Raw genomic sequence first — 144,179 nt, 5'->3', positions numbered from 1 at the left:
TATGCAGTTGTGCGGGGTTGGTCCCGACATCGCGCGGGGCTCTGAAAAACTGATACTGTCCATGCAATCGCGTGCTGGTGGGACAGGCCCTTTACCTTCCATTAACACCCTCTGCTTCCTGTTAACAAGCCAATTTTGTAGCCAAATGCAAGCTCACCCTGGATCCCATGTGTTTTAATTTTCCCGACCAACCTAATGTGTGGGACCTTTTAAACGCTTTTCTGATGTTCATGTAGGTAAAATCTACCGCTCTTCTGTCATCAGAGTCCTTGGTCATCTCCTCAAAAAACCTCAATCAAGTTATTGAGACATCATTTCCCACACACAATGCATGCTGACTAATCAGTCCTTGCCTTTCCAAATGAATATTGCCTCTCAGAATCTCTTCCAATAACTTTCCACCACTAATGTAAGGCTCATCAGCTTGCAGTTCCCTGGCTTATCCTTACTGGAGGAACTCAGCAGATCGAGCAGCATCTGTGGCGGGGACATTGAATAGTTCCTATCCCCCATATATGCTAAAAGAACATCCCTTAATTCTGAGTCCTCTAGTGCTAGACTCTCCCACTATTGGAAACATCCTCTCCACATCCATTCTATCCAAGCCTTTCACTATTCTCTATGTTTCAATGAGGTCCCCCCTGATTCTTCTAAACTCCAGCAAGTACAGGCCCAGTGCCGACAAACGCTCATCATAGGTTAACCTACTCATTCCTGGGATCATTCTTGTAAACCTCCTGTGGACCTTCTTCAGAGACAGCACATCCTTCATCAGATATGTTGCCCAAAATTGCTCACAATATTCCAATTGCTGCCTTACCAGCGCCCTATGGAGCCTCAGCATTATATCCCTGTTTTTTTATATGAGCTCTCTTGAAATAAATGCAAGCATTGAGTTTGCTTTCTTTACTACCGATTCGACTTGCAGATTAACATTTTGGGAATCCTGCACCAGCACTCACAAGACCATTTGCAAGACATTGGTGAGGCCACACTTGGAGTACTGCATGCAGTTTTGGTCACCCTGCTATAGGAAGGATGTCATTAAGCTGGAAAGATTATTAGAGAAGATTTTCAAGGATTTTGCCAGGACATGAGGGGCTGAGCTATCGGGAGAAGTTGGGAAAGCTAGGACTTTATTCCTTGGAGCACAGGATGCTGAGGGGTGATCTTACTGAGGTGTATAAAATCATGAGGAGAACAAAATATTGTGAGCAATTTTGGGCACCATATCTGAGGAAGAATGTGCTGGCTCTGGAGAGGGTCCAGAGGAGGTTTACATACACTGAGTCATTTATCCAGGGTAGGAGTATCAAAAACATGAAGACATTTGTTTATGGTGAGAGATCAAGGTTCAATAGGAGCCTGAGGGCAAATTTATCACTGAGAGGATGGTGGCTATATGGAATAAGCTGCCAGAGGAGAGAGTTGAGGCAGATACTATAACAGCATTTAAAAGATACTTGGACAGGTACATGGATGGGAAAGGTTTAGAGGGAGAAGGGACAAATGCGGTAGGTGGCACTAACGATAGATGGGGCAACTTGGTCAGCATCCATGCTGTATAACTATATGCCTTTATGCCTCTATTTATATGGTAGCACTTTAATGGAGTGTCAGCCAAAATTGTGTTCTTTAGTCCTTGTGAATATGAATGCCCAGCAGGAATCAGATTTGTATCTACACAGTTGTAATAAAACTATCAAACTAAACCAGAATCATTCTCAGCTAATGAAGAAAAGAACTATGAGATTGAGAATGTTTTAATGATGCATTCCGTCTCTGAAGGTATAGTGAACATTTAGTTGACCTTCAAACCAACAAACCAAACCAACATGTTAATTTTATGTTGGACACATGAAGTTGCACCACAGAGTTTATTTAAAGAAGCCAAGTACATTATTGAGTAAACCTGATGACATTCATGGTGTACCAAGATTCAAGCAGCTTTTCGACAGGAAGATGTATAATGGTTACTATATCCAAATAAAACTCTAAAACATTTTGAAGTAATAAGTACATAATTAAAGCTTAATTAGGAATTATTAAAGCTATCCATGATGCTATTAACAACAAACATATAGATTACTGAGGCAGCACAGTGTCACAGTGACCTGCTGCCTCACTGCGCCAGAGACCCAGGTTCAATTCTGACTACGGGTGCTGTTTGTGTGGAGTTTGCAAATTCTCCCTGTGACCATGTGGGTTTTCTCTGGGTGCTTCGGTTTCCTCCCTCTTTCTAAAGGTTTGAAGGTTTGTAGGTTAATTAACTTCTGTAAATTGCCCGTTTTGTTTACAATGCAAAAGTAGAATAACATGGAACTAATATGCGGATGATCAGTGGTCGGCCTGGACTTGGTGGACCAATGAGCCTGTGTCCACTCTGTATCTCTGAACTAAATTAAGAATGCTGATGTATTTTACAGCATGGAAAATAGGTCATTCGACCTCAAGCACTTTACGATGGTGTATGTGCTCCTTGAGTCTACTGCCTTTCTCTTTCATCCAAATGTATGAGTATTTTTTTCCGTTTCTTTATTCCTTATGCACTTATCTAAAATCTCCATAAATACAGATGTATGATATTTATCTCAAATCCTATGTTATTTAGTGCATTCAATTCTTATCACTGCTTGGCTTGAAGAAAATTCTCCTAACTTTTCTATTGGATTTATTAATGACGGACTTTAGTTATGCATTAATCCACATGAAAGCATTTTCTCCATGTTCAACCTCCTAAAGTCTTTCTTAATCTCATTTACCTCCACATCACCACTCAGCCTTTTGTTTTCCAAATAAGTGTTCCAGCCTCTTCAGCTCATTGTTGCAAGTATGCCCTTCCAGTTATCTTATATTTCTAATTAATTATTTAACCTTCTCTAACGCCACGACATTATCTTTCTATTTAATTTACGAAGACCATAAATACGCACAACATTTCAGATGTGGACCAAGCATATTTTAAATCAAGCTTCAAATCTCTGCTTCTTAGGATTGGCCTTCTTGAAATGAGCTCCTGTCCAGCTGACAAGAGGTAATCAAAGATCCCAATCCACTCCCTAGTCTCATCTGCCCTCTCCCCACTGTTAGCTGTTCCTCCCCCACTATCCCCACCTCCCCCCCCCGCGATCTCCTTTACCATGCTTATAAGTGATATAGCACATTAACATTAAATATATATAATTATTTTATTTTCAATGTTTTGGCAAATTTTAGTGACGTGTAAAACCTCTAGTTCTCTTTGACCCTTTGCTCTTCCTATCAGAAGTAATCACCTTACACCTTATACCAAAGTTACTTGCCAGTTATACGTTCACTTTGCTAACTTAGTAACACAGTGTTATATTTAGCTGCTATCTTCCATTATTCTAAATACACCAAAAAGTTTGAAATGTATCATTCTAAAGCATTACTGTACATTGCAATATATGGCCCTTGGAATACTACTTGCCATCTTTTGCTGGTCTTATTAGCTACTTTCAACCATAACTTTATGCTTTGTGTTTTGTACACGATTTGCCTCCAATCCTACAAATCCACACACTTTGACTTAAGATGGAAAGAAAGAAAGAAATACCCAGGTATGCAATGCCATTAATGAGGGCAGGACTCCCAAATTTACAAGCACGGATGCAATTTTCCAATATAATCACCGTTATATTGTTACTCCCTTCATGAGTCCACCATCTTGTTCTTTAGTAGTGCAAATATATATCACATACTTTATACATTCTGTCACTTCAATTGATTTTTAGTTTAGTTTATTGTCATGTGAAGTGAGGTACAGCGAGACATTGTTAGCACAACCTTCTCTTAAAATCCATTCTAACCTTTATTATTTTGGTATCATGATGTTTTCCTGATGCATCTAAAATTCCATTCACTTTCCCCTTCCTGACAATAATTCAAATGGTCCATTGTTCTGGGTACTTGTTCCATCTCCCTTTTTAAATACAAATAGTAATATTTTAACTGTTCATTTGTCCTTGACTATCAGCACCTTCTCTAATGAACTGTTATATATGTGTAATGATGTCTCTGTTCCCGTATACTCAATTTATTTTAATATTCATTGCTGCAATTCAGTTGGATTCACTTGGTAATTTTGTTTTTTATCCCGAATGTTTTTTTCACTTTTGTTTTAAATCTCCTTTAATGTTATGTCCATGTTGTTAGTTTCCACAATATTTAGGCAAATTAACTGTTCAATACTTATTTTGTTTCACTCTATTTCCCCGTGAGTGTAATTCCTTTTGTAAAAAAATTACAACTCAAGAAGATAATGCTAATGAGTTGGTTAAAGACATTTTAAAACTAATATCAGGAAGATAGTCTGGTAACTAATGATTAAACAATTACATTTTGTTGTCTACTGCATTTCGTTGTCTCTGTACAGTGCACTGACAATGACAATTAAAGTTGAATTGAATCTGAATCTGAATCTGAATCGATGACACCTCGGAGTTAGAACACTGATGTGTTTATAGTGATCTCCCAAAGAGCATCTCTCTCTTAAGCAACATCACTAACAACGATCAACTGATCATTTCATGCATCAATGTTTGCAGAACCATAAGACCATATGACATAAGTACAGAATTAGGACATTCAGCTAATTGAGTCTGCTCTGTCATTCAATCATGGCTGATCTATTTTTCCCTCAACCCCATTCTCCTGTCTTCTCCCCTTAACATTTGGTGCGCTTGTTAAATCTTATTGAATGAAATTGACTCCTGCAGATCATCATAAATAGATGATTCTGCTTGAAAGCAATTAATTAATTGTGGTCTGAATTTCCTGAAGAAGTAAAACACGATAATTTCATTGATTTTCCATCTTAGCTATACCCTAAGCTTTAGAAAGTGTTCCTCTTTGGTAGCCATGAATGGCACAGTGGTGCAGCTGGTAGAGCCACTGCCTTACAGCACCAGAGACCTGGATTCGATCTTGACCACAGGTTCACATGTTCTCCCTGTGACTGCGTGGGTTTCCTTTGGGTGCTCTGGTTTCCCCCCCACATCCCAAAGACCTGCGGGTTTGTAGGTTCGTGGGCCTCTGTAAATTGCCCCTAGTAGATGAAAAAGTGGGATGACATAGAACTAGTGTGAACGGATGAAAGATGGTCAGCATGGACTTGATGGACTGAAGGTGGAGGAAGGAACTGCAGATGCTGGGTTTAAACCGAAGATAGACACAAAAAGCTGGAGTAACAGCGGGTCAGGCAGCATCTCTGGAGAGAAGGAATGGATGATGTTTTGGGTCGACACCCTTCTTCGGTCTGGAGTTACTTCAGCTTTTTGTATCTATCTTTGGTGGACTGAAGGGCCAGTTTCAATGCTGTTTCTCTCTAAACTAAAATTGAAAATTAAAGCATCTGATGCATGCTTGTTTAATTGATTTGTACCGTGCCAAAATATTCAGGAAATTGCATAGATCATGTTTTGTGATTGATGGTCTGTTCACTTAAATTACATTTTTTTACATTATTAGATGTAAAAAATTGGTGATGAGTTAACAATGTTTCTGACTGAGGGGCATTTTTCTTCGATGGCTAGGCAGCTAAGAAGACACTAAAGCGTTTAAGTCCTGAAGTATAAATGGAAAATAAACTGGGGGAATAATTAAGGTCAGATAAAAAGATGTAAATAAGAACAGCCAGGGGGTATATTTTTAAATTGAATCAGATGAATGTTGATTTTACACCACCCTTCATTAATCGACAGTGGGCTAATAGTCCTGGCCGGTAAGATTACAATATTCTGAATGGGGCCAGAGAGCCAATTAAAATAGGAAACCCAACGTGAAACTCAAGTAACTTGCGGGAAATATAAAGCACCCTATACCACAACAACCAATGTACTTCATCAAATGAAATGTGCATTGACTTGACTGTTGATAATAATTACAACAATCATTGAATTCCCACTAATTCCAAAATTCAGGAATTTATATTTCTATTGCCGCCACAAGCTAATATTAAAAAAAATGTTATTATTTGTATATAATCTTGAATAACGACCTTATCATGTTTAAATTTGTAATGGTTTAAAATCAAATACCTTTTTTTAAATGCATCTGTGTCCAAACGCATCTTTGATGACCTTATTTTATTTCTTCTATTATTGTGCTATTGTCCTGCAAAAGTATTATGATAGTTCTGCCTGAATAACAACTGATAAAGTTTAATAGCGAACTTAACGAGACAATTCACATTTTATTTTACTTAGTTCTCTGATGACTCTTGCATTGACGAGAAGTTTCCAATCAATTTTTCAAAATGTTCACAGTTCAAAATTGAGATAAAGATTCAATACATAGAGGGCCATAGTTTGCAACTTAAAATTGCACAATCTGATCCCACAGGTTTATCTAGACCAAAAGAGATACTTTTATCTAGCGAGCGGCAGATCTGGAGGAAGACTGGCCAAATATTCATAAGACCTGGACAAGAAACCAAAAATATCAGCAGTCCGATAAAAATGTAAACATTCTTGTGTCTACCACCCTAAGAAACAAAACATTTTGCTAAGAAATATCAAAAATTGTCAAAAGCTTGTATGTTTTGGCAAAAGTGTTGTAGCACTTACAATTATAGTTAACCAATGCATAAAGCAATAAAATACAAAGACCCAATGAGAAATGTTGACACCAGCAGATTGTCACAAATAAATGAATTACATTTTTGATTTCATCTTAAATCCATGTTTAGAGGTAGACTTTGAATTTGGGAGTACCTCGCAGTAAATTGAGATAATATATTGAGCGCAGAAGCTTGCAAGGCATTATTTGATAACATTGATTCTGAGAAGTGATCACAGATTTGGGTTCTAAAATAATCAACGGATTCAAATTCTGGTGAACTACTCAAGTTGCAAATAAAATCACAACAGATAAGTCCAAGATGCATACCAAAATTAGTTTAAGGGCTAGAGACTGAACCATGCATCTGACAAAAGCAACACTTAAGCGTTCAGTAAACTTTCATAGCAGTTAAAGCAGTTAAATGTTTGTTTGAAATGTATATCAATTTTTGTGGATCTACCTTTTTTTACTGCTGTCTACAGTATACCTTCAACCTTCCCTACAACCCTCCCTAGACCTTCTATATGAAAACATTTATTGTAATCTGTCCTTTTGGTGTTTTGCATAGTTTGTTCTTATTCCAACAAATGTAAATCTCCCCCACTTTAAAGCAGGCAAAGTGCTCACTGCAGAGAAGCTCTTCAAAAGGGGCATAGTTTAAGGAGACCTTCACTCGGGGCACACTTTTTTCAGTCTAATCCAAAATATTGTCTGTTCATTTGCTTCCACAGATGCTACCTGACCTGCTGAGTTTCTCCAGCATTTTTTTTTTTACAATATTCAATATTTGTGTTCTAGTATTGAAAAAAATGTATTTGTGACTACAATTTAAATACAGCCCAATTAGTATTATCCAAAAGGCACAATCATACCATAAAGATGGGCAAATGAAAAATATAGAAATGTATACATTATTTCTCTGGTAACTTCCTATCCGTTTGTTTCTCCTTCAATATATCTCTCCAATACATTTGGGGTACACACTATGATCAGGTACGCCAGACCACCCTGTCATGACCAGAAATTAAGATGCAGTTTGCATTGGCACAAAATAATTCCACCTTCATTTAGAGGATAATTGAGTTTTAAAAGAGGAATTCACTTGACCAATTTGAATTCTACCAAGAAATCTATATGTACTTTATGTGCACACTTACTACATTTTAGCTTTCCACTGATCGCAACATAATTATGTCTAGTCAAAGTGAAAATTAAACTTTTTTATTTTAGTCTGCTGCATCTTCAGAGTGCAAAACAAGTGTTTAATCCCAATCTGGTTATGCCACATTGCTTTAAGCAAATTCACTTCTCAGTCCAACTATCTTATCGTCCGTTGATTGTTCTTGTTTGTAGCCAAAAAAATATATTAGCATATAAATTGTATTTGATGTCTTCAAATTCTCAAGGTGTTCCGTGGGCATAATGAAATGGCAGATGTCATTCAGATGATACTATGGAAGCATTTGACAAATAAACAAAGCATCATTGATTGAATCATTCTCCACTCAAAAGCAATGCCTTGAAATCATCTAGGTGGTCATATAAATTCCAGCACCTCAACTCTAGAATCTAAAATATTACCGCTCCCTGTCTTCTTCACGTCTCCTGGTATTTTCCACCATTTTAAATAATAATTTCATTAACTTTTGAATGACACATTGTTTCTATCTGTATATTTCTGTGATAAAACAACCACTATTCTGATCATAAAGATGAATGGATTTGTATTAATACAAACATGTGTCATGTTCCTATGAGTTTATTTTTTCCAATGTATTGTTAATCATTTAGATTGTCAAGTCAAGTTTTATTCATCACTTGTAAATTGTAATTGTAAATTGTAAATCTTTATTGTCATTTCCTGAGTATTCGCATACTCAGAGGAAACAAAAAAACGTTTCTCAACCAGTGTCCGTTCAGTTTTCGTTACAAAATAAATAGCAATTAAAATTAAAATACAGTCATGAACAATTTAACCCTCTAATAACATTCAATAACATTCAACAGCCGTTCCGACCGGCAGCGGCACAACAGTGGCTCTGCTGCAGTGTGGGGGGTTTGTGCGCGATACTTGGCAGGGGGGAAAGTTCATTTAACAGTCTTATAGCCTGTGGGAAGAAGCTGAGGAGCATCCTGCTGGTTTTGCAGCTGATAAACATTTGCACATAAAGCAAAACATACGGTAAGTGAAATGAATTTGCCAGCAGCGGTACAATAAAAAACAACACACAATACACAAATTTAACGCAAACATCCACCAAAGCATTCATCACTGTGGTGATAGGCATAAAATTTGGCCAGTCCTCCTCCATTTCCCCCCGTGGTCGGGACCTCAACCCCCCGCAGTCACCGCTGCGGGCATCCAGATGTGCAGACAGGGTAAGTCCAGGTAAGCCCTGAATCGGTGCCTCCCCACCGGAGACCGCGGCTTCAAGATCGTGTAGGCCGCAGGCCGGCAGTCGAAGATTTAAAGTCCCCGCCGCGCCGCAGCCAGAAGCACCGCAGACTGCAGGGCCGGCGGTCAGAGCTCCTCTCCAGGGATCCCTGGCGAGGGACCCCACTCCGGATGGTAAGTCCCCGCCGTAGAAGTTGGCCTCGGACCAGCGGTTGGAGCTCTTCTCCTCCGGGGTCCCCAATGAGGGATCCCAGGCTGCGGACGCCGCCAGCTGGAGCTCCGCAGAGTGCGGAGCTTCAGGCTGTCGCCGGCCAGTGAACGGAGCGCTCCCCTCTGGCGACTCCCGGCGAGGGCTCGCCCGCTCCGCGACGAGAGTCCGCGCTGCGCCCGCAGCTGAAGCCCCGGGCGCATCTCTGGGAAAGGCCGCACCGATCCTCGATGTTAGGCCACGAGGGAGGCGACATGAAAAGTCTCCTCTCTGTGGAGGAGTCGACCAAAATGGTTTCCCCCTTACCCCCTCGCACCACCCCCCACACAAGACACACCGAGAAACATTAAAAACATAAATTAAGACACACTAAAAAAACAAAAAAAAGTAGAGAAAACAAAACGCTGATGGCAAGGCTGGCACCGACCAACTATTGTACAATATAATCAGTAATATAAAGTGTAACTTCTGAATATTCACATTTTCTTTGTATTAGTCATTTCTATTTTTCAATTCTACAATCAACTCACAAACATATATGTTCCTGGGACGTGGGAGGAAACTGAACGCTGCTCACTGGATCTTCAACGAGGATTTTTAGCAGAATCATAGCATGGTTAGAGCATGAAAGGAGAATGTGTACCTAATTGAGACGTTCCATATGGGAGTCATCCAGGTACTTTCAAACTAGGCTCTTTTGTGTCTTATCTAAAATTAAATTATCTGCGGTATTCAGCATTTGTAATATTTATTTCTGAAGAAATTAACTGTACTGCACTCATTTCATCCGTGAACTCAAAATTATAAGTAACAATGGGAATTGGTAAAAATATTCAAAGGTATTTTATCAAATTACGCCAACCTGCCTTTTCCCCCTTTGCTTATCGTGGTTTTATTAGAGATTTACAGTATTCATCCCGATTACTGTAGTGTATCATGTCGTAGAATCATAGAGTCACACGCTATGGAAACAGACCTCTCAGCCTAGCTCTGTCATTCCAACCAATATGCCCATCTAAGATAGTCCCATATTTCTCCAAATCTTTACTATCCGTGTATCTGTCCTAAAACCTTCAAAATTTTGTTATTGGAACTGCCTCAACCAGTTCCTCTGGCAACTTTTGCCATATACATACCACCCTTTTGTGAAAAAGTTATTCTTCGGGATCTTGTTAAATCTTTCCCTTCTCTGCTGTGCACTCCCTAATTCTTGATTCCCTAACCCCTGGGAAAAATACCCTGTGCATTCACCCTATCTACGCCCCTCATGATTTTACATACCTCTATATGATCACCCCTCTGTCACATGCGCTCCAATTAATTAAGTCCTAGCCTGCCCAACTTCTCCTTATAACTCAAATCCTGGCAACATACTCGTAAATCTTTTCTGCTATCTTTCCAGCTTAATAGCATCTTTCCTGTTACAGGGTGACCAAAACAGAATACCATATTCAAAACGCAGAACTGCAACATAACATCCCAATTTCTAGTCAATAGCCTCATTGATGAAGCGCCAATGTGGTAAAAGCTTACTTCACCGTACATGTGACTATTCAACACCATTCCCCGGGTCCTGCCGTTCATTGTGAAAGTCCTACCCTGTCCTTTTAGCTTGTCATATAGACTAACTGCTGCTGTCTTTTCATTCTGAAATTGTGCTCAATGTTTCAAACTGAGAATAACACATACAATTTTGAAATATAGCCCAGGAAGTTTATACTTAATTCTGTATTGTTGCTACATTGGATGCTGATATGAAAATAATACTTTTGATCTTATGTTAACAAATAAACTACAGGTGTTCTTTTACATTCGAAAATCAGAGGACACATTTTGATTAAAAAAAGCAATCAGAATATTTGTTTGAGAAGTACTCAAAGTATTCTGTGTAAAGTTTTAATGACAGAATTTCAGTGGGGATTTACCTTGCACAGTTAATTTTGTTCCATTCCCCGAGCCTTTTCGAATCGGTGGTGGTATTTCAACAGTGACTTGACAGACGTACATTCCTGAATCATGTTGGATAATATTTTTAATTGTTAGCCTTGCTGTTGTTTCGTTGATGGAAGTTGAACTTCTGTTGATGTTAGCTGTAGTATTTGTAGTTGCCTGAAGAAATTCCTTTGAGTCTTTCTTCCATGCTACCCTGATACTGTCTATCTTGCCCTTTTCGCAAGAGCACTGCATATTGATGGTATCTCCTTCAAAAGCCTCGATTTCTGGAGGTGTCTGGCTGACATTGATTCCTTCTGTGACCACTGTTAAGTGAAATATATAGTCAACTTACAGCAATCAACTGTTCATGCCTCAAGTAAAGAAGATAAATGACCCACCAACATTACAAGTAACATTACAAGATCAGAGTTACAGTTAGGTATTGATGGCAGTATGTCCTCAGACATATTCATTTAAATAATATTGTTAGAAAAACATAGTTAGATACAGCAAAATTGCCGAGCTAGTTTTATGTTTGAGTGTTAAATTTAAACATACCTGCATTTACTTGAGTTAATACTTGGATGCAATGTAAGGACTTCATCAAGAGCAAGTAAATGTGATTAAGGTTCATCTCGGCAGCCGTTAAGAATCTGTTGCACTGCATTCAGTATAGCAAACCTTTGGTTGAGTCATAAATAGGTAGGCTGCACTGTAAATTTCCGTTTCTACGTCAAAACCACGTCTGATTGATATCAAACAAAGATACTAATCTTTGAAAAGTTCCACAAATCCCTACGACGCACTAAACTGACATTCAAGTTTGAAACCCATAATAAGGTCTGCTCAGTATTAAGATATGGAGGTTGTATTTCCAAATTAAATCATAAAGTTGTTAATAAACTAAGCTGTTCTTTAAACTGTGGTACTAATATCGGAATTGAGAGACATTCTTGAAATATTTTTCTATGGAACCTCTATTTCTGAAAGCATTGATCTAAATATTGATTAATAGTGCTTTTCAACAATTTCTTACCATAATTGACCGATGCCGAGAAATTGAAGTTCAAATGATTTGAAAACATGTGGTGCCTGGGGTGTACACATTGATTCTGATCGCCCAATAAAATTGTGTAATGACTGGAGCCAGTTAAAATTAATGCATTGCCATTTAGCAGCTTCAGCGCTGAAATGGCCAGTCTGAAAAAGGGTCTCAACCCGAAACATCACCCATTCCTTCTCTCCAGTGATGCTGCCTGTGCTGCTGAGTTACTCCAGCATTTTGTGTTTGTCTGCTGTGTAAACCAGCATCTGCAGTTCCTTCCCACACAATGAGTTTCATGTAGTCCAGGGCTGGAGCCATGAGCGGAGCTTGCAACGGCCGCATCATTGCTGTAGTGACCTCTGGGAAACGTGTTGGCACTTGAGGAACATTCCCACCAAAAATGCAAGGAAGGAGGGGTGAGCATTGGACTACCAAGGCAAAGCAGGCAGTGGATCAAGTGCTTGATCAACTGTTTATGCCTCGTAAAGAAGGTAAATTATCCACCAACAAGTAACATTATATGTCAGGTATTTATTGCAGTATTTAATTAGTAAGGGTTGATTAATAAGGGTGTGCGGGTTTATGGGGAGAAGGCATGAGAATGAGGTTGAGAGGAAAGATCAGCCATAATTGAATGGCAGAATACCGAATGACCTTTTTCTGCTCATAGAACCTATGAATTTATGAACGTATAAGTGCGGGTAACTGGGACTGATATAGATGGGTACTTAATGGTCATGGACATGGTTGGTTGAAGGGCCTGAATGACTCTATGACCCTTTGTGCTTCATTGTGGCTGGGTATCACCTCACACCCCTTCCCACAGTCCAGTGCAATGAATTGGAATAATGAATTCCCCTCCTGAGAGTGGCTTCAAGCCATCGCAAATCAAGGAGCCAATAATTATTTTTATTGCTCAATATCCATTTTTTTTTTAAAAAAGGCTGAAATTTGCAGGGAGCTCCTGTGAATTATTTAACGTGGATCCAGCCATTGAACATGGAAGTTGGAAGTATTGTACGATATTGATGTGACAAGACTGACCCCTTAATTATATTCTCATTCCCAAATTCCCAAACTCCATCTTCACTTCACACTGCCCCAACAAGGCCACCAGCATAATCAAGAGTGAGGCTCACCTCAGCCACTCCCTCTTCTCACCTCTCCCATCAAGCAAGACATACAGAAGTTTGAAAACGCATACCTCCAGATTCAGGGATAGTTTCTTCCCAGCTGCTGAACTACCCTCACACCAGCTAGAGAGCGATCCTGACCTCCCATTAACCTCATGGGAGACCTTTGAACTATCTTTAATTGGACTTTATTGGACTAAATCTTGCACTAAACATTACACCCTTTATCCTGTATCTGTACACTGTGGACAACTAAACTGTAATCATTTACAGTCATTTTCACTGACTGGATAGCACACAATTAAAAGCATTTCACCGTACCTCGGCACACATGACAATAATAATTTTGTGGGGCTCACAGTCCCTTGGGAGGATGCTGTGCAGGAAGCCTTTGAAAGAAAGAAACTACGATATACAGAGCTTGCAACGGAGGCAGAACAGCGGGGTTGGAGAGCTAAGATCTGCCCGGTAGAAGTTGGATGTCGAGGATTCGTGGCAACATCTACCTTGAGACCAAAGATTATAGAGGAGCAAGATAGACCACTCCTTCGAAATCCAATGGACTGATGTGTAGTATGGATCGGAACGTCACGGAACATCACTTCCGCCATTTTAGGAATAAGACCCCGATCTCTGTTAAGCCTCTCGCAGTTTAATCCACGCCAGTCCATTGAATTTTGCAGCTTATCTTGTTCTCTTAGCCTTCCATGTTAGACTATTATTATCTTTGTTTATAATAAATAAGGTGCTCCTTTAAAAAAAAAAAATTAAAAGGGAAACTGCTTATAAAATGAGCACCAATGCTCAATGAAAGGTTTCTGGACCATATTCATTCTATGATCTTTTGTTTAATCAGTGTTGTTGGGGAACGGTATGTGTGTGTTTCTGTGTGTGAGTGGCAAGATAGAGATAATATTTCAAAATTCCTCATAGATCAGAAGCAACTGTGATTTACCAAGACATGGCCGTCCACCTAAACTGACAGGCCGGGCAATGAGAGCATTGATCAGAGAAGCAGCCAAGGTAACTCTGGAGGAGCTGCAGAGATCCACAGCTCAGGTGGGAGAATCTGTCCACAGGACAACTATTAGTCGTGCACTCCACAAATCGGGCCTTTATGGAAGAGTGGCAAGAAGAAAGCCATTGTTGAAAAAAAGCCATAAGAAGTCCCGTTTGCAGTTTGCCACAAGCCGTGTGGGGGACACAGCAAACATGTGGAGGAAGGTGCTCTGGTCAGATGAGACCAGAATTGAAGTTTTTGGCCTAAATGCAAATGCTATGTGTGGCCGAAAACTAACACTGCACATCACCCTGAACACACCATCCCCACTGTGAAACATGGTGGTGGCAGCAGCATGCTGTGGGGATGCTTTTCTTCAGCAGGGACAGGGAAGCTGGTCAGAGTTGATGGGAAGATGGATGTTTCCAAATACAGGGCAATCTTGGAAGAAAACCTGTTAGAGTCTGCAAAAGACTTGAGACTGGGGCGGAGGTTCACCTTCCAGCAGGACAACGACCCTAAACATACAGCCAGAGCTATAATGGAATGGTTTAGATCAAAGCATATTCATGTGTTAGAATGGCCCAGTCAAAGTCCAGACCTAAATCCAATTGAAAATCTCTGGCAAGACTTGAAATTGCTGTTCACAGACGCTCTCCATCCAATCTGACTGAGCTTGAGCTATTTTGCAAAGAAGAATGGGCAGAAATTTCAGTCTCTAGATGTGCAAAGCTGGTAGAGACATACCCCAAAAGACTTGCAGCTGTAATTGCAGCGAGAGGTGGTTCTACAAAGTATTGACTCAGGGGGGCTGAATACTTTTGCACGTCACACTTGTCAGTTTTTTTATTGTGTGTGTGTATATGTATGTGTGTGTGTGTGTATATATATATATATGTATTTATGATGCATATATATGTGTGTGATATATGTGTATATAAATGTATAACACACACATATGTATGTTTCTCTAGTTTCTTTCTTGTGATATCCTAATTTTGTTGAACTTTTTTTTTCATTCATTCAACCTCTCTCTGAAATCCTAATATTGTGAATAAAATATAAATGAACACATTCCAAGATATTTTTTAATTCTATATTAGTGTAAAGAAATATAGTGTATACATACCTACATTGATGCAGAAGTGCAAGCATTAGACATGAAAACTGTGCATTGCTACCATAGTTTTTAATTTAACATATATTTGAGGGAAATGAGTTACCCTATTTCCCGGCAATGAAGACGCACCACCATTTGAGTTGCTAAATTTTGAAAAAAGGATGGTGGGACAGGATCGAGGGTTTGGTTTAGTCCAGGGGTCCGCAGCCTTTTTGCATAGGGGCCAGGACCCTCCAGGACTAGCTGCAGTTCCCAGGTCACCTGCGAGCCCAGGGCTTCCGTTGTCCCTGCCCGGCAGCTGCTCGCAGCCACCCAAGCTCTGAGTGAGTTTTTAAATGTGAATATCTCATAACTAAACATTTGTGGGTTAGCAGTATATTACATCAATCCACTCAATTTTAAATCATTCTACAACAAAATTCATAAACAAGGATAACACTTTTTATTTCTGTCATTTATGGTAAGATTTACATAATTTATTGTTTTATGTGTGAGATATACAGGGTGTTCAGAACAAAGACGGCAGTTCTTTGACAAGTTCTCCGCAGTTCCCTATAGGAAATCTTATCAACGAGTATTCTGGACCCACTGTCAACATCTGAAATTACAGTAAAATATCATATAGAATTAACTTATAAGAACAAATCTGATTATAACTACATAACTGCAGAATGGATGATATGTCACTTAAATGCAATTGTTTTCAGGGGTGGGGAGAGACATGTATATTGAAGATGCATTTTTTCCTCTAGTAGGTCAATTTATGCCTACTGAATAAATTCTGTATTCATGCCTACTATATTCTGTTGTGCTGAAGCAAAGCAAGAATTTCATTGTCCTACCTGGGACACATGACAATAAACTCTCTTGACTTGACTTGACTTGATTTAACTTAAATGTAGAAGAGCTTACAATACCATGCATGCCTTACGACAAGAACAAAACCAAAAATGTACAGCAGTGTAAAAATTGATACCCTTATTATTGTTTAAGAAGGTACTGCAGATGCTGGAAAATCGAAGGTAGACAAAAATGCTGGAGAAATTCTTATGGAGCTGGAGCATTTTTGTCTACCTTTATTATTGTGCTAAGTCTAGATCTATAAAAGAAGACTTTCTAATAACTTGCTCATGTACCAAAAACTGTCTTATATAATATAATACATTGTCAGGATCATAAGAATAGAATTATATATGTTACAGTCATCATACATTGGGAAGGAAATTAAGTCTTTAATGTGTGCTCCTCGTGGCATGTCATTGTTCCTTATAACTCCATTTATCCTGTATTTTAAACACCATTTATCCGTGTACATTGTGTATATTTAACACCATTTATCCTGTATTTTTAACACTATTTCAAACCTGCTTAAACACAAGCCGATTCGGGATCTCCGCTGCTTGGAGGTCCTGAATGGGCTGCCTCCTACTGGAGACCGGGGCTTCATGATGTTATAGGCCGCGGGCCGGCGGTCGGAGCTTTTCTCCGGCGAGGGATCCCAGACTCCGCGAGGGAAAGTGCACGTTGCCCCCGCGACTGGAAGCTCCACACACCGCGGCTTCAGAGTGTTATAGTCCGCGGGGCCAGAGATCAGAGCAATTCTTCTGGCGCCCCGGCTCCGCAATCTGAGCTATAGGAAGAGATCGGCCTCAAGACAGAAAGTTCTAATTTTTTTCTTACCTTTCGTCTTTAGTGGGGAACCTGAAGAAAGACTGCTATAAAGTGCTTGAATCGCTTACATTGGCGATTAGAGCACTATAGCAGAACGGCTCGCTACGCGTGTAGATGTGGGCGCCATGACAGAAGCCCATTAAAAAAAAAACCCTAATATCTATGATTCCCAAAATGGCGCCCAACAAATTACCCATGAGCCCATGACCGTACTACAGCTTTTATCGTTGAGTGGTTTATCTTGCTCCTCTATAATCTTTGCTTGAGACTGATGAAGGACCTGGGGATCAGCGGACAAGCCCTACGCCAGGCCATCAAAGAAACATCACGGATGGCAGAGCAGAGTAGCCTGTGGCTCTGGCTGAAGAGGAAAGACCCCATTTGGTCTCCCAAATAACCGACTAGACAGATGCAGAGGGGGGTGGTTCTGGGACGCCAGAATGCACCGCTGAGCCTACTGGAGACGTCGTGGGTTCAATCAGCGAAATGTCGATGAAAGTAGGGGGCCCACTTGATAATCCCAATGACGTGTCTGCCTAGCCTTTCTCAACATCGGAGGAGCATAGGTGAGTGCAGAAGGCTCTCATCACCATTGGGAGTAAATTGACATTTGGCACTGGACCTTAAACATCTAGTCCTGTGTATTTTTAAACTGATGTTGTGTTCCTGCTGTTGTTAGTTTCTCCCAAACAGCTTCACTTTTTGCCAGGGATGGCAAAACATGCAGAAGATAATAATCAATGTGATTATTGGTGGAGCTGATGCCAGGCAAATGTGAATCATGCATAGAAGTACCCAGGACAATTTCATAACGGTTGCTGATCGAATCTGAATCTTTATCTTGATCTAATGTGTGGGAAACGGATATCATGGGTAATTTGCACATTTATAAACACACGCATGAATGGAATCAGTGGAGAGAGAAAACGATCAATGAACAAAGTGCTCAGTTCCTGAATACTGCTTGAGACAAAATGACAGGAGTAACCTTTGAAAATTGATACGATAAAATGTAATTCTCCCCAGTCCTAAAATGATTTTATAAATTCTCCTATGAAAATACATTAAAGTTGCCCTCTTACTTATCCAAGGTGAGCTAGCGAATTCAATTCAAAATTGCCTTGGAGGAAGGAGCCAATTAGTAAATATGGAGGGTTGCTTTTCAGATTGGAGGCCTGTGAGCAATAGAGTCCCGCAAGGCTAGTTGAGGGCCCACTGTTGTTTGTTATCTTCATTAACGGTTTGGATGACAATCTAGATAATACTAAAATTGATGGTATAATGCATAGCGAAGAAGGAAGTCTAAGTTTATAACAAGATCCAGATCATTTGGGAAGATGGACCAAGGAATGGCAAATGGAATTTAGTTCTGACAAGTATAAGATGTTGCACCCTGTTATGCCAAACCAGGGCAGGACATAAAGATTCAGATCAGATTCAGATTCAGATTCAGATTCAGATTCAATCTTTATTGTCATTGTGCATTGTACAGTACAGAGACAATGAAATGCAGTTAGCATCTCACCCAGAAGAGCGAACATAGAATGCTGAACAGCAGAATATATATATGTACATACATTAGTGCAATTTTTCTGGGGGAGGGAGAGTCCGGGGTGGGGGTGACTGGCAATCACCAAGGTGCAGAGTTAAGTTGTGTAACAGCCGCAGGGAAGAAGCTGTTCCTGAACCTGCTGGTCCAGAATCGGAGAGACCTGTAGCGCTTCCCGGATGGGAGGAGGGTAAACAGTCTGTGGTTGGGGTGAGAGCAGTCCTTGACGATGCTGAGCACCCTCCGCAGACATCGCTTGCTCTGGACAGACTCAATGGAGGGGAGTGAGGAACCGGTGATGCGTTGGGCAGTTTTCACCACCCTCTGCAGTGCTTTCCGGTCGGAGACAGAGCAGTTGCCATTCCATACTGTGATACAGTTGGTAAGGATGCTCTCGATGGTGCAGCGGTAGAAGTTCACCAGAATGTGAGGAGTGATGAACAGATGTACAAGTGTTGGAGTGTGTTGTACTACAGAGAGATCCAGGAGTAGTTTAGTTTACTTTAGAGATACAGTATGGAAACAGGCCCTTCGGCCGACCATGCCCACACTGACCAGCTCGTTCACACCAGCTGTGTGTTATCTCTCTTTCGTATCCACTCCCTACACTCTGGGGCCAATTATGTTGCATGTCTTTGGGGTGTGGAAGGAAACGAAAACCCAGAGGAAACCTACACAGTCAGAGTGAATGTCCAAATTCTACACAGACCCGAGTTAAGGATCAAACCTGAGTCTCTGGTGCTGCAGTGGCTCTACCAGTTGCACCAAGGAGTACAGATGCATGGTTCCCTGAAGGTGGCTATTCAGGTGGATAGGGTGGTGAAGAAGGCGTTTGACATGCTTGCTTTCATTCAGTGTATTGAGTACCAAATTTAGACATTATGATACAGCTGTACAAGTCATTGGTGAGACCAGCTATAGCAAAGATGTCATTAATTTGGAAAAAATACAGAAGAGGTTCTCCAGGAAGTACCGGGACTTGCAGGGTGGAATTATAGGGAAAGGCTGGTGACGTTGGGAGTTTTTTCTTTGCAGCATAGGCGGCAATAGGCGGAGTGATCTCACTGAAGTATACAAAATCATGAGGGGCATAGATAAAGTGCATGCTCACAGCCTTTATCCCAGAGTAAAAGATTCTAAAACTAGAGGGCATCGTTTTAAGGTGATAGGGGAGAAATGTAAGAGAGACCTTAGGGATAACTTTTTCACTCAGAGGGTAATCTATATCAGGAATGAGCTGCTTGGGGAAGCTATAGAAGCAAATACAACTATAATTCTAAAATTACTTATAGACAGATACATGGACAGGAAGGGGCAAATAAATGTGACAAGCTCAGAATCCCAACATGGTTAGCACCAGGCAGTTGGGCCGAAGGCCGGTTTCCATGCCCTTCAGCCCCAAGACACTATCAGAAATATGGAAGGAATTAAATGTTGAAATATTTAAACATCCATGCCCAGATTTCTGGATCAATGGCAAGAATTCTAGCTACTAATCCAGTAATTTAACAACCTCCAATCTCCCCACCATCACTCCCCTATTCTCCCCTCCATCCTCCACTAAAACTCAGCTAACTAGTTCCAGAGTTCACAACTCTGTATCCCTTCTGGGCTCACACTTGTCTCTCGCCAACACTCACCTAATCTGGGAATCTCCTTGCCTGAGATAATCCGTTGCCAGTTGGCAATCATCCTATTTGTCCTGTTTTTCCTTCATTTCCAATTTTCTTCCCCACTCTCCTTACTATAATCAGTCCGAAGAAGAGTCCCAACCTGAAAAGCCTCCTATCTATTCTCTCCAGAAATACTAAGGAAGGAACTGCAGATCCTGATTTAAACCGAAGATAGACTGAAGAAGGGTCTCGACTCAAAACGTTATCCATTCCTTCTCTCCAGAAATGCTGCCTGACCCCCAGTCTGAAGAAGGGTCTGGACCCGAAATGTTGTCTTCTCCTTTTCTCCATAGATACTGCCTCACCTGCTGAGTTTCTCCAGTATTTTTTTGTCTATTTTCGCTGATTTCCTTTTGTATCTTGTCTATCTTTGATATAAACCAGCATCTGCAGTTCCTTTTTATAGAATGTAACTACTATGCTGATCTGTACTCTGTGTATCAAATAATCACATTTAAATTCCCCAGCTGCAAAGGCACGATTGTATTTTCATGACCAGATCTGCAGTCCAAGTTATTTTATTCTTCTCCAGTGACATGACCACTAATGTAATGCACCCCATTATTATGCAAATAATCACCCACAACTAACAAGTGGTTTACTTTTATATAAACAAACAGATCATATACAGTTTCCACAAGTTAGCAAAAGGGTCATCAAATAGAGAAAACATCAGTTCTTGGACTTCTAATCAGGTCACTGCTGCCAGAATGTGGATGTTTTTTGCACATTCGAGCCATTTCAGGTTTCCTGTTGGTGACCACTAACTGCTAAAGATCAAACTGTTTCTCATGCTGTTTTAATTGGAATTCAAAGGTATAACTTGGGCCACCTTTAAAAATTGCAGTTTTGTGCTTTTCCATTTGAAAGGGGGACAAAAATTAACATTCGCTGCCCTGGATTAACTGCACCAACTTGGCAAAGCCTTGCAGACCCACCGAATGAGCTCCTCCTACACAAGGATGAGAGAAGCAGATACCATTCTGACTCGGAAACATTCATTGTTCCATTGTTACCCATTCAAAACTCCAGAATTCTCCTCTTCAGAGTAATGAAGGGGAACCTTCTCCAAACAGATGGAAGGTTTGGAGATGGAGATTTACCACCATTTTCTCAGGGCAGTCCACAGAGGACAATAGTTGCTGTAGCTGACAACAATGTCTCCACTTTGGTAGTGAATAAATAACAAGTAGCTGCGTGTCTGAGGACACTGAGACGGACACTCTCTCTGTACTACTCGAGGTAAAGATGATGAAATTGTTAAACTAAATGGAGTGATGTGGCCACCAACTAAATTAGCTGCTTTGGCAAGTACGTTATCAAAAGAAATGTGAAATAAGGAAAGTATATCGAGCTCGCCATTAGGTAGAGTTCACACTGGGTTCACCCTACACATTTATCATGGAGGGAACTCGTGGCAGGTGGAGATTCTAAGAGGAATTAGAATTAGAATCACTGGTCATAGTCATAGAAAACCAGAATAGTTGCAACCAGAGCATGGCACTAAATAGTTAAGAAAACTGTTGAGATTTGCTACAAATAGGAATGGACACTGATACGATCCTCAGACAGATGGACAAGAGCAGCCTGGCAGTGGGGAGTGTCGGACCTTATTAATGATAACAGATTGACTGCATTGCCCGCGCTGTTTATCCTGAAGAGATGGTGACATTCACAGCAAGCATCTGACAAAAGCTGCATTTAGTTTTAATGGGATATCAGAGCCATCTGACACACAGCTCTTGGGCAGCCTGCAGCAACCCCCAGAGTAGGCTTGCCAGATTTGCCAAGGCTGAAGAAACTGTCCTATTAATAGGCTTTACAGTGATCAGTTTTGGCAACTCTTTTAAGTTTTCTCTGGGGTTGCTGTCAAGTGGAGGTGAGCCAGGGATTAGAAGCTGCCCAAATGCCGATCCCAAAACCAACTTACGAATGAATGGGGTTGCGTCTTTAGGGATCCCTCTGCTTTTTGTTTCTATTTACTCAACATTTGGAACTTGCTTTGTTTTTCGATCGGCTTATCCTCAGGTATGGCCTTGTTGTGTTTGGTATATTTGCCAGTTCTGGCATTCTTCCAGCCTGCAATTAAAACTCATCTGAGTTCTCTTCTAATGAACGGTTAAACACTGTCAGATCAACATTAACCCATTCCTGAGTCTCTACAAAAATAATGACACATATTCACGGAGCACACTGTGAAATGGATGAATGGGTTTTATATGAATAATGTTCATTTGACAAAGAACTCCATTATTGTGCTCCGCTTGAGCTGATGCACAGATGTTCCTTGATACTTTGGTTTTCTCTCCTCTTGGCTCTCCATTCTTCAACTCAGATGTGTCTTTCTGGCCTGAAAAACCCATTCAGATTCCTAAGTGAAGCCTATAAACTCTCTAGTTGAATATATTGTTTTAATTGTCTTAATTTAATTAAAATGTCTGAAGAAGGGTTTCGGCCCGAAACGTTGCCTATTTCCTTTGCTCCATAGATGCTGCTGCACCCGCTGAGTTTCTCCAGCTTTTTTGTGTAACCTTCGATTCTCCAGCATCTGCAGTTCCCTCTTAAACATATTGTTTTAATTGACTGGCTTCCTTCAACTGCCATATTTCCACAGAGTTTTCCCCATCTCCCATCAAAACCTCAGCAGGAACGCTGGGAATCTGGTCTGAATTGGATGCATGAAACTGCATGGGTGGAACATTTTCAGGCCCTATTTAAATGGGTTGCACATTAAACCAGCTGGTAGCCCTGCACCAGCCCAGGTTTGATCTGACCTCTGGTGGGAGTTTGCATATTTTCCAATAACAGCGTGGATTTCCACGGCTTCCTCCCACATTCCAAAGATGTGTGGGTTAGTGTGTTGAATGGCTGCTGTAAATGTGTAGATGGGTGGTCGGAGGATCAGGGAGGAATTAAAATGCATGACAGAAAACAGGTTACCGGGGTATGTGTGGGAATGGGGTTGGAGGGAAAACACTCAGAGCCAGCATGCAGTCAATAGGCTGAATGGCCTCCTTCCACCATTGACTAAAAAAAGAGTGTGAGAAGTGTGGGGAAAGCTCAATGACTTCCATTAATGCAACAACTCTAATAAAGTGAATGTTTCGCAAGTTTCGTTTCAGATTAACAAGTTACCACTGAGCCACGTTAAGGATACTTTGGAGCAGGAAATCAGCGGGATTAGAATTTGGACTCATTCTGATCCAGCCATGTCCTGGATTACAAATGTGGGAATTTTAAACAGAATCTTCATCATCAGCCTCAGAAAAGGATAAATCAAGGATTCATGGCACATTTGTTAAGACAATTGTCATCCCCCACCTATGGAACTTCCATTTTCATTAACTAATATAGCTCCTGGATCGATGGCTCTCAAATTATTTTTTTTGCTGAAACTCAAGAACTTCCGATTGCTTATGAATTTATATTGTCTCCCCCCCATGGAGCTTTAAACCCCTTTTTCACGGGGCGACTTGACGCAAGAGTTAACCAGAGTTAAACATCGTGGGAACCTCTTGCGATAACCGTACGGCATTCGTGGACCACCGTGGCGCTAACGGCAGGTACTCGTGTAACTTGGTGACTCAGGAGAAAATTCAAACAAGCTTGAATTTCTCCAAGAGTGACTTGTACACTTGTGGTTGAACATTGCAACATTATATGCACGTAGTGGCCAGTGCGATATCCGTACTGACTCTTGCGTGTACCGTGGGAACTCCTGCGAACGGTGAACCCGGAAGCTGGACAGAGGGGACAGAAGGTGAGTAAAAATTGTCTTCTGTGGGATTGAATTTAAAAAATAAAGATTTGAATCCGCATATGGACATCAACTTATTCATGAGTTATGTTAATGTGATTCAAGAAAATAACTATAATCTTTAAAAGGGACTTTACTGAAAGGTCCCGCATTTTTATGGTCCGTGAGAAATTTTTCACATGTACTTCTTTGAGAGATACAGCTCGGAGTCCTCGCCGACCAGCGATCGATGCCTTTCCGAAGCAGGGTCCGGAACGCTACCAATCAATGTTCTCCAGAGACCCGTCTAAAGGAGTGAACTGCACATGCTGGTTTAAAACGAAGACAGACACAAAAAGCTGGAGTAACTCAGCGAGTCAAGCAGCATCTCTGGAGAAAAATAGATGATGTTTCGGGACGAGACACGTCTTCAGACTCAATTCCGATTAGGATTGTCTGAAGAAGGGTTCCGATTCGAATCGCCACCTATTCTTTTTCTCCAGAGATGCTGCCTGACCCGCTGACTTACTCCAGCTTTTTATGTTTTTCTTCCCAGATCTGACTTACCTGCTGAGTTACACCAACATTTTGTGTCCTTTTGTGCATATTAACCAGCATCTGCAGTTCCTTTAGACATTACCTAACTTCAGATTTTAGAGATATAGCGCGGAAACAGGCCCTTCGGCCCACCGAGTCCGCGCCGACCACCTATTCTTATACACTCCAGGGACAATTTTACAATGTTTCCGAAGCCGATTAACTTACAAACCTGTAATCTCTGGAGTGTGAGAGGAAACCGGTGCACCCATGGTCAGGATCGAACCCCGGTCTCTGGGGCTGTGAGGCAGCAACTCTATCACTGTGCCGCATGTAGTCAGATTTAATAAATTGCTGGTGTTGCTTCTAAAGACAGAGGCACTTATAATATTAGATCAAAATTGCATCTTTCCGCTAATAGAGTCAATTATTAGTCAATTAATAATATAATCAATTATTGTTGGTGACATTTCACCTACGAATATCAGACTATTTTCACAGAGGTAAGGGCCAATTAGGCATAGCAAAAGGTATGAACACTTTTAAACATTTTTTTCCGACTATTTTGTCAAATGCATTTAAAATACAGGGAGAATGATCAAAGTGCTCACATGGCTCACTCTGTTAGAAGCGTTCTGAGTTTAAATGTTCCGTGTATTCCTTCTTAAAGTATAAATTTTTGTGTGGCCAGGGGTGCGATTGAGAACAGCTGGGAAAGGGCGGAGGGGGCGTCACGAATAACAGCGTTTCCCTGGCCATATTATGGCCCATTCCCCAACCGTAACATTAATCAAGCTCTGTCTAACTCCGCCTTCACACCATCCCCCTGTGACATGGGTTAGTCATCGCTGGGCGGGCTGTGGGCCGAATGGCCTGCCAACGGGAGTCAGAGACTTGACACTGAGATCCATTGTGCAGGAAGGAACTGCGGATGCTGGTTTTTACCGAAGATAGACACAAACGCCACCTGTTCATTTTCTCCAGAGATGTTGCCTGACCCATTGAGTTACTCCAACATTTTGTGTCTGTGTTCACTATGAACATTGAATTATTTAATTTTAGGTAACTTACACTCTCTCTCTCTCTCCTGCCCCCCCCCCCCCCCCCCCCCCCCCCCGCCCCCCCCCTTTTGTGTCTCCAACTTGCTGTTTCCCTCTTTCAGACTATCCCTAGCCAACAATTGGCCTTTTTGATTTACTCTGCAGCAACACACGTTGGACAACCCCTTTCAAAAACTTGAGGCGCCCTGATGTGTCCCGGTCTTTTCTTGCTTCCAGTTCCCCCCCTACAATCATCCCGAAGAAGGGTCCAGACCAAAAATGGCACTAACTCCAGCATCATCACAGTTTTCGATTTACTTACCATGGGAACTCTTTAACTCAGCGGGCAGGCAGCACTCTTTAATTGTTGCTCCCTTCAGTTTTCCAGGGGGTCGGGACGGGACTGGAGTTGGGAGGGAAAGGTGGGGGAGTCGAGGGAGAGGAGGAGGAGACAGATGGGGGTGTCTTCATTTACTGGCGGCGGGTGTCTGTCACTGAAACAGGTAGGTGAGATTTCATATCCACGTTGTGTGTGCCTCTCTCTCTCTCCCTCCCTCCCTCTCACACAGGCTGAGGCTCTGCCTCTGTGAGTGTACGTCTATGTCTACCCCTCTCCCACATACACAGTAAAACTCTGCTTTGTGTGTGTATATACCAATTCAACCAAGGGAGGATATTTATAGTGTGTGAAAAAAAAAGTGACATCATTTGTGCCACGTGATGATTTAATTACACTTGACAGTTTACAATGTCATTCAAGATTTAACGGGAAAGCTTGGGAGACGAACAAGTCACTCGCACAAATAACAGAAATGCCGAGTACCGTGGGAACTCTTTGTCTACCCCCCCCCGTTATATCGTCTGATATCGTGCTAGACCACGACCACTTCACTCTGGCTACATCTTGCGTCAAGTCGCCCCGTGAAAAAGGCCTATTAGGTTTTAACTTCAGACTTTTTAATATTATCAAGATCTTGTAATCTGTTAGTAACCACAAACTAATCTTAGCTCAGTTGTCTTGTTAACAAATCAGAAAGCCATGGAATGAAGAATGTAGGAAAGTACTGCAGATGCTGGTTTACACAGAAGATAGACATAAAATGCTGGAGTAACTCAGCGGGACAGGCAGCATCTTTGGAGAGAAGAAATGGGTGATGTTTCGGGTTGAGCCCCTTCTCCAAATGGGACCCTTCCTCAGTCTGATGTAGGGTCTCAACCCGAAACGTCACCCATTCCTTCTCTCCAGAGATGCTGCAGGTCCCACTGATTTACTCAAGCAGTTTGTGTCTATCTTAGCCATAGAATTAAGTTATCTCTAGATGTCTTGAATTTCGCAGCTTTAACTTGAATGATAAATCCTGCTGATCTACTCGGGGAAGGTCATTTTCTTCTGTCAATAAAGATTAGTGTTGGGAAAAAGGTGTAGGATTTACCGTGTGAGAATTTACATTTTGTTTATAGAATGATGCACATGGCTTCGTAAAGCACTTCACAATTCCTTTGTCAGTGGGATGAACTGAGAATTGGCCTGATGGTGCTGCAACAAAAGTAAGTACGAGTGGGAAAAGGGCAAAAAAACAGGGTAGGCGATTATATGAAACAAAATGAAGATTTGTTTCCACAGTTGTCATCCTGGGAAATAGTTTTGCTGAGCAGAAATTTTGTGAATAGTCTTCAATATTAGAGCCATGGAGTCATAGAGTGACAGAAACAGGCCCTTCAGCCCAAATTCCCCATGCTGACCAAGATCGGTCTATACTATACTAGACCGATCTGCCCTGTTTGGCCCATATCCCTCTAAACCTTTCCTGTCCATATATCTGTCCAATTGTCTTTTCAATGTTGTTATAAATCTTTCCCCTCACCATAAGCTTATGTCCCTCTGGTTCTTCATTCCCCTATCTGAGTAAAAGATTCTGTGCATTCAGCCGATCTATTTCCCTCATGAATCAACCAACTAACAATGATGGTATAAGAAATCTAATGAGATATTGAGACAGAAGGGATAACCTATGATGTTAAACTGGCAGATTACATTGCAGGCTGGTTTCAGTTCTTGTGCATGTTTGATTAATACCCCAGTTTGAACAAAATCAAATCTCTCCTTGAAACAAGTTCAATGGGACGGCGCAGTGGTGCAGCGGTTGAGTTGCTGCCTTACGGCGCCAGAGACCCGGGTTCAATCCTGGCTTTGGGTAATGTCTGTATGGAGTTTGTACGTTCCCCCAGAGACTACGTGGGTTTTCTTGGGGTGCTCTGGTTTCCTCACACATTCTAAAGATGTGCTTTATTTTCACTCAGAGTGTGCGTGGAACAAGTTTGCCGAGGAGGCAATTGAGGCAGGTACTATCACAATGTTTAAAATACATTTGGACAGGTACATGGATAGGAAAGGCTTAGAGGGATAAGAGCCAAAGGCATGCAGGCGGGACTAGCGTAAATGGGGAATCTAGGTCAGCATGGGCATGTTAGGCCGAAGGGCCTGTTTCCATGCTGTATGACTATGACTCTGTGACTCTAAAACATTGGGAATATAATATTTTTAATTGCATTTTAATTCAAGTACCAGAGGTAAAAGAAAAGTATCTACAGGTAATCCCAATGCAGCCCCATTTTAACAATTTAATGCTTAAACTATATATCTGTTAATTACGTAGGGAAGGAACTGCAGGTGAAGGTTTACACCAAAGATAGACACAAAAAGCAGGAGTAACTCAGCGGAAATAGGCAGCATCTCTAGAGAGAAGGGATGGGTGACGTTTTGGGTTGAGACCCTTCATCAGGGGTCTGAAGTAGGGTCTTGACCTGAAACGTCACACATTTCTTCTCTCCATAGATGCTGCCTGTCCCACTGAATTACTCTGGCATTTTGTGTCTATCTATCTGTTAACTAATTTGCTCTTCACCTCGTGATCTGGAACCAGGTAGACTCGTCATGCACAATAACTTGTGCCTCAAACCGTAACTAATTATTATTGGCAACAGAGTATGAATTTTGGTGCCTGTTCACCTCAGTGTGTGGTTGAATAAAAGCTAGATAATCCATGAAAGCACAGCAAATAAACTGGAGTCTGTACTCTGACCTTTAAACGATGATAAAGGTCTGTTTTAGGAGACGAAATAGCTGACAATGCGAAGATAAACAAAGTGATCAGAATTGGTTTCCTGGTACAGGTACCACAATTTCTTCTCAACCACATTTGGCTGTCAGGAAATAACATTATTTTTATTCATTGGTGTGCTGTGGGCATATTTGGCAAAAACATCATTTAACTTTCCCTAAACACTGTTAAGTGGTGGTGAGCTTATGTTCTTGAATAACTGCAGAAGAAGGTGGTTAAGGCACCCTCAGTTTGTTCCATGTTTTTACTGCAGCCACAAGAGAAATAAATTCCCAAGCCATTCTGGCACATGACATGAAGAGAGTTTAATGTTAGTCTGAAGGCATTTTCTTTAGCTTAACCGGGTTTAGAAGTTATGGGTAAAGTTATCAAATGACAGGGCAGCACCATGTTTACGTGGTTGGTTAGTTTATTGTTGTCAAGTGTACTGAGATTGTGAAAAACGTTGTTTTGCGTGCTATCCAGGCAAATCATGCTGTATACAAGTACATCAGGTCATGCAAAAGAGAAAATAAACAGAGTGCAACGACGAGAAAGTGCAGATATGAAAATGCTACAAGGCAGATTGGAAGGTTGGGGATTCATTCGCAGCATTTGAGAAGCACAAGGAAGAGTCGGATAACAAATAAACTGTTTTTGAATTTTGCAGTACGTACTTCAAGCTTTCATATCTTCAGCACAATGCGAGAGGAAGGTGAATGATTTTGGTGTGGGCGGTCCTTGATGATAGCGACTGCTTTCCTGAGGCAGCATGAAGTATAGATGGAGTCGATGAGGGGAAGGCTGGTGTGCGCGATGAACTGCGCTGGGCAGTGGTTAGCACTGCTGCCTCACAGCTCCAGAGACGGGGTTTGAGCATGTGTGATATCTGTATGGAGCTTGTACTTTCTCCCTGAGTCACAGAATGGCTTGGGAATTTATTTCTCTTGTGGCTGCAGTGTGGGCTTTCTGTAGGTTACTTGCTTGCTCTTTTCTTAACTTGGCCAATCCATATTTATCACTGCAGTTCTATTTTTAGTGGTCCCGAGTCTGAAGTAATTATTTTGCGAGATTTCATCTTCCATTGCGGTGAGATTTTCTTGAGCTTGATTTTGAGTCATACAGATCTGAAACAGGCCCTCTGGCCCACTGTGTCCACACCTTCTGGGCAGCACTGCGGCACCGCAGTAGTTGCTGGTTTACAGTGCCAGGGACCTGGGTTTGATCCTGACTAAGGGTGATGTCAGAATGGAGTTTGTACGCTTTTTTTTTTTTTAAACTTTATTGTCATTCAGATATACACCTAGACACAGTGCACCTTGAACGAAATTTCGTTGCATTTGACTCTCCAAAATCAGGTAATAGTAAAAAGTGCTAGGTGCGTCCATAAAAATGCCTCATGTGCATAGTTCTGTAAAATAAATATATATAAAAAGTTTTTAAAAAGTGTCGATATTTAAAAAGTTCTAGCCTCGGTTTTGTTGATTGTTCAGTAATCTTATGGCCAGGGGGATGAAGCTGTTGCAGAGCCTGGTTGTCCCGCTCTTCATGCTGCGGTACCTCCTCCCAGAGTTAAGCAGTATAAACAGTCCAAATTGTGGGTGTGTGGGGGCTCTGGTAATGCCCTTAGCTCTAATCAGACAGCGCTTGTACCCCATGTCCATGATGGAAGGAAGAGAAGTCCCAATGATTTTTTCCGCTGTCCTCACCACTCTCTGAAGGCACTTCCAGTCCGCAGCTGTACAGCTGCCGCACCACATAGAGATGCAGCTGGTCATGACCGACTCAATTGTGCTTCTGTAGAAAGTGGCGAGGATGGGAGGCTGGAGGTGTAAACTTCTCAACCTGCGGAGGAAGTACAACCGCTGCTGTGCCCATTTTGCCAGAGATGTAATGTTTGTGGACCAGTTTAAGGTGTCCGTTATATGCAACCCCAGGAACTTGATGCTTTTCACCTGCTCCACTGCTGAGTTGTTGATGCAAAGTGGAGTGTGACTGGGCTGAATTTGCCTTCTGAAATCGACGACAATCTCCTTGGTTTTGTTCACATTTAGGAGAAGGTTGTTCCTGCTGCACCAGCTGTTCCACCTAGTCTCTATATGCCTGGTCGTCGTTATTGCGGATGAGGCCCACTACTGTTGTGTCATCCGCGTATTTGATGATATGGTTAGTAGTGGACCTGGCGACACAGTCATGTGTCATCAATGTAAAGAGCAGCGGACTCAGGACACAGCCCTGAGGGGAGCCGGTGCTCAGTGTGATGACCGAGGAGGTGTTCTTCCCCACCCGCACTGACTGGGGTCTTTCAGAAAGGAAATCCAGGATCCAGTTGCATAGTCTGGTATTGAATCCTAAGGGTGCCGGTTTGCTCACCAGATGCTGGGGGATTATCGTGTTAAATGCTGAGCTGAAATCAACAAACAGCATCCGCACGTGGGTGTTCCTCTCCTCCAGGTGTTGTAGGCTCAGGTGGACTGCAGAGGAGATAGCATCCTCTGTGGAGCGGTTCGGGCGATAAGCAAACTGGAATGGGTCAAAACTGGAGGGGAGTTTAGAGACCATGTATTAGAGAGGGAGTTTAGAGACCAAGGAGTTTGGGTTTCCTCCCACATCTAAAAAAATAGATTTGTAGGCTAATTGGCTTGGTAAAATTGTAAATTGTCCCTAGTGTGTAGGATAGTGTTAGTGTGCAGGGATCACTGGTCGGCATGGACTCGGTGATTTTCAGGCTGACCATTGGATACACGCCTAGCCTGTCTAGCCTTTCCTTTTTGGATATCAGTGCCATTCCAGGTATTTTAGTGAAACTTAGGCATGAGCATTCCCTACCAGCTATGCTCTACAAAGGGCCTGTTTCCACACAGTATCGTTAAACTAAACCTACCATCAATAGCATCAATCTTCAGTAAACCTATTTTTCCTTGCATCCTGTTCATCCCACTCCCTCGCCCAATCTTCTGCAGTGTCGTAAAGCACAGCAATTGGCCCCTTGACTTACCCCAGCCAGACTGTATCTATCATCACTAACCCGTATTGCCCACATTCTTCACTGCCTTGCCTATTGATCTTTCTGTTACGCCTCTTAAATGAAATCATTACATTTGATTCCACCACCATTGGGAGGAGAATAACAATTTTCAGGATAACCGGATGCAGGGAAAATGTTGCTGGTTGGGGGTGTGCAGACCAGAGGTCAGTTTAAGAATAAGAGGTAGGTTATTTAGGACTGAGATGAGGAAAAAAAAAAATTCATCCAGAGAGTTGTGAATCTGTGGAATTCTTTTCCACAGAAGACAGTGGAGGTCAATTCACTAGATGTTTTCAAGACAGAGTTAGATTTAGCTTTTAGGGTAAAGGAATTGAAGGATGTTGGGGAAAAACAGGAACGGGATGCTGATTTTAGAAGATCAAGGGCTCGAAGGGCTGAACTACCCCTGCACCTATTTTTCTATGAATCTAATTTTGTAAATCTTCTTAATGGTACTTCATAGGCTCCCAAAGCAATCAACATTCTGTGTGGGATCGCACGTGAGGAATAACATTGGAATGAGATACTGGAGATCTGCCGTTGCTTGTGTGTTATTTCTTAGGAAAATAAATTAAAATCATAAGTATTTTATTTTCGAGAAATTATGTCAATCTTTACCATTTTAGTAGGTACACAAAATTGCTGGAGAAACTCAGCGGGTGCAGCAGCATCTATGGAGCGAAGGAAATAGGCGACGTTTCGGGCCGAAACCCCAGTAGAAGCACTGACTTTGATCATCTTTAAAGGCAGAGCTATTCTTCATAGAGATATTCTTAATTTTACCATTTTAGTGATCATTTAATACATAAACTCTGATAGTTGTGAATTGCTACCTTCATACAATAATGCAAATGAACAAACAGAACCCATTCAATCTTCCTCTGGCCAATCTGCCTCTATGATAGTCTTCCACCTTAGCATGAACAGACTATGTAGAAATACAAATCAGTCTTTGATAAAAGGTCAGTGATCAGAAATATCAAAAACAGATGTAAAGTGCTGGAGTAACTCTATGGAACAGCAAGCATCTTGAGAACATGGATGGGTGACGTCCCATGTAGGGACACTTATACAGACTAATCTAAAATATCAACTCTGATTCACTCTCCAGATACTGATTGGCTCAGTTTACTTTTTTTGTTTAGAGTTACAGCGCTTACAGGCCCTTCGGCCCACCGGGTCCACGCCGACCAGCGATCCCCGCATATTAACATTATCCTACACACACTAAGGACAATTTTTTATATATACCAAGCCAATTTATCTACATACCTGTATGTCTTTGGAGTGTGGGAGAAAAACAAAGATGTCGGAGAAAACCCACTCTGGTCACGTGGAGAACTTACAAACTCTGTACAGCCACCACCCGTAGTCGGGATTGAACCCTGGTCTCCGGCACTGTAAGGCAGCATCACTACCGCTGCACCATTGTGCCATATATCCAGTATTTTCTGCAGAGAAACGACAGAATACTGTGTGTCTTGCGTACAGGGAGATATTACTTGGAAGAAAAATGGGAGGAAGATCAAATAGAGCATAGCTGTTAGGGACTGGGCATGCCCATTATTAGAATACCTGGAATGACACTGTTATCCAAAAACAAAAGGCTAGGCTTGTATCTAATGGTGATCAGAAGAGTGAGAGAGGATTTGATTGAATATATAAGATGCTAAGTTGGTCTTGATAGGATGGATGTGGAGCTGATGTTTCTATCTACTGGAGAATCTAGAACGAGGTCATTATTTAAAAATATGGGGGTTGTCCATTTGAAACAGAAATGGGATACATTTATTCTCTCAAAGGGTCTTGAGTATTTGGAACTCCTTTGCTCAAAGGACAGTAGAAGCACTGACTTTGATCATCTTTAAAGGCAGAGCTATTCTTCATAGAGATATTCTTAATAATTTGGGAAGGGAAAGGTGGCTGGAGGAGCACAGAAATCTGGAGATGTAGAAAAGCCAGATCAGTAATATTCTTACTGAATGATGGACCAGGTTTGAGATATCGAGTGGCATACTCCTGCTCACAACTCATAGATTCATATGAAACATCTGTTTCTGTGCTGTGTATTCTATGTAACCTAGCATTCAGCTGTTCTCAAGGAGGCATGACCAAGACATACACACACCAGGCGTAGACTATTTTCTAAATGGGGAGAGAATCCAGAAATCGGAGGTGCAAAGGGGCTTGGGAGTGCTGGTGCAGGACTCCCAAAAAGTTCATTTGAAAGTCGAATTGGTAGTAAGGAAGGCAAATATCAAGAGGACTGGAATACAAAAACAAATGCTGAGGCTCTATAAGACGTTGGTCAGGCTGCATTTGGAGTACAGTGAGCAAATTTGGGCCACATATCTGAGGTAGGATGTGCTGGCTTTGGAGAGGGTCCAGAGGCGTTTTACAAGAATGATTCCAGGAATGAGTGGGTTAGCATATGATGAGCGTTTGACAGCGCTGGGCTTCTACTCGCTGGAGTTTAGAAAGTTGAGGGGAGAACCTCATTGAAACTTACAGAAAAATGAAAGGCATAGAGTGGATGTGGAAAGGATGTTTCCACTGATGGGAGGGTCCAGGACCAGAGGTCTTAGCTTCAAATTAAAGGGCGCTCTTTCAGAAAGGAGGTGAGGAGGAACTTCTTTAGTCAGAGGGTAGTTAATCTGTGGAACTCATTGCCACAGAGGGCTGCGGAGGCCAAGTCAGTGGATATTTTTAAGGCCGAGGTAGACAAATTCTTGATTAGAACGGATGTCAAGGGTTATGGGGAGAAGGCAGGAAAAAGGAATGAGGCAGAGATCAGCCATAATTGAATGGCAGAGTAGACTCGAAGGGCCGAATGGCCTAATTCTCCTCCTCTCACTTGTGAACTTCCTTCAGACTTGGCTCTGTCTGTAGACAAATATCTGTGTTTGTCACTCTGCTCCATTGCACATGGAGACTACTGGAGAGGTCTGATCATATTACAAGTCTCCTTCATTAAACTGGGAAATCTGCCATGCCATTACTGACCTGACCAATCCTGGCACAGGATCGGAATTAATTACATTTCAATATAGATCCTTGATCGGCTGATTCGCAGATAAAGAGGTTGCTTGTTATCTTTAATTGCTTTATTTTTAATAAATTTGATCATTTTTTGGCTTTTAGTATTTTAAATTAATCATCTTAATTTTTACTTGATATATTGAATTTACCTGCCCTCGCCTCATAACACAGAGGGTGGAGAGTATCTGTATTCTTAGCTGTCTGTTTCCAGCTCAGATTAAGTGAGGGCAACTGGCAGCTAGGAGCAGTGAGCCTGGGTAATGGGACTGCCCCTCATGTCAGCTTTCAAGCTTTGATCAAGATGGCCAAACTCAGCTGGATCTCGCCCATTGTTTTATCAAAATATGTCCATCAGGGAATGGAGAACAAGTTGCTTCAAACTTCTACACACTGCCACAAGAAAGGAACATAAATCCTACATTAAACAAATAAACAGATCATTGTTTTGCTAAACTTCTTTATAAAATCAAATCACATGGTGTTGGAACAAGAGTCCCTTAGTTAACATTTTTGGTGATAGGTTTTTGGATGAGTAGACAATATGTGGGCAGCCGCATAATACAAAGACTAATTACATGGACCTTAGCAGTCGGAGACACATAATTCAGGGTTATAGTGGGTTTAACTAAAAACTGCCAAAGGTAAATCTGCCATAACAAGGAACTGCAGATGCTGGAGCTACTCCAGTAGATGGTGGATACCTTCAGTGGATTATTAACCACAGGAAAATTGTATTTTAGAGCATAGATTTAAGATGAGATGGGAAAGATGTAAAGATGACCTGAGGGGCATTTTTTTTGTTATGTTTCTTACACACAAACACAGGCACGCATGCACAGTGTGTGTTAAAGAAACAACACATTATGGTATATGGACAATGTCCAAAAGACGTGGACTTGAACATGGATAGACCATGTTGAACAAGATATGCTGAAGTGAGCAACTGTAAATTGCTCGTTCTAAGCTCCCCCCCCCCCAGTCTAGTTTCAGTCAAAAACACTGAATCAAGCACTTGCACAACTAATCTTTATTTTGACAAAGCGCAATTACAGTTCAATTGCTGTACCTACCCCACCTCGTATCTGCCTGTTCAAGCCCTCTAGGCCTCGCTCAACAGAGACACTCCAGAAGGTCATGCAGTCCCAAGCGCTCTCCCAGAAGAACAACGCTGGACATCGTGGCAGCGGACTTTTATAGGTCCCGGGACCTCGAGGGGCCAAACCACATGGTGGTGGTCTCTGAACAATCCAATTACAGATATCGATTAATCCCGTACATAACAGACATTTCCCTAACCCAATAATACAGCAGCTTAATACATTGTATTCAAACAGGGCTTCTCAAGGAAGCCAACTTAGAAACATTTACCCTGATCTGCCAGAAACCCAGACAAGGCTCAATACCTCATCCAATCAACACTCGGCAAAGTAGAACTCTGCAACATTATTTACAATTATTTACAAGGTGTATCTGCTCTATGTCTGGTTTGCAGCCATCCAATCCATTCTATGCATTTTGCACCTAATTGACAGGGTCTGCAGATGTTCTTATCCTTTCTTGCAACTTGTATCTAGGCTCTAGACACTGGCACCACACCACAGCTTGCCCCAGTTCTGCAGAGAGCAATTCCAAATTGACCAAATCTCCCTGCAGCCCTGAAGCTTTTATCCCATTTTAGTCCTACCCTCTCCAATTTGACCATGATTAACACAACTTGGTCAGCCTGGACGAGTTGGTCCAAAGGGCCCATTTCCATGGTGATTGACTATATGTGTCTTTTGCTGTAATGGAGATATTCTCCTTAGAGTGTCTACAGTTGGCCTGATAATTCCAATGGCCAAACAACTAATGCACAGGTATAGGTTGAGGGTGGCTGGCGGGGGGGGGGGGGGGGGGGGGGGGGGGGGGGGGGGGGGGGTCAAAGAATCAAATGTCTGGCACGAAAAGGAATTCTATAGTTAATATCCTTGCAATTACATAAATGGAAGATGATGGTCAGTTACAGATTGATTAAAAAAAATTATGACTAATGGCTTCTGATTCCGAGTTTAAAATAGTGCGTTGTGCAAGTTAAGTGAGTATATGATTCATAGCCTCATTAGTTATGCGTGCAGAGAAATACACGCGCATACAAATTAGGAGCATGCCATTTACTCTTTCCAGCCTGCTCTGCAAGCCAATAAAATCAATACCATATTTACATGTTATGCATTGCAATAAATATGTTTCAGCTGTAAATCAAACAAGAGTTATAGACCACCTTCAGTTATATCCATAAACAACACTCGAAATCCAAGTAACAATTATCTGGGACCAACTTGAAAGAACTATAATGTATGGCCGAGAAATCTGTATTAAAAGCTGGTGCAGAGAGATGGATGGCTGAAGAAGGGTCTCGACCCGAAATGTCATCCATTCCTTCTCTCCAGAGATGCTGCCTGTCCCGCTGAGTTACTCCGGCACTTTGTGTCTATCTTGGACGTTCCTATTATAGCTTATTGTATAAGAAGGAACTGCAGATGCTGGTTTACACCAAAGATAGACACACTCAGCAGGTCAGGCAGCATCTCTGGAGAAATGGAATAGGTAAATGTTTGGGTTGAGACCCTTCATCAAATTCATGCAGAGCCTGATGTAGGGTCTCGACCTGAAACATCATCTATTCCTTGTCTCCCGAGATACTGCCTGACCCGCTGGGTTACTCCGGCACTTTGTGTCTGAGCCTATTGTAGTCTTATTTTTCTTCACCAGTTAACATACAGAAGCACCTGCCAAGTAAATTGCCATGTCTGAAGGTGCTTGCTGCTGCTTACCAAGGCAAATAGTTTAGTTTAATTTAAATTTAGTTGAGTTTATTATTGCCATGTTTACCGAGGTACAGTAAAAAGCTTTTGTTTGTGTGCTATCCAGTCAAAGAAAAGATTAAGAGAGGCAAGTTACAAATAGAACAGCCTTTATTGAAAACAATCAACATGCATCGAAAGATATGAAAGTGTCGCTATCATGTATCAATATATCTTGCACTCAGTTCATAAAGGTACAATCACATTTATATACAATATTATATACGAAAATTATTCAAGATAAATGTTTTAAAAATAGATTAGTTTTAAAATCTTAAATGATAAACCTCTAGATAAAGCCTGCATAAACTTCACCTTGATGTATTTTTGTCTATTCGTAAACAACGAGAGCTTGTTTTAAGGTCAGTTTGTTTCCATTTTCAGATGCCACTTTTTAAAGATGGGATAGCAAACATTTGGAAACCGAAATCATTGGACAAAGTCAGCATGGATTTACGAAAGGTAAATCATGTGGACGAATCTTATAGAATTTTTCGAGGATGTAACTAGTAGTGTGGATAGGGGGAGAACTAAGTGGATGTGGTGTATCTGGACTTCCAGAAGGCTTTCGACAAGTTCCCACATAAGAGATTAGTATACAAACTTAAAGCAAATGGCATTGGGGGTTCAGTATTGATGTGGATAGAGAACTGGCTGGCAAACAGGAAGCAAATAGTAGAAGTAAACGGGTTCTTTTCACAATGGCAGGCAGTGACTAGTGGGGTACCGCAAGGCTCAGTACTGGGACCCCAGCTATTTACAATATATATTAATGATCTGGATGAGGGAATTGAAGGCAATATCTCCAAGTTTGCGGATGACACTAAGCTGGGGGGCAGTGTTAGGTGTGAGGAGGATGCTAGGAGACTGCAAGGTGACTTGGATAGGCTGGGTGAGTGGGCAAATGTTTGGCAGATGCAGTTTAATGTGGATAAATGTGAGGTTATCCATTTTGGTGGCAAAAAAACGGGAAAGCAGCAGATTATATCTAAACGGTGGCCGAGGGAACTTGATGCAGCGGACCTGGGTGTCATGGTACACCAGTCATTGAAGGTAGGCATGCAGGTGCAGCAGGCAGTAAAGAAAGCGAATGGCATGTTGCTTTCATAGCAAAGGATTTGAGTATAGGAAGGGAGGTTCTACTGCAGTTGTAGGGTCTTGGTGGACCACACCTGGAGTATTGCGTGAGTTTTGGTCTCCAAATCTGAGGAAGGACATTATTGCCATAGAGGGAGTGCAGAGAAGGTTCACCAGACTGATTCCTGGGATGTCAGGACTGTCTTATGAAGAAAGACTGGATAGAATTACTCTCTAGAATTTAGGAGATTGAGAGGGGATCTTATTGAAACTTACAAAATTCTTAAGGGGTTGGACAGGCTAGATGCAGGAAGATTGTTTCAGATGATGGGGAAGTCCAGGACAAGGGGCACAGCTTAAGGAAGAAATCCTTTTAAAACCGAGATGAGGAGAACTTTTTTCACACAGAGAGTGGTGAATCTCTGGAACTCTCTGCCACAGAGGGTAGTTGAGGCCAGTTCATTGGCTATATTTAAGAGGGAGTTAGATGTGGCCCTTGTGGCCAAGGGGATCAGAGGGTATGGAGAATAGGCAGGTACGGGATACTGATTTTAAATGATAGCCATGATCATATTAAATGGCCTGCAGGCTCCATGGCCACTCCTCCTAATTTCTATGGATGTTTCTATTTCATTAAAACTTACCGCTAGTGAAAGGCTGGATAGAGTGGATGTGGAGAGGAGTTTCCACTAGTGGTTACCCCTAGAAATCATAGCCTCAGAATTAAAGAACATTCCCTTACGAAGGATTCTGAGGAGTCATTTCCTAGACAGAGGGTGGTGTTTGGAATCTTTCCACTATTGTCAAAGTCAGTAGATAAAGGCTTGTCCATTCTTGATCAACTACAGGTGTCAGAGGTTATCCCTCTCATGGGGTTAGGAGGGAGAGATAGATCAGACATCTGAATGGCAGAGTCCCCCTTGATGGGCCGAATGGCCCTTCTTCTCCTATCACTTATGACATTATTGTTTAAAATACACAAAGAATGTTCTCAGTTCCTTGGGATGAATGGTGACTCTGAATTCTTCATTCAGTCTTCCTGTAGCTTTGTTAAACTCTATGGAGAAAAAGATTGAATTAGCAGTTAGAACACATCATAGGTTCAAATGTTTTATCAGTAGTGTTAATGCCATCACAAATTGAAACAAGGTATAACCATTTTTGGCTATTAGTCATAAAAGTGGAGAAGGAGAAATATGATGGAGAGAGAGAAGGGAGAAGTGGGAGGAGGTGGCAGTGAGGAGGGGAGAGGGGAGGGGAAGAGGGTGAAAGGAGCAGAGGGGGCAAAGAGGAAGAGAGGGAGGAGAGTGGGACAGGGATAAAGATGGAGAAAACGAGCAGGAAAACAAGCAGAAAAGAGAGCTTTTGTAGCGGGGTGGGGGTGAGGAGGGAGAGGAGGTGAGTTGTTGGGATGACAGGGACCATGTAGAGAGTGGGTGCACAGAGAAACTCCCCACAGACAGTACCCGAGGTCAGGATCCAACCCGTGAGGCCCAAGGTCAAAAGTTTCATAACAATCAACATGCATGAAAATGTAAATAAAGTTCAAGTTCAAAATCGTGTTTATTGTCACTTAACCAACTAAGGTACAGTGAAATTTGAGTTCCCATACAGCCATACTATGTGAAAAACAATACCCACAGCCACATTAAATGAAATTTAACATAAACATCCACCGCAGTGGAATCCACATTCCTCACTGTGATAGAAGGCAATAAAGTGCAGTCATCTTCCTCCTTTGTTCACCCGTGGTCGGGGCCTTTCAACCCTCCGCACTTGCCGCTGCCGATGACGGTCCGATATTCAAGCCCTCTCGTCGGGATGATCGAAACTCCGGTGTCGGGATGGATCAGAACACTCCGTGGCATGGAGCTCCCGAGTCGGCTTCTTCTTAACCGGAGACCGCGGCTTTACGGTGTTAAAGCCCAAAGGCCCCACGGTCGGAGATCTGCTGAACCATTGCTATTCCCACGTAGCTATTCTTGACCAATCTTCTGTTTCTTTGCTTAACCAATTGCCATCTTTATCTCTCTTGCCTGTCACCTTATCGAACACCTTTACTTGTTAGACACAAAAATGCTGGAGTAACTCAGCGGGACAGGCAGCATCTCTCGAGAGAAGGAATGGGTGACGTTTCAGGTTGAGACCCTTCTTCAGACTTTCTTCACCCATTCCTTCTCTCGCGAGATGCTGCCTGTCCCGCTGAGTTACTCCAGCATTTTTGTGTCTAACAAGTAAAGGTGTTCGATAAGGTCTTCGGTGTAAACCAGCATCTGCAGTTCCTTCCTACACATTTACTTGTTCCTCCCCCTCCATTCTTCCACTGTTGTTGCACTTGGTTAGAGCTTGACCTCTCCAATGTTTGCCTATTCAGATGAAAGGCCATTAACCTGAAACGTTAACCGCTCCTCACCCACAGCTGCTGTTCGACTTGCTGAGCATTTCCACCATCCGCCATGTTTCTTTGTTTTTTTTTGTCTGCTTGAACAAATGAGGCCACTATTTCTGAAGTGAAACATGACCCATCATGCCAACTTCCCCCTGCTGATTCCATAATGAGTTGCGTGTGACAATGTTTTTTTTCCACTGTGAAAATAAATGAATTGCCTCCACAATCCATCCTCTTTTGGCTTATCAAGATATAACAACGAGAGATATAATTTTCAAAGACATGCTGAGAATGACTTATCTTGCTGTGAATTCCAGATTCTCCCACAGGGCATGTCTGACAGAAATCATCATTAAAATAATTTACAACAGAAATGCCTGAAAAGTCAAATTTATAAATCAGAGGATGTATTGGATTGCAACCCATCTTTACAGTAATAAATTCTCAGCTTACAAGGGATTCAAGGCAGTGGGTGGAAATATTTTCCCCAAAAACACTTGGACAACTTGATTCAATCACTGCTTCCACTGACTTGTGAAAGAGGTTTTTCATTTTAATTCGAAGCACTTAGGAAGATTTATAACATAAACAGATTGCAGAGGCAGCAGGGGAGCCTTTGGCTATTCAAGATTTAATGACCAAGACCACAATAACAATGACAAGGGCAAGAGAAGTACAATCAGCAAAGGAGAGAGACCAGAGATAGACTCAAAGTGCTGGAGTAACTCAGTAGGTCAGGCAGCATCTCTGGGGGAAAAGAAAGGTCCCAGCCCATCCACCTTCTCCAGAGATGTTGCTTGACCCGCTGAGTTACTTTGTGTCTGTCTTTCGTATATACCAGCATCTGCAGTTCCTTTCTACACAAGAAAAGGGGGATGATGCTACTACAGAAGATGGATGTATCATCTGGATTTGGGCCCCATATTTTAATGCACACCTGACCCATACATATTTACTATTACTCCAAACCTTACAAACATAACTCATAATGTCCGCACCCTGCCCATGATTTAATTATAACAGCCAAAACAGCCAAACCAAATATACAATATTTGCTCCTCTCTCTCTCTTACAGGTTTACTTCCAATTTTTGGTTCGGGATTACTAGTGTCACGTATACCGAGGTACAGAAAAAAACCCCGTTGTTTTGCATGCTATACAAGCAGATCAGATGTACCATACATAAATACAATCAAGTCAAACACAAGCACAGTGGATAGAGCAATGGGGAAGATGAAGAGTGCAGAGTATAGTTCTCAGCTTTGTTGCGCATCGGTTCCATAGACAAGGACCGATGTCCACAATGGGATAGAGGTGAATCAGACAGCTTATAGAATTTAGAATAGAATTTATTTGCCACACAACCAGGGTCGGTGGTATTTGGGTTTTCAGCAGCGGTACAATAATAATATGGAAGGACCATTCAGATGTCTAATAACAGTGGGGAAGAGGCAATGTGAAGGGTAGATGGAGTCAATGGTGGGGAGTCTGTGGGATGAAGTGGGCTACACTGACCACTCTCTGCAATTTATTTATTGATCTTGGGCAGAGCTGTTCCTAAGCCAATCTGACAGTACGCTTTCTATGGTGCATCTGCAGAAGTTTGGAACAATCACGAGAAACATGCTGAATTTCCCCAGTCTCCTCAGGAAGTGGAGACGATGAGGGGCCTTCTTGGCCGACAGATCGATGTGGTGGATCTACAACAGATTCTTGATAATATTAATGCCAAGGACACCGAATATCTCAACCAATTCCACTTTGGCACCACTGATGCCGATTGGGGCACTTACTCCACCTGCTTCCTGAAGTCGATAACTAGCTCCGACAACTTGCTGACATTGAGAGAGAGGTTGGTTGTCCGAGCACCATGTCACTAAGATGTGTCTCTCTCTCCCCCCCCCCCCCGAACTCCATCTCGTTATTGTTCATGATTCAGCCCAAGTAGTGTCATCTGCAAACTTGCAGATGGAGTTAGAGTGGAATTTGTCTGTACAATCATGAGTGTATAGGAGGTATGGTACGGAACTGTGAACACATCCTTATGGAGCACACAAGGTCACACACTCTTTTTATGCTGAAGATCTAGATGAGAATAAATGAGCAATGATGAGAATGAACAGGGTGATGTTCCATGCATAGAATTCATGGACTAAAGTAGGTATGTTACAAAACCTACCTGAATCGTGTCTGAGTATCTGCCCCACCCCGTGTGCGCGATTCTGGCGCTGTTTAGAGGGGGCGGGTTTAAAACGCGATTTTTACTAGGCTGTTGCAATCGAAAATGTTCAGCCTAGTAAATCATTAACGGAAAATCGCTGGAAGACCCCGTCGCAAAAGGTATTATTAGTTTTTATGGCCTTGTATAATAGTTATAGTAGTTTAAAAATCACTCTCTCAACCCGCAACCTCTCGCAGCCCCAGGGTTTTATAAAGCAAACAATTAAAGGTATGTACCTTATTTTTACATTAAAAGGGGCTTCTTAAGAACCCTGTATATAAAGTTTTCTATAGCGAATAGTTCATTTTGGGCTCTTTATATCCCGCAGTATTTTTCTGGGCATTTGAGGGCACAAATCCACTGCAATGTGAACGTTCTAAACCAGCGCGTTCACAGGAACCCACTAGAAAGCTGATTTAAATTGACTTTAATTTACAGCAATTGAACACTAAATTCCTTCCATTTGGCCTATAAATTGATGTAAATGAGATTTAAAAATCATGTTTTATTGTGAATTATTTGTGAATATTATTTGGACACATAGGCTATTTAAAAATGTTAATCATTTATTAAGAAATTGATAGATGTTTAGATCTAGTAATTGAAGTTTGAAATTAGCTACAATTGGGTAACTAACTAATTATATGCTTTAATTTCAGGTCCTCCAAGTAAGATTATTTTATATTTGTTTCAGAATGGTTCAATCTATGATAACTGAAAATTTCATTCAGTTTTCTTAATTTTTAAGAAGGTTATGGGCTTTTGACTGCACACGATCACAGCTTTTTTGTTATGTCCATAGAAAATCAATAGGGAACAAGATGCTAATTTCCGAGTATGAAAATGGCCATAACTTTTTTATTACTTGAGATATGAAAGTGAATTAGGTGTCAAATTAAACTTATTGTTATGCTTTATCTGATGGGATAAATTGCAGACTTGATTTTTTAAATCTCAAAATTTTGTAACATTGCTAACTAAAGTGAACCTCTGCTCCCTTCCATAGGATGTTATGCAGGACCTGGAGCCCAGCCCTTACAACAGTATAGTGGTGGTCAGGTCTATTTCAATGCATGTGAAGACCACAACAAACACATCAGCTTCCATTGAATGTGCGTTTCTTTACATTCTATATATATTCTACATCTGCTTTCTAATGCTCTGTTAGTTTCCGCACCCTGCTCCCATCTGCACCCAAACCCATGTCCTCCAGCAGATAAAATTCAGCCCAAGAGGAACAAAACTACAAATGGAAGTCTGGGAAAAGAGAATAGTATATATCACCAAAAAAGGAAAAGAACCAGAGCAATAGTGACTGGCAAAAAAAAGAAACTTTGTCTTCAAACTCAACCCATTGAAGGTTTCATTAAGGCAGTAGAGGGGCGCTGCTGGTGCCTTACAGCGCCAGAGGACAGGGTTCGATCCTGACCTCAGGTTCTGTCTGTGGCATTTGTATATTTTCCCTGGGACAGCATGGGTTTTCTCCAGATGCTCCGGTTTCCTCCCACATCAAAGACGTGTGGGTTTCTATGTTAATAGCTCTCTGCAAATTGCCCCTCGTATGTAAGGAGTAGACTAGCAAGTGGGATAATATAGAATGAGTTGGCAGAAGACTGGCAGAAGGGCCCGTTTACATGCTGTATATCTAAAAAACTGGACTATCCATGGTCTATTAGTTTAGTTTAGAAATTCAGTGTGGAAACAGGCCCTTCGGCCCACTGAGTCCGCGCCATCCAGCATTTCCACTAGTTCCATCCTACACACTAGGCACAATTTACAGATGCCAATTACCCTGTAAACCTTCACATCTTTGGAATGCAGAAGGAAACCGGTGCACCCAGAGAAAACCCACGAGATCCCAGGGAGAACGTACAAACTCCGTACAGACAGCACCCGTAGTCAGGATCGAACCTGGGACTCTGGGGCTGATAGGTAGGAATTCTGGCACTGGTAGGCAGCAACACTACTGCTGCACCAGTGTGCCACCCTCAGGCTTACCTCATTTGACTTCTCAGTATTACTTTCTTTATGAGGAGTAGGAGGGGAGGGGAAAGAAATCCGGGGAGTTGAACAAGTGCTCATGGAATAGAGACCCTTTTTAACGCAGCTGGTTCCAGATATCTGTTAACTCCTCCGCTCATCATGAATCCTTCCACCAAATGCCTAAACCCATGTTCCCTAATCAATACCCTTTCTAATAAGTTTTTCCCTTTCTAAATGATCACAAACAGAAAGAGAAAAATATTTATGCAGACGGTTTCCATTGTCAACATTGTTAAAATAATCTGTTTTTGTTCACACAGGAGTCTTGTCCACACGAGAACAAAATAGATCACTGCATGAAGAAAGGTGTGACGATCACTGCATGAAGAAAGGTGCGAGTTTCTGAGAAACAAATCCAGTTGATGTGTCTCCATGCACTCAACAGCAGTAGACAATTAATTTTGCAAGAAGAGCACAATTTCCACGTGTTTTCTCAAAGGTGGAGATTTGTGCAAGTCCTCAGCGCGCAAGACCAAACAAGTGAAACAGATTTGTCAAAGCAACAGTGAGCTATCGCTACCAAATAGTAGCAGATCTGTTCAAAGACAGTGATGCTAAACAAAGCTGTTCTATTTTAGTTCCACGAGGACAAGAGAAGCAGTTTATGGTTTGTGTAAGCTGTGATGATCAACAAGCTGACATTCTGCAGGTGACCATGGAGTCATTCAACTCAACTGCATGGTAAACTGATCTTCAGTCCAACTGAAGTTGACATTCTTGGACAGTCCAAATGCCCGCATTTCACCCATATCCCTTAAAACTCTTCCTATCCAAGCTTCGTCCATGAAGGAACCTGAGGGGCAACATTTTCCACACAGATAATGGTGGTGGGTATACGGAACAAGCTGTCAGAGGACGTAGTTGAGGCAGATACTATAACAAATATTGAAAAGACATTTGGACAGATACATGGGTAGGAACGGTTTAAAGGGATGTGGGCCAACAACGGCAGGTGAGACAAGTATAAGTGGGGCATAATGGTGGGCATGGGCAAATTAGGCCGAAGGGCCTGTTTCCATGCTGTCCAACTCCATGACTGTAATAAAATAGTAAGATTAAACGAGAACTTACCAGTTTGAAGTTTGATCTGTATTTTATGAGGAGTTACGATGAGGGATTTCGTGAAGAACCCCGCTTCCACGCATGCGTGTCATTCTTCAAAGCAGCGGTGTGAGGTCACAGAAACCTATAATGATCTAACATAGTAAGATTATCAAAGAGATACCAGTTTTTGATATGATCATAAGAGGGTGGGAGCGGAGGGCACGAAATCCCTCATCGTAACTCCTCATAAAATACAGATCAAACTTCAAACTGGTAAGTTCTCGTTTAATCTTACTATTTTACTTCGGAGTCACGTGAGTGACTTCGTGAAGATTTCAAAGCTCTGTGACCTCATGCCGTGGAACGAGTCCATGCTTCACAACTGCCTTGGGTATTGGGAGAGAGCATCATTAGTAGTTTTAAAACACAATTATACAAAGAGTTGTGTGGTATAACGAAAAAATATAACATTTTTTAAAATTTGAGAATCATAACCCTGTAACCTATCGGGCAAATTATTTTGTTGAACCTAAAATGTTTTCTTAATACAATGATGGCTCCAAATTAACTGGTTTATAATACAACCTGTGGAAAAACCCTTTTTTAAAATGACCCTCCTGCCATTCTGAGGGTTTGGTCTGTGGGTACCTGTACAATATTGCTGCGGATGTTGCTGCAGTCCTGGTGGAATGAGAGTTGAAACATCAGTGTCTATTCCTGCCATTTTTAGGACCTATTTGAGCCACCTTGATATAGTTTGAGTCGTGACCCTATCATGCAGTTTCTTGTAAGAGATAAACAACTCCATACTCTGACCTCGAATGTTCTGAGTATATGCTATGTATTGTTAGATGTGTCTTGTTATACACAGTCGTTTGCCATATGGGTGTACCATAAAATCAAACCCTAGACCCTATGAACCCGATCTTTTATTAAATCCTGTATGACAACACCAGTTTCTCGGTGAGATGATCAGGGAGTCCAGGCTCAGTTTGCTTAATGGCTGGACTTGTTGTGCGGTAAATAACACCATGAGCATAACCATCTTCCTGGTCTGTTACTGAGGTGACAACGCTGTTATGAGCTACAAGCTCCTCAGCATGTTGAGAAAACGACACCCATGTCCCAGATTTCGGAGTACCTGGTATGCTTACCAGGGGTGCGTGCCCACAGCGTGCCGTTCCGATCCTTGTGATAGGTAATTGGAGAGTGCACTTGTGGCACTATTGAAGGCACTGTAGCTCCATCGATTATCCTAATGGAGGCTTGTAAAAATTCCAATACGGCCAGAATGTTCTTGGCCTTTTGGTCGAGATTGTTGTCCAAGCAGTATATGCCCCATTTCTTGATGTGTCCAAGGTACTGCTTCCGTGTTGACAGTCTTAGTGCAGATGAGATGAGATTCATCGTTCTGTCTGACAGTGTAGTGGGTCTGTTAGACTCTACAAATCAATAAATCCATAGTGTTATGGCATGGATGACTGCCTCCAGTCACTGGATAAATCAATAATTTTTTGGCAATGTTCATAGGGAACATGGTTCTAACACCATCCCCTGTAAGACTGAAATACCATGATTGAGAAGGTCAGTCGGGTACTCTGAAAATTCCAGATGCCAAGTGTGGTTGAATTATCCCTAGTACCCCATTGATGGGTCCGAACGGGGGAAAACCTCACCCTATGGCTTATTTACATAACAATGCCAAGCTGGTTTACGAATTTTAGTACATAATAATGGGGCTAATGATTGCCCCTTTTGTAAGCTCTATATTGCCAAAGTTCCTCTATTGAGTCAATGCCTGCCATATAGAAACCCACAACTGACACCAAGTCTATATCAATAATAAGAGCATCCATCTTAAAATGAATATCTAAAACAAATGTGTTTAGGGTTAAAATCAATGATAATCCTGCAACCCTACTCTATCTTATATTTAATAAATATGTTCAATCCCATCTTTTGTGTACAATTCTTGTAGCACCATGTGGGTTTTAGATTGTTTGGTTTATGTAAGGACAAAATGCCCTTCTGGTGTATGATGTACTGTGGTTATTGGGATGAGAAAAACCCTATCAGATAACCCTGAATACTGCTGAGATTATATGAATCTGTAGTGATTATATACCATACATAACTGTAGTGTTGCAACCTCCCCATACCCTCGTAGGTCCCTATTTTAACAGAAGAAAACCCCACCCACCTACCTCCATGGTTACCGGTGGTTTTGTTATTTCCTTGGTTTTTTGAAAATAAGGTTCTGGTTTAATATTTCTTGTTCGGGGTTGTGTGGGAGGTTGAGGCTTCCGCATCTTCCAGGGTGGCCGCCCTGGCCATACCCTAAAATGGATCCTGCAGGTTATATTGATTTCTGACACTGCTACTGGTATGAGCCACATTTTTTATGGCCTTGCCTGTGGCTGGTATCATGCTCCAAAATAGGCCCTTGCGCTGGCCTTGATGAGCCCCAGTGTCTTGGCTTAGTCCACACACGGTTCTTTATTTGCAAATGGTAGCATTTTTGGGGTCCTAGTGCTGGCTGAATGGCCGCCTTCCACGTGTAGTTCAGGTTATATTGCATATTATTAAACAGATCTAGTGCGTCTTGATGGTCTTTGGTTACCTACGTTTAGTCCAGGGTGCTGGTGTGTGCTATGATGCCTTCCGTCAATCCCTTGAAGGTTCTCTGGATCTTGAGGTCCTGGTTCCTGATGTTCGTCCATATGCTGCCAAATGCATTGGTCTACACTGGGCACCTGTAATGCCTCACCGTTGCCAGGTGGCAGATGTCTGGCCAGTGTTTGTAAATTTTTCTTGTTGGCGTTTGTGGCCAGACATATAGTAATACTATTGCCATCCTGGATCCAAGTCTACCCATGTTTGACTTGGCTAAAGTAATCGGCCACCATGTCCAGCAGAGTCCCTGCTGTGTTAGGATCATGGGACGCTGTATTACCAGGCTCTGGCCCATCAGGGTCCTGCCTACTCTTTTTTATAGAGTTAGAGATCTCTAGGGTCCCACACGGGGTACCCATGTGGGGCTTAACTGCTGCCCACTTGTCTTTTGTTCTGCGGACCCCTCTTGCAGGTCAGCCCAGAACTGACCCACAGTGCTCCCCTCTGATGGGGTAAAAGCATTGTGCAGCCCTCAAAGAGGTACTGCTGTGGGTTTATCACGTTGGAGCAAGGCTCCATACACCGCTTCTTCCCGCTCCAGCCCTCTCGGGCACTGGTTGCCGGCGGTTTTATGCAAAGTCGGACCCTTCTGAGTCCACTACCTTGTTTGATTTGTGTCTAGCCTACCGCTCGGTCACATGGATCTGGCCGGTGCGGGGCCGACATCGGGCACAGCTGATCCCACTACGGTTGATCCAAGTGCCGCTGGCTGCTGCTGGCTGCCCGCTGTTCCATGGTCCTCCTTCTCCAGTTTTGTCCTTCCTTCCGTTGAAGTGGATATGGCCGGTGTGGAGGATAACTGGCACAGCTGCTTCCATCTATTCCTTTAACCTGACTTCAACGCTCTCAGCACTCCTGGCTGCTCCTTTATCTTAGACCCCTGGGACCCACCCCCGTACTGACGGTACTGGTCCCTTATGGTCGTTGCAGCCGGTCAACCCCACTCTAATGCCCTCAATTCTGGGCACTCCTACTTATATGGTCCTTAGATAAGGGACATATAAGACATTAAAACTGATGATAACAGCTACTATAGTTTTTTTATATAATATATATAGTCCCTAGATAAGGGGTGTATCAGATATTAAACTGATAAGAACAGATACTACACTTGATCTTAGCCAAAAAGCCGAGAAGCGATTATTGTAACTAAAACCCCGCTGGGACCGATCCTGGTACTCACATACTGGTCCCTTGTAGTAGATTGCAGCCAGTCAACTGCAAAGTCCTTTGCTGCCGAGAAATGAACTTTCTCACCATGCTGGAGCGAAGTTGGGCACAGGTGGTGTTTTTCCCCCTCCGGGAATCGATGTGCCCATGCTGCTCCTGCCGTTGCCAGCTCCTCACGAAAGTGCCACTGCCACTGCTGCTGTCTGTGCTCCTGCCGCTGTCTGTGCTCCTGCAGCTGCCGGCTGCTGCCACTGCGCTGCCGCTGCTGCTGCTGCTGCCGGCTGCCGCTGCTGCTGCTGCTGCCGCTCCTCCGCGGTTCTCCCGCCGGCCTTCTGCAGCTTACATGGACCTGGTCCATGTCTGCACCTAGAAAGGTAAGTTGAAGGAAACGCAGGGTCTCTTACCTGCTGTTCCCGACTTTCCTTCTCCCGCCGGTGACCGTCGCCTGTGTCGGGTTCAAGCCGCTTGGACCGACCCCGGTGTTCACGGGCCTGGTCCTTCGCGGCAGTTCCGCAGCCGGTAACCCCGGCTGTTCCTATAGATCCCCTGGACCCTGGTGCTTACCTTGTGAACAAGGTTTTCAGCCCGAACGTCCAGTTCCGACTCCATAAGTGCCGCTGCACTCGCTGAGCGTTTCGAGCCCCGGTACCGCTGTTCCGAGCTGTCTGTCCCGCAGCCTCTGTGCTGGCTGCTACCGACTGCTCCCAAGCCAGTCTCGTTTGAGACTGGCATAGGGACCTTTTTTACTTTGCTTCCCGCCCGGCCGAGAGGTGAATTTTGCCGGTGCGGGAGCAAAGTCGGGCTCAGGTTGTTCCCCTCCAGGGAAACTCGTGCTGTTGCTGCTGCTGGCTGCTCGCCCTCCACGGGTCTCCCCGCAAGCTTTCCGCAGCCTCCTAAAAGTAAGTAGTAAAAAGGAACGCAGAGTCTCTTACCTGCTGTTCCCGACTTTCAAATCTCCCGCTTGGGGAACGCCGTTCCCCCCTGTGTGACTCGTTGCAATGCGTGTAGCGATATGACACGCATGCGTGGAAGCGGGGTTCTTCACGAAGTCACTCACGTGACTCCGAAGTAAAATCAATGTTCGAGCTGCTTCCCTCCGGCAGACGTCACAAGGCCTTCTACGCCTGAACCTCCAGACTCAGGAACAGCTTAATTCCCAGAGCTATAGCGGCTCTGAACCGGCCCTGCTGAGTGCCCCCCATCCCCCCATGGACTGTCTTCCTCGGATGGTCACGTCGCACAGACACATCTGCACTTTAGTCTGTCGAACTGTTTTGACTGTTTCACTCTATTACAATCCATGTTCTCGAGATATCAATATCTAAATCCTAATTTTATTAGTTATTTATGTTATGACATCGGTTGGAAGCTGCATACCAAATCTCGTTGCGCTTATGTGCAATGACAATAAAATATATTATTATTATTATTATTGTTTTGGATGGAGCAGTTTTCAAGGGATGCATTGAGCTTCCTTGCTCCAGATTTTATGCCCAACTTCTGTTTGGATTGTCAGTATCAATAGCAAATTTTTACTTGACATTTATTAGAAAACGGGCGAATGTAAAATCAGTACATTTTGTTAGGAATTCAGTAAAAACCTAGAGGATTGATAACACACAGAAAAAATATCACCAGCAACTTGCCCTGGTCTACCCACATCAAAGCAATGGTCAAGAAGGCACACCAATGACTACTTCCTTAGATGGCTTAGGAAGTTCACAATGTTCCCCAACAACTCTCGCCAACTTCTACAAATGCGCCTTAGAAAGCATTTTATTGGGATGCAACACAGAGTGGTTTGGGAACAGCTCCATCCAGGACCGCAGAGAATTGTGGACGCAGCCCAGACCATCATGCAAACCAACCTCCCTTCTATTGTCTATATTTACACTTCACGCTGCCTCGGCAAGGCCACCAGCATAATCAAGGATGAGTCTCTCCCTGGTCACGCCCTGGTCTCCCATCAGGGATGAGGTAGAATGTGAAAACGCATACCTTCAGATTAAGCGATAGTTTCTTCTGAGCTGTTATCAGGCAACTGAACCATGCTATCAACAACTAGAGAGCAGTCCTGAGCTATAATCCACCTCATTGGGGACCCTCGGACTATCTTTAATCGGACATCACTAGACTTTATCTTGAATTAAACGTTATTACCTTTATCATGTATCTGTACACTGTGGATGGATCGATTGTAATCATGTATTATAATCTTTCCGTTAACTGGTCAGCATGCAAGAGAAGTTTTTGACTGTACCTCAGTACATGTGACAATACACTTAACTAAACTAATAATTATTGAGATAAAGTTGAGAGGAAAGGAGGGAGGGGACAAACTGAAGAAAGGCTATGTGGTTACTGACCAAACTTCTATGCAGGACATTAAAAACATTTCTAGGTGCCAGGTGCCAGGATCCAGGATGTCACGGACAGAGTGCAGAAAATCCTCAAGGGCGAAGGTGAACATCCGGAAGTGGTAGTGCATGTCGGCACAAACGATGTCGGAAAGAAGGGGATGAATATTCTGCAGCGTGACTTTAGAGAGCTCGGAAAAATGCTGAAAAGCAGGACCTCCAGGGTTGTTATCTCCGGTTTGCTTCTAGTTCCTCGTGCTGGCGAGAGCAGGAACAGGGAGATACGGGACCTGAACGTGTGGCTGAGGAACTGGTGCACGGGGCAGGGATTTAGATTCTTAGATCACTGGGATCTGTTTTGGGGTAAGGGGGGACTGTACAAAAGGGATGGATTGCATCTTTACAGGGGACCAGCATTCTGGCAGGCAGGTTTGCCACTGCTACACGGGTGGTTTTAAACTGAATAAGGGGGGGGGGGGGGGGGGGGGTGTCGAATGGGATGGTGGAGGATGGAGTTAAAGGGAAAGGGTTTCTTAAATGTGTGAGCGTAGAGACAGAGGGGTGTGAAATGAGGGTAGAAGTAATAGGTAGCAAGGTGAAAAGTAAAAGTAGGAGGCCGGCAAATCCAGGACAAAAATCAAAAAGGGCCACTTTTCAGCATAATAGTATAAGGGGTAAGAGTGTTGTAAAAACAAGCCTGAAGCTTTGTGTCTCAATGCAAAGCATTCGTAATAAGGTGGATGAGTTGAATGTGCAGATAGCTATTAATGACTATGATATAGTTGGGATCACGGAGACATGGCTCCAGGGTGACCGAGGCTGGGAGCTGAACTTCCAGGGATATTCAATATTCAGGAGGGACAGACAGAAAGGGAAAGGAGGTGGGGTAGCGTTGCTGGTTAGAGGGCAGATTAACGCAATAGAAAGGAAGGACATTAGCTTGGAGGATGTGGAATCGATATGGGTAGAGCTGCGAAACACTAGGGGCAGAAAACACTAGTGGGAGTTGTGTACAGGCCACCTAACAGTAGTAGTGGAGTTGGGGATGGCATCAAACAGGAAATTAGAAATGCGTGCAACAAAGGTAAAACAGTTATAATGGGTGACTTCAATCTACATATAGATTGGGTGAATCAAATTGGCAAGGGTGCTGAGGAAGAGGATTTCTTGGAATGTATGCGGGATAGTTTTCTAAACCAACATGTAGAGGAACCAACGAGAGAGCAGGCTATTCTAGACCGAGTATTGAGTAATGAGGAAGGGTTAGTTAGCAGTCTTGTTGTGCGTGGCTCCTTGGGTAAGAGTGCCATAATATGGTTGAGTTCTTCATTAGGATGGAGAGTGACATCGTTAATTCAGAAACAAGGGTCCTGAACTTAAAGAAAGGTAACTTTGAGGGTATGAGACGTGAATTGGCCAAGATATACTGGCAATTGATTCTTAATGGTTTGACGTGGATATGCAATGGAAGGCATTTAAAGACTGCATGGATGAACTACAACAGTTGTTCATCCCAGTTTGGAAAAAAAAAAAAATCAGGGAAGGTAGTGCATCCGTGGATAACAAGGGAAATCAGGGATAGTATCAAAACAAAAGATGAAGCGTACAAATTAGCCAGAAAAAGCAGCCTACCAGAGGACTGGGAGAAATTCAGAGACCAGCAGAGGAGGACAAAGGGCTTAATTAGGAAAGGGAAAATAGATTATGAAAGAAAACTGGCAGGGAACATAAAAACTGACTGCAAAAGCTTTTATAGATATGTGAAGGGAAAAAGATTAGTTAAAACAAATGGAGGTCCCTTGCAGACAGAAACGGGTGAATTGATCATAGGGAACAAGGACATGGCAGACCAATTGAATAACTACTTTGGTTCTGTCTTCACTAAGATAAAAAAATCTGCAGGAAATAGCAGGGGACCGGGGGTCAAATGAGACGGAGGAACTGAGTGAAATCCAGGTTAGCCGGGAAGCGGTGTTAGGTAAATTGAATGGATTAAAGGCCGATAAATCCCCCAGGGCCAGATAGGCTGCATCGCAGAGTACTTAAGGAAGTAGCCCCAGAAATAGTGGATGCATTAGTGATAATTTTTCAAAACTCTTTAGATTCTGGAGTAGTTCCTGAGGATTGGAGGGTAGCTAATGTAACCCCACTTTTTAAAAAGGGGGGGAGAGAGAAAACGGGGAATTACAGACCAGTTAGTCTAACGTCGGTAGTGGGGAAACTGCTAGAATCAGTTATTAAAGATGGGATAGCAGCACATTTGGAAAGTGGTGAAATCATTGGACAATGTCAGCATGGATTTATGAAAGGTAAATCATGTCTGATGAATCTTATAGAATTTTTTGAGGATGTAACCAGTAGAGTGGATAAGGGAGAACCAGTGGATGTGTTATATCTGGACTTTCAGAAGGCTTTCGACAAGGTCCCACATAAGAGATTAGTATACAAACTTAAAGCACATGGTATTGGGGGTTCAGTATTGATGTGGATAGAAAACTGGTTGGCAGACAGGAAGCAAAGAGTAGGAGTAAACGGGTCCTTTTCACAATGGCAGGCAGTGACTAGTGGGGTACCGCAAGGCTCAGTTCTGGGACCCCAGCTATTTACGATATATATTAATGATTTGGACGAGGGAATTGAATGCAACATCTCCAAGTTTGCGGATGACACAAAGCTGGGGGGCAGTGTTAGCTGTGTGGAGGATGCTAGGAGGCTGCAAGGTGACTTGGATAGGCTGGGTGAGTGGGCAAATGCATGGCAGATGCAGTATAATGTGGATAAATGTGAGGTTATCCACTTTGGTGGCAAAAACAGGAAAGTAGATTATTATCTGAATGGTGGCCGATTAGGAAAGGGGGAGATGCAACGAGACCTGGGTGTCATGGTACACCAGTCATTAAAAGTAGGCATGCAGGTGCAGCAGGCAGTGAAGAAGGCAAATGGTATGTTAGCATTCATAGCAAAAGGATTTGAGTATAGGAGCAGGGAGGTTCTACTGCAGTTGTACAGGGTCTTGGTGAGACCACACCTGGAGTATTGCGTACAGTTTTGGTCTCCTAATCTGAGGAAAGACATTCTTGCCATAGAGGGAGTACAGAGAAGGTTCACCAGACTGATTCCTGGGATGTCAGGACTTTCACATGAAGGAAGACTGGATAGAATCGGTTTGTACTCGCTAGAATTTAGAAGATTGAGATCTTATAGAAACTTACAAAATTCTTAAGGGGTTGGACAGGCTTGATGCAGGAAGATTGTTCACGATGTTGGGGAAGTCCAGAACAAGGGGTCACAGTTTAAGGATAAGGGGGAAATCTTTTAGGACCGAGATGAGGAAAACCTTTTTCACAAAGAGAGTGGTGAATCTCTGGAATTCTCTGCCACAGAAGGTAGTTGAGGCCAGTTCATTGGCTATATTTAAGAGGGAGTTAGATGTGGCCCTTGTGGCTAAAGGGATCAGGGTGTATGGCGAGAAGGCAGGAACAGGATACGGAGTTGGATGATCAGCCATGATCATATTGAATGGCGCTGCAGGCTCGAAGGGCCGAATGGCCTACTCCTGCACCTATTTTCTATGTTTCTAGGTGATTAAACTGTGATAATTGCAGAGTGAATACAGCAAAAAGTAATTTCAAGATGATACATAAACCCATCTAATTTCACCTTTACTTATCTCCCAGATCTGACCCCATTATGCAAATATTACAAATGAGAACATAAAAATTGAAACCAGCGTCAGTCATTTGCCCCCTCCCTCTTCCACCACTGTTACTGATAGTGTCTCAGCTCCACCCGTCCGCCAACTTTCCTTCCTTTAATCTCTGATTAAATTCTTGCCCACAAATCTATTTATTGCAGCCGTGAATGTATTCAAAGCCTGAGTGTGCACATCCTGCCTCTCTCAACCCTTCGCTGAAATGGAGAATTCCAAAGTATCACCTCAATTTCAGTCCCGAATCATGAATCCCTTACTGACACTATGTGCCTCCTAATTTCCTGATCTCCAGCAAAGGAAACAGATTCTTGGTGTCTACATTGGAAAACCCTCTCAGAATCTTGAATGTCTTAATGAGATCATCTCTCATTCTGTAAAAACAAAGAACTGCAGATGCTGGTTAATACACGAAAGGACACCAAGTACTAGAGTAACTCAGAGGGTCAGACAGCATCTCTGGAGAACATGGATAAGTGATGTTTTGTGTTGAGACCCTTCTGAAGAAGTCCACAGCGGTCGGCTTCAGTCTTTCTGCTCACTGAATAGTACGCAACAAAAAAGCTTTTCACTGTACCTCGGTACATGTGAAACTAAACAAAACTAAACTATCCACGTTCTCCAGAAATGCTGCCTGACCCACTGAGTTACTCAAGCAATTTGTGTCCTGTTCGCCTCTTATTCTCTGGGTTTCAGCCAGTGTGCCTTAATCTTTCTATCTATCTATACTATTACTAAAACTCTCATCTTGACCACTTCTGGTCCGCTGTGTAATTAAATTAGCGCAAAAACGATCCCCCATAGCGCCACGATTTTTTGCCACCTTACACACCATTCTCCTCCGCTGCAAGTCAAATAAGGTTTATTCTGATCGGTGAAATAGTGCAAAAGTTATGAAGGTTTAAAAATTGTAAAAACTGCCCCATCCTGAACCCACTGTCAATAACGCGGCGAGGAGAATAAAAGGCATAAGGGGCAGAGTGTGTTGTGCAGCCCGCATGGAGTGTGCAGCCCGCGGACTGCTTCTGCGGCGACCAGCACGGCCAGCCAGAAGCTGCTGAGTTGAACCGGAAGCTTCTGAGTGAACCCGGACGGGGATCTGCTGCGTGAGGCCGAAAGCTGAAGGTGCGAGGTGAGCAGAGTACAAGCCCCCCCTCCCCCCCCCACCCCCTTCCCCCACGCCACCCTTCCCCCTCCCCCCACCCACCTCCCCTTCCTCCTCCCCCCTTTCGCCCACCACCCCCCCTTTCCCCACCCCCCCCCCTTCCCACACCCCCCTTCCCCCACACCCCCACACCCCCCCTTCCCCCACCCCCCCTTCCCCAACCCCCCTTCCCTCTCACTCACCCCCCCTTCCCCCCACACCAACGCCACACACCCCCTCCCCCCCTACCTCACACCCCCTCCCCCACACCCCCATCCCCCACACACCCCCTCCTCCACACACCCTCCCCCCCATGCTTCACATGCCCCCCCTCCCTCACACCCCCCCTCCCCCACACACTCCCCTCCCCAAACAATATAAATATTCCACTCAAAGCAGTATCTTGTCCTTGAAATCTTAAAAAATCATTGTGAAAGCCCAAACTGAAACAACTCACCCATGTCATGTTGCTGTGATGTTCTCCATTTCCAACGTTGGAGAGCGTTAATATTCCAGATTCCCGTCAATGACCGCTCTTCAACAGATGCCACTGTTCCTAATGGCTTTAATAAATCCTGGCAACAGTTTAATTTAAAAAGAGTACACAAGCTTTATATAAAGAATTGGAAGGCAGTGTAACTCCTCTCTACATAATAAGTCACTAAGAATCTAAGATAGATTTTGAATTTCATTATCATTCTTGTTAGAAAATTTCAAAAACATTCTGTAATTTGGTGCATTATGACTGATGTGTATTCGTCCCTGCATCCATGTATCTTGAAGCACTGTGTATCACTTGCTCATGCTCTGTGTAAGAAAATGTATACAGAGCCATTTAATGATTTAGATTTGGATCTGAAATGACCAAGAGAAACAGAAGAAGGAATTACAAATAAAATGTGAAAAGATAATGAATAAAGATCAGCTTTGGAAGTAAGAAACCAGAACTCAAGTGGTAGTAGGGACCTATGAGACATTATATGCCTCACAAGGGTCAATCCTCCACTGAGATCCATCCTGATCAACCTTGAGCTGTCAACTCAAATTGGATATACCAATATAGTTTGACCATAACATTTCTAATGTAATTTTTAATTAGAAATAAAACTTTGAATTCTAGTGTACTTTGACCAAATGGGTCATAGACAGTTTACTCACTACATTCAAATGAAACCAGTTTTGTTGATTACATCTGACATTTCCTTAAAATTCTTTTCATTTTCTAAGCCTCAATATTATAATGAAGACATTGGTTTTGAAGAACTAATTTTAAAGTGTCAACCTCTGCATACAAGCTCATTCTCTGCTTTCATAGTGGACAGGAATGTCCTCAATACATCCCCTTTCTTAAAATTAGTGGAGATATAGCATTTAAACTTAATCCCGACTGAGTTATAGGAGAGCAGTGGGAGAAACATCAAGGTAATTACCTCAAATACATCTTCATCCTTTCCCCAATTAGGATAGTGGGTTATATGAACCACAACAATCTAACTGCAGCCAGCCAGGGAAATATTGAAATGTTTTCTGGGAATATTTCTCTCTAGTTTAGTTGAGAGATACAATATGGAAACAGGCCTTTCTGCCCATCTAGTCTGCGCCAACCAGAGATTATCCATACACTAGTTCTACCGTACACACCAGGGACAATTTACAGAAGCTTATTAAACCATAAACCCTTGCAGGTCTTTGGAATGTGGGAGGAAACCGGAGTACCCGGAGAAAACACGCGGTCATGGGGAAATGTACAAACTCTGCCCCAATGATCAGGATCAAACCCAGATCTCTAGCCATATAACCATAGAACAATTACAGCACGGAAACAGGCCATCTTGGCCCTTGTCTGTGCCGAACACTTACTCTCACCTAGTCCCATCTACCTGCACTCAGACCATAACCCTCCATTCCTTTCCCGTCCATATACCTATCCAATTTATTTTTAAATGATAAAAATGAACCTGCCTTCACCACTTCCACTGGAAGCTCATTCCACACAGCCACCACTCTGAGTAAAGAAGTTCCCCCTCATGTTGCCCCTAAACATTTGTCCCTTAATTCTCAAATCATGTCCTCTTGTTTGAATCTTCCCTACTCTCAATGGAAAAAGCTTATCCACGTCAACTCTGTCTATCCCTCTCATAATTTTAAACACATCTATCAAGTCCCCCCTTAACCTTCTGCGCTCCAAAGAATAAAGACCTAACTTGTTCAACCTTTCTCTGTAACTTAGGTGCTGAAACCCAGGCAACATTCTAGTAAATCTCCTCTGTACTCTCCCTATTTTGTTGTGTCGTGTCGTGTTGTGAGGCAGCAGCTCTACTGTTGCACTATTGTTCTGCCCTCAATGAGCCTCAAGTCACACCTGATAGAAGGATTTTAAATGAAGCAAATTATGGTTTCAATGATGAATCTACATATCACTACATTTTTTAACAGATTTTTAAAAATCGCAGGTTGAAGTTAACTTCACTCAAACATGGTTTGCATTGCAAGAGCTGCTTATTGTCACTTTCAAGGAAATTCAAACTATAGCTACGATGCTTTTATTGGTGAAAACTTAAGTTTAATTTAAAAGCAACATATTCTAGTTGTGCGTGCATCTTAAGTAAAAAAGCGTTACCACAAAAATGCTTAAAAATAAACAATGTGAGTATGTGCAATTAGTTTCTGGTCCCAATCTCCATTACTGCAAATGTCTTGGTGGCTCACACATATATACCGTAAAGGAAGGAATGTGAAAAAAATAAGAAAATAAAAATACGCGAGTGAAATGGAAAGAATGTTACACAACCTGTTTTGTTCATGAATGAATGAATTTTTAAGTTTGTAAACTTGTATGTGAATACTTGGCCAATAAACCTGTTTTGTTCATAGTTTCGTGCCGAGGGTGCAATAGCAGACTTACATGTCTGAAACATTAACTTGTGACAATTCACACAGAATTATTGTATAGATTTCCTGTAATACTTTTACATTGAAAAGTGACAACAGACCTTCAGGTTGACTCTCACTGGTTGGGATAGCACCGGATCTTCTCCCACCTCATATAAATGCAGAATTCTCAGCAGAACCCGACGGAAATTTGGCTGAGACTGTTTACCTTGAACTGGAGAAAAGTGCATTAGTGATTCTGTTTCAAAGATTAAAAACAAAACATAAAAATGGTTATTCCATTTTCAGAATGTATGAAAAATGTTACTGAGCACAGTAGAATCTTTGTGTTATTGGTCCAAAATTGATTAAGCTATTATGTGAAACAAAAATATAAAGACTTACATAAGTCTAATAAAAGATACTGGAAATGGAAGTGGATATTTAAAAAAAAGGCAACTAAATTGCCTGCTACTTTGTTGGTCTCTGTATTCCTAATAATTTGGAAAGCAGGACAGAAAATGCAAAATTAGGGGGTATATTTTTTGTTGTAAATTTTAACTTACCCAGCAACAACTAAAGCTGGCAGATAGACAATTGAAATTAAGCAGTTTACCTGAACTGGACAAACCATTACAGCAATCTCTAACCCATACATTTTGAATATTAGTTGATGGAATGATGAAGTTCCCTTAAATTGATTGCTTCTCTTTAATTATGTCAAAAACTTCATCCTTATCCAGATTTTGGTTTAATTGCTGAAAATTCATTGGTGTGACCAAATTCCTGAGGGAGGCGTGCCTATATAATTCTGCGCAGCCTTGCCATTTTATCTTGAGCTAACCCCATGGAGCAAGGAAGGACAGCAAAGTCCGTGTGTGAGCCATGTGACTGGCCTGCGTTTGTTTGGGTTTCTATAACCTTTTTGGGTTTATAGAAACATTAGAAAATTCGCAAACTTTGACAACAATATCCAGGTAATGACGAGACATGCTGGGGTCCAAACAATTTTTCAATGAACTTAAGATTACTATAAGCCCAATCTTCTAAATTCTAGAAGTATAAACCAAGATCCAGTCTTTCTTCATAAGACAGTCCTGACATCCCAGGAATGGTGAACCGTCTCTGCACTCCCTCTAAACATTTCCTTTCAGAATTAAAAGGGACCCTGTACAACTGAGCCAATTTCAAATCCCAATGAAATGCCACAAATAGGTTTTTGGGTACCCGCTAAGTGTTTGCAATACCATAATTTAGGAACCCTGTACATGGGACTTGACCACAAATGCTCGGAAATATTATTTGAATTCCAGCCTCCTTAAGATAAAAGTCCAACATTTTATCAACCTTTTCAAGTGCCATTTGTCTATTACTTTTAAACAATTTATGCTCTTGTACTCCCAAAACGGGTTTACAACTCAACAGCTCCTGAGTTCCCCACCTTTTAGAAAATACTCCTATTTATCCATCTTGGCTCCAAAATAGATGATCTTACACTTGACTACATTAAATACCAAACACGTTAGTTTAACTCAATCACTCAGTCTGCCATTGACCTTTTGCAACTTCCTGCCCCATCTACAATTATTTAATGACATTTACAAATGTGTACCCAAATGCCAAAAGCATTTTATTGGCTGTTAACTTCAAATTGTGAAACTCTTCATCAACTCACTGAACATGCAACACGTGAATAGACTACAAATTTGTAGAGCGGCTTACCTCGAGTAATATCTTCTAGGTGTTTCGTGTGGTTTGAATTGTATTGCCACCCAGGCACCGAGAGTGTGAGAAGATGAAGGTTCGATGGGAGAGAGAAAGAATTTGCTGCAGTCTCACCGTGCATTTTGTTTGATTGGACAAGCGCCACATTTCCTGTGGAATGGATCACAATATAACAAAATGATAGTAACGGTAAAAAGGGATTTTTTTGTTTTTGTTCATACAGTTCTTACCCATAACCATTCATTTTAAAAGACCAAGAAAAAAAGTCACAGGCTAGCTTGAACCAAAGCAAGAAACTGTATTACCAGACCACTGGTTGTATGGTTCGGGGCTGAATAAGTGCTGCGAATTATTTTATAGTTGCACTATTCAGGTCTCTTAAACTCTAAAATCAGCAATATTTTCATTTATCAAGAATGGTCAATGACAGCATCTATGCATAAAGTTTCTTTAATAGAAAATGTAAACTCAATTGCATTATACAGACTTTTTTTGGTTTGATTTAAAAGAAAGAATTGACATTACTGAATCAAAGAGCAGTAACAATCATCTCTAGGTCATTTTGTATCGCTGTGGAAACTTTATTGACCACATCCAATTGCGAGTCAGGCTGACGTGATTTCCAGTTTAGGAGTGCGTCAACGTGTTATTCTCCATGCCCACACTCTACCATCTGCAGCAACCCACTGCCCATGATTCTCAAATCTCAGACTTACCCTCCCCAACCATTCAGAACTTTTCCCTCATCCCAACTGCCCTCATCCCCTTCGAAATACAAGGACAGGTACCCATAAGCACAGCCTGATCTTATCTTCCGCCGCCGAACCAAAACTGCCAGTAACCAAACTTCCATTCCGTCAGATACCTGCTGAGGTCCCGATTCCTCCCACTCACTGCTGAGGGTGCCTGGTTCCAGTGTCAGTCACTCCTTCAAGCACAAGTCCATTGTGTGCAGTGGTGGGGCCCAGGACTTAAACAACTATTAGTGCCCTGTTACTGTGGCCATCCATCACACCAATTCGGATGCATTTACATTCCTGAGCCTCGATTGCTATTCAAAGGACCAGCTATCATTCTAGCTACAATAAATGTTGGGCATCAGGTGCATTGTTCCACGAGTGGTGTATGATCGCTAAAATGTACAGTTTTTTTACAACTCAAAGCACCAGCGATCTGGGCTCAATCCTGACCTCGGGTGCCATCTGTGTGGAGTTTGAATGTTCTCCTGGGTTTCCTCAGTTTTCTCCCACATCCCAACATATGTGTGGGTTTTGTAGGTTAATTGGCCTCTGCAAATTGCCCCAATTGTGTAAGGAATGGATGCAAAAGTGAACTTGTGTGAACGGGTGATCCTTGGTTGGCGAGGACTCGATGGGCCGAAGGGCCGATTTCCCTGCTGTATCTTGTAATCAATCAATTAATCAAAAAAGTGCGAGATTTAAAATTGACAAGTCTGTAGATCCACCATCTCAAATGATGAAAATCTGGGTATTTTCACGGCAGATTCACAGAATGACAATCCGTACTCAAAAGTCCATCGGAGAAGCATGGGCTGTGATAAGGTTGCTGCAACACACTTCATGCTTTTCCCACCTTCATCATCAACATCTGTCTGTACTGTCAGGTGGCTCACAAGATATGGGAAGTGGTCCATGTTTCCAAGGATTAGTTGTGGAGCTTTAATGGTGGAGGACGGTATTGCACAGCAGGGGCAGGTTGGTGCTGGGCCTCACCGTACAGATGTTGAGTGCAACATGGATCCTTCTCAAGTGCTTACTTAAAGGCAATAAAGAACAACAAAGCCTCAGGAACTGATCATTGTCCTGCTGAGGTTCTAGCATTCAGGCACAAATCCCCAACTGAGCTGCCCTTATTTGGGGGGGGAGTATATACCAGGGATGCTATAATTGTGAACAGCTTCAAGATGGGAGGCAAATCAAACCGAAGATACCACAAAAAGGCCTCCCCATTGTTTGCTGCAGAGGAAGTCATTGCCAGAATCCTCCTCAACCATCTCATCCCAGTTGCTGAAGAGAAGTTCCCTGAACTGTAATGTGGATACTCTCCTGGAGGCATGATGGCATGATCTTCACTGCATGGTCTCCATCTTCACTTGTTGCAGTTCCCCACTATTATAGACAGCCTCACTAAAGACTTGGCTTCCATCAACTAGGAGGAGCTGTGGAAAAACCTTCTCAAAATTCACCTCCACCGTAACTTTGCTTCATGATGGTATGCAAATCACGATCCTAACCAATGAACAGACCTGATTTTGGTGCAGTCTGGTATCTGGCAAAGCTGTGTCATCCCATACGCCCCATTATTTTTTTCCAACCTTTCCCAGTGCTCCAACTCGCGTCTGACAAACTCCCCATTGGAGTGAAACTATTTGACCTACGTAGCACTCAAGAACCAAGGTCACCCCAAGCATGGTCAGATGGTAAGCATCAACGACTGATAAGTTTATAGGAACTGATAGAAGCAGAATTAGGCCATGCGGCCCATCAAGTCCACTCTGATACTTCAATCCTGGCTGATCCATCTCTCCCTCTTAACCCCATTTTCCTGCCTTCGCCCCCATAAGCCGTGACATTACTGATCATTAATTGACCTCCAAAAGCTCACAATCCAAAATCACCTACAGTTGACGCTGTGAACAAACTCAGTGGCACATACCTGAGGTAGGCCCAAACGCAACGACTGGCCTGAACTCAAGTGCCATCCCACTCTGATACAAGGATGAAGTTGTGGATATTGAACCAAACATCAGCCAGAAAAGTGGACGTACAACGGAGGTGTCATTCAGTGTCAAGTTGTAGGCCAGATTCCATTCCTTGTTGTTCCATAATCGTCGATGAAGCATCATCTGTAAATATAACAATCTCTCAAGATTACAGAATGTAGCTTGCCGAGACATTCACAATATAACTAAGGCGACACAGTGGCAGATTTGCTGCCTTACAGCGCCAGAGATTCAGGTTTGATCCTGACTATGGTTGCTGTCTGTACAGACTTTGTACGTTATACCCGTGACCATGTGGGCTTTCCCTGGGTGCTCCGGTTTCCTCCCACATTACAAAGATGCGCAGGTTTGTAAGTTAATTAGTTTCTGTAAATTGGCCTTAGTGTGAAGCACAGAACCAGTGTAACGGTGTTTGTTGGACAGTGCGGACTCGGTGGGCCGAAAGGGCCTGTTTCCACACTGTATCTCTAAACCAAAAACTAAACTAAATTTAAGGTATCAATAAGTTTTGTGGAAGACAGTAATGAAAAAATGCTGCAGTATTAAAAATGAGGCAGAGGATTATCTTGTCCTGCACATTTTTACGTTTGATAACGCTACTCCGAAGCACCTCAGGATCCTTTGATATATTACACAGCTGTATAAATGAAAATGCTAATTTTGGTTACAAATGGATGGGACTTTGAAAAAAATATCCATTGTGCGGAACAATCAATTTCAGTTACAAATTTGAATCAGGTAGGTATCATATATAAGTTATTTAACATGGAGATTACATGTGCTCTACTTGTCAAATGGTGGCGGCTCAGGGAAGCTTACAAAAAAACGACCAGGTTTTTTCCATTCACTTTGCATTTATAGTCATACTGCACGGAAACAGGCCCTCGGCCCAATTTACCGATGCCGACCAAGATGCCCATGTCCCACCTGCCTGCGTTTGGCCCACATCCCTCTATCCCTTTTTATAAACCTTTACTGGTTGTTCTTCTCTCATCTACATAACTACAGACTCATTAATTTTATCTTCTATTATGGTCTTTGACATTAGAATAATTTATTTGTCAGTATCCAATGACTCCTCTTTTGTGGAAAGTGGAAATGCTTCAGTTTCAGAGCACAGTTTGCACATAAAGTTTGAAGATTAGTGATTGGACTCCCTAGTCTCCCTGCTGTTTCTACATGGACATCTTCCAGTTGTCATGAGTGGACCCTATGATCAAACTACCTCCATTTCTATCTATTTATGCTTTGTCTTTCTGCAATCATCTCCACGAATTGATCCACATTCTCTCCCCCTGCACATTTATACCCATTTCACCATCATTTGTGGTTCGATATCACATTTATAATTACCTTTTCATCTCCTGTAGTTGGATTTAATATTTGCTGATACAGCATGGAAACAGGCCCTTTGGCCCAACTCGTCCATGCTGACCAAGATGCCTCATCCAAGATAGTTCCATTTGCCAGTGTTTAGCCTAGATCCCTAAACATTTCTAACAATGCCTTTTAAATATGGCTATTGTACCTGCCTCAGCTACTTTCTCTGGCAGATTATTTCATACTTCCAACACTCCCTCAGGTTCTTATTAAATCTTTCTACTCCCACCTTAAAACTATGGCTTGATTCCCCTATCCTGGGGGAAAGAAAATCTGTTCATATACCCCATCAATCGTCCTCATGGTTTTACCCACCTCTTCAATATCACACTCAGCCTCCTGCACTCAAATGAATAAAGTCCTCGCCTGCCCAACCCCAACCCTGTAGCTCATGCTTTCAACTCCTGGCAATACTCTTTTAAATTTCTGCCCCTTTTTCCGCCTTAAGCCTGACTTATCATTTTTCATATTTTAACTGATTTATCAATTCCACTCTGCACCCTAATATATTTGATACTAAGATAGTTTAAATCTCCACAGTGCAGTATTTAACATGTCTGGAAGAATAATAAAAGTTCAATGTTAAGCCCCTTACATACTTGTTGGTCCAAAAATATAACCGTACATTGTTTTAGTAGCCCTAAAGTCATGCTTTTGTTTTTGCTATTCTTACTTCTTTTAAAACAACTAGAAAACCACGATGATGGTCTTGTTTAATCCCACTGTAGTATTGAGGGCACATTTCCAGTAAGATTATTACCATTACACTCACAACGTTTCCCAAAACACTCTTTATCTTAATTATTTTTCAATGTAAAGGACTTTGGTTTCAACGCGAGTTGATTTAAACGTGCTATATAAATAAAATTTACTTCCTTACCTAATCTGAATCTTATACTAAAAACAGCTTGATTTTCAGTTAATTATCGAGTTGTTTTACAACCCTGGTACTTTATTACATCTGTAAATTGCCTGGAATGTTATGCCCCTGTATAAATCTCATGGGTTCTAACAGCATGAATGAATGGCATTTAGGCAGTATCAGCTGCTTCTATTTCATTACAGGATTTTTCAAAGGCATCGTAATAGAATAGACAATAGGTGCAGGAGTAGGCCATTTGGCCATTTAAGCCAGCACCGTCATTTAATGTGATCATGGCTGTTCATCCCCAATCAGTACCCCGTTCCTGCCTTCTCCCCATATCCCCTGACTCCACTATCTTTAAGAGTTCGTTAAATACTTTTTTTTTTTTTTAAATCAGGAAGTGGCAAAAACAAAGTGGATGACACGATGAAAAATACACACCTCTATCTGCCCATCAGCTTGACTGGAAATACCATGTGCTCTGTCAGATAATATGATGAGCCTTGTGCCATTTTCTTCAATGTAAGCAGTCCTTACCAGAGGGTAGTAGTTCTGAAAAGCCCAAGGGGAACACATTAAAATACCTCAATTGCAATTTTCCGTTTCACAGTTTCTATTTGCATGTCTAATCCACACATTAGATCACAGCACAGTGCATATACAGGACAGAAAACAGAAAACACAGGTCGGGCAGCATCTGTGTAGACAAAAGTAGAGTTAATGTTTCAGAATGTGTTTCATTTTTATCTGTTTTCCAGAATGTGCAGTATTTAGCTTTTATAATTCAAAAGGGGAGGGATTATGATGAAACTGACCAGCTTTGTCTGCTCAACCCCCGCATCTTTACCCACAGCTACATGTTCTTCTTGCTGCACTGCAGGTCTAAGCAATTTAAAGGTGCAGGTATTTCCACACAGAGATTGGAGGGTGGATGGAATGAGTTGCCAAACGAAGTGGTTGAGTCGGGTACTGTTACAACATTTAAAATACATTTCGACAGCTAGATGTACAGGAAATGTTTAGAAGGATATCAGTCAAATGCAGGCAAATGCAACTGGCTCCAATCAGACATTTGGGTCAGCATGGGCAAGTTGGGCTGAAGGGTCTTTTTCTGTATAACTCTGTGACTGGCACAATGTAGGATGGTCCATGAGCAGCAACTAGTCCCGAGATGGTAAACCTGTTCCTTTGTGCTCCCGATGGCCTTTTGCCAGCTGTTTGCCGCCATGGGTTTTTTAAACGATCACCAAATTCATTATAAAGCAGCATGAAATCATCCAAAACGATTTTTCCTTTGAAAAATATTTTTATTTAATGCTTCTTGTGTTCAAAATTAAGAATCCATGATTTATTAAAATTTTTAAAAAAGACTGCCCATACCTTTAAAATCAAGATTGGTGACTGATTCAATTCATTATCACAACACCAACCATCTAGTGTAATGCTGAGGGGCCAGATGTGAAGTGCATCTGACCACCTGAGCTCAAAACATTGGTGTGCCAGTGCTCGTGCAGGAGATCAAATGTAACAGCATCTGACCTGCAGCTGGTTCCTGACCTCTGCATTGCAACACACAGCCAAATATGTCAAGGAACAAACTGACCAGTTCATCACACTTAAGTGGCAGTTCTCCACAGAATAATTTGCTGACATGCAGAACAAACTAATCCAATGTAACTTTAAATAACTCTTAAATTCCCATTAGATGACTCTACAGTGACATTCTGAACAATGGGGTGTGACAGTGCAAGGGTGGGTCTGCAGGAAACCAGTAAAAAAACATTGTTAGAACTCTGATCTACATCTAAAACTAGACCAATTGAATCCAAAAATATGTTTAGTTCAGTTCAGTTTAGAGATACAGCACGAAAACAGGCCCTTTGGCCCAGCGAGACTGCGCCGACCAGCGATCCCCGTACTTAGCACTATCGTACACACGAGTGACAATTTTCAAATTTTCCAAAGCCAATTAACCTACAAACCGTTGGAGTCTTTGGATTGTGGGAGGAAACAGGAGCTCCTGGAGAAAAACCACGTGGTCATGCGGGGAACGTACAAACTCAGTAGAGACAGCAGCCATAGTCAGGATTGTGCCCGGGTCTCTGGCGCTGTAAGGCAGCAACTCTATTGCTGCGCCACAGTGCTGCCCCACATGTTAATAATCTTAACATGTATTAAGATTTCTCAGGCAATAGAATGATAAATGGTGATCATTCTCATTAGATGGCATAGTCAACAAGATATATTTACTGTCCTTTGCACCATGTGGATATTTACATGTGAAGATATGCAGACTGTATGGAATATATGTGGCATAATATTAGTTTTTTCATATAGAATTTAACTGGCAATGTTTGGACACAATCTAAGAAAAAATACCATGAAACCTACACCAAACTAACTCGCACACATTCATATAAATTTTAATTATTTCCAAGCAAAACAATGAACAAAATCCAGAAGTTCTGTTATAGTTTTCTCAAGGTTGTACAAATTCCAAGTCTTCGTCAATTTCACCCTGAATACAAATGGAACATAATTAAGTGTACTTACTCTGGCCAGCGTATTGTAGGAGTAGTTCTTATACTGTCTCTTCATCATCTGGTAACCATTACTGTCAGTGAAAATGGTCCTATCTGTTTTCAGATCTGTAGTCATCCTTAAAATCGCTTCCCTGTTCAAATCTAATGGCCCAACCATATACTCCTGCTCAACTCTTCGGCACAACAGTGATCCATCATAACCTTTTGGAACGTTATACATCCTTGTGAATATTGCATATTCGTAATTATTTGCCACGGCAGAATTATTGCTGTGTAAAACAATGTCATTGGTATCTTATGATCTTATTATTATTTGGATGTCAACTTCCCGCTGTCACAAAATGAGAATTTGCAAATAATGGACAGTTCACTGATGAAAAAAATCTGATGCAGTCAGCGATTTTCTCACATCTGAAGAGCACGTTTGTTTCAATCACATAATTGAGCCCAGGAATAGAATTAAGAGGTAGGGCAGACTCTTAAATATTTGGCGAAAAATAGGCCATTCTGTTCCTGGAGATCTGGAATGATCTTCATTGACAAATGAAAACAAGTGATTCAACACTTCGTTTTATAAGCTAGATCTCTCACCCATCTATATCCCCTATTATGTGCTCAACTTCCTCAATGCGAGAAAAAGACCATGAATATAAACCAACAAATTATGCTTATGTTGAGATAAACCATTTCAAAAATGAAAGAAAGAGTGCAAGCGTACAGATATTCCTTCAATTGGTTTTTCTCCTTTCTTGGGGACTGATCAACCAGGCTGGTTGTAGATTAGGAACTCAATGTGCGGGGCTTTTAGAAATGAAGCTCGTTTACTGAAGATAACTACTTCCATTTTGATTTTGGCTAAGCGTCAAGCCCCGTACAATTTGTGCCTCAGAGTCAGATTGTTGTGATCATGTCCCACTTCAGGATAGGGGAAACAAATGTATGCTAACACATTGTGGCAGTACTGTGGTACGGTGGTAGACCAGTTAGCACTGCTGCCTCTGAGCTGCAGCAATCCAGCTTCATGCCTGGCACCCCAGTGCTGTATATTCATCCTGTGATTACTACATGCCTACTTACCTTGGACATTTTATTTTTCTCCCACGTTCCAAAGAATGCGCTGATACTGCCTACTAATATAGGCAGAACCAAATGGTTGCCATTGGGCATGTGGGAGAGAGATAATTGTGGAGTTGAGAGGAAAATAAGCAGGGAGATGAGACTGATGGGATTAATCTACTGTGAGCAGGCATGGCCCCTATCGGCCGAATTCATCTGTGTCCCAATAGGTTAATAGACAGAAAGAATGCTTTATTGATAACAAAGATAGACACAAAGTGCTGGCATAACTCAGCGGGTCAGGCAACATCTGTGGAGAATAAGGATGGGTGACGAATCGGGTCAGGCTGAAAGTCTGGGGGTGGGGTGGGGGCGGGTTGAAGAACTAGAGGCGAGAGAAGACATGGAGCAATCAGGAACGGCCACAAATGACCTCAGGCAGGGCAGTTTGCTGGCTAGGGGTGATCTCAAAAAGGGTACATTGTGGTAAGCTGTTAAACGATGTAGACGAAGGGGCTAAGAGGGGAGGGGAGGGAGTAAGTAGAAGTCACTTAAAATTAGAGAATTCAATGTACGTACTATTGGGTTGCTGTTCCACCAATTTGCGTTCGGCCTCATTGTCGCAATGGAGGCCCAGGAAGGAAAGGTCAGATTAGGAATGGGAAGGGGAGTTGAAATGACTCGCAACCAGGAGATCCCCTAGAATTTGTTAGTTTTCAGCGAAACGGTCGCCAAGTCTACGATTGGTCTCGTACAGGATGGCAATGCTCACATTTGTATCAAACCTTAAACTGAGACTGCACTGCCTTCTGTAATAGTTGCAAATGATCTCAGAGCATTATTGAAGAGGCAACATCATGTTCTCCGTCTCGCAACCAACAGTTAGCCTTTTAACAAACAAAGTTTCATACTCCGTTGATTTCCTGCATAGCCAAGTTTGTTCTATATTGGGTTTTTTTTAAATAATTTCTCATTCTTAACTGTAAAATCATCACAAAAGATTCTTGCATTTCAATATACATACCTGTAGAAGTACTGCCTAATTTCAGTGACAAGATTTCCTTTAACTAGTTCCATTCCAATAGACTTCGACACAGACACTGCTGGTCCATTTGCTGTGAATACGTAATTATCGGAGATTGGGCCCTTTTTGATGTCTCCGTTAGCACGGTACTCCAAGAATTCCTGCTGTATCTTGATAGTCTTCTGGGAGGATCTGCCATGTGCAACAAAGTCAACTGGTATTACAAAAATTGGGTGATGGAATACAGCAAAGAAATCTCAATTCCCAGCAAACACTTTCTCATGGGATGGACACAAATGCTGGAGTAACTCATCAGAGATGCTGCCTGACCCGTTGAGTTACTCCAGCATTTTGTGTCTATCTTCAGTATAAACCTACATCTGTATTTCCTTTCTAGACTTTCTCATAGGAATTGGCAATATTGTGCATTTTGCAACAGCAAGACACACATTGAAATTAACTCTAAGTGTTCAGTATGAATTCATGATTTATTGCATGTGGATTTTTTCTAATACAAATCAGTTTCAGCATTAAACAGAAAATTTAAATTCAGCATAAGAACAACTTTTCTACAAAATGTCTGTTTATGATCTGGGAAAAAATCCCTTTAAAAAAAATAGTCCTGGAAAGAACCAAAAGCAAGAGTCTGCATCCTTGGTTGGGGTGGATGAAGATGGGGTGTGGGTAAACAATGAAGGAACACTCGTGAAAAAAACAGTGCTGGTGAGAGTGGTGAGTCAATGTTTCACCACACAATGAGCCAACAACCAGTCATGGGACTGCCAGAGCAATATTCAGCAGTGCCTGAAAACTGGCACTAAATTCCTTCATGTTAGGAGTCAGATTGAAGTCAGAGATGTTAATTCAGGGGGTCTGCGATCAGGAAGCGAGCGGGTAAGATCATCTCTGACCCCTCTCACCCTGGCCACAAACTCTTTGAATCACTTCCCTCTGGAAGGCGACTCCGGACTCTCAAAACTGCCACAGCCAGACATAAAAACAGTTTTTTTCCACGAGTAGTAGCTCTACTCAATAACCAAAATTCTGTAGCCTCTTTTTGCTCTGGTATTTTATTTAATTCAAATTTAAAATGTGTTATTATTAATGTTTAATGTTTTATGTGTCATTCCTAACTGTCAATCTATGTTATGTACTCACTTGCGGGCGGAGCACCAAGGCAAATTTCTTGCATGTGAATACTTGGCCAATAAACTTATTCAATCATTCATTCATTCAATCATGAAATTAGGGGTGATCGGTGGGAATGGTTCAGTGGGCTGAGCTGGGTGGAGAGTGGAAGTGAATCATACATGTCTCTCACAGAAATTGTCTGGTCAAATTTTGATAGACAATTTGGCTGAAATCTTTGCAACATCTATCGATTGGGTCAGAACAGTGGCGTAGCGACAGAGCTGCTGCCTTACAGCACAAGAGACTTGGGTTCGATCCCGTCTATGGGTGCTGTCTGTGCGGAGTTAGTATGTTGGAGGCTGCAAGGTGACTTGGATAGGCTGGGTGAGTGGGCAAATGCATGGCAGATGCAGTATAATGTGGATAAATGTGAGGTTATCCACTTTAGTGGCAAAAACAGGAAAGTAGACTATTATCTGAATGGTGGCCGATTAGGAAAGGGGGAGATGCAACGAGACCTGGGTGTCATGGTACACCAGTCATTGAAGGTAGGCATGCAGGTGCAGCAGGCAGTGAAGAAGACGAATGGTATGTTAGCATTCATAGCAAAAGGATTTGATTATAGGAGCAGGGAGGTTCTACTGCAGTTGTACAGGGTCTTGGTGAGACCACGCCTGGAGTATTGCGTACAGTTTTGGTCTCCTAATCTGAGGAAGGACATTCTTGCCATAGAGGGAGTACAGAGAAGGTTTACCAGACTGATTCCTGGGATGTCAGGACTTTCATATGAAGAAAGACTGGATAGACTTGGTTTGTACTCGCTAGAATTTAGAAGATTGAGGGGGGATCTTATAGAAACTTACAAAATTCTTAAGGGGTTGGACAGGCTAGATGCAGGAAGATTGTTCCTGATGTTGGGGAAGTCCAGAACAAGGGGTCACAGTTTAAGGATAAGGGGGAAATCTTTTAGGACCGAGATGAGGAAAACATTTTTCACACACAGAGTGGTGAATCTCTGGAATTCTCTGCCACAGAAGGTAGTTGAGGCCAGTTCATTGGCTATATTTAGGAGGGAATTAGATGTGGCCCTTGTGGCTACAGGGATCAGGGGATATGGAGAGAAGGCAGGTACAGGATACGGAGTTGGATGATCAGCCATGATCATATTGAATGGCGGTGCAGGCTCGAAGGGCCGAATGGCCTACTCTTGCACCTATTTTCTATGTTTCTATGTTCTGCCTGTGACAGCGTGTTTTTCCCCAGATGATCCCTTTCCTCCTACATCCCAAAGACGCGCAGGTTTGTGGATTAATTGGCTTCTGTAAATTGTCCCTCGTGTAGAACTGGTGTACGGGTGATCATTGATCAGCGCGGACATGGTGAGCTGAAGGGCCTGTTTCCATGCTGTATCTCTAAACTAAACTTGACTCCATCTCATCTTACTCTATACTGAGGGGGGGGTTACAGAAAACACACAGCCTGTGTTACAATTTATAGACCATTTGATCAATGTGAAGCTGGCTAAAGTCAACCAGGTAGGCAGTAAAGGGCATTGAAATAGTGAAGAGTGATTGTATGTAAATACTGATGGACACAAATGAGGGCAGGATTAGAACTACCAAATTTTTTTTTTAAGTTTTTAGATTTAGATAATGAAACACATTTTTGGGATGGGAAGTGCGTTGTTTTACAAATGCTTCATGGAATAGGTTTTATATTGTGCACCAAATTACTCACCACACCACATGCCAACCATCAATGTTAATCATAATTACACAACATAGAAGTTGCGAAGGATAAAGCCTGATGTTATCCCGTTTTATGTGATTCCAGAAAGAAAAGATCATTATCACGCACAAAATCAGATTCTGAATTACATTTGGCTTTTAAAGCACATTCGAGTTTGAATGAAGGAATCCAATTTATTTTCTTAAGCCAGACTGCATGATTATTACCTGTCAGTGATGCTGTGCAGCAAGTTTGTATCCTCATCGAACGTCAAGAAATAGCACTCATTCATCAATTGGAGTAGTCGACCGCCTTGGTTTCTCAACTTGCGTACCAGTTTTCTGTTGAATGCAATCACTCTCCCTCTGTATGAGGTTTGTCCTTCTGAACACTGGCCATCTCGTCCCTTGGTGCAGGTTGAATTTTTTGTTTTTACTATGTACCTATGATAGCCGAGTGCATCCAGCCTTACAAGAACGAATAGGTCAAAAGTGCTGTTTGAACCCGCAGACTTTTGAATCTAGATCGGAAATGGAAAATTATATCATTTTATTATTATTTTTTTTTAACAAGAGCATGGAAAGAGGTCCTACGGCCCACTGAGTCCACACCGACCATTGATCATCTATTCACACACTATTCACACACAAGTGAATGAGCACAAAGCTGCCAGCCCCGATGGCATCCCCGGGCGTGTGCTCGGGGCATGTGCTGGACAACTATCCCTGGTCTTCACTGACATTTTCAATCTGTCACTGGCCCAGGGTGTTGTCCCTACTTGCCTCAAGACCTCAACCATTGTGCCAGTGCCCAAACAGTCAGCTTCAGGGAGTCTCAATGACTTTCGCCCAGTGGCACTCACCCCCGTCATCGCGAAGTGCTTTGAGCGACTGATCTTGGCTCACCTCAAATCCAGCCTCCCTCCCACACTGGACCCCCATCAGTTTGCCTACCGGCCCAACAGGTCTACAGAGGACGCCATATCTGCGGCCCTACACTCTGCCCTGACCCACCTGGACAATAACAACTCCTACATCAGGTTGTTGTTCATCGACTTCAGCTCCGCATTTAATACTGTCATCCCCGCCAGTTTGATCACCAAACACAGCGGACTTGGCATCACCACCTCCCTCTGCAACTGGACACTGGATTTCCTCACCAACAGACCCCAGTCTGTTAGGATCAACAACCTCACCTCCTCCACTCTAAGGGCTGTGTGCTCAGCCCTCTCCTCTACTCCCTCTTCACCCATGACTGCGTCCCTACGTATGGCTCCAACGCCATCATAAAATTTGCCGATGACACCACGGTGGTAGGACTGGTCAGGGACAATATCAGGAATCAGCCTACACCTGACAACCTGGTGTGCCAACAATAACCTTGTCCTCAACTCCAAGAAGACGAAGGAAATCATCGTTGACTTCAGGAAGACCAGAGGTGGCAGACATACCCCCATCCACATAAACGGGACTGAGGTGGAGCGCGTCTCCAACTACAAATTCCTCGGGGTACATATATCAGAGGATCTGTCCTGGTCCCTCAATACCACCAAACTGATCAAAAAGGCGCAGCAGCGCCTCTACTTTCTGAGGAGGCTTAAGAAAGTTCACCTGTCCCCCCAGATCCTGTCCAACTTCTACCGCTGTACCATCGAAAGCATCCTGACCACCTGCTTCACGGTATGGTACAGCAGCTGCACCACAACTGACAGGAAGGTGCTGCAACGGGTGGTGAAAACCGCTCAGCGCATCATCGGTGCCCCACTCCCTGCCATGGATGCCCTCCACCGCAAACGGTGTCTGAGGCGGGCCGGGAAAATCATTAAGGACTCCTCTCACCCTAACCATGGACTGTTTGCTCTCCTCCCATCAGGGAGGCGGTACAGGAGCCTCAGGTCTCACACAAGCAGGCTGAGGAACAGCTTTCTCCAAAATACCATTACCCTGCTGAACTCACAGGCCCAACGCTAGCTATCTTTTATACTCTTTTATCTGTATGTATTTATTTGTCTATGAACTAGTCATCCACATTCTACATATTGTTTTAACCAGTATTTTTACTACTTTGCACTCTGATTAGATGCTAAACTGCATTTTGTTGTACCTGTACTTGTATTTGTGCAATGACAATAAAGTTGAATCTAATCTAATTTCTATGTTATCCAATTTCGCACCCTGCCACTAGTAGAAACATTCTCTCCATATCCACTCCAGGCCAAGGTTTCATGGCAAAGTACCTTAAGCTGAATGAAAATAGCAAGCCAAATACATAGCAAATTCCCACATAGCAGGTTCCTATTATCTTACAAATATAACACCAGCCTGCTGGGCAGACCTCTCCATCTTACCGTGAACAACTCATTTTATGGATCAAGAAGCTTAATATGGAGATTCCTGCCCCCATTAATCCATGTCAACTCAGCCTTACAAAGAAACTCCATTGGCCTACACATCACTCCCTGCCTTCTCTTTGAGTGAGTACTGCTGCTGCTGCCTGACCTGCTACGTTGTTCCAGCACGAGGGCAGCACAGTGGCGCTTCAGTGCCACAGACAAGGGTCCAATCCTGACCTCGGATGCTGTATGTGTGGAGTTTGCACATTCTCCCTTTGACCGTTTCCTCCGAGTGCTCCATTTCCCTCCCACACCTCAAAGGCATGAGGGCTTGTTGTCTGCTTATCTGCTTCTTATCTGCTAATTATCTGCTTGAGTTTCAAGGTCCCATTGACAGCTCTGAAACAAATGACCAGTTTACTGATGCTTGTCGAAATTGGTTGAGGTTTGCTAAGATACCAGGAAAACATTCCTTAAATGCTTCAAACAGTGCGCCATGCTGTTCTTCACATCAAATCAGGCATGCAAAATCAAGCCAGTATTACAGTCCTTAAAGCAGTTCACCCACGACTGAGATGATGTACTCAGATCACGAAGTGGAGCTTGACACGCTTTCATGTGACTCAGTTGTAGGAGTGCCATTACTGGCAATGTGACTCAAGGATTTTACTTGCGTGAATGGAAAACAAAGGATCATACTTTCCGAGATGGAATACACCTTAAAATGAAATTTGTGTTCCAGTTTTCTCTCCAGATTTACACAATAGAAATACTGTAGATTGGTTACTTTACTTTCTCTTCTTTTTGGATTTGTTCTTTCTGTTCTTTCTCTCTCATTTCATCCTTCCCTTCAACTTTATATAGTAACCAATCTACAAATACGAACCTAATTTATCAGAGGTTTTGCGTAATTTACGAGATGACTTGTCGGAATCACAAGGCAGTGCTCCTAACAAAAATGTTAAGTACCTGCGATGGTACAGCGTTTCCCAAGCCGTCATACACGTTGACCATTGAATAAGCAACAGTGACGTTAATAACCGTCGTGATGTTCCATCCAAGGGGATTGTAAACTGTGATCTGTAAAGAGTCATCCTCTTTCAGGAAAGGAAAACAAAGAACGAGTCAGACTTTCGGAACCAGTGTGAACACAGCGACTGAATGTTGTTCATTACAGATTAAATTTAAGTTTTACTTTTAGAGATACAGCGCAGAAACAGGCCCTTCCGCCCACCGGGTCCGCCCCGACCAGCGATCACCGCACATTAGACTCTCTAGAATTTAGAAGATTGAGAGGGGATCTTATAGAAACTTACAAAATTCTTAAGGGGTTGGACAGGCTAGATGCAGGAAGATTGGTTCCGATGTTAGGGAAGTCCAGGACAAGGGGTCACAGCTTAAGGATAAGGGGAAATCCTTTAAAACCGAGATGAGAAGAACTTTTTTCACACAGAGAGTGGTGAATCTCTGGAACTCTCTGCCACAGAGGGTAGTTGAGGCCAGTTCATTGGCTATATTTAAGAGGGAGTTAGATGTGGCCCTTGTGGCTAAGGAAATCAGGGGGTATGGAGAGAAGGCAGGTATGGGATACTGAGTTGGATGATCAGCCATGATCATATTGAATGGCGGTGCAGGCTCGAAGGGCCAAATGGCCTACTCCTGCACCTAATTTCTATGTTTCTATTAACACTATCCTACACACTCTAGGGACAATTTTTACATTTACCAAGCCAATTAACCAACAAACCCGCATGTCTTTAGAGTGTTGGAGTTAAATGTTGGTTAATTATCAACAATTATTTTCAAAAATTACCAACACGAACCAAGTCGGGTGATAATTATAAAGTTATCATTATGTTTACCATGTATATATATTTTCTCACTGTGCCGATGAATTTGAATCAAAAACAACTGTTTGTACCGAAGGTAGACACAAAATGAGGAGATCAGACAGCAACTCTGGAGAAAAGCAATATAGGTGATGTTTCGGGTCGAGACCCTTCCGTCAGCTTTCTTGACACATTTGTTCATGTTTTATTTAACCCAGTTAACACTATGTAGAAACATAGAAAATAGGTGCAGGAGTAGGCCATTCGGCCCTTCGAGCCTGCACCGCCATTCAATATGATCAAGGCTGATCATCCAACTCCGTATCCTGTACCTGCCTTCTCTCCATACCCCCTGATCCCTTTAGCCACAAGGGCCACATCTAACTCCCTCTTAAATATAGCCAATGCAATGGCCTCAACTACCTTCTGTGGCAGAGAAATCCAGAGATTCACCACTCTCTGTGTCAAAAATGTTTTCCTCATCTCGGTCCTAAAAGATTTCCCCCTTATCCTTAAAATGTGACCCCTGTTCTGGACTTCCCCAACATCGGGAACAATCTTCCTGCATCTAGCCTGTCCAACCCCTTAAGAATTTTGTAAGTTTCTATAAGATCCCCCCTCAATCTTCTAAATTCTAGCGAGTACAAACCGAGTCTATCTAGTCTTTCTTCATATGAAAGTCCTGACATCCCAGGAATCAGTCTGGTGAACCTTCTCTGTACTCCCTCTATGGCAAGAATGTCTTTCCTCAGATTAGGAGACCAAAACTGTACGCAATACTCCAGATGTGGTCTCACCAAGACCCTGTACAACTGCAGTAGAACCTCCCTGCTCCTATACTCAAATCCTTTCGCTATGAACGCTAACATACCATTTACCTTCTCCACTGCCTGCTGCACCTGCATGCCTACTTTTAATGACTGGTGTACCATGACACCCAGGTCTCGTTGCATCTCCCCTTTTCCTAATCGAGCCACCATTCAGATAATAGTCTACTTTTCTGTTTTTGCCACCAAAGTGGATAACCTCACATTTATCCACATTATACTGCATCTGCATGCATTTGCCCACTCACCCAGCCTATCCAAGTCACCTTGCAGCCTCTGAGCATCCTCCTCACAGCTTACACTGCCCCCCTGCTTCGTGTCATCCGCACACTTGGAGATGTTGCATTCAATTCCCTCGTCCAAATCATTAATATCTATTGTAAATAGCTGGGGTCCCAGAACTGAGCCCTGCGGTACCCCACTAGTCACTGCCTGCCATTGTGAAAAGGACCCGTTTACTCCTACTCTTTGCTTCCTGTCTGCCAGCCAGTTCTCTATCCACATCAATACTGAACCCCCAATACCGTGTGCTTTAAGTTTGTATACTAATCTCTTATGTGGGACCTTGTCGAAAGCCTTTAATCCATTCAATTTACATAACACCACTTCCCGGCTAACCTGGATTTCACTCAGTTCCTCCATCTCATTTGACCCCCGGTCCCCTGCTATTTCCGGCAGATTATTTATGTCTTAGTGAAGACAGAACCAAAGTAGTTTTTCAATTGGTCTGCCATGTCCTTGTTCCCCATGATCAACTCACCTGTTTCTGACTGCAAGGGACCTACATTTGTTTTAACTAATCTTTTTCTCTTCACATATCTATAAAGGCTTTTGCAGTCAGTTTTTATGTTCCCTGCCAGTTTTCTTTCATAATCTATTTTCCCTTTCCTAATTAAGCCCTTTGTCTTCCTCTGCTGGACTGAATTTCTTCCTGTCCTCTGGTAGGCTGCTTTTTCTGGCTAATTTGTATGCTTCATCTTTTGTTTTGATACTATCCCTGATTTCCCTTGTTATCCACGGATGCACTACCTTCCCTGATTTATTTTTTTGCCAAACTGGGTTGAACAATTGTTGTAGTTCATCCATGCAGTCTTTAAATGCCTTCCATTGCATATCCGTCAACCCATTAAGCATCAATTGCCAGTCTATCTTGGCCAATTCACGTCTCATACCCTCAAAGTAACCTTTCTTTAAGTTCAGGACCCTTGTTTATGAATTAACAATGTCACTCTCCATCCTAATGAAGAACTCAACCATATTATGGTCACTCTTGCCCAAGGGGCCACGCACAACAAGACTGCTAACTAACCCTTCCTCATTACTCAATACCCAATCTAGAATAGCCTGCTCTCTCGTTGGTTACTCTACATGTTGGTTTAGAAAACTACCCCGCATACATTCCAAGAAATCCTCTTCCTCAGCACCCTTGCCAATTTGATTCACCCAATCTATATGTGGATTGAAGTCACCCATTCTAACTGTTTTACCTTTGTTGCACGCATTTCTAATTTCCTGTTTGATGCCATCCCCAACTCCACTACTACTGTTAGGTGGCCTGTACACAACACCCACTAGCGTTTTCTGCCTCTTAGTGTTTCGCAGCTCTACCCATATCGATTCCACATCCTCCAAGCTAATGTCCTTCCTTTCTATTGCGTTAATCTGCTCTCTAACCAGCAACGCTACCCCACCTCCTTTCCCTTTCTGTCTATCCCTCCTGAATATTGAATATCCCTGGATGTTCAGCTCCCAGCCTTGATCACCCTGGAGCCATGTCTCCGTGATCCCAACCATATCATAGTCATTAATAGCTATCTGCACATTCAACTCATCCACCTTATTACGAATGCTTCTTGCATTGAGACACAGAGCCTTCAGGCTTGTTTTTACAACACTCTTACCCCTTATACAATTATGTTGAAAGTGGCCCTTTTTGATTTTTGCCCTGGATTTGTCTGCCTGCCACTTTTACTTTTCACCTTGCTACCTATTGCTTCTACCCTCATTTTACAACCCTCTGTCTCTACGCTCACATTTAAGAAACCCTTTCCCTTTAACTCCATCCTCAACAATCCCATTCGACTCCCCACCTCCCTTATTCAGTTTAAAACCAACCGTGTAGCAGTGGCAAACCTGCCTGCCAGAATGCTGGTCCCCCACCTGTTAAGATGCAATCCGTCCCTTTTGTACAGTTCCCTCTTACTCCAAAACAGATCCCAGTGATCTAAGAATCTAAATCCCTGCCCCGTGCACCAGTTCCTCAGCCACACATTCAGGTCCCGTATCTCCCTGTTCCTGCTCTCGCCAGCACGAGGAACTGGAGCAAACCAGAGATAACAATCCTGGAGGTCCTGCTTTTCAACATTTTTCCAAGCTCTCTAAAGTCACGCTGCAGAATATTCATCCCCTTCTTTCCAACATCGTTTGTGCCGACATGCACTACCACTTCTAGCTGTTCACCTTCGCCCTTGAGGATTTTCTGCACTCTGTCCGTGACATCCTGGATCCTGGCACCAGGAAGGCCGCACACCATCCTCGAATCACGTCTGTTGCCGCAGAAACCCCGTCCGTACCTCTCACAATGGAGTCTCCCACTACAATGGCGTTGCCTGACTTTGACCTTTTTGGTTTTGGCTCAACAGCCCTATTCGCATCGCAAGCCAGTCCGCCGCTCAGTGTAAAAACATCTTCTGTCCCAACAGCTTCTAAGCGGGTGAACCTGTTCACAAGAGGTACAACACCCGGGGACGTTGGCATTCCATGCTTCCCTCCCTTTCTCACTGTCTCGCACCTTCTCTCTTCCAGTACCTTAGGTGTTACAATCTTACTGTAGGACTTGTCGAGGAACGACTCCGTTTCTCGGACGAACCGGAGGTCATCCGCTTGCTTCTCCAGTTCCCCAACACGGTCCTTCAGGAGCTCGACCTGGATGCACTTGTCACATTTGTAGCAGCCAGAGGCACCAGCGGTGTCCTTGACCTCCCACATACTGCAAGCATCGCACTGAATCAGCTTGCCTGACATCGCCTTCTTTCGTCCCTCCCTCTCCGGCGTTTTGCGTAGCCTCCTCTCCTAAGACTCTCGAGCCAAAGACTCACACTTTTCTCGCAGGGCACTTCCCTCACAAGGCCGCTCCCTCACTGCCGCTCCCAAAGAGCAGTCTTGCTTATATTGACGGATAAATTGCCTAATTTACCAATTTACAAACCAAATTCCTCAGTTTTCAACTGTTTTCCCCGCTTTGACTCACTTCTCTCCTCCCACGGGCTAGAGCCAATCAGTGTTTTCTCTTGCTAATCTTCTCCTGCAGTTGCTTCCAAATCTTCAGCAGCTCTGAGTAAAGTTTGCCTGTGCTTTGCCTCTCCTTTTCAACTGTACTTCTGCCCACTAAATATGTAAAACTATAGTTAACATTCAGGGAAACTTTTTTTCTTGTTTATGGAGCCACTCATACCTCTATTTCTGGTGTCTTGACTGTAAGGAAGTGGATCATCAAGTTTATTCTTTCCACCATTAAGTGCTTCTTGCAATATGGCGGCCATTAATAGTTTCACAGCACTCATCCCACGCAATAGGTGGTCCATGTACATATCTCTCACTTTGGGTGATTCTGTCCCAGTTACACCATCATGATGTTGAACCTAGTGTAGAAGTGGTTACATTTCGATTAAATTAAACAGAAATGTGATTTTTAATGAAAAATATACCATTTACCATTTTTTAAATTTTCATGTTGGGAAATTGTGCAATTAAGCACACATTCCAAGGCACTGCCACCAAATGGCACATATTTTCACCTCGTCAGCATCTTAAACCTTGTGGCCAAATGTGTGATAATATTCTGTAAAGCTGTTAATGCAAGTGCTAAATTGTAAAAGTTCCACTTTGTACTTAGTCACTAATTGGTTTGCAACAAAAGGTGGTGGATGTATGGATCAAGCTGCTGGAGGAGGAGGTTGAGGCAGGTACTATTGAAACGTTTAAGAAACACATCTAGACAGGTACATGGATAGGACAGGTTTAGAGGTAGATGGGCCAAACGCCGTTAGGTGTTTATAATCTTTCAATATTTCAGTGTTTATAAACTCCAATATTTGCCGTTTTAATGTTGATCTATGAGAAGAAAGCTGGATTGGTGTACTCCATATAGCACCTCTGCAATGGCTTTTGAGAGACGGGAGTGCCTCAACTGAGATGTCACAATCCTGCACATTCAACCCTTGCAGCTCTAAGCAGTTGACCACAACAAGGAGGAACTTCTTAAATCAGAGGGTGGTTAATCTGTGTTAATCTGTGTTAATCTCAATGCCACAGAGGGCCGTGGAGGCCAAGTCAGTGGGTATTTTAAAAGCAGAGATAGACAAATTCTTGATTAGCACTGGTGTCAAGGGTTATGGGGAGAAGGCAGGAAAATGGGATTAGGAGGCACAGATCAGTCATGATTGAATGGTGGTGGACTCGATGGGCCGAATGGCCTAATTCTACTCCTATAATTTGGGAACTTGTGAACAGTCATTAACCCACAGACAGTGACACTTTCATATGATCTTACACTCAGTCGCTTTAGGCTGTAGCCATTCAATACTAACACCTGTAAGACACCTGTAAAATACTAGCCTGTAAGACACTTCCCAATATCCGATTACTTAACTTGTGTATTGCTTGGCAAGGGACTGAATTCCACAATCACAACTTTGAGCATTCAGGTGGCGCAGTTTGACTGTTGTTGAAAATCAAATTATAATAATCTTACACATCACTGTTTTCACTTAAAATGAAATGAATGATAATTTATTGTCACATGTGACATGTCACAGTGAGATTCTTTGTTTTGCATACACAAGTATGCAAAGAGTTGCAACAAATAGGGAACCAACAGTTACAAAGTATTCCGTTTAGTTCCCAATGGCCCCCACTTTGTTCAAACACACATATCAATGCATTTTCCAAAACTTTACAGTTAAAAGATGGTAGCAAAGTACCATAAGTTTGCAAATGACATGTCATTTGAATCTCAATTCAATTAGCACCTAGTAATTAACTAAGCACCCATTATATTCTATGCTATCATTTGACTGTACTTACACCATATAATTAAAGTAGTTTTGTGAAAACAGGCAAGTGTAACAGTTACATGGCATTAAAACACAATTTGTATTGTATTGTATTGTTTAAAAGACATTTAGACTGGTACATGGATTGGAAAGATTTAGAAGGATATGGGCCAAACGCGGAAAGGTGGGACTAGCGTAGACGTGGCATTTCGGTTGGCACGGGTGTGGGACATTTTTTGTGGAAATGAAAATGTCAGATGGAATTTTCGCACACTGTAAACATTGTATATATTTATTACTTGGACAGGGGCCACAGAGTGGCACGGGTGGGGGACTGTTTGGTGAAATTTGACAAATGTAAAAAAAAAATTGTACTGGAAAAACTTGTATAGTCTCCGAAAATGTCGGATGAATTTTGTTTCTTTGAATGGTTCAGGAATTGTATATATTTATCAATTGAATAAAGTCTATTTTGAAATTTAAAAAAAATTGGGTCAAATGGCATGTTTTCATGCTCCATGGCTGTTTCACACAGTAATTTTCTTTGAACCACTGGCACATTTTCAGTCTTCCATATTCCTTAAGAAAATTTACCATTCCCCTTCTCAAATGATCACGATCACGAATGCCATTGTCATTAATTTGAGAAGGGTTCCGATCTAAAATGTAGTCTGTTCATTCCCTCCATAGATTCTGCCTGACCTGCTGAGTTCCTCCAGCACTTTGTCTTCTGCTCAAGATTCCAGAGCCTGCAGTTCCATGAGTCATTATTTCCCATCAATCTCTTTTATAAAACGTATCTAATTTTGGTTATATTAAATATGTCCCGCTTGATAGCAAATGAGGAAAAATACTGGTGGAAATTCAATTATTAGACTTTAGACTAAAGATACAATGTGGAAACAGACCCAACGGCCCACCGAGTCGGCACCGACCAGCGATCACCCCGTACACACTACCACATCCTACACACTAGGGACAATTTACAATTCACAGAAGCCAATTAACCGCATGTCTTTGGTATGTGGGATGAAACTAGAGCACCTGGAGAAAATCTACGTGGTCACAGAGTCAGGATGATACCCGGGTCTCTGACGCTGTAAGGCAGCAAATCTACTACTGTGCCACTTGCTGGATACACAAATAGTAGCAAATGCATGTTGAGTCCAGCTTTTAAAATAAGTTACACAATCTGTGCATGTGATTTAGGCTGCACTTCTGCCTCACAGCTTGCTATAAGTTTAGTTCAGTATAGAGATGCAACGCAGAAACAGGCCCTTCGGCCCACCGAGTCCGCGCCAACCAGCGACCCCCTTACACTACACTATCCGACACATTAGGGACAATTTACAATCTTTACCGAAGCCAATTAACCTGCAAACCTGTACGTCTTTGGAGTGTGGGAATAAACCTAGCGAAGACCCACGTGGTCACATGGAGAACATACAAACCACGTACGAACAGCACCTGTAGTCAGGAGCAAATCAGGGTCACTGGCTCTGTAAGATATCACAATGGCAGGCAGTGACTAGTGGGGTACCCCAAGGCTCAGTACTGGGGCCCCAGCTATTTACAATATATATTAATGATCTGGATGAGGGAATTGAAGGCAATATCTCCAAGTTTGCGGATGACACTAAGCTGGGGGGCAGTGTTAGCTGTGAGGAGGATGCTAGGAGACTGCAGGGTGACTTGGATAGGCTGGGTGAGTGGGCAAATGCTTGGCAGATGCAGTATAATGTGGATAAATGTGAGGTTATCCATTTTGGTGGCAAAAACAGGAAAGCAGACTATTATCTAAATGGTGGCCGATTGGGAAAGGGGGAGATGCAGCGAGACCTGGGTGTCATGGTACACCAGTCATTGAAGGTAGGCATGCAGGTGCAGCAGGCAGTAAAGAAAGCGAATGGTATGTTAGCTTTCATTGCAAATGGATTTGAGTATAGGAGCAGAGAGGTTCTACTGCAGTTGTACAGGGTCTTGGTGAGACCACACCTGGAGTATTGCGTACAGTTTTGGTCTCCAAATCTGAGGAAGGATATTATTGCCATAGAGGGAGTGCAGAGACGGTTCACCAGACTGATTCCTGGGATGTCAGGACTGTCTTATGAAGAAAGACTGGATAGACTTGGTTTATACTCTCTAGAATTTAGAAGATTGAGAGGGGATCTTATAGAAACTTACAAAATTCTTAAGGGGTTGGACAGGCTAGATGCAGGAAGATTGTTCCCGATGTTAGGGAAGTCCAGGACAAGGGGTCACAGCTTAAGGATAAAGGGGGAAATCCTTTAAAACCGAGATGAGAAGAACTTTTTTCACGCAGAGAGTGGTGAATCTCTGGAACTCTCTGCCACAGAGGGTAGTTGAGGCCACTTCATTGGCTATATTTAAGAGGGAGTTAGATGTGGCCCTTGTGGCTAAGGGGATCAGGGGGTATGGAGAGAAGGCAGGTACGGGATACTGAGTTGGATGATCAGCCATGATCATATTGAATGGCGGTGCAGGCTCGAAGGGCCGAATGGCCTACTCCTGCACCTAATTTCTATGTTTCTATGTTTCTATGTACCGCTGTGCCACCTCAGTTGGACTTTTTTTTTAAGTGATAAATTTGGTATATGTACATCCCAAGAAAATACTGTAATAATACTGTACCTCTGATACTGCCCACCTCAGTTGCTGAATTTTCTCAAGAGCCCATAATTTATCAATAGATCCCAATGGGTATCTCAAGAGATACAAAGTGAAAAGCGATTCGCAAGCATAAAGGAAAGAATTTGCTCCCCGGGCCATTCCTTTAAGTATGTTCCGAGAGGCATAAAATCCAGACCAGGCCTGAAATGGTTCTGAAATCAGACAGGTAAAATATGTCAACATTATCCATTGCCAGTAAAAATATGTACATGCTTTCTTGTAAAGTTTTAATTTACAACGTGGAAAGAATTCATCGATAATGTGTATCAATTGACAAATAAAAATGTAATTATGAAAACAAAATGTTCAGGGTAGTGCATTATTTCTGCTGTAACACACTCTGTTCGGCAAATGGTTACAATCTTGGCTCTTTCATGCAGTGCAAACGAGGAGAAACAACCCACATTCACAGGAAGCACGTGAACGCGGGAATAACGAGCCTCATTACTTATCTCAAGAACAAATCAAGTATTTTCAAGTGGGTCAAGGAAGGCAACTCTTGGGGCCAACATTTTGATGTTGGATTGAGTCAAGCCAAATCTATTTGGTGTTTTGATTATATGTTTACCTACAAGTAGGGATAGAGCGCGCATAATGGCTCAGATAGGAGGTTCAATCCTGATCACTGGCGCTGTCTGTTTGAAGATTGTATGTTCTCCCTGTGACTGTATGTGTTTCCCCCAGATTCTCTGGTTTCCTCCCACGTCCTAAAAGACTGTATGGGTTGACCGGTTAATTGGCTGCTGTGAATTATTCCTTGAGATAGAATCTGGGAGTAGTAAATGGGAATGTGGGGAAATAGATTACAAGAAAATATGTCGAGGAATGACACCGCTTCATGAGCCAACATAGATTTGATGGGTCAAAATGGCCTCCTTCCATTCAAACGGAAACATAAAATATAAAGTGATAATCCTGGTCTTGTTTATCTTTAGTTGTATGAACTAGCTGGTCATTGCATTACACTAACAACTTGTCTGTGTGTATCAATGAGAAGCAAAAAGAAAATTAACACTCAGCAAAGTTACAGTTTTACATCCTTCCCATTGCTGGAGCTTGTATATCTGTTGGACAAATACGGCACCAGGCATGAGGACTGCATCCTAGTAATCCCCACTTCCTCCACTGGACCTAGCAGCTGTTTTCATAACTGCAACAACTGCGTACTTTGAACCATGATGGAAAATCAATGCAGGAAATAGTAAAGAGCAAGAATGTTAACGTTTAGAAAAATGAATGCTTGGTTTGGCAACTGCTCTGTCTAAAGTTGAGGATGTAGTCCAATCCATCACACCAATCAGCCTTCACTCCCCATCGACTCAATCTACTCTGCCTCAGGAAAGCAGCCAACATATTCAAGGACCACCAATACCTCGGTCATTCCATCTTCAGGCAAGGTATAAAAGCAGGAAAGCAAGTACCACAAGATTAAGGAACAGCTTCTTTTGCTTTATTGGACTATTGAATGGAACTCTCACAAGCCAAGTGTATAGTCCCGATCTCCTAACCTACCTCATTGTAGCCCTTACACTTGTTTACTTTATCTGCACTTTCTCTGTAGTTGTAACACTATATTCTGCACTCTTTGCACTATTTTTTTCCTCTCTGCACTCTCTTCTACACTTCTATATGGGTTGATAGTACTCATGTAGAGTATGATTTGACTGGGTAGCACATAGGACAAAGTTTTTCACTGTATCCCATGCACATGACAATAATAAATCCATACCAAAGTGGGCAATTTGACATGAACTGGAACAGACGGCACATAGTGATGCAGAGTATAATACCTCAGACCTTCAAATACCTCAAAAGCTCACCACAATATTTCAAATCACCACCACCAGCAACACATATTTCATGAAAAATGTAAAATAGGGACTTTTTTCGCAGATTGAAAGATACAGCATGGAAACAGGTCCACCAGCTCACTGAGCCCATGCCGACCATCGACCACCCATTTACACTAGTTCTATGTTATACCACTTTCCCATCCACTCACAACACACCAGGGGCAATTTTACAGAAACCAATTCGTCTGCGATACTGCACGTCCTTGGGACGGGAGAGGAACCCGATATGGTCACGGGAAGAACGTGCAAGCTCCACAGTGACAGCACCTGTGATAGATTATATGTTTGAACTGTGGATTACTTTGACTGCTTTCAGGCAATTAGTCCGGAAGACTAATCGGTCAAAACAGTGTTTGGTAGCATAAATTCAAATTGTGTTTGGTGGCACAACTCAAATACAGTCAATCATAATTGGAAACCACCAGTGACCTTTAATACAAATAATCACCCTCACCCCACAATCCCTTCCTGATCCCAACATGCACTCTATGCACTTTGCGCAAGCCCAGAAATTTCACATTAATTAGTTATTTTCATGGATGACAATAAAATTTGTCCACTCTCAAAAAATGGGCTGCTATGAATAATATTTATGCCTCCATTTCACAGATACTCTGGAGCAGTCCTCTTCACATTGCAAAACCAAAACGTAACCAAAAAACACAATACAAAGTGCTGGAGTAACTCAACGGGTCAGGCAGCATCCTTGGAGAACATGGATTAGTGACGTTGGGGGTCAGGACATTTCTGGGGGATATAGTCTTACGATAAGGAAAAAGTTACTGATATGAAAAGACATTTATTTACTGAGAAGTTTGCAATTCTTCTGATTTTCTGCCATAAAGAGCAAGTATTACTCAGCCACTTAGGACAAAAAAATAGACAAAAACATTCACTGACTTTAACATTTCTGCATCCACTAATTAGTCTCACAATTTGTTTCCTTTGCAAGGCAGAAATAAAACATTTCTCACAACTTAGTTCATGCTATTAGAACGAGCTGGTGTTGAGAGGGCACAACAGCTCCCTCTACAGGAATTAGAAGGGTTCAGCAACAGCATCACACAGCAAGAAAGATCGGAACCAACTCTTATGTTGGAAGGAACTGCAGATGCTGGTTTAAACCGAAGATAGACACAAAATGCTGGAGTAACTCAGCATCTGGAGAAGGATCCCGATCCGAAACGTCGCCTATCCATGTTCTCCAGAGTTGCTGCCTGATCCACTGAGTTACTCCAGAACATTGTGTCGTAAACTTCAGGTCGTTGCCGCATTTGATATGTTATCTGATTCTCCACAATAACAAGAGTTGTTACACACAGTCTTAAAAATAATTTGTTTCCGCCAATAGTTGTACCAGATGAGTAAGGAAGAAAGTCACGACTCTTTCGGGTGTCCCAAGTCAGGTTTGCATTGTGAACCGCCTGAAAATATTCACTCAATGTTGCATACTGTACTGTAACTCCAAATTCACGTCTATGTTGGTTGACATAATCCATTAATGGATCCATATTCTCAAATTGCATGGAGGCATTAAAAAACTGCTTGTCACAGCCCTGCAATCAAAACAAAGGCAAAGGAAAAAAAATAAGTGGTCTCACATAAACTGACAGCATCATGAAGCAGAAACTTGTACATCTAAACAGGACTAGGTGTGGAGAAGATTTCCGAGGATGTTGGCAGGACCTGGGGGACTGAGCTGCAGGGAGAGGATGGGCAGACTAGGATTTTATTCCTTGGAATGTAGGTGGCTGAAGTGTGGTCTTATGAACTTATCTTACAAAGGTGTGCATAAAACCATAAGGGGAATGAATAGGGTGAATGTTCGGAGTCTTTTTCCAGGGTATGGGGAATCAAGAACCAGAGGACATAGATTTAAGGTGAAAGGGGAAAGATTTAATCCTGACAGGCAACATTTTTTCACCGAGGGTGGTGGGTATGTTGAACGAGCTGCCAGAGGAGGTAGATGAGAATGGAACAATAACAATATTTAATAGAAATTTGGGCTGGTACATGGATAGGAAAGGTTTAGAGGGATAAGGACCAAATGTGGACAAATGGGACTATCTTAGATTGGCATCTAGTTTGGCATGGACGAGTTGGACCAAAGATCATGTTTCTGTGCTGTATCACTCTATGACTTTATTTTTTTTACAGCCTAATGAGCAAGTGGGATTGCTGTTGTGATGTTAATGTAGACGAGGAGGAAATGCAAAGCCAAAGAGTAAGCCCTCAAGAAAACCCTACGTAAGGTGGGTGGTGAAAGGTTGGGATGGCAGTTGCAAGGGTGAGACCATCGTAGCAGAAGGAACGACTGTTGGTGGTGAAAAGATAAAAGTGTAAGCCAGAAGCAGTGGGCTAAACGTGCATGCGAGGACATTTAACTGCAGGAAATTATTGATATAGAACCATGGAAGATGACAATAATGGCTATGAATTTCACATGCAGGTCCTCCTCAGGATATGACAGGACTCTGTTCCTGCTAACTGTTTGTAGCTCGGACAGTTTGTAAGTCGGAATGGCGACCCCACACCAAGTTCCCACACAGCAGCTGCCCTGCAGCAGCCAGCAAAGCCATCCTGTCGGTCTCCCAAACACTCTCCGTGTGCGCAGTCTGTACATACATTGTATTAACATAGAACATATCACAGTACAGCACAAGAAGAGGCCCTTCGGCCCACAATGTTTGTGCCAAACATGATGCCAAATTAAACTGATCTCTTCTGCCTGTACATGATCCATATCCCTCTATTCACTGTGCTTACATACGCCTATCTAAAAGCTTGTTAAACGCCACTGTCGTATCTGCCTCCACCACCCACCCTGGTGGTGTGATCCTGGCCCCACCATTGTTAATAAGTTGGGGAGGAAAGTACCAGGACACAAATAAGATGTCAAAATCAGGTTACGGACGTAGGTAGTTGTGGTCATGAGTTAGAGATGCCGTTTACAATGGTTGGCCATTGGCTTACCAAGAGCAAAATATGAACTCCTGCAGGAGCTCTGTGGGTCAGGCAGCATCCGTGAAGGCAAAGGCATCATCGACATTCAGGATGGAACCGGGTGGAGAGGGAGATGATGGATTGATGGAGTCAGCTGGGGGTGGGCTGAGGCAGCAGGCAGTGGCTGCCAGATTATAGGGAGGGGAAAGAAGAGGGACACATGGAGCCATGTAGGCAAAGGTAACAGAGGGATAGACAGAGGCTGGAAAGTGACCAAATAATCATTTTATGTTCCAGGACAAATCAAAATAGGTCGTACATGGTAAATGGTAACAAATTGAGGAATGCAGTTGAACAGAGGGATCTAGGAATAACTGTGCATAGTTCCCTGAAGGTGGAATCTCACGTAGATAGGGTGGTAAAGAAAGCTTTTGGTGTGCTAGCCTTTATAAATCAGAGCATTGAGTATAGAAGCCACAACAGATCAACGGTGGATGCGATCTCGCTGGCCCTCCACTCCGCACTGGACCACTTGGACAACAAAAACTCATATGTCAGGCTGTTATTCATTGATTACAGCTCGGCATTTAACACAATCATCCCTTCCAAACTGGTTACCAAACTCGCAGAACTGGGTCTCTGCGCATCCCTCTGCAACTGGATCCTCGACTTCCTCATCCACAGACCACAGTCTGTTCGTATTGGTGGAAACGTGTCAGCCTCGATAACAATCAGCACAGGAGCACCTCAAGGCTGCGTGCTCAGCCCCCTGCTGTACTCACTCTATACCCATGACTGCGTAGTGAACCACAGTGCGAACTCCATCATCAAGTTCGTTGACGACACCACTATTGTGGGGCGTATCACTGATGGGGATGAGTCAGAATATAGAAGAGAGATTGAGCAACTGTTCATATGGTGCCAGCGCAATAACCTGGCCCTCAACACCAGCAAAACCAAGGAACTGATTGTGGACTTTGGAAGGAGTAGGAGGGGGACCCACAGCCCCATTAGATGGTTAAAAGGGTCAAGAACTTCAAATTCCTGGGCATGCACATCTCTGAAGATCTTTCCTGGTCCGAGAACACTAACGCAATTATCAAAAAAGCTCATCAGCGCCTCTACTTCCTGAGAAGATTACGGAGAGTCGGATTGTCAAGGAAGACTCTCTCTAACTTCTACAGGTGCACAGTCGAGAGCATACTGACCGGTTGCATCGTGGCTTGTTTCGGCAATTTGAGCGCCCTGGAGAGGAAAAGACTACAAAAAGTAGTAAACACTGCCCAGTCCATCATCGGCTCTGACCTTCCTTCCATCGAGGGGATTTATCGCTGTCGCTGCCTCAAAAAGGCTGGCAGTATCAACAAAGACCCACACCATCCTGGCCACACACTAATCTCCCTGCTACCTTCAGGTAGAAGGTACAGGAGCCTGAAGACTGCAACAACCAGGTTCAGGAATAGCTACTTCCCCACAGCCATCAGGCTATTAAACCTGGCTCGGACAAAACTCTGATTATTAATAAGCACTTTCTGTTATTTGCACTTTACCAGTTTATTTATTCATGTGTCTATATATTTATATCATGTTATATGGACACATTTATCTGTTTTGTAGTAAATGCCTACTATTTTTCTGTGTGCTTAAGCAAAGCAAGAATTTCATTGTCCTATACAGGGACACATGACAATAAACTCACTTGAACTTGAACTTGAAGTTGGGATGTAATGTTATAATTGTACAAGGCATTGGTGAGGCCAATTCGGGAGTATGGTGTACAATTTTGGTCGCCCAATTATAGGAAGGATGTCAACAAAATAGAGAGAGTACAGAGGAGAGTTACTAGAATGTTGCCTGGGTTTCAGCAACTAAGTTACAGAGAAAGGTTGAATAAGTTAGGTCTTTATTCTTTGGAGCTCTGAAGGTTAAGGGGGGACTTGATAGAGGTCTTTAAAATGATGAGAGGGATAGACAGAGTTGACGTGGATCAGCTTTTCCCTTTGAGAATAGGGAAGATGCAAACAAGAGGACATGACTTCAGAATTAAGGGACAGAAGTTTAGGGTAACATGAAGGGAACTTCTTTACTCAGAGAATGGTAGCTGTGTGGAATGAGCTTCCAGTGGAAGTGGTGGAGGCAGTTTCGATTTTATCATTTAAAAATAAATTGGATAGGTGCATGGATGGGAAAGGAATGGAGGGTTATGGTCTGAGTGCAGGTAGATGGGACTAGGGGAAAATAAGTGTTCGGCACAGACTTGTAGGGCCGAGATGGCCTGTTTCCATGCTGTAAATATGGTTATATGGTTACAGTGAAAGGAGAGGCAAGGAGATGTTGAAAATATCTTGGCTATGGAAAGGTGTAGCACAGGAACACCACAGGAGATAATTTGTCCCCGTGTCTATCAAATTGTACAACTCCTTCCCCTCTGTCGTGGGTAGACCGACTCCCACACCCCCATCTTTGCACATCCTGGACTTTTTCCACTCAATAATTTAATTTCATGTTTGTTACATATTTGCCGTGCAATAACTGGTCGCTTAAATTTTGTTATTATTATAATGCACGACACTTTCAATGCCTTGTAACTGTATCTTGGTGGGCAGACCAATTTCGCTCTGGGATAAATCAAGTTCTATTATATCGTATTGTATGCTCTTGGAAAAGATAGATCAATGAAGACATGGAAGTTGAACTCAAACCATGTATGACATCAACGTTTCTCTACTGGACTTAAACTAGAGGTGACAGCTTGGCTGACAGAAGAGTCAACACAGTGGGTGTAAAGGACTTGAGAGGAACCAAAACAACCTCCCTCATTTTTCTGACATTTAGTGAGCGGAAGTCACAATTCATCATGTTTTGTCAGACACTGTTTCATCAATTGAGTGAATCAAAGTTGTAAATGTCAACATAACATTCGTGAGAATGACTGTTTAACACCGAGAAGGTGGAAACCAGACGACAGAAATTAGAGTGGGGTGGAAAGGGGAAGAATTACACTTCTTCAGTTACTTCAATGACCTCCCTTCCATCGCAAGGTCAGAAGTGGGGATGTTCAATTCATTTCACAACTCCTCACCGAATGAGACACCACACGCCTGCATGCAGTAAGGTCTTGGACAACATTCAGGTACCAATTGACAAAGTGTAGAGTGGCAGTCACGTTCAACAAGGCAGAGTCAAACCACCTGTCCTTAGCAAGGCAAGGCCTCGGTAAGGCCAGCAGCATAAACAAGGATGAGTCACACCCTGGCCACTTCCTCTTCTCCCCTCTCCCATCAGGCAAAAGGTATAGAATTGTGAAAACGCACACCTCCAGATGCAGGGAAAGTTTCTTCAAAGCTGTTATCAGGCAACTGAATCATCCTACTGCAAACACAGTGCTGAACTACTATCAACCTCATTGGTGACCATCAGACTATCTTTGATTGGACTTTGTTGGCTTTACCTTGCATTAAACGTTATTCCCTTATCATGGATCTATACACTGTAAATGGCTCCATTGTAATTTGTATTGTCTTTCCGCTGACGGGATATCGAGCAACAAAAGCTTTTCGCTGTACACGTGACAATAAACTAAACTGAACTTAGCAATCAAAAGCAATAATCGTTTATTGGTCCCCACCAGCAATATCCTCGGGGTCATTTAACTGGACCAGCTAGATAAATACAGTGGGTGCAAGTGCACACCAAAAACTGTGCATTCTTCAGTGAATGACTCTCCTACAGATACCCCCAGGCCTTTCCACCACATAAAATACACTCTACTCTCCAGTGATCTGGATAGGTGTGGTACTAACATGTCACAAAAAGCTCAACCTTAGTCAATCAATCAATCAATCAATCAATCAATCAATCAATCAATCAATCAATCAATCAATGTTTTATTCATCACATACACAATAAAGCTAGAAGCTCCGCAGACCGTGGCTTCAGGCTGCAACAGTCCGCGGCAGCACTCCCTTCTGGTGACCCCGGCAAGGGCTCGCTCGCTCCGCGATGAAAAGTCCACGCTGAGCCCGCTGCTGAAACTCCGGGCCCGTCTCTGGGAAAGGCCACTCCAATCCACGGTGTTAGGCCGCGAGGTAGGCAACATGGAAAAAGTCGCCTCTCCATGAAGGAGGCGACCAAAAGCCGTTCCCCCTTACCCCCCCTCACCACCGCCCCACACAAGACACACCAAGAGACATTACAACAAACATTTGGACATACGAAAACGAACAAAAAAAGTAGAAGTGACTAACACGTTGCTGGCAGTGCAGCCGTCTCACAGAGCCCCCACCGCCACGCAGGACAAAGCAGTCCACTTTGTTGACAACCCCATCAAACACCCTAAACACTCTCTCCCTCCATATGCTGCACACAGTGGCTGCTGCATATGTATTTTACAAAATGCTCTGACGTCCTTCATCAACATGACTCTGACAGCTTCTCCCAAACTTTCAATCCCTTACAACCAAGGTGGACAAGAACAGCAAATGCAGGGAACACCAGCAACTGCATGTTCTCCTCCAAGCCAGACAGGATCCTGACCTAGAAATATCTAGTCTGTCCTTCATTAGAACAGAGAATAGCATGGCAGAGGAACAGGTCCTCAGTCCACAGTGTCCATGCCAAACATAATCCCAAGTTAAACTAATCACCTCTGTCTGCATGTGATCCAAATCCCTCCATTCCTTGTACATCTGCCTATCTAAAAGGGTCATGTGCAACTAGAGTATCTACTTCCCCCAGCACCCCTGGCAGTACGTTCCAGGCACCCAGCACTCACTGTGCAAAAAAACCTGCTCCTCACACCTCCCTTAAACTTTGCCCTTCTCACCTCAAAAGCCCTGCCCTACTGTACGAGTTCATTCAAAGTGTTCTCCTGAGTTTGCCCTGATTCAAACTCGGAGATTTACGATAATGGCCGCTCGTCGGTACTCGGGGCTCTCGTGGACATTTTTCAACATGTTGAAAAATCTTCACGAGTCTTCCCGAGCTTACCGCGTTTCCCGAGTACCTGCCGTTAGCGTTACGAGCCACTAAGAGACGTCCCCGAGCTCCGACGTACCCGCTACGTACATTCTACGTGCTTACCACGAGTTTGATTTTTTTTAAACTCGGGAGAGCTCTTGAATGAACTCGTACAGTGGGACGAGGCCATTAATCTCTGCTCCTCAGTCTTTGGCATTTCCACCCAGAAGATTCTGCCTGTCTATCCTATATATGCTTCTCATAACGTTATTTAATTCTATCAGATCTCCCCTCATCCTTTGACACTCCAGAGAAAATAATGTAGGTTTGTCCATAAAACAAAACGCTGAAGGAACTCAGCGTGTCAGGCAGCATCTTTGGAGAGGATGGATAGACAATGTTTCGGGCTGTGGCCCTTCTTCAGACTGATGGAGTAAAAGGGAAAAGGGACATGAACTGCCAAGCTGGAAAAATTATGTGAACTGCTAAGGCCAAAACCACGTTGATAAACCCAAATAATCTCCTTTTCTAAATGTGAGTAAATCCTATCTTAAAATGTTCTCTCCAACAGCTTCCTTCCTTCTTCCCGTCTGAAACAAAGGAATAACATCGACTATTTTCTAGTCCTCCGTGGCTACAGAGAGATAAATACCTTCATCAAGCCCCTATGCAATCTCCTCTCTGGCCTTTTTCAATAATGATGGATATATCCCAGAGGCCCTGGGGAGTTACCCAGCAAACACTTTTCAAGAGATCCAACACGACATCCCTCTTGGTTTTAAACTGCCCAAACATAGCAGCATACCACACACATCTCATTATTTGCCATGCCCTGTAACAAAATTGTTTAGTATCTTGCCTACATTCTCTGATTCGAAGCATAAATTCCCTCCTCTATTCTTGTTGTCTTACTTTATTTCCAGGTACCTTCTTGTTTTTAATATATGCATGTAAAGGATGTAATTAATACGACTTGCTAAGGACATTTCATGCCTCCTTTTGGCCCTTAGAAATTCCCCGCGAGTTTTTTCCTGCTTGTTTTATGTTCCTTCAAGGTCAAATCTGATTTCATCTTCCGAAACCTTACACATGCTTCCTTTTCCTTTTTGACCAAAGTTACAACCTTGGTCATCCAAGGTCCCCTTACCATGTCATCCTCATCCCTCCTCTTCTCAGGAACATGCCAGTCCAGAATTCTGATCAGATGGACTTTCAATGATTCTCACATGTTAGATGTGGACTTGCCTAATAACAACTGCTCCCAATTTACTCTCCCTAGCTCCTTCCCATTAAATGTTGTCATCTGGTTTACCCCAATTTAATACTTCCCCCCATGGTCCAAACATCTTCATTAACATCTGTCTTAAAACTTATGGAGAATGAAAAAGCTTTCCCAAAAATCTTCAAGTCACCTGGTCAGCCTTGTTTCCCAATACAACTTCTGATCAGGCCCCTCCTAGAGTTGGACTACCCACATACAGTTTTAAGAAACACTGTCACTGGGCTTAAATCTTTGAACTCTCTCTCCAGTAGTCCTGTGGGAGAGTACTTTCACCAGAAGAGCGGCAATGCTTCCAAGAGGTAGCATCCTACCCTCTTCTCAAAAGTAATATGGGATGGACAATAAATCTGCCCTCTCCAGTTGTGCCGCATTCCCAGAATCAAATAAAAATCACAGCACTGACAACGCCACACCAGAATTACATAAATGCAATACATTTCTCACTGGTTACAATTCATAAAATTGTATTAAACATTCTGATCCAAATCTATAAATAAGTCACAATGCAACTGACTGCACGCCAAATACACATGAATTATTCAGCATTTTGAAATAACATTCATCTTGTTTCTATATTGCAGGACTTACCCACGGCCACAGAACATGATTGGATTTGAACCAAGCTGCTCTCTGCTTAATGTTCGCTACCATAGTCTCAGCATAGGCTCGAATTGTTTGACTGGTCACTGGGAGACTCATATTAGGATAAATTCCATTCTTCGGTGGGTCAGGAAAAACAGCAATTCCATTCCAAAAAAACCCAGATCTATGGCAAACCATGGCAAAAAAAAAGTTATATAATCCTTCTCTCTGAATTGATCAACAGTAAAATATTCATCTTCATCCGAATGACAAGACCACATAACACTTCATATGTTAAACTATAAAAACAATGAGTATCATGGCTGTTTATTGTGTAATCAGCGCACTGCAATAGCAACAAAGCACAATTACAGCCAATGTTGCAGAATACCATGTATTTGGCAACAATCAAGTCAAAAAGGATGGGTTGCTAGTTCTAATGCATAATGACTACAGCAGAAGAACATGAACAGCCCAGAGCAGTGGTCAATGGCAAATCAAAAACATGTAGAATAACAGCTAAATTATTAGCTGGAGACACAGTTTTCCGTGGGCATTCTAGAAATTTCAACATGAACGGTTACAAGTCAAGCGCAAAAATATTGGAATGAAGAACTGTAGATGCAAGTTATATCGAAGTTTAATTTAATGAGACAGGAGGTTTAGTTAAGTGGGAACAGGCCCTTCTGCCCACTGAGTCCTTGCCGGCCAGCGATCAGCTGTACACTATTTCACTCCCACACACTGGGAACAATTTACAGAATCCAATTAACCTACAAACCTGCACCAGAGCACCCAGAGAAAACCCACGTAGTCACAGGGAGAACGAACGTACAGAGATCACCCATGGTCAGGATTGAACTGGGGTCTCTGGCGCTATGAGGCAGCAACTCTACCGCTGTACCACTACGCCACCCAAAACCTTGCAGTAAATATCCAATGACATTTAGTGATTGGCTTCCTGACAGGATTTAATGTTTGCGTGATCACAAATATCCTGTTGAATTACTCCAACACTTTGTGTCTCTCAGTAGTGTGGGAATTTGGTGCAAGCCTTGGTGAAGAATTCAGCTGAAGGATAAAAAACATTTGCCAAGAAAATATTTCAAGAGCAGAATATTTGTGATCACCACAATATTAAATTCTGTCAGAAAGCCAATCATTAAATGCCATTGGATATAAACCGTTCACAAAATTACTTTGGAAGCTTCACCCAAATTTACAATTGTGCCCTTGAGTGGTCACAATGACACCCAAGTGTACACAGATGGCACATTCTTGGACATTCAGTTTCAAATGAGTGTCTCTCACATAACCTGCAATAATCATGCAGAAAGTGTAGGAAGGAACTGCAGATGCTGGTTTAAACCGAAGATAGACACAAAAGGCTGGAGTAACTCAGCAGGACAGGCAGCATCTTTGGAGAGAAGGAATGAACCTTTCTTCAGGGTCTCGACCCGAAACGTCACCCATTCCTTCTCACCAGACATGCTGCCTGTCCCGCTGTGTTAATCCAGCTTTTTGTATCTATAATCATGCAGTAGGCAGCCCTTGACAGAGACTGCATACTTAAGGAGATCTGCCTGATAAGTCTGAGCAAGTGAATCTTGGAGCCACCTGCTGGTAGATCACCAACTTCCCCGACGACCATATGTGGTCCCAATAGTAACATCTGCAGGAGCAGCTAATCTCCACCCTATCAATATCTACCACACAAGACACTAATCTACCATCAAAGTGAATATCCTTCTCATGGGGCTGTCCCACTGTATGAGCTAATTCAAGAGTTCTCCCGAGTTTCCCCCGATTCGAACTCGGAGAATTACGGTAATAGCCGCTCGAAGGTACTCGGGGCTCTCATGGATATTTTTCAACATGTTGAAAAATCTTCACGAGTCTTTCCGAGCTTACCGCGTTTCCCGTGTATCTGCCGTTAGCATTACGAGCCGCTAAGAGACGTCCCGAGCTCCGACGTACCCGCTCCGCAGATTCTATGTGCTTACCACGAGTTTGATTTTTTGTTTAAACTCGGGAGAGCTCTTGAATTAGCTCGTACAGTGGGACAGCCCCTTTATACCCAGATTTACAGGCATTTAACAGTGATACAAATTCTCAGTTTGAGCTGCTGTTAGAATATTGCCAATGGGGCAACTGAGTTTTCAGATTTTATCTATTCTACAGTATCATCTTTGACTTGTCTATTATACTTTCATTTAATGTTTAAGAAGGAACTGCAGGTGCTGGAAAATCGAAGGTACACAAAAATGTTGGAGAAACTCAGCGGGTGCAGCAGCAACTATGGAGCAAAGGAAATAGGCAACGTTTCGGCCCGAAACGTTGCCTATTTCCTTCGCTCCATAGATGCTGCTGCACCCGCTGAGTTTCTCCAGCATTTTTGTATACTTTCATTTAACTTGGACTCAATAGAACAAAAAAGATTTTGGATCAAATTGCAGATAAATCAAACACCAATGACTATTGAACTGGCTGTGAATTCTATGCATAATTTATTCACTACTTTCTTATAAGCGCTGGGAAGGAAAACAAAAGTTAAACCCATATTGCACCATTTTGATTTCCACGTTCAAGTTCAATGACAGGCAGTATTGTTTCATTATACAGTGCAATATTTAATTAAACACCACACACTTGCTCATTTTGATTATCATAGTGAAAGTTACACTATTACCTGTTGGAGAATGGCAGGGAAGCAGGAACACAATAGCTGTATTGGTCCATAGTGTGAGTGAAGATCTCCTGCTGCTCTGCCAAGGATGGAGAACCTTGCCACACAAACTGGAGTTTCTGTATGGTTGGGGAAAAGCAGGGAGGGAAAGGTAGGTCAGAGACATGGTATTGCTCATCAGGATATCTATATCAAAAGAGAAAAAAAAAAATCTTCTTAAGGTAGCATGCATTCTTATAAATTGTCCCATCATCTAAGATGCAACAGAAAGAGGGATACATGAGCAATTATTCAATCTCTCATCAATGTTCTTGACTGAAGCTTCGGACGTGGGCTCTGTGGAATATGCGTGAATATATCCACAATATCATGATATTCTACCCAGGAACTGAATCGGCTTGGTCTTAGCAATTACCCAAGCTACCCGACCATGCAAGATTGACGTCCAGCAGACCCTTGCACAAGTCAGATGTTACACAAGTCAAAATGGAAGTGCTACTGCACACACTTAAATTTACTCTTTGTACTGCTTATGCTTATGCTGTACCGCAGACACTGTACATATAAAGAATGAAACATTAGTTAATGTGATATTGTGGAAATACTTAAACTATTTAGTGGGCACATTATTTTATTTAAATATAATTATTCGTGTTTAAATCCTGAATTTAAACTTTCAATGCAAGTTATTGGCCATTTTAGACCATGTTTTACACATTAGCTATGTGGAACTGTTGATAAATAAATTCAGTACATGCTGATGAGCCTGCAAAATTTGGTTTTGCCAATTAAAAATAACTTCCAACAATGCCAAAGAATGCTGTCACCACAAGTGACAGGTACAGCTGGAGTCAATTGCCAGAGAACTGCAGCAAACTACATTTACAAAGCTAAGTGCAAAGTGTCAAATGTGAATTCAGGGGGATCACCGTCTTTCAGTTTATCTGGGGGTCGAGGATGGACCGGGTGCGATGGGCCACAATGCACAAGAGGGCAGACAACGGGGGTAAAAGCGTGCCCAACGTCGCCCTCACCCTGATGGCCACCTTCGTGTGTGGCTGCATCAGGCAGAGTGTAGAGCCAAGGCACGTGGTCACCAAGTGTCACTACCTGCTGAGGTTCTACCTGTCCCCGGTGTTGCGAAGGATAGGCCGGGCGCAGATGCCACACAATGTGCCAGTCAGCTGGACATTGCCGCACCATCTGTCTTCGGTGGAAAGGTTCTTCCGTACCAACACCTTTGACCACAAGTCCATCAGGCAGTGGTCAGCACGGAACGTCCTGCAGGCACTGCAGGGAAATGACTCCATGGATCCTGTGGTGTGGTTCCCAGAGCAGACTGCCCAACTTGTCTGCCGAAATGCCTCATCGCCAGAACTCACCAACAGGCACCAAGACCTGGTTTAGCTGGCGGTGAGGGGAGCCCTCCCAGTCAGATTCTTCCTGCACCTTCAGAACCTCACTACCAGCGCACGCTGCCCTCGGGACGGCTGCTATGGAGAGGAGACGGTTGCCCAACTCTTTGCAGAGTATGAATTTGCCAAGAAAGTCTGGAGAGGTTTGTCACAAGTGGCAAGGGTGGGGGGTAAATGTGTGTAATTTGTGCAAGGTGTGTAAACAGTATTGAATGTATTGAATAGGCTCCGAAAATGTTGGATTAATTTTTTGCACGGTTCGTGGATTGTATATATTTATTACTAGAATAAAGTCTATTTTTAAATAAAATTAAAAAAAATTGATACTGCCACAGATTGTTTAATAATAAGTTGCCACAATTACTCTGGCAAGTTTAGGCAGACACCACTGACAGACCAAGGTCCAACACGGAGACCATGTGGGTGTTCTGACAGGGTGACCACTTCAGAGTTCTGACGCGGAGACCACTAGGGACATATAGTCCCCACTTTAGAGCTCGGATGCAGAGACCACGTGGGTGCACGCACGAGATTAACTGACTGACTTACAGAAACGGCGGATACAACAGTAGTAGCACACTGCTAGCAGGACTACCGAGATGCGCAAGTAATAAAGCAGTGTGCTGAAAGAATCGCTTACGTGCATGCGAGTTTATGTAAGTTGCCTATTAAGTAGGTTGAGGAATACCTGTGTGTGCTAAATATACTAATGTCAGAGTGTCATATTCTCCCTCTGAAATTCATTCCATCAACTTCAACGCAATGCATTTCACATGCACAGTGTACTACTATTGCTATTATATAGCATGTTCAACACTATGAACCCAGATGACGTTTGAGGCTATTGTCTGATAATAGCTTCCAGTGTACTGGGTTTTAGTGGGATCACACCATTGTGCACAGTTCTGGTCTCTTATTAACTGCATTTTCTTGCGTTGGATTCAGTGCAGAGAAGGCCACTTGCATGATAGCTGGGATGAAGGGCTTGTAGTTTGGTGGACAATTGAGCAAACTGAGTCTCAATTCTTTGGTAGCCCAATTCTCTGGGCTGAGAATAACAGATCATTTTATTGAGGGATATGAGATTGCGGGGGCTTGACAGGGTGAATGCTCCAAGGGTGCTTCCCTTGTTAGGAGTATAGAACCAAGGATCATATTTATCACCGCCAAGTTACTGGGATCTTTGAACTTTTGTATTCTGAGTGCTATGGATATTGAGACACTAGATTTATTCAAGACTGAGATCAATTTTGGGACTGTAAGGAAATCGATCAGGAATTGAACCCTAGACAAGATCACTCATGGACCTTGAAGTTGGAGCAGACTTGAGGGACTACGGAACATCTGCCTGCTTTTATATCTAGTGTACATACAACACCAAATCCAGCCACGCTCTTGTGCACAGTGACCACTTACACAGCTTAGCCGTACCATTCAGATACCGGGGATTTAAAAGAAATCTGAGAAATTTCTAACAGTTCAAAATCTAATGCAAATAATTAATGGAGCATTTGTCAAAGGATAATCTTCTAGTCATTCTAACAACAGTGTGATCACAAACAGCAGTTGGATTGAGAAACTGCAGATGCTGAAATCTTGAGCGAAAAACAAACTGCTGGAAGAACTAGTTAGGTCGGGTAGCACCTGTGGAGGGAGTGCACAGGCAATGTTTTGGATCAGGCTGATGAGAAGGTAGATTGAGATGTTCACAACATTAAAACTGAACAGAATAACTGATCAAAATAGAGACAGGCACAGGTCAAGATCTGAATAATATTAGTAAGTTGGATTATTCCTAAGATTTCTTTTTTCTCTACCTCACCTTATTTTTCTGCATCATGTCCTTTTCATCATAGTCAATGCGGGAGATAAGATGAGCATTAAAACCGGCCAAAGCAAACACTGTGGGAGTGGTGGCCGAGGCACCAAAGGGATCAACCTGCCAGGAAAACTGTGGCCTTTTTCCAAATGTTTCATACAGGAAACCATGCCCTTCTGCAAAGACATACAGTCACATCAAAACTTCTTAAAATTCATGGAAATAAGAACAATAATGCACAGCATTGCAAGAAAAAACATGGCTCTGGAACCATAGTCATAGTGTCATACACTACAGAAACAGGCCTTTTGGCCCAACTCGTCCATGTTGACCAATGTGCCCCAACTAGGCAAATCATATTTGCCTGCGTTTGGTTCATATCCATCTAAACCTTTTCTATCCATGTACCAGTCCAAAATTCCCATACATTTATATATGTCTGTCTATCTATCTATCTACATTTATATCTATCTATCTATCTATCTATCTATCTATCTATCTATCTATCTATCTATCTATCTATCTATCTATCTATGGCGTTCACTCCAACTCAGGGTTGAGTAGTGCCATCTGCTTCATGATGTCATGGTGCTGTGGTTAGCCATTCGTCATGAAGCACTTTCACTCATAAGTAAGCTGCAAGGCAGATGAGCAGTCATCTCCTCTCCTTTAGTCATGTTGATAAATATAATCAGAAAAAAACCAAAGGCAGTAACAAAAGCTCTGGTGATATAGTTTACGTCATATGATCAGTTGTTGTGAAGAGAAAAATCAGTTTTTTGCCGCTTTGTTTCCATTTTCATCATCAAAAATAAACTTCTCAGCAAAGGCAGGCTTCCATAATGGGAAAACTTGGCACAAAATCGATGGTCTACTGGGGGTGGTGATCCCGACCTATCTACAGTATATGTTCATGAGATCTGGACTACTAACAGCAGGCAACTAAAGGCATCAGAAAGTTATTTGTCAATGCTCTAGACTGCAAAATACTTCAGATTCACTGGGAAGATTTGTAAACCAATGCATCCCAGAAAATGCATCCCAGCAAAGGAGGCTCTCGTTGCCTTCAGTTGGTGCCAATAGGCAAGTTACCTTGACCATTTAAAGTGGAGACAGAGCAGTCAGTATGATACGAGGAGCCTTGTGTCCATCACCAGGAGCACACAGAGCTCTTGCATCAATTAGAAAAACTGGTCCACTGTGGAAGAGTCTGTGGTTATCACACATGCGCATCTGCTATATCAGAACCCACAAATGCAGAGTGGAAGAAAGTCATCCTCCATTTCTTGGGACAATGTAAAAAGAATGATCAATGAGCCATATTGAGATTCACCTTCCAACCAATTTGTTGTTATGGTCAATATGTACAGTAGTAGCTGTACTTAATTCCTGAGGCTGACTCAAACGATTGCATATCAGCTCAATTGTCAACATAGGAGAACATTCGGGAGAATATCAAAGGCCTATTGATTAGGGTTGATTGATTAAACACAACAGCATACTTTAGAGATAATATTCAGCTTTCAAAGTACTAGAGAAAAATCAAAATCAATATTTTACTCAACCATAAACATTACATCGAACGTTATGGAGATTATATTTGGAAGATTGATTTGGAAAAGACAAGAACTAACCTGTGAGTTGCAAGATCTGAGAACTGAGTTCTGTTACTGCTTCATCATGCATGACTTGGCCTCCAATGATAAACTCCAAACGCCCTTCCTTCAGCAACTGATGCACCTGAAATTAATCCTCAGTACAACAATATATCTCAAGCAGGACAGAATAATAATAACACAATTACTTAAATCACCTCACACTGGACTGAAAAGCTAAAACTGAAGAACTATTGCTCTTATTTCAACATCTACTGTTGTTGAGGCTTCTACCAAAATTATACATTAAAATGTCACCAATTATCCCCCATAATTCAATAAAATTGACAAACAATTCCCAACTTTCAGGGCGATGCAAACTCAGGGCTATGATATTGTTCATCATGTCAACAAATACATATTTATTCAAGTTAACATTGGATTAACTTCGGTTCTTGATTAAATAGTGCTGCTTTTGAGAATATTTGAGACTAATATTTATGATGTTGATCTTGTTTTTCCTCAGGTGGAAGGTTGATCTTTTTGACTATTTTATCCCAGTTCCAATGAAGTATATTTTATTCCTGCATTGTATATTTCTAACTATACTAATAAACGTGTATTGGGAAGCATTTAATGTGTAGCTGCATAACATCGTTCCATTGGAGATCAGAAGAGCGCGTGGTTTTTAAAACTGGTTGGCAAAGCCATATTGACCAGGGAGATCCCAAACACAATCCCATTTCTATAATCAGCAAGTTCATGGCAGTCGAGGCATTAGTGAGGCTTCTGGAATTGAATCCTACGACTAGAACGGAAAAGAAGATAAATAAGCCAGTGTCCAAGATCCACGATAGTCATAGTCATACACCATGGTAACAGGCCCTTTGGCCCAACTCATCCATGCCGACCAAGATGCCCCATTTAAGCTAGTCCCATTAAGCCAGTGTTTGGCCAATAGCCCTCTAACCCTTTCCTATCCATGTACCTGTCCAAGTGTTATTTAAAGGCTGTTATATTATCTGCCTCAACTACTTCCTCTGGCAGCTCGATCCATATACCCACTAGCCTCGGAGTGAAAAGGTTGACCGCAATATTAAATCTTGCCCTCTCACCTTAAACCTATGTCTTCTGGTTAATGTTACCCCTACCCTGGGTAAAAGACTTTATGCATTCATCCAAACTATTCCCTTCATGATTTTACACCCCTCTGTAAGATTACCCCTCAGCCTTCTGCACTCCAAGGAATAAAGTCCTTGCCTGCCCAACCTCTCCCTCGAGGTTAGCCCCTCAAGTCCTGGCAACATCCTTATAAAAGTTGACGGAGATGGAGGAAGGAATCTGGATGGGTTAGCCATAATTCCTGCCACAATTGAGTGCTCACCAACACATACTACCACGGCATATTACAATTAAACACTCTTGACTCTCTCTCTCTTGATAATACCTCATCAGTATGCCAACAACTTTAATTAATAATTCAACAAAATAAAGATAACAGGAATGGGGAATTTAACATCATTTCCCTCTCTACAATAGAAGGGCAAGTGCTGTGGGTCTATTAACAATTTTTGCATTTAGAATCTCCATTCCACATATTGACAGGTGGTCAGTTATTAAAATATGCTAATAAAGTTGCCAACTTCAGGTTTAATGTTGAAACAAGGAACTGCAGATGCTGATTTCCACAAAAGGACACAAAATGCTGGAGTAACTCAGCGGGCCAGGCAGCACCTTTGGAGAACATGGATAGGTGACCTTTTTGTGTCAGGACTGTTATTCAGTCTGAAGAAGGGTTCTGACTGAAATGTCTCTCCAGAGATGCTGCCTGACCCACTGAGTTACTCCAGCATATCTTTTTCAGATTAGATGTTGCTCAAGAAGGTCAAGCAGCTGAAGGTTACTGAGAAGGGCCCAGATGAGGAGGTGAGTGCCTTTCCAGTACGTCTGAGCCAGTAGGTAGACGAGTGCTTGTCCTGCACCTCGTCAATTAACTCCACATATCTGGAATGGGTGACGTTTCGGGTCTAGATCCTTCTTCAGACTGGTCTCGTCCCAAAACGTCACCCATTCCTTCTTTCCAGAGATGCTGCCTGTCCCGCTGAGTTACTCCAGTATTATATGTCTATCTTCGATTTAAACCAGCATCTGCAGTTCCTTCTTACACAATGCCACATACCTGTTCTCTTTCCCCATAATCTATCCCCTGGACAAATGCTGCAGCCTACCACCTATAAGTATTGTCCATCATGACGCCAACAGTTAAACACATGCATGGTGATGATGATAAGTGTTAAGGGCCTGTCCCACCAGCATGCGACTGCATGCGGCGAGCGCGACCTAACTTGGTCGCTTGAGCCGTACGGCCTCATGGGGCCGGTCCCTCTTCGATCGCTGGAGCCATATGGAGTTGTGCGGGGCTGGTCCCGACATCGCGTGGGGCTCCGAAAAACTGACACTGTCCAAAAATTCCGCGCGGCAACAGCCTGTCGGCCCGCAGCCGCATTGAGGCCGTACGCAGCGCCTCGACGCCGTACGCAGCGTGTTGACGGCGTACGCCTAGCGCGTGATGTTGCGCAATGACGTCACCGCCCAGCGTGCCGTTGCGTGATGATTGATGGCGTTCGGGGGACAGGCCTTTAGGTGTGGATGCCTGGCCTTCCGACCGTGCTTCAGGGACAACGGTCAATCCTGGGGGGTGCGGGGGGGGCCTATGAGTGATGCTTCGTACGGTGCGTTATCGCCGTTTACGATGACCTGCATTCGGTGTTTGGGCCACGTGCTCCCTCGTTTCTCCCTCACATTCCCACCAAGATGTACAGTGTGTAGGTACTGGTTTGGTCGGCCTGTCCTTTCCTCATGTGTATGCTGGTTAGGTACGGGGGCCCGCTGGTCGGCCCGACTTGCGTGAGCTGAAGGCTGTTTCCGCCTCGATGTCCTCCTCAAAACCTAACCCCCAGAACAACCCTCAGCCGCGGCAACTTTTCCGAACGCCCACGAGACCACATATCACTAGCCGGTAGATGGACTGTACTCGTATTAAAAATCTAAACTCCCAGCTACCACCGCTACCAAAGCCTGCCTACCACACTCACATCTACTCTCAGGAACCACCCCTGCCCCGCCCACCGACCCCATGCTCCCCCCTTTCCCCTCACGCCCGTACCTGACCCCTATCCCCCGTTTCTGACCTTGCATGATCACACAGTGACTCAATGTGTCCGGGTCGCAGAGCCCCCACCTTGTGCTGTCCCCACCGTCACGACCACCTTACTTGTGCCCTCTCATTTGACCGTCTTTGTCCCTCGGCACGTCCACTTGCCTCTTACACATCCACCCGCCGCACTCGTACCTTAATCCGGATATTTTGTTCCGGCGCAAGTCTTGGTGTTGCTGTGGATTGTGATTTAATTCTTCTTTGATGATTTTTTAGGCTTTCTAACTTAATTGCCCTCCCCCCACGCGACATCGGTCGTGCGGTTCACAGGCTATTAACCCTTTACGGACGGATTGTGCCCCACGGGGGACGGTGTGGGGCCGAGTCCTGAGGCACCGCTCCGGAAGAGCACCTGTCGTGCCACCGCGTCGGATCCTTTGCCTCTACTGTCCGTTATTTTTGAGAATGCTATCGCCAAACGGCATCCCCCCCCCCCTGGCGGCCCCTGCCAGGTATCTCCACCCACGGTGACCACCTTGAGTTTACGTGTACTTGGGCCTGTCCTCGTGGCCTTTCCCCGGTGCAAGACGCGCGCACTTCATGTGACACCACTACTGGCCATGATTATGGTTCGTGAGATAGAGCCAGGCTGTGGCGGAGGCTGGTGTTCATCGAGGGACTGTCGCGGTGAGGGGTCAGTTGATACGGTGGCTAGCAGCGGCCGGTGGACGACGCCCCCATGAAGTGGTTAACTGGGGCAACTCGCCCCCACGTGGTACAGAGGGTCTGCAGCTCACGCCTTACATGCCGTGTTTCCAATAGAGAGCGGCGGCACCACGTGTTGTGGGGCCCAGCGGGGACGGGGCAATCTGTGGAATTCATGCACAGGAGCCCGGGCGGCTTCGGTGTTTTCACAGAAGGACGCTAGAATCCGGTTCTTGCTTAGTATGGTGTGTCCATGCCCTGGCAGTAGAACCAGTGAGCCTGGTTGAGAGCGAAACATACACTTCAGCCTCCCACGTGATGCCAACTGGCCCGGAGAAGCATCGAGTGGACTCCCCCCCCCCTCCCGCCATCCCCTCCCCCCCCACCCCCCCACCCCCCCTCACCCCACCAACGATGCGTTTAATTCGTTTATGGTTCTATTCTAGCAGTCTAAGACAACGATAGGGTTAACACAATGGCTCCTTGACGGGTACGAACCGCATCTATTAACGGTATCAGTCCAGCGGTTTCCCTGCTTTTGTTGTCGTGAGATTATCAACACAGACGTCGAAACGCATTTGTCCTGCCTTCTGGAGCTGTTCTTACACATTTGCCACGACCGGGTTTTGTCCAATTTTGGTTTGCCATGTGATGTTTCTGTTAAGCGATCCCCAGCGTTTAGCGGGTGATTTGTTTTTTTCAAGATGACAGTCTGAGCCATAATCTCCCTTTTAATGCTTCATTTTCATTCCATTAAGCCGGAGCTACCTCGCGTGCGGGCTGACTCAGTAGCTGTAGTTGTTTGTGTTTCTTGTGTTGTTTTAGTCTTCCGTCAATGTTGTTTTCCTTTTTTGATTGTTCTGTGTTTCTTTTAGTCTGGGTTCTTTGTTCTTGTTCACTCGGCTGACGTGGTCTCGACGAAAGTCTACCTGTGTTTTTCCATAGCTGGTTGATGTCGGGGTCCGTTTGTTTAAACTGTACTTGGTGCATCTGAAACAGTCTAAACGTCTAGTAAGCGCTGCCTTTGCATTGACACAATGTGACCTACTGGAGATTTGGCCGAATATCAACCGATGCTACTAGTACTGTTCGTGCCCTCATTTCAGTAGTCCTGGTGGGTTATTGTGTCTTTGGATTTTACTTTTCCCTCCCGTGGGCTGGTTGAGGTCAATTGCTTGTGGGCTTCGTTCCTACACGTGGTTTACTGCTGCTCTCGTTTTCGATTTTCGTGGCCCACCTTATTGTATGTCCGTTTTGTCGCCTTTAAAGGATTTCCCGTTTTTCGATGTGGGGTTTTTTCATCCCGACCCGTCTAATTGCCTGGCCCCCACTCCACTGTTCTCTTGTTTTTGATTTTCATGTCACCACCTTTTGTGGCATTACGAGTGGATTTCCTCGGCTTTCGGTGTGGTATTCTGGCTTGGACGCGTGCGGCTTGTCGTTTATGCCATCTGGGCTCATTTGCTCTCTTGTGTCGGGATTTCCCTCGCCGCGTTCTTCCTGGGCTCGGGTGTTTGGCCTTGCTTCCTGTGCTTCTCGTTCGGTGGTTTGCTTGGTGGGGGTCTTTCCCTCTGCGTGTGGTGTTTTGTAACGGTGTTGGGGCTGGCGTTTCTCTGTACTTTGGTGTTTTCCGTCGGTGTGCGGCATGCGGTTTGTTTGCTGGGTTGCTTCTTTTGATTGTGTGTTTGGTTTTGGTCCCCGGTTTTTGTTCGTCTCTTCTTGCGGGTGGGTCTTGTATCTAGCTGGTCGGGCAATTTTTCTTGGCAGTTTTGTGGTCTTTTTGGTTTGCTTTTACGTCTTTTTTTTCTTGCTATTTGCGCCATTTTTTTTGGGTATCTCCCCCTAATCAATTTTCCTTTTTTCTTGATGTTTGCGAAGGTGGCCATTTGGGATTAAGCTGGCCAGAAAATAGCCGTATAGATCAGTTGGAGGCCAAGACTCGTCCACATGATATACACCTTGATGCTCTCAATTCACAATAAAACTCGAGTCCGGGCCGGCCGATATATGGTGGTCAGGTCTCATTTTTCCATTCTTGCCACGAGGCCATGATTGATTCACCTGCTTCAAGCTTCACTGGCGTTCTTCCTACATGTTCGGCGCGCAAACGTACAAACACCCAAGGGTGTTGGGTGGACCATGAACAAGCTGCCAGGAGGAGGTAGTTGAGGCTGGGAAATCCCCACATTGAAGAAACAGTGTGGACAGGTTTGATGATATGGCCAAACGCAGCAGAAAAACACCAAACCACCACTATGGGGTCAGATGTGATGACATTCAGTCCTTGGCTGCAGCTGAGGCCCCTCATTAACTCAGGTGGCGTTTGGGTCCAAGAGTCTTCATTGTGGGACCTTTCACATGGGTGCATCATTTGTGACTCTACCATCTCTTCCTCCTCCTCCTCCTCTTCCCCTCATGAGAGAGTCAAGAATGTCAGGGCACGTTCCTCTCCATGTCGCACATTGGTATCACTTGCTGCAGTCTGTCTGCTGATGATCTACAAAGCATTGTAAACCCATACTGTTTGACTGCCTAACAAACAGCCAGCAATGCTCTGATATCCAAATGTTTCATTGCAATTATTCCCATATAAGGTAACATATGCCATTTCAAGAACAAGAATGTAATTTTAGGAGCTGATTATTGAATGTGGTAATGGAAATATTAGCTCCATAGTTAGCCTTTAACACACCAAGATATCTTAATTGGTTTCAGTTTTTTTTTTTTTCACGCAGAGAGTGGTGAATCTCTGGAACTCTCTGCCACAGAGGGTAGTTGAGGCCACTTCATTGGCTATATTTAAGAGGGAGTTAGATGTGGTTCTTGTGGCTAAGGGGATCAGGGGGTATGGAGAGAAGGCAGGTACGGGATACTGAGTTGGATGATCAGCCATGATCATATTGAATGGCGGTGCAGGCTCGAAGGGCCGAATGGCCTACTCCTGCACCTTATTTCTATGTTTCTATGTTTCTATATCTGGACATGAACTCTCTTAACACGTTATAGCAAGTAGTGTTTCCAGATGATTGTATACTAACACTTAAAATATTTTGATGTAATTGTTGATTCTTGTTTTGCACATGCCTCTCTTTGAGACAACATTTATATGTCAATGTCTTACTTTATGTCCTGCATTTGCATTTGTTCTCATGAAGTAGAAGGCTTAATGCAGCAATAATTGACTTGAGTTGGGTCACTGCAGTTGTCAAGAACAGCAATGCAATGACAACTCCTTGCATCCTCCACTACCTTTCAATGTAAATGGCTACTCTATCTCAAACCAACGTTACCAACCTTTTCCGATATACAGGCGCTCCCTGACTTAAATAATAGGTGATATAATAAGCAATTCCTTTAGCCCACTGCTTTACTTGAGTTGCGCTTCTTGGTAGTCTCGGTAGCAGTGTGCTACATTCATCGCAAGTAGCCGTTTCCGCAAGCCAGTCAGCTTTTATCTTGGATTGTCCCACATGGTCTCCATGTTGAACAGTAAATTTACACGCTCGCTGTGGTACCTGTTTCTGACTTACATAACATCTGACTTACACAAGGGGCCGCAGGACATAACCCTTACGTAAGTCGGGGAATGTCTGTATCTTGGTTCTCTCAATATCCCAATCTACTTCACTCTCACTCTTCAGTACACCAAACCATTGCATAACCCAAGCTCTCCGAGGTGGAGAATGCCAAAGATTCACAACCCTTTGACTGAAAACATTTTTCTCCATTGCAGTTGAGATGGAAGGTTAGCCATCCCAATCCCCCTAAAATGGCGAAGTACGTCCGAGGGCTTTCAATACATGAAGATAAGTGTGCCCTGATATTCTCAAAAGGATGTGCAAGTCTTGGTGGAAGTAACTGAAGAAAAGAAGGATCTGCTTTGAGTAATGGGAAGCAGGAATATTTCAGAGCCATCCCTAGTAAGGCCTGAGATACAACTGCAAGGGAACTATTTTAAAGAGCCATTTTCCAACAGGTAAGGTTGGGGGATAGTTGTCGATTACCTTTCAGAGTTCCCATTTTAGCAGAAGAAACATACGAAACATATAGCATTCCAAAAGCCACCTAAAGGAAATAGCCTTATTCTCATTTGTATTACGCATAACTTTGAAATGCCACTAGTTGGATTGGGTTAAAAATAAAAATTGGGATGGGAGATTTGTAGAAGGTCATAACTATGAGGCTGCTATGTCTTTAATTTAGATTGAGTATCATTCCCTCTGTCAGATTTTTAAAAAATCATCTGTAAGACAGCTGGCTCGCCCACCCACAGCAGAGATAATGATTCCCTGTTTGCACCTTCAGCAGTTTGTCATGTTTGTTTGGTCCAAGTGGCACATAGCAACCAGAGACAAGGAATGAAACCAATTGATGAGAGATTGTTCTATGCCGATGGCACAATGCATCATCCCATTGTTCAAATGACAGAACTCAGCAAATTGTAGAAAGTGAGTAGCAAACAGTGGTTTGCACATTCTGGGAAACCTGCCTCCTTATCCCATCCCACTCTATTCCCTTTCTTGACGCATATGACACAAGAGTAAAGAATAGTGCTACTTATAGGTCAAAATTACATATATTAAGATAGTGGGAGGAAGAAGCTTTCATGTTATAAGTCAAGCTACCCACGCTTCACTAACAATACACCGCATCTTTTTAGTTATCTTAAAAAGAATATTTGAAACTCGTTTATCACCAGGATCTATTATAGAGAAAGGAAACATTCAAGATAGCAGGGAAATAGCTTGTGTCATGGGAATCCCTGGCACCATGCTATTTATATGATAAGAATAACTCACTTTGCAGGCTTACCATTGGAAGTAATCTTATAAGGCTATGAGGACAATTCTGGTATGCAGTAACATGATCTACTATACTGCAATTCAATTATACAATACAATTCTGATAATCAAGCACACTTGGGACTTTAGCGATGTCAGACTGACAGGGTTATTGTACAGTATTCCTATTACAACGTCAGAGCATTGCAAATTCACTATTTTTTATGATGTTCCAGAATAATGTAATAAACTTTCCAGTGAACCTGGATAAATAGGGGTAGGAACCGGGTGAGTGGAAAGGGGGCGTGGGAACCGGGGCTCCGAAGGTGGAAAGGAGACATGGGAACGAGGGCCGCCATGAGTGAAGGGAGCACAGGAACTAGGGGCCATGGTGAGTGAAGGGGAAGTAGAAACCGGTGGCCCTGCTGAGTGGAAAGGGGGCGTGGGATCTGGGGAGGGACCAACCCTAGTCAGTTTAAAGTGGGAATAAGGGTTACAGTGGGTGGAAGGGGAGTTTTGGTGTTTTGGTGTTTACAGCCAAGTAAGTGGACATCTGGGTGGTCGGAGCGACCGACATTGCAGCGGCCTCTGCAGTCCGTTGTCTTTTTTTATTTTATTGTCCTGTTGAGGGTATAGTTTGTGGTGGGTTTTTAACTGTGTATGAGTGGGGGGCAAAACTTTTAGATATCTTCCCTGTACGGGGACCCGACCTTTTCCCTGTCGGGTCTCCGTTGCCGTTGGGGCCTAGCGCCGTGGAGAGGCCTCCAACCGGAACGACAGCTCAAGTCACAGAGCCTGCGGAGCTGCGGACCTACCATCGTGGAGTTGGCCGGCTTCGATGCGTGAAGAGCTGCGGTGGCGCGCGTCTGCGACCCGACTCCGGTGGGTGGTGACACCGGGAGCTCGCGGGTCCCCGGTGGGAAACTGTTTTGCGGGGCACCGGCAACGGCGACTTCTCCCGCTCGAATTGCGGGGTTGAGAGTGACCTGGAGCGCGGGGCCTTACATTGCCCAGCGCGGCTTAAACAGCCGCGGGACTTTGCTAGCGCCCGCCGGTGGCTCCAACATCGGGACCCGGAGCAGGACCTTACATCGCCCGGCGCGGCTTTAAGTGGCCGTGGGACTTGCTGGCGCCCGCCGGGGGCTTTGACTTTGACTTCGGGAGAGGAATGGAGAGCAGGGGAGAGACAAGACTTTGCCATCCATCACAGTGAGGAGGACATTCACTGTGATGGATGTTTGTGTAAATTGTGTTGGTGTGTGTCTTGGTTCTTTTCTTGGATGACTGCAGAAACCAAATTTCTTTTGAACTTCATGTGAGGTTCAAATGACAAATAAACGGTATTGTATTGTTTTTGTGTATTTGTAAAAAAAATTGATTGACTTAATAATTATAACCTAAAGATATTTGAGGAAGAATTAGTTTAGTTTTGTTTATTGTTATGTGTACCGAGGTACAGCTTTTGTTGCACGCAGAAAGGCAATACATGATTACAATCGAGCCATTCACAATGTATAGATACATGATGAATAACGTTTAGTGCAAGAAAAAGCCAGTAAAGTCCAATCAAAGATAGTCTGAGGATCTCCAATGAGGTAGTTAGTAGTTCTGGACTGCTCTCTGGTTGTGGTAGGATGGTTCAGTTGCCTGATAACAGCTGGGAAGAAACTGTCTCTGAATCAGGAGGTGTGCGTTTTTACACTTCTGAACATCTTGCCTGATGGGAGAGGGGAGACGAGGGAGTGGCCTTGGAGCGACTCGTCCTTGATTTTGTTGCTGGCCTTGCCGAGGCAGCTTGAGGTATACGTGGAGTCAATGGAAGGGAGGTTGGTTTGTGTGATGGTCAGGGCTGCATCCACAATTCTCTCCAATTTCTTACTGTCTTGGATGGAGCTGTTCCCAAACCATGCTGTGATGCATCCCGATAAAATTAGAAGGAGAAGTAGATATTTTGTTCATCCAGAGTGTGTTGGTGATCTGGAACATTGACTGAAAGAATGGAGGCAGAAATTCTCAGCACAGTTATAAAAGCACCAGTTGAGTCCAATGCCTTTTACAACCCATTCTGCACAGGCAAACAAAGCTCCACCTCGGTGCCTCTCCCCACCCCTTCTTGGCTCTGTCCACACATCTCAGTGGCAGAAGTCAGAACTTCCTACACAAGGGCAAACTCTTGGGAAGAAGCCGGCCCAGGTGGAGTCCCTGGACAGGTTCTGAAATTGTGTGCCACTCGACTTTACCAGAGTCTTCACCGACATCTTCAACTTATTACTTCAACAGTCCATTGCTCCCTATCATTCCAGTGCCAAAGAAAAATAAAGTGACCTGTCTCAACAACTACTGTCCAGTAGAAACATAGAAAATAGGTGCGGGAGTAGGCCATTCAGCCCCTTGAGCCTGCACCGCCATTCAATATGATCATGGCTGATCATCCAACTCGGTATCCTGTACCTGCCTTCTCTCCATACCCCCTGACCCCTTTAGCCACAAGGGCCACATCTAACTCCCACTTAAATATAGCCAATGAACTGGCCTCAACTACCTTCTGTGGCAGAGAATTCCAGAGATTCACCACTCTCTGTGTGAAAAAATGTTTTTCTCATCTCGGTCCTAAAAGATTTCCCCCTTATCCTTAAACTGTGACCCCTTGTTCTGGACTTCCCCAACATCGGGAACAATCTTCCTGCATCTAGCCTGTCCAACCCCTTAAGAATTTTGTAAGTTTCTATAAATCCCCCCTCTCTAATAGCTCTAATATTGATAATAATGAAGTGTTTTGAGGAATTGTGAGCGGTCCACATTTGTGCCAGACCTCTGGATAATCTAGATCCCTGCAATTCACGCACTGGAATAATGGATATATGTAGGATGCCATCTCTCTTGCACTACATTCAGTCCTGGATCACCCTGACAATAAGAACACCTATGTTAGAATGCTATTCATTGACTATAGCTCAGCCTTCTACATAAACCTGAATAAGCTCATCTCCAAACTTATGTTCTCCAACTGGGCTTGGACTTCTTGTCTGTATGTAATATGTATTTGCAGATCTGCTTCTGTGGCTAACATGCAAATAGTCGCCTGGGTTGGGGGCCATCTTGAACGCTTGGATCTTTAAGTTCACTGATGATACCATTGTTGTCGATCAAAACCACACCACTGAGAATATGAAGTACAGGAAAGAGATGGAGAATCTCAGGTCATGGTGTCAGGACACTAACCATGCCCTTAACGTCAGCAAGACAATGAGTTGGTTGTTGATATAATAAACCGAGTGGGTGAACTCATGCCCTCCCTCATCAAAAGAGCTCCTATGTAGATTTGAAACTTTACCCCTCAGGTTTCTATTTAATCTTTCTCCTCTCTCGCTACACTCATGTGCTATAGTTCTTGATTCACCTACCCGAGGGAAAAGATTCTGCACATTCACCTCATGATTGTATGCACCCCTAAAAGATGATCACTCAGCCTCTTGCTCCCCAACCTCTCCCTATAGCTCAGGCCCTTGAGTCCTGGCAACATCCTCAAAAACGTTCTCGGCACTCGCCAGTTTAATGGCATCTTTACTATGGCAAATGACCAAAACTGAACACAATACTCTGCACTCAAGTCGTATACAAATGTAACATTACGTTCCATCTGAACAAGAGTCCACACCCGAAATGTCACCTATGCGTTATTCAGAGATCCTGCCTGACCTGCTGAATGACCTTTTCAGTCTGAAGAAGGGTCTCGACCCGAAACGTTGCCTTTTTCCTTTGCTCCATGCATGCTGCCTCACCCGCAGTTTCTCCAGCATTTTTATCTACCTTCGATTTTCCAGCACCTGCAGTTCCTTCTTAAACATGCTGAATTACTCCAGCAATCAGTCTCTTCTCTTTCAACTTCTATACTCAATTCCCTGACTGATAAAGGCCAGTAAGGCAAATGCCTCTTCACCACCCTATCTTCCTGCAACCGAACCTTCAGAGAATTACGTACTTGCACTACTCGATCCCGCTGCACTGCAACACTCCCAAAGCCATACCATTAATTCACCGTCAAGGTCTTGCCTTGGATTAACTTCTCAAATGGCATCACCTCACACTTATCTGCATTCAACACCCCGAGCCATTCCTCACCCCACTACCCAGCTGATCAAGATCCTGCTGTAATTCTTGATACCCATCTTCACTGTCCGCAATCCCACCAATTTTAGTATCGTCTGCAAACTACCTAATCATACCTGGTACATTCTTATTCAAATCATTGGTATAGATCACAAACAGCAATGTGCACACAACTAGTCACAACCCTCCAGTCCAAAAATCACCCTTCCACCCATCACATACGTGTACCACTACATTCCAATTCTGTATCCAACTAAACAGACACAAGAACTGCAGATGCTGGTTTACCAAAATGACACAAAGTACTGAGGTGACTCAATGGGTCAGGCAGCATCTCTGAAGAACCAAGATAGGTGATGTTTTGCGTCAGGACCCTCTTGCTGCGATCTATCCTTACAGAGCAGCCGACCATGCAGTACCTTTGCAAAGATCTTGCGGAAGTACTCTCACTCAATCTCATTTGTTGTTTCTGTTATTTGACCTTCATATTCCTTTGCACTACAATCTTGCACCATTCTGCTGTTTTGCGCTTGCCATTGTATTTATCATTACTGTATTTGTACTGTTTACTGTCTGTGTGAGCTTCATGTGAACATGGAATTTTATTGCATGCTAAGTCTCAACCCGAAACGTCTCCGATTCCTTCTCTCCAGAGATGGTGCCTGTTCCGCTGAGCTACTCCAGCTTTTTGTGTCTATCTTCGGTTTAAACCAGCATCTGCAGTTCTTTCTTACACATTTTATTGCACCCTGGTGTATATGAAGGCAAACTCATCTGACACATGATGTAAATTCTAATTCGTGGTGGAGCTGGGTCTTTCTGGGCCCAATTGCCTGTGGACATTAGAGTTAGATGGTCTGAAGGGACGTGGCAAGTTGAAAGGTCAGCTAATGTGCTGTATCACTCCAAGATACAAGGGTTGCAAAACCATGCATTCACTGCCATTTTCCTACCTAAGCGATATTGGCCACAGCAGTTTGCACTTTAACTCCTTACACTGCATTTGTTACAGGCTTTGTTAAGTCGACACAAGATAAAAAATCCCTACAAATTCCCATTTTGAACAATATTTAGTTGACATAATAAAGTCCAGAACACAGCCTGAAGAAAGATCCCGAGCCCAAATATCACCCATTCACAAGAGATGCCTCTTCACCCTCTGAGTTACTCCAGCACTCTGTGCCTTTTCTTTTTGGCACTGAATCCAAGATGTTAATGACATTTATTCGACATATTGGAAGTACTAAATTATATGGTCGTGTTCTTCGGTAATCGACCGAGAAATACTTATACACTCGCTCATTTATGGTTCAGAAAGGAGGATTATGGTCAAGAAACAACGGTATTCAACTTCAGGAAACCAGCGTCTGCAGTTCCTTGTTTCTACATGTTGACTGCTCCACTGCAAACTCTCCTCGAGGCATACCTACTATGACGAAGTTCTCGGACGGGAGTTCTATGAGACCCTCTCTCAATGCTCCCCCTCTGTGATTTCTGTTGCTGAAGGGGCTCATCACCTATTCATGTTCTCCAGAGATGCTTGCGTGACTGACTCACTGAGTTACTCCAGCATTTTGTGTCTTTTCAGAATATCTTTCCTTTACTTGAAAAAAAAAGAAAATACACTCGAACATAGACGGAAAATGCTGGATTAACTCAGCGGGCCGAGCGGCATCTCTGGAGAGAAGAAGGCATGGGTGACATTTTGGGTGACTGTTTGAGTCTGGAGACTTCCTATTCCCTGACTCTCAGTCTGAAGAAGGGTCTCGACCCGAAACATCGCCCATTCCTTCTCTCCGGAGATGTTGCCTGTCCCGCTGAGTGACTCCATCGTTTCGTGTCAATCTTCGGTATAAACCAGCGTTTGCAGTTGGTTCCTGCACAGAGAATACACTCGGTTGTACCAACTGTGTGTGCCTGGGGTAATGAAGAGATCCCACTCCCCTACCTCCACGGTGTAAACCCAGCCAACATCCATGTGGCTGTGAGGGATAACGAAGGCCTGGATGACATTGTCGTCCCCCGAGCGTCCGCTGAGAACTCCGGGGAACAGCAGGGTTCCAAAAACTGTTACTGTTACAATCCATCGAACGCCTTTCATTGTTGCAACGTTCCTTCCGCCTTTCTAGGGGAGCGCACGGTTGAATACGGAAAGAGATCGCGCCCAGTGGCTCAGCTTTAAGGAGACACTCGCACGTCGTTTTACCGAACAATTTATGGGTTTGCCTTCGTACCATATGTCCAACCCGCCCGCAACCTAGCAACTAGTTCGGGCGTTTAACCCCGTTTGGTGCCCCCCCCCCAGGTTGCACAGGTAACGTGCGTCACTGCGTGCCCGCCGATTCCATGTGTACAATTCAAAACACGAGTTCCCTTGGGCTGTCACATATCTAACACGTCTACAACCGTCGGGAGGTGGAGCTGTGAACAGAATGTCTGGGACTGAAGCAAATCTGGAAAAAAAAATCCATTAAAAATGAACAGAACTATTTTACTTTAAATGATCGTATTAAAATAAAACAAAACCACACAGGTGGCCCAGCCACCGGGCCGAACCATCTGTGCATTTCTGATGTTGTTTGCTTGAGTGCGGAGGCATTAATAATGGAATATGGAGATCATACTTTCATGGTGTGATAGGTACGATTTTAGTCTATAAAGGGCCTGTCCCACTTAGGCGAGTTTAGGAGACTGCGCTGACCACAAGATCGCTACATGGCCGCCACATGGTCACAGGTGAGTCTCCTTCATGGTCGGGAGTTCCCGCATTCTGGGAACTAATCGCGGCCTCAGTATGGTAACCGAAATTTTTTCAACAAGTTGAAATATTTTCTGTGACAAAAAATCCATACTTTTCTAGTTGTAGGTCTAGTCGAGGTGGGGTCATAGGTAGTCGTAGGTGGTCTTAGTTAATCACGGTCATTTTTATTGACTCATTGCGAAAAAAAAGGTATGTAAACAACAGCACGTGATTAAGTCGTAGATAGTCATAGCTTCTACATAGTTGTAGGAGATCTTCTACATAGTCATAGGATGCGTTTGATACATTCACTTTTCGGCGATTCAACAAGATTGACAGTCGCCTGCACTCTCAAAAGAAGTCGCCTAAGTTAGATAGGCCCTTTAACTAACAGGTTTGCTCTCGGTAAATCAGAGACCGAGCGTGAACTTGATGACTGTTGTGTTTGCGCTTGGTCTGCCAAGGTCGACTGAATCTCCTGGTTGCAAACTATTTTATTTCCCTTTCCCATAGTGACCTGTCTGTCCTGGGCCTCCTCCATCGCCAGAGTGAGGCAACATGCAAGCAGGTGGAACAGCATCTCATATTCCACTTGGGTAGTGTACAACCCAACGATATGAACATTGGATTCTCCAATTTTAGGTAACTAACCTTCAAAACGACCCCTTCACCTCCCTGCCCTCTCTTCCCTGTCCCCCACTCCTGATGTGCACAAATGTCTCCTCTCAACCTTCCCTTCCACATTTATACTTCCTCAGGATTCACAGTTTACATTTCTTCTACCATTATCTCACACCTTTTGCCTTTGCATCTCTGCCCTTTGTGCAACTATCTGCCTATCAAAGACCCATCTCATCTACATCCACCTATCACTTCCCAAGAAGCTCCTCCTCTCACCCAACCCGACAACATCATCTGAAGAAGGGTCCCAACCCAAAGCATCACCTATCCATGTTCTCCAGAGATGCTAAGTTACTCCAACACCTTGTGTCTCTTTTTCTGTAAACCAGCATCTGCAGTTCATTCTATCCCATGCCTTCCATGTTATATTTCTTTCCTTATTTGCCAAGTCCTCCTTTTTTTTTTTCCAAGTTGGTTGCAATATAGAAGGGAGCTGCCAATTGCTGCATATGTTGTGACAATATTGAGGAATATTTGGCCCATAACACCCCTCTTCTTGTTCCCTCCACCATCGCCTGATATCTCTCTTTGTTTCTGTCACGTCCAGAAGGAGTTCACTTTCGCTTCTGTCAAAGTCAAAGTCAAAGTATCCTTTATTGTGATTCAAACTTTTCAGTCTGAACAAAATTTCGTTGCCTTGCAGTCATACGTGTAATAAAAATAACAAAAACACACAATAAACACAAATTTAACATCCACCACAGTGAGTCCACCAGGCACCTCCTCACTGTGATGGAAAGCAAAAGATTCAGATTCAGATTCAGATTTAGATTCTTAAAGTCTTAAAGTCTCTGTCTCTTCCCTCCTTGTTCTCCCTCCGCGCTGAGGCGATCCAGGCCTCCGATGTTGTGACCCCACCGGGTGATGGTAAGTAAGTCCCGCGGCTCAACCGTGCTCTGCGAACGGGCCGGTTCAACCTCTGAAGTTGGGCTGCCGCCAGAACGCCGCCACAGCTCCAAGTTGGGTCTGCCACCGGAACGCCAGAACGGCGCCACAACTCTGAGTTGGGCCCGAGGCCGCCAGCTCCGCCATTAGGCCTCAGCGCAGACGGAGACGGGGGACACAACAAGAAAAAGTCGCCTCCCCCCGAAGGAAGAGACTAAAACCCTGTTTCTCCCCCCCACCCCCCCCCCCCCCCCCCCCCACACACACACACACACACACACACACACACACACACACACACACACACACACACACACACACACATACACAAGCTAATAAACTAAATTTAACTAACTTTAACTAAACAGACAAAAGAAAACAACAAAAAAAGAAAAAGAGGCAGCGCCGCCACTTCCGGAAAACGGAAAACTGGCCTACACATTCCCCAGTGCTTACATTTGAAAAGTTGATTCAACTCCTGGCCTTTGCATTCATTTATCCACTTGCCTCAGGCCTCCATCCACTCAACCACAGCCTTCAACAACTCTGCTTTCACAACAGAACATTTTACAAATATGAAACTAATTAGAGCAAGATAAAAATCACAGTGATGACCATCCTCTTTCTTTCACTCTCACCCATTCTCCCTCCTTGCCCTTTATAGGTGAGGAAAGCAGAATCTGTCCCAACTAGTAGGATGTTAACTGGAATATGTTCTCAATTAACAGGAATAAATAATGTTGCTTTCAATACTGCATTTATGAATAATTGATTAACATCAAATAAAGAAAGCAATTTTTATCTTTATTTTCTCATTCTGTGCCTTTTTGCCATCACTTTTAAAGGTTTCTAAAACGTTTGACAGTTGAGGACCCAGAGCTTTGTCATTTCTCATTCACAACACACAACCTCTCTAAGCAGTAAAATTCATCGTTGCTGCTAGACACAAAAAGTCGTAGTATATCAGCGGGTCAGGCAGCATCTCTGGAGAAAAGGAATAGGTTGAGACGTTTCAGGTTGAGAACCTTCTTCAGACTGAGAGTCAGGGGAAAGGGGAACGAGAGATATAGACGGTGATAGAGAGATATGGAACAAATGAACAAATGGAATGTGATCAAAGAAAGTTAAAGCCTACCATGTTCCATTGTTGGCTGTGGGGTAGGTGATAATGAATTATATAGCCAATGAAACTCAACAGGACGACAGTGAAACTGGAACAATGACCAGGGTGGGGGAGAGGTGGAGGGAGAGGAGATCCAAGGGTTACTTGAAGTTAGTGAAATCAATATTCAAACCACTGGGTTGTGAGCTGCCCAAGCTAAATATGAGGTGCTGTTCCTCCATATTTGCGTTTGGCCTCACTCTGACAATGGAGGAGGCCCAGGATGTCTGAAGAAGGGTTTCGGCCCGAAACGTTGCCCATTTCCTTCGCTCCACAGATGCTGCTGAACCCGCTGAGTTTCTCCAGCATTTTTGTGTGCCCAGGACGAAAGGTCAGTATGGGAATGGGAGGGGGAGTTAAAGTGTTTGGCAACTGGGAGATCATCTAGTTGTGCTGTTAGTTGTGGCTCAGTTCGTTGCACTTCTTCCACTGTCACAAACATCCTTGCGTTTCAAGTCTTCTCCAGATATTTGAGAACAGAATCCTGGATTTTACCACATTTGAGTAGGTGCCGCAGAGCTAAGGCTACCATTTCTAGTCAAGAAGTAAAGTAAACTAGAAATATTTTTACTGCCTTCTGCACCGTGCAGACATCCCGTACAAGCCACAAGGGCCACATCTATGTCTTAAAAGAAAAGTGGCCTCCAAAGGGCTCTGTGTGAAAAAAGTTCTTTCATCTCGGGTCCCCTTTATCCTCTCCTTGTCCTGCACTTTAACATATCTTCCTGCATCAGCCTATAAGAATTTTGTAAGAGAAACTAGAGAGTATAAACCAAGTCTAAATAACAGGAATCATATGGCAATAATGCAAAACTGTTTTTGGTCATGCCAAATCTCTTTATTCCCTCTCAACATTTTCTAGGGAAACATTAAAACTCTTTTTTGGCATGATACATGTACTGCTGAATCATGCAATGCTTATAATACAACAGTAATTAAACATCAGAAACAACCAACATACTTAATTATTATTGCATCATCCAAAGCTGTGGAAGACAATGAATAGAATGCAACCATTATGGAATTATTTATTTTATAGCTTCTGAAGTTTGCCTTCTTGTTTCTCAGAAAAGTGAATCCATCCATTCATGAGACTGAATAAGAACTAAATAATTTTGGCAAGTGTTGCAGATGTCAAATTCTCAGATTGCAGAGTGAAATTCAACTCTCATCAGTATAGCTTTTAATGAAAATATCAATTCTGAACTAGAAACATAGAAACATAGAAAATAGGTGCAGGAGGAGGCCATTCGGCCCTTCGAGCCAGCACCGCCATTTATTGTGATCATGGCTGATCATCCCCTATCAATAACCCGTGCCTGCCTTCTCCCCATATCCCTTGACTCCACTAGCCCCTAGAGCTCTATCTAATTCTGTCCAAAATGTACCAAACTCCAAAAAAGACAAGAATATCTCTGGTGATTTTTATAGGCCCTTCATCAAAGTTTTGAAACAGATAACAAACAATTAAAATAAACTAAATGGGTCAAGATTGTTATAAAATTGGGTGGCACCATGGTGCAGCGGTAAAGCTGCTGCCTCACTGCACGAGAGACCCGGGTTCGATCCCGACTAATGGTGCTGTTTGTGTGGAGTTTGTTCCTTTTCCTGTGATCGCGAGGGTTTTCTCCGGGTACTCCAGCTTCTTCTCACATTCCAATCGTGCAGGTTTGTAAGTTAATTGGCTTCTGTAAGTTGCCACTAGTGTATAGGATGCAAAAATGGGAGAACGTAGAACTAGTGTATGGGTGATTGTTGCCCGATGGATTAGATGGGCCGGATGACCTGTTTCCACTCTGTATCTCTAAACTAAACTAAAATTATGACCAGATGTTCCAAGAATAAAATATCAGTCAGATTTCCTTTCAAATTCCAAACAGATGTGACAATAGCAACTCATAGGTAATGGAAGCAGTCACCAAATATCAAAGTATGTGAAATTCTATGACCAGCAAGAAAAATGTAATTACTTGAACGGGGAAATTGGATTAGACATCTGTGAGGAATCTTATGATTTGAGGCCCCAGAATTGTTCTCTAACATTATAATTATGAAATAATTATCGTCCTTATAATTATGAAAGGTTAGTTGATCAACATCTCACAGCCTGGTAAGTTTTCATTTGATTCAACTACTGTATGTTTAAAAGGCCATAAATAGTCTCATATGTGATTTGGAAATATTTACGCATATTGTAGTTCATTCAGCAGTAAGTATATCAACTCTTATTTTAGCTGTAAGTCTGCCATCAAAGATGGTTTGATAATACCAAATTTCTACGAGACTTTGGTAACATGTTTAACTGCATTTATTTACCAAATCTTAATCAAATCTTTAAAAGCTCAAGCCGTAGATTAGATCCTTTTAAAGATTTGTAAGCATCTTAAATTAAATCATCAAAGACTGACTTTAGTTGTAGCTGAACCCAAGAATGTCTACAACAATTAAAAAGTGACTGCCTTGGAAAGATGCTTTAAAGATGGTTTACTTTGTTATGAGACACCCCCAACCATCTTGGCATTCCTTTACAGAACTAATCTGCTCAAAATATATTTGAATAATGAGTTTCAAACCCATTCCCAAAAAGACTACTGAAATATATTTTGAAACATATGCCACAAAATGGGTTTGAACATAGAACATACGGGGTGGTACAGTGGCGCAGCAGTAAAGTTGCTGCCTTACAGCGCGAGACCTGGGTTCGATCCTGACTACAGGTGCTCTCTGTAGGGTGTCTCTACATTCTCCCTGTGAATGTGTGGGTTCTCTCCGGGTGTTTTAGTTTCCTTCCACACTCTAAAGATGCCCAGGTTTGTAAGTTAATTGTCTTTGGTAAAAATTGTAAATTGTCCCGAATATGTAGGATAATGTTAGTGTACGGCAGTGATCGCAGGTCGGTGTGGACTCGGTGGGCCGAAGGGCCTGTTTCCACGCTGTATCTTTATCTCTAAAGTTTAACTGAAGAACATAAACATACAGAACAAGAATAGGCCCTCCTTCCCACAATGTCTGTGCCGAACGTGATGCCAAGCTAAACGATGTCATCTGCCTGCACATGATCCATATCCATCCATTGCTTGCATATCCATGTGCCTAACTACAGTAAAAGCCTCTTTAATGCCCCTATCATATCTTCAGGATGTGAGTAGTGTAATTTATTAAACCCTCATGAAGAGTGCTTGGTTTTAAAGGTCAGAGCAAAATAATGTAGAATGTTTTATACTTCTCACAGAAATAGCTAAACACTGGGCTATAAATATACTTTATAAATACATTTTATTTTACATGTTGAAATGTTTCCAATACTCTAATAATAGTTCTATTATTAGGAGTAAGCTAAACTTTGGAAAACACATTCAAATGTATATAATGTATCCAATGGTTTGCTGAAACATTGCTCTGAAGATAATATTTTTAAAATTTAATTATGTGAAAGTTTTAGTTATTTTTCCTCATGCTTTTTGCAGGAGTTCTGATTGCAGCAGAGTGTCAGCATTGGTACTTAAATAAAATTCCTTTCATAACCTAATATAACCTATTTTAATATTAATATCTCACAACTATCTTGCTGCTTCTGCAACTCTTGTGTAAAAAAAAATCCATCATAAAATAGACCTAAAGTAATTGTTACATAAAATATTTTTAAACTGATGAAAGGGTAAATGCAGTCTTTACAGGGCTGCCAACATTGGGTGAGAGTTGGGAGTGAGAAATTGTGAGAGACCAAGCCCGAGGAAGCGTAGTGACCGGGGGGAGGGCGTGGGAGGAGGGTGACCCCCTCCCCCTCCAATTGGTACGGAACCTTTGCATTTTTCAGCGTGAAATTGTGCAAAAAGGTGCATACTGTAGTGAGTCTTTTAACTTACACTTGAATGCAATATATGTGCTTTAAATTGGATTAGCTATGAATAAGGTTAAACTAAATTACATTCCTAATTACATTCCACAGTAGAGCCAGGTTCTGATCAACACATGCAGCACATGAATGATCTTAGTGTATTCGTGTATGGAAATCAGATTATTATCAAACACTTGGCCCATGTTGATCAACCTGGGTCTCACTGTACACCTGGTACTGCTCCTGGCCCTGACTCCAGTTGCATACCTTCTCTCATTCCTGACCCTGAGTTCAGGCATACAGCTGCCCCCCTATTCTACCCTGATCATAGCTGCTTACCTGCTTAGGTTCCTAGTGCTGAACACTCCCCTGGTCCTAGCTTTTGACTGCACACCTAGTTCTATTCCAGACCTTGACTCTGGATGCACACTTGGCCTTGCTCCTAGCCCCTTTGCACTGACAATAAATCTGGCCCACACATATAGTCCTATATCTGACCCCCTGGATTTAACCTATTACGTTCAAGTCCACAGGTGCTTATCTTATGCAGTAATCCTTTATGCGGCACTTCACAGACCAAATTATGGATAACAACATTTGCTACATCCATTGGCTTCCTTGTTATCTAACATGCTAGTCACTTTGTCAAATACGTTATCAATTGGTTGAACACAATTTCTCATCCATAAAATTATAATCTCTCAGCTGTATAAGTATTCTGTTACCATTTCCTTCATTTTCCTAACAAACTGTCCTGAAGTCATTTTCACCCCCAGTGTTTTCAATATTTTGCTGTTGTCCTCTCAGCTGGGACTTTTCCGAAATACAAAGTCCAATAATTATATGTTTAAGCAATATTATTCTATTAAATGTGATCTTGAGAGTGCATTATATTTTCTGTGGTATTCATAACACAACAATGATAAATAGATCTTTGTTTTGATTGCACCTACCAACATGCATACATTATTATATTGCAGTTAATATGTACCTAGGGCACATTTTTGTTCCAATGCTCCCTATTCTCAATTACTTTTACATTGAAGTGATTGAAATCCAAGTGAAGTTTAAATGGCATCATAAAAGTAAGACCTCCGGAATGGATGATATTCATTACGTGGTTGTTTGGGCTCAGTATCAGCACAATTACTATATTAAACTTTGAATTTTCAGATGTCCTGGTTCAAGCTAAAACTAAAGACAAATAATAATCTCCTCACACATTCCCCTGCAAGTATCTCTGTCACTCCTTTAAAATATGCCCCTTCTTTGAACAAGCTCTTAAACATCGCATCTGAATCAGTTTCAATCTGATTACACTCCTTGAGGAGTGTTCAATTAATAAAACACCAAGATTAGGGACATTTCTATGCAACCTGTCAAAGGAATTGGAGGGAGGGGGGTTAGAAATAGTCAGTGGGGTAAACAAACATAATAGTTAAGTGGCAAATGACAATAGTGCTACCTTCCCAATATTTAACCGAACGAAATAATGGGTTATTGGGTCTGTATGTTGTGACAGACAGCCTGACACCTAGCATGTCATTTTAATATTACACTTAAGATTAATAAATTAAGGTTTTGTCAACTAATTACAAATCAGGCTAATTACAAATCAATAATATTAGCCAACTCCGAAACATGAAGCGCTGAGCATTGAGATCCAGACAATCTGGACAACTGGCCTCAGTTCCTCACTCACATCTGGCAGTCTTCTCTGTCTGTCCCCCCCCCCCCCCTCCCAGGGTAGGGACTTTTTGAAATTTTGTGTATTAAAATCATGTTTTAGTGCATTGAAGAAGTATGATTTCAATGTTTTTTGTATGAAGTATTTTTAAGAGGTAACCTTTCAAGGGGTAACTTTTTCCACACAAAGGGTGGTGGGTGTATGGACCAAGCTGCCAGAGAAGGTATTTGAGGCAGGGACCATCCCAACATTTAAGAAACAGTTAGACTGATACATGGACAGGACAAGTTTGGAGGTATACACCAAAAGCAGGTAGCATAGAGAGCTGGGACATGTTGGCGGGTTACGCCGAAGGGCCTGTTTTCACACTGTATCACTCTATGACTACATCATACCTCCACCATGCATGAATGCTTCAAAATCAAGTGATCGAGTTTTATTGCCATAAACTCAAGCATAGAAACATAGAAAATAGGTGCAGGAATAGGCCATCGGCCCTTCGAGCCAGCACTGCCATTCAATATGATCATGGCTATTCATCTAAAATCAGTACCTCATTCCTGTTGTTTCCCCATATCCCTTGATTTTGTTAGCCCCAAGAACTAAATGTAACTCTCTGTTGAAAACATCCAGTGAATTGGCCTGCACTGCCATCTGTGACAGAGAATTCCACAGATTCACAACTCTCTGTGTGAAGAAAGTTTGTCCTCATCTCAGTCCTGACTGGCCTACCCTTTATTCTTAAACTGTGACCCCTGGTTCTGAACTCCCACAACATCGGGAACATTTTTCCTGCAGTTACAGTAAGTGAAAATCTAGCAGGCAAGCAGGATGCTTTCTCCAACCACCCCTATTTGAAGTCCACTATCTTCCACCGTTTCTACCCAGTGCTTGGTACTTACTTCCAGCAGCCACTGGTTGTCCTCCAGGATGCACTGAGCCGCAGCCTGATCCATGCCGGTAATCTGGTCGAATTTGGCACAGAGACTCTCATGGCAGCGGCGCAACGCTTCAACGCCTCTGATGGCCCGGGACTCTTGCACTGAGGCTGCTCCATGGCCGGAGCTGCAGTGAGCGACTCGCCAGCCCGGCAAACACTCGCCAGCCCCGCTCCCCGTCCGCATCTGTCCCCGCCGCTGCTTCTGCTTCCAACACCCGCGGCCCATGCAGTTCATATGAGTTTTGAAATTTTCGTGGATCACAGAGCGTGAGAAATTTGTGATCAGAGTGAGAATTTGGCGAAATGCGTGATTCTCACACTCACTGCATGGGACTTGGCAGCCCTTCCTCTTTATCCCCCTCTCCTCCCCCCCTCTCTCTCTCTCTCTCCCTCTCTTTCTCTCCCTACTCTCTCTCTCCCTCCCACCTGACTCTACCCCCTCTCTCTCCCCCCTTCTCTCTTCCGCTCCGTCTCCCTCTCCTCTCTCCCCCTCTCTTTCACTCCTTTCTTCCCTCTCCTCCCTCCTCTCTCTCCCTCTCTCTCTCTCTCTTTCTCTCCCCCTCTCTCTCCTCCTCTTTCTCACCCCCCTCTCTCTCGCTCTCTCTCCCGCTCTCTCTCTCTCCCCCTCCCTCCCTCTCACTCCCCCTCTCTCTCTCCGTCTCTCTCTCCCTCTCTCTCTCTCTCTCCCTCTCTCTCTCTCTCCCCCCTCTCTCTTTCTCTCTCTCCCCCCTCCCATCATTCTCTCCCTCTCTCTCTCTCACTCCCTCCCCACGCTCTCTCCCTCTCTCTCTCTCTCTTTCTCTCTCCATCTCTCCCACTATCTCCTTTCCCCCCCCCACAATCGTTCTCTCTTTCCCTCTCCCTCTTTCTCTCTCCCCTCTCTCTCTCTCTCTCTCTCTTCCCCCATTTCTCTTGTTCCGCACTTTCTCTCTCCCTCTTCCCCTCTCTCCCCTCTTCCCCCTCTCTCTTTTACCACCCCTCTCTCCCCCCCTCTCTCTCCGATTCTCTCCTACCCTCTCCACCTCCACCCCCCCTTACCCTCATCCTTCCCTCTCTCTCCTCTTTCCTCTCCTCCTCCCTCCCTCTCTCCCTCCCACCTCACCCCATCACTCTCCCCCTCCCTCTCCAGCCCCTCTCTCTCCTCCCTCAATCTCCCCCCTCTCTCTCACCCCCCCCCCTCTCTATCTCTGTCTCCCCCCCCCTCTCTCTCTCCTTTCTCTCCCCCCCTCTCCATCTCCTCTCTCCCCATTCTCTCCCCGTCTCCTCTCACCCCTCTGTCTCCTTCCCCTCTCTCTCTCTCCGCCTCCCTTTGAGAGTTTCTGTCCCTTCAGCACAGAGACTCTCACGGCAGCGGCGCAATGCTACCGACGGCCCAGGACTTGCACTGCATGGCCAGAGCTGCAGCAAGCAACTCGCAGGCCCCACAAACACTCACCAGCCCGGCTAACACTCGCCAGCCCCGGCTCCCCGCATCTGTCCCCGCCGCTGGTTCTGCTTCCATCCCTCCCTCAGCCCCGGCTCTCCAACACCCACGGCCCATGCAGTTTATCTGAGTTTTGACATTTTCGTTGATAACAGAATTTCTTACGACAGCGAAATTTGTGATCAGTGTGAGTATTTGTTCACATGCATGATTCTCATGCTCAAAGCGTGAGAGTTGGCAGCCCTGCCTTTATATAGATGCTGTGTCAATTAGCTGTGCTGTTTGAAAGTCTGGTCTTAGCTTACAATTTCAGTCTGAGTAGTTGATATAACAATATGTAAATTTGACGAGATGTTCCAGTAGATATACAGATTTAGCATTCAAGTGCTGATTAGACAAGTTATTGTATGTGGATGATGCATCCAGTTCCAGCTGCTATTTTATTCACACAGCAGCAATCTCCAGGGATGAGTAAGAATGTGCACACTGTCTTGAGTTGAGTTTGTCAAACGTACCAAGGTACAGTGAAAAGGATTTTGCTGCATCCTAACCTATTAGCGGAGAGACAATACATGATTACAATTGAGCCATCTACTGTGTACAAATACATGTTAAAGGGAATAACGTGAATAATGCCTAGTGCAAGATATAGTCCAGTAAAGTCTGATGAAAGGTAGCCTGAGGGTCTCTAATGAGGTAGATCGTAGCTCAGGACTGTCTCTAGTTGTTGGTATCATGGTTCAGTTGCCTGCTTGTATCTTCAGGGGGATACAGTCCATGTTCTCTCTTGTTTTGTCTTTTTCTGCAGCAGCTAATGCCACTGTTAACCTGATAACCCTCATCCCCTCCTATAGAACAAAGGGGACAGTCAGACAGGTTTCCATGGTGAAGGGCACTCCTCTTCCCCTGGTTGATCCTCTATGGTTTAGTTTTTAGTTTTAGAGATACAGTGTGGAATCAGGCCCTTCGGCCCACTGAGACCAGGCCGACCAACGATCACCCATACTCTAGTCCCATGCCATTCATGTTTCACATCCTGCACACTAGGAACAATTTACAGAAGCCATTCAATCTACAAACCTACCCATCTTTGGCACCTAAAGAAAAAACGCACGGTCACAGGGAGAATGTACAAACTCCATACAGACAGCATCCGTAGTCAGGATCAAATCTGGGTCTCTGGCGCTCTCCTGCTGCAAATCTCAGTGCTGCACCACGGTGCTGCCCCACTATGCTGTCTAACCAGATGGCATTTGGCAGCACCTATTTCCAGACGTCTAGATTTTTTGGACTAAGAGCTGATTGTATGTTAGTGAAGTATTAAAACAATGTCCTGAAAGTTACCTATCATATTTCAAACACCTCTTCCAGCCTCCAGCAGAGTGAACAGTTAAAGGTATTATATCAATAAGATTAGGAAAAGGGAAGGTGCAACAAGACCTGGGTGTGCTTGTACATCAGCCACTGAAAGTAAGCATGCAGGTACAGCAGACAGTGAAGAAAGCTACTACCTGTAGCATGTTGGCCTTCATTGCGAGAGGATTTGAGTTTAGGAGGTCCTACTGCAGTTGTACAGGGCCCTCGTGAGACCGCACTTGAGTAGCGTGTGCAATTTTAGTCTCCTAATTTGAGGAAGGACATTATTGCTATTGAGCGAGTGCAGCGTGGGTAATTCCCAGGATCGCGGGACTGACATATGATGAAAGAATGGGTTGACTGGGCTTGTACTCACTGGAATTTAGAAGGATGAGAGGGAATCTTGTAGAAACATATAACATTCTTAAAGTATTGGACAGGCTAGATGCAGGAAAAATGTTCCCGATGTTAGAGGAGTCCAGAGCAGGGGTCATGGTTTACGAATAAGGGGTAGGCCATTTAGGACTGAGATGAGAAAAAACCTCTTCACCCAGACAGTTGTGAATCTGTGGAATTCTCTGCCACAGAAGGCAGTGGAGGCCAATTTAATGTGGTACTGATTTTAGATGATCAGCCATGATCATGTTGAATGGCGGTGCTGCCTCGAAGGGCTGAATGGGCTACTCCTGCACCTATTTTTCTGTTTCTACTGTTTAAAATCTTCCAATCAATTTGCTTACTTTGCCATGATGCCATGGAACCTACTAAATGTTTATCAGCAATCAATTAAAGTTACAACTGTTCCTTAACTCTGGTGTATATACAGGTACTTACTTACAACTTAATTTTCCAAGATGGTGTATTGTACTAATCTTGTCCAACTTTGCATTTCAACTTAAGATCCCAACTTGGCCACCTTGAAGATTCTTCAGAGCTTAAAGTACCTGGCGTGAATGATTAACAATATACTTTCTGTTTTTTTTAAATAATGTTCTTAAATATTTGAAATTAATTTAAAATTGTCATCATATTCCAGCCAATATATGCTTATTTAACATTGATTTGCTTTTGGCTGGACTTTGCAAAGTACAATCGAATTCTACTTGCATTCTTGCTTTTATTTGCAGGCAGGGGCTGATGTTGTCCTTTCAGAATAAGTTTTAGGGGCACTTTAAATAGATGCACACGATTAATTTATTTAAAAATTTCAAATATATATATATTTTAATGCTAATAAATATAATAAATGCTATCAGTGCACGTCTTTATCTTCACTCGTTGGACTCAAAATGTTCTCTTGCACCATCACCTGTTTACTCCTCCAACAATGCTCCTCTGACATAGATTCATGGAGCCATGCAGCATGGAAACTAACCTTTCAATCCAACATCTACGCTGACCAAGATGCCTTGTCCCATTTGCCTGCGTTTGGCCCATAACCCTCTGAACCTTTCCTGTCCAAATGTCTTTTAAATGTTGTTATACTTCCTACCTCCTCTGGCAGCTTATTCCATAAACCCACCGCTCTCCGAGTGAAAAAGTTGCCCCTCAAATTCAGTTTAAATTTTGCCCCTCTTATCTTTCCCTACTTTATCTATTTCTCTCATAATCTTATGTACCTCTATAGAATCATCCCTCAACCTCCCGCATTCCTAGACTGCTAAAGATCTCTCTATAGCTCAGTCCCTCAAGTCCTGACAACATCCTTGTAAATATTCTCTGCATGCTTTCTAGCTTAATGACATGCTTGGGAGTCTTTTTTATTTCAAATACATATATTATTAATAAAATACATACTGGAGATACAATAAGCAAAGCGCTTTCTTTACATTTATTATACCGTCAAATCAATACATACTCTTACAATGCATCAATGCCACTCATGCTTCCTCTGTAAACAATAAACCCATGAAGTGTTTGGGAGGCTGATGTAAGGAACCCAACGTCTCAGAATTTAACCCTAACTCTACCCGAGTGCACTGCTTCCCCACAATGTCTTGCTCCTAGCTGTACTGAGCTTCAGTGCATCCCACAACACATATTCCTGCACCTCGAAATGTACAGAACTGTGATGGGTGTCACATCAGCACAGCAGTGGAGTTGCTGCCTCACAGCACCAGAGAACCGGGTTCAATCCTGACTGTGGGTGCTGGCTTTATGCAGTTTGTATGTTTCCCTCCAGATGCTCCGGTTTCCTCCCACATCCATGCAGGTTTGTGGGTCTCTGTAAACAGTCCCTGGTGTGCAGGATAGGACTGATTTATGGGTGATCACTGGTTGCCATGGACTTGGTGGTCCATTTGCCAACAAAACAGCAATATTCACTTATGAACAATTCCTTACACCAACAGGTTTTGAGCAGACCAAACTGCATCTTTCATTGTGTTGCTGATCTCCCAACAGCACGTGATGCTTGCCTTGATATTGTTTGTGAAAGTTGGTGTGCATTTTCTACCTGACAATGATGATCGCATATCAAAAGATACAAAAAGAAAATTCTATTGTGAAGGATAAATCAGCGAATTAAAAAATCGTAATAATTACAAAAACGTTAAGAAATAAGTATATTGATCCCAGCTTTCAAATGAAGCACATTCATGGTTAGAAAAAAATAAGTAACCCATTGGTTCAAAGGAAATTTAAAATGTTTTAAAGGCAATATTTTGATAGGGTGAACAGCAGCATGCAAGCATTGGTTTATAACTGTTCCTCCAATAGCAGGAGCGAGATTTAAGTATATTGCCCACAAGTTAAAAATGTACCATGTAAATACTATGTATTTATATACCACTTTCATTACACCCCACAATGCCATACAGTTCATTAAATACTAATGAAGTGCAATCATGGCTGTTATATAAAAACACAGTTGAAAATTTGCATCGGGGAAAGTCCCATAAGCAAGGCTGTAAATAAAAACAGATTGTTTGTTTTATACGGGTTTATTGCAAACATGTGTCAGGTATGATCAACAAAAGATTGCATTGATAAATTGTATGTTTATATAAAAGAATAAACAGGGTGAAAACCAGTACCTCTCCAAGCTTACTATTTCCTCAGTGCCAGCCTATATTTTTCTTGCTCAAATCTTTTGACTGATAAGCAAACCCAGAACCTGCTGGCTCAGAATTAAAGAACTGAGCTGCAGCTGACACAAAAACAAATTGTGGCAGGTGGCGAGCGATGACACTGTGACATGATCTGGAGAAGAATTGTATGAAAAAAAAAGTAACCTATATTTAGTTTTGGTTTTGGAGATACAGCATGGAAACAGGCCCTTCAGCCCACTAAGTCCATACAGACCATCAAGCTCCCATTGATACGAGTTCTATGTTATCCCACTTTCTCATCCACTCCCTGCACACATTGGAGGCAAATTTAGAGGTCAATCAACCTTCAAACCAGCACGTCCTTGGGATTTGGGGGGTAACTGTGGCACCAGGGGGAAACCCAAGGGGCCACAGGGAGAAAGTGCAAACCCCACTCAGACAGCATTGAGATCAGAATCGAACCCAGGGCAGCAGATTTATCAGCTGTACAACTGTACCACCCCTAACATAGGGATCTTTTACCTCCATACTCCCCAAAATGCTTTTGAACCAATAGTTTTAAGAAGTGCCCTCTCCATGGATGGATAAAAGATTAAAAATCAATTCACATGGTCATTCGATATCTATGCCAAGAGAAACTATACTGTTCCTCTCTCCACAGATTCAGCATAGGATGTTCAGTATTTCCATCACTTTCTCCTTTATTTCAGATCTGCAGCACCTGCTGTTGAGTATGTTAAAAGACTTGAATGGGAACAAAAAAGCAGGATTGACCAGATAGTAAGGAATTGAATTGAATTGAATGAATTTGATTAGCCAAGTATGTATACATACAAAGAATTTGCCTTAGTGCTTTGCTCACAGGTAACAACACAATATACCACAGTAGCCAATTAAAAATAAAACATTATAATTTAAATTTGTGAAGATTGAAATAAAATACCAGAGCACAAGGAGGCTACAGACTTTTGGCTGTTGAGTAGAGTTACTGCTTGTGAAAAAAAACTGTTTTTATGTCTGACTGTGGCGGCTTTGACAGTCCGGAGTCGCCTTCCAGAGGGAAGTGTTTCAAAGAGTTTGTGGCCAGGCTGAGAGGGGTCAGAGATTATCTCGCTTCCTGGCCCTTGCAGTGTACAGTTCATTGATGAGGGGAAGATTGCAGCCAACAACCTTCTCAGCTGATCGAACGATGTGCTGCAGCCTCCGGATGTCATGCTTGGTGGCTGAGCCAAACCACACCGATGGGGAAGGTGAGGACAGACTATGATGGCAGTATAAAACAGGATCATCATTGCCTGTGGCAGATTGTGTTTCCTCAGATGCCGCAGGAACCATCCTCGTTGGGCCTTTTTGGTGGTGGAGTCGATGGTGGCCTCCCATTGAAGGTCCCTGGAGATGATGGTTCCAAGGAACTTAAATGACTCCACAGATGTGACTGTGGTGTTGTTGATGGTGGGTGGGGGAGGGAAGGGGAGCTCTCCGAAAGTCTACAATCAATTCCACTTTCTTAAGAGCATTGAACTCCAGATTGTTGCGATGGGACCAGGACGCCAGCTGTGTCACTTTCTGGCTGTAGGCTGATCCCCCCCCTCCCCCCTCCCCCCTCCCCCCTCCTGGATCAGTCCAATCAGGGTTGTGGTGTCCGTAAACTTGAGAAGCTTGACTGAGGAGTCAGTGGAGGTGCAGTCGTTGATATAGAGAGAGTAAAGGAGAGGTGAGAGTACGCAGCCTTATGCTGAGGGTCTGCGGGACCAAGATGAGCTTTCCCAGCCTCACATGCTGCATCCTATCTGTCAGGAAGTTGATGATCCACTGACAAATGGGTTCAGGCACAGTCATCTGGGAGAGTTTGGAGTGTAGTAGCTCTGGCACAATGGTGTTGAATGCAGAGCCAAAATCCACAAACAAAATCCTTGCATTGGTCCTCTGGCAGTCCAGGTGCTGGAGGATGAAGTGCAGGCCTAGGTAGACTGCATCATCCACTGATTTATTGGCCCGGTATGCAAACTACACGGGGTCCAGCAGGGGGTTTGTGATATTTTTCAGCTGGGCCAGCACAAGTCTTTCAAGGGTCTTCATGACTACAGAGGTCAGTGCGAATGTAAGGAAAGTAAGATAGCAAGTGATTAGTAAAGGTGTCAGGAGCTATAGAGTTGAGAGGGAAAGATAGATCAGCCATGATTGAATGGCGGAGTAGACTTAGAGTCATAGAGTCAAAGAGTAACAGTGTGGAAACAGGCCTTGTGGCCCAACTTGCCCGCACTGGCCAACATGTCCCAACTACACTCAATGTCTATTTGAAACATAAAAGATTGTTAAGGGTTTGGACACATTAGAGGCAGGAAACATGTTCCCAATGTTGTGGGAGTCTAGAACCAGGGGCCACAGTTTAAGAATAAGGAGTAAGCCATTTAAGAATGGAGACGAGGAAACACTTTTTTTCACAGAGAATGGTGAGTGTGTGGAATTATCTGCCTCAGAGGGCGGGGGAGGCAGGTTCTCTGGATGCTTTCAAGAGAGAGCTAGATAGGGCTCTTAAAAATAGCGGAGTCAGGAGATATGGGGAGAAGGCAGGAATGGGGTACTGATTGTGGATGATCAGCCATGATCACATTGAATGATGGTGCTGGCTCGAAAGGCCTGCTCCTGCACCTATTGTCTATACTCGTTCCACCTGCCTGCATTTAGTCCATATCCCTCCAAACCTGTCCTATTCCATGTACCTGTCCAACTGTTTCTTAAATGATACGATACAATAAATCTTTATTCATCCCCAGAGGGAAATTGGTCTGTCAACAGTCACAACACCCAACAAGGTACACGAAAACTTGAAATTAAAATTAAATTAAAAGTAAGAAAAAAAGACAAGTGAATGTTGTCTGGCTGCCATGACCACATTGCCTTCACCGGAACAAATGAACAAACAAACAAACGCAGGCTGATCAGTCTGAAGATGGTTCTCGACCCGAAATGTCGCCTATTTCCTTTGCTCCATAAATGCTGCCTCACCCACTGAGTTTCTGCAGCATTTTTGTCTACCTTCGATTTTTCAGCATCTGCAGTTCCTTCTTAAACAAACAGACACTAGTGCCCCCCTCCCCTCCCCCACACCAGGTCCCCATTTGTCCTCCCACACTGTGTCCTCTATTGTTTTTCACGGCGGTCCCCCCACACCGAACCATTGGGATAGTCCCAGCGTCAACTACCTCCACTGGCAGCTTGTTCCATACACCAACCACCCTTTGTGTGAAAAGGTTACACCTCAGATTCCTATTAAATTGTTTCCTCTTCACCTTAAACCTGTCCTCTAGTCCTCGATTCATCTACCCGATCTATTCCTCTCATGATTTTATACACCTCTATAAGATTGCTCCTCATCCTCCTGCACTCCAGCCTACTCATCCTCTCCCGATAGCTCAAACCCTGTTTCTCCAAAAGATGCTGCATGACCCGCTAATTTACTCCAGCAGAACGCTGGGCAGAGGAGGACGAAAGACTTGGGCTCTCAGCCTATTCCGAATCCTCCCGCCTCCACTTACCCCGATGTTTTCTCCGGGTTTTCCTTGGAGCCGCGCTCCCATTGTAGTTGCCGCGGCGCTCTCTGTTGATCTCTGCTGGCCACGCTAGATCGGTGAGTACAGCGTTTAAAATGTCTCAGTTTACGCTCGTTTAGATTTAAGAGAGTTTCCCTGTCATACTTTGTTAGTGCTAGGGAGTTGGAACTTAATTAGTTAGAAATAAATCTAAGATCTGGCACTCGGGTGTCAGGACAACAGTCTCCTCTTGAATGTCAAAAAAACTAAGGAGCTGATCATGGACTTTAAGAGGGCACATCATCCGAGGACGTACACACCATTGAAGATAAATGGTGATACTGTGGATAGGGTGAGCTACTTTAAATACCTGGGAGTCCACATCTCAGAGGATCTGACATGGACATCACATGCTGCAGCACTCTTGAGCAAGGCAAGGCAGCGCCTTTACCACCTCGGGCAATTGAGGAAATTCAGAGTGTCTCTGAGGATCCTCCAGTGCTTCTACTCAGTGGCTGTGGAAAGCATCTTGTCCGGAAATATCACAATTTGGTTTGGGAACTGCTCTGCCCAGGACAAGAAGGCTCTGCAGAGAGTAGTGCGTTCGGCCGGATGCACTATGGGAACTACACTCGTCCCCCTGCAGGAACTATACATCAAAAGGTGCAACTCCAGAGTCAACAAGATCATGGGAGACCCCTTCTACCCCAGCAACGGACTATTCCAGCTGCTATGGTCAGGCAAACGCCTCCGTTGCCATGGTGTGAAAATGGAGAGGAGGAGAAGAAGTTTCTTCCGTGAGGCCATTAGGACTGTAAACTCCTATCTCACCAGGGACGAACTTTACTGTACCAATTTACTGTTGTGTGATGTCTTTTTAAAATTGCTGTTTTTTCTTTTTTTCCTCCCACAAATATGTGAATATGTGATTCTGTTCCATTCTGTTTTGTAGTTTTTTGCACAATCCGCAAGCATTGCCACTTTTCATTTCACTGCACATCTCGTATGTGTATGTGACGAATACTTGACTTTACTTGACTTGACACTTTTTGGTATAAATCAGCATCTACAGTTCTTTGTTTCTACAATTATTTCTCCGGTTGCTGTAATCTCTTCAGTTTCTCCAGTCATTAGCATGCTAACATAGCATCCTACTTTCGTAGGTGAGAATTGTATTAAATAATCAGTTGTGATTAACTATTTTGTTGGTGTACAGAATCGCCTCCACATCCCAAACCAGCTGCCTCACCTGTACTGGGTCTGAGATCTATTATCTATATCCTGTCTTGGGTCTCAGACACTCTGATCCTTCAGAACAGGGCTGGGAGCAAGTGAATATCATAATACCTGCCTCAGACCAAAAGACACAGGAATTGCTTGACCCCACCCCACATATTGCAACAGGTGCTCTGCAACTTTACTCAATCTAGCGAAGTACTTGGGAGACTGGAGTGAACCTTCGCCGACCTAAATGTCCATTGTAAAGACCAGCTCGGTCTGACACGATGAAACGCCGCTGCCGTTTGTATTAATCGAAACCCCACTTTAAATCTGGTAAATCTGCAAAAACCTGCACCGCGACTCAAGCGAAGGATAATCTGCCGGATAATCTGCCCGGCGTTTTGTCATTGGATAAGGGAAAGCTCCTCAGCGGGGAGTGGGCCGGCCGCTGCTGGCGCGATTGGCCCGGACCGTTGTCATTCAGGGCAGCTCCATTCATGGCCAAACCCCGAGTCGACCAGCCGAACCAACAGATGATTAAGGAGCGTCGCTCTGGGGTGTGACCGAGTCTTGGCTCTAGTCTCCGGGTTGTAACGGCGGCGCCAACTCGCAGCCATGAGAAGTAAGCGGCAGCAAACACACAACACGGGGAAGCATATATCATAGTGTTACGAGGGCAGTTTGCCTCCACCGTCAGTCACGCCGGCTGCACCTTGTATTGATGCACCGTTTGTTGATGAATTCTCTCTTTTTCTTAAGGAGTCGGAGGCTGTGGGAACGATGTCCAGTGGTGCTTCACCCAAGTGAAAGGTACCTCAGACCTTGATATATCTGAAGGTAGGAGGTGAATCTGTCATCCTCTCCGAGTGGTGAATGTGGTGGTGTGTGTATGCACTGTAAACACACACACACGTACCCACCCCTGTTGAATACCAGGTTCTTCGTGCTTTCCTCACGTTTGTGTCTTGCACTTTATGTTCTAATGTGTGGGTGAGAAATATACGTGTGGGTATTTAAATGGATTGACTTGTAAAATGGAGTGTGAGTGCTCGAGTATGAATCTGTTGTGTTAGGAATGGAGTTGTCTCTCTGGGGTTTTTTAAATGCCCCCTCCCCTCCCCCGGGAAATGTTGTATCAAGACGCCCAGCGATAATGAGGGTCTCGACACGAAACGTCACCCCTTCCTTCCCTCCAGAGATGCTGCCTGTCACGCTGAGTTACTCCAGTATTTTGTGTCTCAGCGAAAGTGAACATTGATTGTCGTAGATAATGTTTATGGAAAGAAGGGTTTGGAAATTTGAAAAAGAGGAATTGTACATTGGGGGGAATTTCACATGTACCCAGGTACAGTGAAATTCATTTTCTTGTGTACAGTTTAGTAGAAATCTTACTCCTGGCGATCGAGTATTACCATCTGGTTTCCTCAAAACATTTTATTTTAGGATTTGTGGCTACCAAGAAGTTTGATAAATGCCTTCAATAAAATATTTATCTGAATGAGCACAAAGCTGCCGGCCCCGATGGCATCCCCGGGCGGGTGCTCAGGGCATGTGCTGGACAACTATCCCCAGTCCTCACTGACATTTTCAATCTGTCACTGGCCCAGGGTGTTGTCCCCACTTGCCTCAAGACATCAACCATCGTGCCAGTGCCCAAACAATCAGCCACAGGGAGTCTCAACGATTTCCGCCCAGTGGCACTCACCCCTGTTATTGCTAAGTGCTTTGAGCGGCTGATCTGGGCTCACCTCAAAGCAAGCCTCCCCCCCCCCCCCCCCCCCCCCCCCCCCCCCCCCCCCACACTGGACCCCCATCAGTTTGCCTACCGGACCAACAGGTCTACAGAGGGCGCCATATCGGCGGCCCTACACTCTGCCCTGACCCATTTCAGCTCTGCCTTTAACACTGTCATCCCCGCCAGCTTGATCACCAAACTCAGCGGACTTGGCATCTCCACCTCCCTCTGCAATTGGACACTGGATTTCCTCACCAACAGACCGCAGTCTGTTAGGGTCAACAACCTCACCTCCTCCACTATAACACCGGCATGCCTCAGGGCTGTGTGCTCAGCCCTCTCCTCTAATCCCTCTTCACCCATGACTGCATCCCTAAGGATGGCTCCAACGCCATCATTAAGTTTGCCGATGACACCACGGTGGTAGGACTGATCAGTGACAACGACGAGTCAGCCTACAGGGATGAGGTCCAGCACCTGACAACCTGGTGTGCCAACAATAACCTCGTCCTCAACTCCAAGAAGACGAAGGAAATTATTGTTGACTTCAGGAAGATCAGAGGGGGAAGACATACCCCCATCCATATAAACGGGACTAAGGTGGAGCGCGTCTCCAACTACAAATTCCTCGGGGTACACAACTCGGAGGATCTGTCCTGGTCCCTCAACACCTCCAAGCTGATCATAAAGGCGCAGCAGCGCCTTTACTTCCTGAGGAGGCTCAAAGAAAGCTCACCTGTCCCCCCAGATCCTGACCAACTTTTACCGCTGTACCATCGA

The 144,179-nt window shown here is 43.3% G+C and overlaps 3 protein-coding genes and 1 pseudogene across 4 annotated transcripts in view; 1 reads left to right on the top strand and 3 right to left on the bottom strand.

Moving 5' to 3' along the window:
- LOC129701708 (uncharacterized) overlaps positions 1-11,981 on the bottom strand; it is a 21,582-nt gene extending 9,601 nt beyond the window's left edge. The window contains exons 1-2 of the mRNA XM_055643080.1: positions 11,679-11,981; positions 11,111-11,443 (exon numbers count right to left, since the gene is read on the bottom strand). Coding sequence (XP_055499055.1) covers positions 11,111-11,443; positions 11,679-11,787 — 442 coding nt within the window. The 5' untranslated portion in view covers positions 11,788-11,981. The remainder of the gene's footprint in view (positions 1-11,110; positions 11,444-11,678) is intronic.
- Positions 11,982-39,637: 27,656 nt separating this feature from the next.
- man2b2 (mannosidase, alpha, class 2B, member 2) lies at positions 39,638-106,584 on the bottom strand. Its single transcript, XM_055643068.1, has 17 exons — positions 106,435-106,584; positions 104,804-104,976; positions 101,570-101,685; positions 98,887-99,064; positions 90,472-90,670; positions 87,223-87,413; positions 82,971-83,157; positions 77,830-77,957; positions 74,756-75,048; positions 71,670-71,861; positions 69,600-69,858; positions 67,488-67,598; positions 64,735-64,924; positions 62,056-62,208; positions 60,456-60,568; positions 57,920-58,037; positions 39,638-39,769 (listed from the first exon to the last, which is right to left on the bottom strand). Exons 1-17 carry the CDS (start codon positions 106,484-106,486, stop codon positions 39,675-39,677), a joined length of 2,748 nt encoding a protein of 915 aa, XP_055499043.1. The 5' UTR covers positions 106,487-106,584; the 3' UTR covers positions 39,638-39,674.
- LOC129705047 (U2 spliceosomal RNA) lies at positions 50,114-50,223 on the bottom strand (annotated as a pseudogene).
- Positions 106,585-141,285: 34,701 nt separating the features above from the next.
- Positions 141,286-144,179, top strand: part of LOC129701676 (serine/threonine-protein phosphatase 2A 55 kDa regulatory subunit B gamma isoform) — a 280,842-nt gene continuing 277,948 nt past the window's right edge. The window contains exons 1-2 of one of the 2 annotated variants that reach the window (XM_055643057.1): positions 141,286-142,286; positions 142,424-142,474. In XM_055643057.1, the coding sequence (XP_055499032.1) occupies positions 142,280-142,286; positions 142,424-142,474 (58 nt within the window). In that variant the 5' untranslated portion in view covers positions 141,286-142,279. Of the gene's footprint in view, positions 142,287-142,423; positions 142,502-144,179 lie in introns of both variants that reach the window. The other variant, XM_055643031.1, reaches the window with a different exon arrangement.

Source organism: Leucoraja erinacea, chromosome 1 (genome assembly GCF_028641065.1).
Source record: "Leucoraja erinacea ecotype New England chromosome 1, Leri_hhj_1, whole genome shotgun sequence".
Classification (NCBI taxonomy): Eukaryota; Metazoa; Chordata; class Chondrichthyes; order Rajiformes; family Rajidae; genus Leucoraja; species Leucoraja erinaceus.
This window is presented reverse-complemented; position numbering and strand designations above follow the sequence as displayed.

What these genes read in the sequence shown, in the direction of transcription:
- man2b2 (XM_055643068.1), bottom strand. Translation starts at nt 106,486, where the DNA reads ATGCATGATGAAGCAGTAACAGAACTCAGTTCTCAGATCTTGCAACTC. An exon ending in TCAGATCTTGCAACTCACAG is followed by an intron (nt 104,977 to 106,434) that starts GTTAGTTCTTGT and finishes ATGTCTTTGCAG; the next exon opens with AAGGGCATGGTTTCCTGTAT. An exon ending in TCAAGACACCAGAAATAGAG is followed by an intron (nt 77,958 to 82,970) that starts GTATGAGTGGCT and finishes CTTTCCTGAAAG; the next exon opens with AGGATGACTCTTTACAGATC.